The sequence below is a fragment of the Populus trichocarpa genome, chromosome 14 (assembly GCF_000002775.5).
Source record: "Populus trichocarpa isolate Nisqually-1 chromosome 14, P.trichocarpa_v4.1, whole genome shotgun sequence".
In the NCBI taxonomy this organism is placed as follows: Eukaryota; Viridiplantae; Streptophyta; class Magnoliopsida; order Malpighiales; family Salicaceae; genus Populus; species Populus trichocarpa.
Genome location: NC_037298.2, coordinates 2,161,355 through 2,302,545, shown reverse-complemented (window position 1 = coordinate 2,302,545; position 141,191 = coordinate 2,161,355). Strand labels below are relative to the sequence as shown.

The 141,191-nt window shown below is 33.3% G+C and overlaps 16 protein-coding genes and 1 long non-coding RNA gene across 35 annotated transcripts in view; 6 read left to right on the top strand and 11 right to left on the bottom strand.

Moving 5' to 3' along the window:
* LOC18104956 (lysine histidine transporter-like 8) overlaps positions 1-1,821 on the bottom strand; it is a 4,379-nt gene extending 2,558 nt beyond the window's left edge. The window contains exon 1 of the mRNA XM_006374951.3: positions 1,045-1,821. Within this exon, the coding sequence (XP_006375013.1) occupies positions 1,045-1,427 (383 nt within the window). The 5' untranslated portion in view covers positions 1,428-1,821. The remainder of the gene's footprint in view (positions 1-1,044) is intronic.
* Positions 1,822-12,845: 11,024 nt separating this feature from the next.
* Positions 12,846-20,706, top strand: LOC18104955 (uncharacterized). Its single transcript, XM_052447015.1, has 11 exons — positions 12,846-13,904; positions 14,381-14,449; positions 14,548-14,616; positions 14,789-14,875; positions 15,002-15,069; positions 15,322-15,431; positions 15,546-15,622; positions 15,723-15,782; positions 18,888-19,043; positions 19,141-19,458; positions 19,561-20,706. The coding sequence occupies exons 1-11, from the start codon at positions 13,176-13,178 to the stop codon at positions 20,311-20,313; spliced, it is 2,496 nt and encodes an 831-aa protein (XP_052302975.1). The 5' UTR covers positions 12,846-13,175; the 3' UTR covers positions 20,314-20,706.
* Positions 20,707-21,878: 1,172 nt separating this feature from the next.
* LOC18104953 (protein NRT1/ PTR FAMILY 4.5) lies at positions 21,879-26,314 on the bottom strand. Of its 2 annotated transcripts, none has more exons than XM_024584873.2 (6): positions 26,156-26,314; positions 25,870-25,948; positions 25,504-25,721; positions 23,283-23,720; positions 23,051-23,175; positions 21,879-22,959 (listed from the first exon to the last, which is right to left on the bottom strand). In XM_024584873.2, the coding sequence occupies exons 1-6, from the start codon at positions 26,156-26,158 to the stop codon at positions 22,080-22,082; spliced, it is 1,743 nt and encodes a 580-aa protein (XP_024440641.2). In that variant the 5' UTR covers positions 26,159-26,314; the 3' UTR covers positions 21,879-22,079. The 2 variants fall into 2 exon arrangements, with proteins under 2 accessions (XP_024440641.2, XP_024440642.2); XM_024584874.2 differs by having other exon boundaries at positions 26,069-26,224.
* Positions 26,315-32,928: 6,614 nt separating this feature from the next.
* LOC18104951 (serpin-ZX) lies at positions 32,929-34,770 on the top strand. Its single transcript, XM_006374946.3, has 2 exons — positions 32,929-33,492; positions 33,774-34,770. The coding sequence occupies exons 1-2, from the start codon at positions 33,103-33,105 to the stop codon at positions 34,557-34,559; spliced, it is 1,176 nt and encodes a 391-aa protein (XP_006375008.1). The 5' UTR covers positions 32,929-33,102; the 3' UTR covers positions 34,560-34,770.
* Positions 34,771-41,904: 7,134 nt separating this feature from the next.
* LOC18104949 (nucleobase-ascorbate transporter 3) lies at positions 41,905-47,059 on the top strand. Of its 4 annotated transcripts, none has more exons than XM_024585092.2 (15): positions 41,905-42,144; positions 42,334-42,584; positions 42,982-43,079; positions 43,175-43,351; positions 43,478-43,578; positions 43,742-43,817; positions 43,904-43,960; positions 44,044-44,228; positions 44,346-44,442; positions 44,663-44,749; positions 44,861-44,919; positions 45,638-45,729; positions 45,818-45,895; positions 45,991-46,151; positions 46,424-47,059. In XM_024585092.2, the coding sequence occupies exons 2-15, from the start codon at positions 42,428-42,430 to the stop codon at positions 46,640-46,642; spliced, it is 1,644 nt and encodes a 547-aa protein (XP_024440860.1). In that variant the 5' UTR covers positions 41,905-42,144; positions 42,334-42,427; the 3' UTR covers positions 46,643-47,059. The 4 variants fall into 4 exon arrangements, with proteins under 4 accessions (XP_024440860.1, XP_006375005.1, XP_024440859.1 ...); XM_006374943.3 differs by having other exon boundaries at positions 41,923-42,134; XM_024585091.2 differs by having other exon boundaries at positions 41,923-42,134; positions 42,284-42,584.
* A 1,636-nt stretch (positions 47,060-48,695) lies between these two features.
* On the bottom strand, positions 48,696-52,003 carry LOC18104948 (probable disease resistance protein At4g33300). Its single transcript, XM_006374942.3, has 5 exons — positions 51,198-52,003; positions 50,567-50,967; positions 50,096-50,451; positions 49,802-50,007; positions 48,696-49,678 (listed from the first exon to the last, which is right to left on the bottom strand). The coding sequence occupies exons 1-5, from the start codon at positions 51,910-51,912 to the stop codon at positions 48,852-48,854; spliced, it is 2,505 nt and encodes an 834-aa protein (XP_006375004.1). The 5' UTR covers positions 51,913-52,003; the 3' UTR covers positions 48,696-48,851.
* Positions 52,004-56,007: 4,004 nt separating this feature from the next.
* On the bottom strand, positions 56,008-58,628 carry LOC18104947 (protein OSB1, mitochondrial). Of its 2 annotated transcripts, none has more exons than XM_052446747.1 (4): positions 58,136-58,628; positions 57,918-58,056; positions 57,352-57,498; positions 56,008-56,824 (listed from the first exon to the last, which is right to left on the bottom strand). In XM_052446747.1, the coding sequence occupies exons 1-4, from the start codon at positions 58,477-58,479 to the stop codon at positions 56,327-56,329; spliced, it is 1,128 nt and encodes a 375-aa protein (XP_052302707.1). In that variant the 5' UTR covers positions 58,480-58,628; the 3' UTR covers positions 56,008-56,326. The 2 variants fall into 2 exon arrangements, with proteins under 2 accessions (XP_052302707.1, XP_006375003.1); XM_006374941.3 differs by having other exon boundaries at positions 56,008-56,811; positions 57,351-57,498; positions 58,136-58,627.
* A 5,190-nt stretch (positions 58,629-63,818) lies between these two features.
* On the top strand, positions 63,819-69,096 carry LOC18104946 (mitogen-activated protein kinase kinase kinase 5). The gene is made up of 11 exons (XM_006374940.3): positions 63,819-64,394; positions 65,012-65,851; positions 65,939-66,026; positions 66,165-66,227; positions 66,329-66,492; positions 66,763-66,838; positions 66,926-66,985; positions 67,081-67,206; positions 68,007-68,216; positions 68,325-68,422; positions 68,536-69,096. Exons 1-11 carry the CDS (start codon positions 63,985-63,987, stop codon positions 68,732-68,734), a joined length of 2,334 nt encoding a protein of 777 aa, XP_006375002.2. The 5' UTR covers positions 63,819-63,984; the 3' UTR covers positions 68,735-69,096.
* Positions 69,097-73,007: 3,911 nt separating this feature from the next.
* LOC18104945 (uncharacterized) lies at positions 73,008-73,379 on the top strand. The gene has a single exon (XM_024585168.1). The coding sequence runs from the start codon at positions 73,008-73,010 to the stop codon at positions 73,377-73,379; it is 372 nt and encodes a 123-aa protein (XP_024440936.1).
* Positions 73,380-74,000: 621 nt separating this feature from the next.
* On the bottom strand, positions 74,001-76,855 carry LOC18104944 (uncharacterized). Of its 3 annotated transcripts, none has more exons than XM_006374938.3 (4): positions 76,786-76,855; positions 76,028-76,574; positions 75,044-75,237; positions 74,001-74,504 (listed from the first exon to the last, which is right to left on the bottom strand). In XM_006374938.3, the coding sequence occupies exons 2-3, from the start codon at positions 76,490-76,492 to the stop codon at positions 75,079-75,081; spliced, it is 624 nt and encodes a 207-aa protein (XP_006375000.1). In that variant the 5' UTR covers positions 76,493-76,574; positions 76,786-76,855; the 3' UTR covers positions 74,001-74,504; positions 75,044-75,078. The 3 variants fall into 3 exon arrangements, with proteins under 3 accessions (XP_006375000.1, XP_052303042.1, XP_052303041.1); XM_052447082.1 differs by having other exon boundaries at positions 76,028-76,524; positions 76,786-76,849; XM_052447081.1 differs by having other exon boundaries at positions 76,028-76,537; positions 76,786-76,843.
* Positions 76,856-84,415: 7,560 nt separating this feature from the next.
* Positions 84,416-85,468, bottom strand: LOC18104942 (transcription factor MYB77). The gene has a single exon (XM_006374935.3). The coding sequence runs from the start codon at positions 85,272-85,274 to the stop codon at positions 84,528-84,530; it is 747 nt and encodes a 248-aa protein (XP_006374997.1). The 5' UTR covers positions 85,275-85,468; the 3' UTR covers positions 84,416-84,527.
* Positions 85,469-93,058: 7,590 nt separating this feature from the next.
* On the bottom strand, positions 93,059-94,341 carry LOC18104941 (protein MIZU-KUSSEI 1). Its single transcript, XM_006374934.3, has one exon. The coding sequence runs from the start codon at positions 93,957-93,959 to the stop codon at positions 93,267-93,269; it is 693 nt and encodes a 230-aa protein (XP_006374996.1). The 5' UTR covers positions 93,960-94,341; the 3' UTR covers positions 93,059-93,266.
* A 3,179-nt stretch (positions 94,342-97,520) lies between these two features.
* LOC112323997 (uncharacterized) lies at positions 97,521-99,760 on the top strand. Its single transcript, XR_002977521.2, has 2 exons — positions 97,521-97,804; positions 99,009-99,760. It is a non-coding gene; the product is annotated as an uncharacterized LOC112323997 (long non-coding RNA).
* A 3,998-nt stretch (positions 99,761-103,758) lies between these two features.
* Positions 103,759-104,802, bottom strand: LOC18104940 (uncharacterized). The gene has a single exon (XM_006374933.3). The coding sequence runs from the start codon at positions 104,800-104,802 to the stop codon at positions 103,759-103,761; it is 1,044 nt and encodes a 347-aa protein (XP_006374995.3).
* Positions 104,803-112,288: 7,486 nt separating this feature from the next.
* On the bottom strand, positions 112,289-116,697 carry LOC18104939 (uncharacterized). Of its 8 annotated transcripts, none has more exons than XM_052447224.1 (13): positions 116,325-116,697; positions 116,084-116,170; positions 115,910-115,984; positions 115,480-115,581; positions 115,210-115,326; positions 114,622-114,877; positions 114,360-114,520; positions 113,910-114,271; positions 113,716-113,815; positions 113,522-113,581; positions 113,340-113,423; positions 113,134-113,250; positions 112,289-112,800 (listed from the first exon to the last, which is right to left on the bottom strand). In XM_052447224.1, exons 2-13 carry the CDS (start codon positions 116,141-116,143, stop codon positions 112,498-112,500), a joined length of 1,797 nt encoding a protein of 598 aa, XP_052303184.1. In that variant the 5' UTR covers positions 116,144-116,170; positions 116,325-116,697; the 3' UTR covers positions 112,289-112,497. The 8 variants fall into 8 exon arrangements, with proteins under 8 accessions (XP_052303184.1, XP_052303187.1, XP_052303185.1 ...); XM_052447227.1 differs by having other exon boundaries at positions 114,360-114,517; XM_052447225.1 differs by having other exon boundaries at positions 116,084-116,161.
* Positions 116,698-128,014: 11,317 nt separating this feature from the next.
* On the bottom strand, positions 128,015-134,064 carry LOC18104938 (uroporphyrinogen-III synthase, chloroplastic). Of its 5 annotated transcripts, none has more exons than XM_024584491.2 (10): positions 133,806-134,064; positions 132,904-133,024; positions 132,371-132,440; positions 131,707-131,825; positions 131,314-131,409; positions 130,653-130,708; positions 129,840-129,925; positions 129,412-129,546; positions 128,573-128,642; positions 128,015-128,492 (listed from the first exon to the last, which is right to left on the bottom strand). In XM_024584491.2, exons 1-9 carry the CDS (start codon positions 133,995-133,997, stop codon positions 128,594-128,596), a joined length of 924 nt encoding a protein of 307 aa, XP_024440259.2. In that variant the 5' UTR covers positions 133,998-134,064; the 3' UTR covers positions 128,015-128,492; positions 128,573-128,593. The 5 variants fall into 5 exon arrangements, with proteins under 5 accessions (XP_024440259.2, XP_024440260.2, XP_024440261.2 ...); XM_024584492.2 differs by having other exon boundaries at positions 128,015-128,472; XM_024584493.2 differs by having other exon boundaries at positions 132,371-132,437.
* A 2,782-nt stretch (positions 134,065-136,846) lies between these two features.
* Positions 136,847-140,732, bottom strand: LOC18104937 (polyadenylate-binding protein RBP47). The gene is made up of 6 exons (XM_006374926.3): positions 140,086-140,732; positions 139,147-139,615; positions 138,404-138,471; positions 138,192-138,322; positions 137,976-138,072; positions 136,847-137,314 (listed from the first exon to the last, which is right to left on the bottom strand). Exons 1-6 carry the CDS (start codon positions 140,437-140,439, stop codon positions 137,144-137,146), a joined length of 1,290 nt encoding a protein of 429 aa, XP_006374988.3. The 5' UTR covers positions 140,440-140,732; the 3' UTR covers positions 136,847-137,143.
* Between the last annotated feature and the right edge of the window lie 459 nt (positions 140,733-141,191).

Here is a 141,191-nt window from a genome sequence, read left to right as displayed (position 1 = left end):
GGTAAATTTGGTCATTTTAGCTCTTCTTCACCTTATAACTTTCTAGGAGCTGCAAACATGCTCAAATCAGCCTCATTACAGTGTCTAAAGTACTTGACTGGTCCTTTCTACTCCCTCTAAAATCAGTCAAAGCCAAGTGTCAAACTGAACGCATCCCGGCTCTTGTCAGAACCATGATATTTCAGAACTAAAGGCAGCAATATATTAAAAAGCATAATTTTAACACTGTTTCTGTACTTTTTTTGGTCATCAAACTTCGATGGAAGTGATAGGTTTTGATGTTGAAAGCTGCATAATTTAAAAATATCAACAATCTTGATCATGAATGAGCAAAAAGCTACAAAAGCAACAATCAAATATAAAGGGGACCTCTGAAATTGGCCAAAGGTAAAAAACAGAATTATGAGCGGCCCAATAACAAATTTGGTATCCCTTGTCTAGAATAATTGAATATGCATAAAACCAAAACATGAAATGACCAGCTTCAGCTTTCTAGTATGTTTCTATATCTTCTATTCAAAAACAAATCTTCAAGAACATTATAAAAAGATAAAAGAAGATCACTTTGTAGACCCACAGTCCATAAACTTTTAGCAAAATTCTTCTGACCACCATGTGAAGCCAGTGCTGCAGAGTACAGTCACATTTTCTCATTCGTTGAAATAAAAAGAGAAAAACTCACACCTCACATTTTATACACACAACTGAAAGAAATCGAAATAGGGTAAATTAAAATCAACAAAATGTTTGAGGATATAATTGGGTAGTGGTACTAGAAACTCGAACGCATCAACAGAAGGAAAAAGAAATGAAGTCCAAAGCTGAAAACATGATCAAGATGAGCAATTTGAGGGGGTGTAGGGCATAGACTGAAAGCAAGAATCAACCCATGAACATAACTAGAAACCAGTGTCCATCAGATGCATTATTAGTTAAGTACTTCAACATAATAAATGCATCAAGCAAGAAGTATAGTTTAGTACTTCTATATATGCTCTTCAGACATACAAAATGTAAAGCAAAAGATCAAGGAGCAGTAATTACCAGCCAAGAAAAGCAAAGGCAACAGGCAAAACAAGGGCTTGAAACCCAACACCGGCATTCAAGTTATGAAACGCCGCATAATGAGCATTCCCATTACGAGACTCGGTGATAGGAAGCCAAGCATCTTGCGGATTTAGCTTAGTCAAATGACCCACTTCCTCTAAATAACCCTTCATGTTAATCAACACCCTCTTCATTGGCGTCCCTATTGGGCTCAAAAACCTCGGCGAGATAAACGATGTCGGTGTCCATGCTGTCGATGATTTCGCTTCCTTTGAAGCTGGCCTTGGTGACCTCTGACCTGAAGGAGTCAGTATCTCTGGCGTCGATGCACGTGGCGTTGCTGGAATGGATATTAACTCCGTCTCTGGTCTCTCCTCCATTCTTGAATGCTCTCTCTCGGTGCACACTCGCACCTCTTTGCGTTGAAATAGAAGTAAAGTGTGTGTACGAGATTTTGCTTTCTTTGTTACTTTACGTATGTTTATCTTTTTCAGTTGTGTCTGAACCCGAGTGGCTGTGAGGAGGAATGTGAGGGGGTGTAAACAGAGAGCATGAAAGTTTGAAAATTTATGATCGCAACCGTTGATTTTGCATGGAACTGGAAACGAACGGAGCAGGATGGTTGTAAAAAGGTTGGTTGTGATACGTGTTTCTCGGGTAACGTGAACAAGGTTTCTGAATTTACAGGCGTGAAGTTGACTGGTTTTGATTTCGATTGATGGGTTTTTTTTTTTGTGTGTTTGTGTGAGTGAGTGAGGGACAAGAGATGCAATGCTGATGAGATATATACTATTATATATAGTGAGGTGAGAGGAGTGGGAAAGTGTAATGGATGGTGGGGGGATGGTTATAAAACCCGGTCTAGCATATTCCTCGGTTTAAAGTTTGTGTTATTGGTAGAGCGGGTTAACCCGATTTGTTAAATTTTAAAAAGAAAATAACTCGAGACGGATTTTACTTGGATTTTGATGAGGCTAATTGGATTACATGGATTTTACAGGCTTAATTTTCATCTAATTTTATATGAAAATCATTCTGAATATCAATCACCAAAGGTCTATTTAGAAAAGTTGTACAATTCGTATTTTTAAAAAAGTTAATTTTTTTTTTATTTAAAATTAATATTTTTTAGTGTTTTTGAATCATTTTGATACGTAAATATCAAAAATAATTTTTAAAAAATAAAAAAAATATTATTTTAATATATTTTTAAATAAAAAATATTTTAAATCGCTACTATAATTTCAAATATGTCTAAATTAGTGTGTCTAATAATTTTTGTAGTTGCAGTTAAAAATTATATTCAAAAAAAAAACTAAGATTAAAAAAAAGGACTTTTAGCCAAACCAATATAACCTCCTACGGTGTATAGACAAACAGAGCCTTAACTTGTGCCGGCCGGGTTTGGTATGACTAGTATGGGGTGGGGCATTGGGGTAGGTCAAAGAATGCATCGATCATTTCAATCAGGGTGTTTGATGAATGATCATTTTAGGGTGGGTCCCAAACCTTGCTCCGGATTTTCCGTTGTCATGAATAATGGATGCGTGGCGCGTTGGTCTTGGAATGTCAAAGTATGTGGTTTTGTACCGATTGCTAGATAACCCTAAAAGTGTTGTTTGGCTATTAGCAGACTAATTTTCTCGGTTTTACTACTCTTATTTTTTACTAGTTAAGGAAGACTATTGTGATTTTTCTATGATATTTAAGTTATTTTGCTATCAATTTATTTATTAATCAAGATTAAATATTATTTGTAAATGTTTTTAAGAATATTTTTTTATATTTGATTTAATACACTTAATAAAACAGTTTTCTTTCTCTTTGTCTATATCTATGCTGTAAAATCACCATAATGTTTTAGATAGTTTTTTCAAGGTTTCTTCGAATAATATGCAATAAATTGAAATTCATGGAATACTATATAAAATCATCTAATTTTATATTTTTTTATAGACCTTGTACCGTAAGATTCTAGGATGATTTTTTTCTATAAATAAAATAATTTATTTTAGATTTCGATCATTAAGTATTGGAAAACAAAAATTAAAAGTGTTTTTCGTTCAAAATAAAAAAAAAATTTCTAGAAACTAAGTCAAATTTTTCTTTAACTGAAAAGTGTTTTCTGTTAATCAAAAAATATTTTTCGTTGACTAACTTTTTTAATAACAAATTAATACATAAAAATTTAAAAAATCATTTTTTAAAAATCATTTTCCGAGAAACAAACACACGAAAAAAGGAACGCCGTGCGCGTTGGATAAGCTATAAGAATCCGAGACCAATCAATAAAGTAAGGGAGAGGAACATTGAAGGGTCCCACAGCATCGATTACTGCGCGGCGTTAACTTTGAAAAAAAGTAGGGCACACAGTGTCAGGTTTGTTCGACACCACCACGTGCCACTCATCTCGCGTGGCTTGTGCACCCATGCGATTATTAGCCTTGCCATATTTGTTAACCACGCATGGTGCCTGTCTACAAAAAATTTGAAGTCCCGGGCAGAAGAGATCTCCATTTGAAGGTTAGCTTCTATCATTATCATTAAATTCGATGATCTGAAAATAATTTAAATTAGATTTGAGGTTAAATTATAAAAAATATTGATTGGTTCGATAAAATTTAATTTATCTCGATTAAATTTTTAATAAAATGATGAAATTGATTTCAAATTGGATTAATTAAATTTAAAAGAAAAAAAATGAAATAAATAATTTGGATTAACTTGATAATCGGAGTATTTTTTTTTTTCAAATCAATCTAGAAGTTATACCTAATGACCGTCTTTGATTAATGATGAAAAACTAGCATGTCGAACAGCATATCATTTCGTTTTTTTTTGTTCGTTTTGCATGCTTAGTCAACATAATACTGTTCTATATAGTCCTTCAATTGTTTTTTTCTCGATGGAAATTATCATTTAAATTTAGAGGAGTATTGGCATAGCTTGTATTTTTATTTTAATATGTTTTTAAAAAATATTTTTAATTTAAAAAAGTATTAAATTTATATATTTTTTAGAGCTTTCTAGTATTTTGTAACGGATGATTATTATTTTCCGAAGCAAAGAGATGGACCACAGCGCACCAGGGCTTGCTTGCCGAAAGTTGAATCGGCGCTGCTGTTCCGGTTATTCTTCCGACTCCATTTATTTTTAAATTGAGGTCCCTTTTAAACCGTTGCCTATAACTAATCATTTTGGTCAAGCGAAAGTTGTATGGTGTAGGGTTTGTGGGAATTTCTTATGAGTTATTTATTTATTAGAGCTTTTAACAAGTCCAGGAATTAATTAAATCTTGTTAGATTTTCTATGAGACAGGAACATGGGAAGTTTAACTTGTTTTAATTAGAATGAGTCTGCCATCACTATGATCCCAAATCCTAAGTGCCCGGGCATAGAAACATGGTTGCAAAACTCGATTAGTAATTAACCTCGGACAAGGTTCGAGTCATGTTTTAGGAGGATTGATAATATTATTTTAATTAAAAAATTTCAATTTAATGAAAGTCGTGTTTTGACATGGTCAAACATGAATTGATCATGTTAATGAGCTAGTGGATAACTTGTGTGTTTAGTCGAGCGGTTAGGTAATTTTTTTAGTCCAAACATCGGGTGAACTAGATCTCTAGTGGACTCTTCAGTCCGTTAAAGGTTTTACAACCATTCGACCGAAAAGAATGCTTCCATTCCAAGTTCCAATTCACTTGCCATGGATGATATTGTTATCCTCTACATGGAAAATAGTGGATTCAATGGCGCCGACCGAGAGTCTCGAAGCAATGTATGTGGCAACACATCCCTGTTGGGAGAAGTTAAATTATTGCCAGAACTCTGCCACCTTGCTTCAATTTGTTCTTGGAGAAATCCATGGATTAATTCAATAGACATAAACACACAGATAAAATTATATAAGATTTATATCTTAACGAGATGAATTAAATCAACCAAATAATATATATCCTTGTAGCTTAGCTCACGAGAAGGATAAATCAAAAGGCTACAAGCCCTAAACATGGTAATCTTAGCTCATGGAAAATCATGCTTGTTTATATCCTTGAAGGCAAACTTGAGTTTTTGTCTTGGGCTCCATTCTAGAACTCTCAGCCCATTTACATGCCCACTCTATCAAGGGTTTCAAAGTTCAGGCCCAACTTATTATTATCCATGACTGTACTATCGGCTGTGTCATAGCTTTGCTACTTTCTACAGGCCGATATAGGCCCATACATTTCAACAGGATTGTTAATAGTTGAGATGGCATTCATTTCTTTGTCTTGGGACGTGAGGGTGCGGAAGGATTGTTTTAAAACCCATATCAGCCCCCCGAAATTAACCCGGGATCTTGAACCGGTATGGGTTAAAAAAATAATAAAATAAAAAATTTGATTGATTCAGTCAAAAATCTAGAATGACCTGGTAATCCGATTAATGACTCGGATCTAATTCAAATAAAATCTATGTTATCGATTTGTTGCTTTTAAAGAAAAATATTAATTAAAGTAAAGTTTTTTTTTATTTTTATGAAAATCAGGAGAATCCAGATTAATCCTTTTAATTTATAATTTTAGTTTTATTGATCTCGAATTAGGTTTCAAAATTAGGAGTGAAGGTTGGTGCAGGATGGTGGGCTTTGTTGTAAAGATTCTGTTTTCCTCGAATGGTGGGACTCTTTCGAAGGTTACTAGCGTCCAGACATTCCTAAAATTTGAAACAGTTTCTCCAAATCTTAAGTGCCAAGACTCGAGAGTTCAACATTAATCATTTAATTAATTTCATAAGATTATCAACTTCAGTTTTTTGTTTTACTTTATTTATGTTGAACGCGGTGTCGTCGTGTGAAAAAAAGGTATTTGATAGATGACAGGTTCAACAATCTGGTTCTTGACTTCGTTTGATGTGTTATTAAAAATATTAAAAATATTATGAAAATAGTGCTTCAATTAGCGACATCCATGCTTTGACTGAGAAGTTAGAGAGAGGAATCTTCCCTCTTACTAGATCAATAGTTACTCGGTTATTAAACCCCATCGGATTTAATGGATAAATTTGATTTGACAATGAAGTTTGGTTTGAGTTAAATTTATTTTCAAATCATTTTAAATATTGATCTTGTTATACTTAAATAATATGAATTGTAAAAATGTAAATACAATTTTATTATCTAGAAAAAAAATTAATTAAACCTACAATTAAAGGTAAAAGTATCTTTTATAAAATTGATTTAAGAACAAAATGGCTCAGACAGGTTTTTTTCTTACAATACAATAATTATTTTACCGTCAAAAGCAAAAAAAAAACACCTTTAATGAGGGGATTTTTCATCTTTTCCTTGAAAGAGAAAAAAATATACATGCATGGATGGGCTTCACCGTCCTTTTCTTTTTAAAATAGTAAAATGACAAAATTAATTTTGTAATTCAAAACAAACAAACACTATTTGCGAGGTTGTTTTCTTTTTTTTTTTTTCAATTGTTTTTGTTGTTGTCTTTAGGTTTTGTTAGGAGCGGCGTGGTAATTTTAAGTTACGTGTAAGCACTTTGTGGCTTTCCCGCCATTTAAGTGGCGTGTAAGGGACCTTGTGGTGGCCAAAGTCCTACTTTCATCGTGGCGTTAGGAGCGGCGCGTCGTTCTCTTTCCAGCAACATGACGCGTAAGAAGGTCTGGTTAGGCTATGGTGGAGATATTTTCTTTCTCTCTCATTTCCTAGAAAACACACATGAACTTCTAAAAAAACAATTATGCTATCCGGTTTATAATTTTATCGATTTTGGTCCTTCTTCTTTTAATTATTGTTTATTTGATATTTGATGCCTTTTGAAGTTTGGATTGTTTTCAATTTCATCCCTCGGCATTTTATTCAATTTGATTTTTTTATTCGATCTGGTCCCTCTACTTTTAATTACTTTATTTATGTGCTTTATACTTTTCTTTATTATTATTTTTTTAATTTCATCCCTTTTAATTTTATTGTATTTTTTAATTAATTATTGGTCATCGTTCTTTGAATTGCTATATTCTTATCATTTTCTTTATTTATCTTTTTTTAATTTTATCCCTCAACATTTAATTTCATTCAGTTTTGGTCATTGTTTTTTTAATAACTTTTTTATCATTTTCTTATTTTTTCATTTTTCTTTTAATTTTTTATACTATGTTTTGGCTGCATTGTTTGGGTTTTAAATTGTTTTATTGTTGGATATTTTATTTTGTTATTTTTTCGTGGTTGCCTTCCAACAAAGCAGTCCTTTATTGAAAACTGATTTTTTCCCTCAAATTCATCATTGACACTAGGTTATAAGCTCTCAGCTTCATTTTTTTTCACGCTTTTCTTTTTGTTGAGTTATCATGATATTATATCCCGGATAATATGTTAGTCAAGTTAATCATGGTTTCCTCATATATATTTTTCCCTTGGTTTTTTTCTTATGAAATTGATTCTTTTAACAATTTTATACCTCGGCGTTAAATTACTGGCTCGTGAGCTATATGATTTTTTCACTTTTCTTTATGTTGGGTTATCATGAGTGCGGGTTAATCAAATTAATCCGGGTTAGCTTGCATTTTCTCACTCAGTGCTTTTAACTTCAATCTTTTTGCTAGGTCATTCTTTTGGAAGCCTAATTTTTTTATTACGATCTCATGTCACGAGTGGCAAGTCAGTCGAGTTGACTCGTTTTTTTTTCCTCAATTTTTGATGATTTTATTTTTTTTAATTTCATCATTTTGCATTAAATTATTTACCCTTGAGCTTTGTCATTTTTTTCGTTTCCTTTTCTGTTTTGTTATTCCGAGAACAAGTTGGTAAAGCCAACCTGGATTGACCTAGGGGTTTTTGACATTTTTTTAACTTAGGTTTTTTTTATTATGTCATTTTTTTGAAATTATTTTTTTATCTTGATCTCATATTGCGGGTTATTGGTTCATCAAATTACCTTAAAATGACTCGAGTTTTCTTCTTTAAAGTTGTATGTTTTGAAGTTTTTTTTTTCATCTATAACACTTGCTTATTAGATTTTGAACTTTATAATTTTTTTTTATAATTTTTTTACAGGTTGTTTTGGTTTTATATTCTAGATCGAATTTAACTTGGATTGTTTGGAGGATTATCACTTGAATATCTTTCTGATCCTTCTACGGCACAGCACGAGACACATGTTTAATTTTATAAAAAATAATATCATTTTAGAATTTACACGAATTCAGTAGCTAGTGATCAAAATGCATTTTATAGTATTGTCGTTTTGTGAACTTATCCATTATCTTTATAAACTTCTCTCTACATTTCCCAAATTTCTCAACAATTTCCGTTTTTCTATTGACGAAATGGCAACGAGTTTTGAACGGACTGAGATACAATGAACCTAACCAGATATCGTTAATTTCTTGTCCTGTCTACCGTCGTGATAGACAGCTGCTACTCTAGAGAACAGAGATTTTTTTATTAATTAAATTGCTCCCATCACACAAACGACGGGTTGTTATCGGTAAAACAGGTTTAAAAACGTGAGTTAATCCGTATTTTTTTTATTAAAATAATTTTTTTATATATTTTAAATTATTTTGATGCACTGATCTCAAAAATAAAATTTTTAAAATGAAAAAAATATCATTTTAATATATTTTAAAATAAAAAATACTTTGAAAAGTAACCACAACCACAATTCCAAACAAACTTTAAAATATATATTATTTAAAAATATATTAAAATAATATTTTTTATTTTAAAAATTCATTTTTAATATTATTATATCTAGATAATTGAAAAAAAAAATTAATTTTAAAAAATATAATTTCAATTGCGTTCACAGGCACGATTTGACTTGTTTTGTATGTATATTGATTCATGGAAAATGATTTACAAAATTTCCATATTAAAATTTGATAAGAACTAATGTAACATTTAATAAAGATAAATAACTGACCTCGTATAGAAGAAAAAATAAACTTATGACGTATATGAGTTTTGAATTAAAGATATATTTGTATGATAATAAAGATATATTTATTTTATTAAATTTTTAATCTATCATTTTCAAGCCGGATCATTGAAATTAGTCATGTGTTTTACACATATTTTTTTTTTAATTTCCAAATGAAAAGATTTCATGTAAAAATCACAGGTTTAATGTGAAAATCTTGCCGGGATGGTAGGTTAGAAACTTACTATATATATTCAATAATAAATTTTACTTTATAATAATATATATAAGAAAATCAAAGAACTATTATAAATATATATTTTTAGTTATTATTTAACTCCCACCTCTTTATAGTTTTTTCTATTAAAATAGAATATAATTATTAGATTTTGTATTCGTCCATGAAACAAAAAATAAAAATAAAAAAAATGATTTTTTTGTTAATAAATTTATTGAGCTCTTTATTAATTTAAACTCGAGCTATTTAATAAGATAAATTAATTTAGGTTAATTTTAAATTAAAATAATATTATTTTATTTTTTAAAATCAAATAAGATTTTCATCAAATCAAGAATATTCACCAGGTTCAAGTTAATTTTTAACAAATGTGTTTTAAGTCCGGCTTGGACCGGATTAATTTTCAAGCCGGATTGGTTGAATGACATTTACTTTCTTTCCATCATCCACCCAATAAACAACCACCACGTCACCAAAATCAATTTCCTTAAAGCCCACAACAGTCATTTCCACCACCCACTATTACCCCCTGAACTAGCGAATTCTAGACCTTCCTCCTCCTTCTCCTACCCTGTAAAATCCCCAGTCTCTGCAATCATTAAAAAAAAGAAGAAAAAACCCTAATTTGCATGAACAGCAATCTAATTGTTAGATTCAATGATAGGAACTAAGTTAATTAAAATTATTGGTATTTTTTATTAACTAGTTCTGCTTTTTGAAATGGACGACTGAGGCAAATCTGGGCTGATGTATGCGCTTACGTTTTTCTCGTTGGATCGCGTGGCAATCGGTCACCGTGGGTTTGACTTGCTGGTTATAGAAGACCCCTCTTGTCCAGGAGTTATAGACAACTTCTTGCCCCAGACCTTCCTTCTTATTTGCATATCTGCCACTGCTTTTCCTACACTTTACACTTTTTAAACGGAATGTTTAAGAAGGTGGTAGTATTTATTTTTTAAAATATTTTTGTTTAAAAATATATTAAAATTATTTTTAAAAAAAAATTATTTTTGATATTAATATATTTAAAAGATCTAAAAATATCAAAAACTTATTAATTTAAAGTAAAGAAAAAAATAAAAAAAAGTTTTATTTTTTTTTAAAATAATTTTAAAACACAAAAATAAACATGAAAGTTTTGATGTAGTTTCAATTTAAAACATAGCCATAGTTTAAATTTTTAATTGCTGGTTAGAGAACATAAGAGTTTTCTTTCTTTTGCAATAAAAGTTTTGAAATTGAAACTTTTTAAGAATAAATGATACTAAGGTAATTTGAGTTACAATTTATTGACACTGTAGAGTTGTTGGATAAGTTTTCCTATATTTTTTAAAATTTGTTGCAATAATAATAATATTAATATTATTATTTCATGTCTCAAGATATTATTTGGAGGTTAAGATAAAAGGTGGTACAATATATTATTATTATTATTATTTCAGGTATCAGGTATTATTTAACGCAACATCTCTTGCTCAGGGTTAAGGCTCGTGGGTGTGAGTTATAGTAGTAGTTATTTTTTAATTTTTTTTAAATATATAAAAATAATATATATGTATTTTTTAAAAATTATTTTTAATATCAACATATCAAAATAATTTAAAAACACTAATTTTTTTAAAACTTCAAACAAAAATCTTTTTTGAAAAAAATCACAAAACAAGAGATTTTATCTGCCAAAACAAACAGCACTTTGGTAGAGATGCAGCGTTTTGAGCTGCGATAAATTTTCACATCTACCTTTTATAATTTCTCCTGGCTCGAGAATTAATAATCTGGGAAGAAATTCTTTTTCGCCTAAAATTTAGAAGCGCCGTCTGCCTTGTGAGAAAAAATGAGGGTTGCTTGTGTCTCTTGGTAATTGCAATTTGGAATATGACGTGGCCAAAAAGGAGGAAAGTCATGGGAGCTGGGAAGGAAGCAAAAAGGCAAAGCGCATGTTCGGTAAAAGTCAAAACAAAGATAGTGAAATGCCCTCCATCTTGTACCAAATTGCTCGACGACCAGCCTGGCTTCCTTTTTTGGGTGGTTTATCCTCGGAATCATCGTCACGTGACGGGTTTGCCCTCCATTCATTGACCAGGAGAATGGGGGTATTTGAAAGAAAAGTATTTGAGCAAAAAAGAGTTGAAAAAACGTTGTCTCTCAGCCAATATAGAGATTTCTTTCTTCATTTTTTTATACGAACCAACACAGAGATTTAAATTTACTGGTACATTTTATTATACTTCATTGAATGTCAGTTTTTTTTTTTTAAAAAAATTTGAATGTTTCTTTAATAGTATTATTAAATCCAATTAAATGGTATAATTTTAAAATCTATCAACCTGATTTCTTGTCTGATTTGAGTTTTGAATTAAACCGTTTAAAAGCTGACTCAAAGTAAATCATTCAATTTAATAGATTAAAAAACAACTTGGATGATCAATAAAAAAACATGACATATCTTAAAAAAAACTTTATGATGTTTTTTTTAATATTAAGACGATGTCAAATTTGATCGACCTTGATTACCGTGCGACCTAGATCACGGACTTCGACTTTTTGTTTATATATTGTTAGATATTATTTTTAAATTTTTTATTTACATTAAGATTTTTCAATTATGTTAAAAAGACAAAAAAAAAAAGAAGAAAATATTAGAAAAAAATGTTCATATTTTCAGGTTTTTTTTAGTGTTTTTTTATTTTTATAACTAACTTTTTTTTTTCTAAAGCTAAAACAACATCAAAAAATAAATAAATTTTATATTAAGAATTATAAAATCATGTAAAATAAAAACTCATAAGAAATCGAATTGGAAAAACTTGCATTTAAAAAAAATTAAAAAAATTGAAGCAAGCGTGTTTCATCGACAAATCAATAATTTTATTAATAACATAATTTTTTTTGAAAAAATAAAAAAAAAACATTTTTTCATGGAAAATAAATAAACAGTCACCTAAAAATTAAAAATTATAAAAAAAATAACAAAATCAGCATAAATTAACTAAAAATACCTAAAAAAAAGCTGGCACGACACAATATATTCTATAAAACAACACAGTAAACATGAAACAAGATTTATCATATCCCTGTTATGAATAAATTATACACAGTGGATTTATTAAACTCCTCACTCTTTCTTACCTTATAAGTTTTTTTTTTCTAGTTTCTAATAAGTTAAAATAAGATCATTAATAATAATTATTTATGGCTGGAATATATATATTGGCTTGTTTAGAAGTGTAGCTGTGATTGCTTTTCAAAGTATTTTTCACTTGAAAATATATCAAAATAATTTTTTTTATTTTTTAAAAATTATTTTTGATATCAGCACATCAAAATGATCTAAAATTACCAAAAAATATTAATTTAAAATAAAAAAAAATTTAATTTTTTTAAAAATATTTTTAAAATACAAAAACAAACCTAACTTATTATAATTTTCATGGTTGATTATATCTCCTATTTTAATATTTTTAAAAGAGAGGATTGAAATAAAAAAAAAAACCACCCAAAACCCAACTACTCCATACCTTAAAAACCTAAACTACCCCTCATCAAACGCACAGTGGTAACCCCGTAAATAAAGTACAAGAAAAGTCCACTTTCATTACCCCTCTACAGCCGCCGCGTATTAAAACCCAAACCTTCCAAGTAACTGGCGTTTTCAATTTTCCTCTCGTCATTGCTTGCGTTCCCTTCACCATACCCCCCTCCCCTCTCTCCCGAGCCTCTCTCTCAGAGCTCAGGGTCTCCATCTCCTCCCATTGCCAAACCCTAATCCTCCGATTCGAATCTCAATCACGCTCAATTTTGACCTCACAACCTAGCTCAGCCTCTCAATTCGTAATTTACATCTCCAGTTCACTGATTTTTTCGGTAGAAATGTTGTCTATTTCTTGCTAGGCTTACCTAGATCATCAACCCTCTTAGTACCCGAAGTCACTATTTACCAAATCTTTATCTTGTTATTCGAAATTGCTTGTATGGCGATCAGAGTTACCTTTTCTTTCTCCGGCTACGTTGCCCAAAACCTGGGTGTTCGTGTCGGTAACTGTCGGTATCTCAACGAATGTTTTATCCGGTCACGGATATTTGCTTCACCAGCAACAACCACCACAACACACAATTCTGATATTGAACCCCCTGGCCCGAGAACGGGAACAGATTTTCGCCGCCGAAACCTGAAGAGGAATTATAGTAATTCGGCGGCGATGTATAGTACGATGGCTGGTGAGATTTTTGGAGATAATTGTAAAGGGAGTGCGATTGCGGTTGGATTAGTTTCTCTAATGAAGTCAACGGCTGGGGTTTCTTGTTCTAACATGGGTGCTTGTGGAATTTCACCATTTAAAGCCGTCTCGATCCTTCCGTTCTTGCAAGGATCGAGGTGGCTTCCGTGTAATGAGGCGGTTCTGGGATCGAGGAGTCCTGAGGTGGATAGAGGAGGGACAGGGACAGTGAAGTCTGTGGAGAAGGTGAGTGAGAGCAAGAGCAGTACTAGTGTGAGCTTCCAGATTAATGGGAAGGAGTTTGAGAGGACAGGAAGTTGGTTTTCAAGGGTTTTTAATGTTTGCTCGGAGGATGCCAAGGCTATGTTTACTGCTGCTACTGTTAGTTTGTTGTTCAGGTCCACCTTGGCCGAGCCTCGATCCATTCCTTCAAGTTCTATGTCTCCTACTTTGGACGTGGGCGACCGTATTTTAGCAGAGAAGGTGAGAGCGAACACACACTTTAGCATATTTTCGTGTTTATTTTTGGTGTATTCATGTGAAATTGTGTCTGTTTTAAAGACCCTTTCGAGAGTGATGGCCTTAGATCATCTTTGGCTGTCCTTTTTGACCTCTGTCACCATGTTTGGATGATTGATTGATAATTCTGATCCATGGTTAGCTAGTGTGGTGACTAATTTGATGATATTTTGAGGTATATTTAAAAAGTAGGAAATGGAATTGATATCGAAACACTGTCCTATGTATAGTTGAAACGAAATTTATAATGCTAAAAAACCAAGCGATACTATTGATTGTTGATGTATTTATTTGTTTTCATATACGCTTTTGAAGTAGGATATGATATTTGTTCATTTATGAAAATTCTTGTGAAAATTTGACACTTGTTAAGCTAGATAAACTCTCTTTCTTTCTTTCATGATATTGATATTGTATTTTTCCCTTCTTTCTTGTCATAGGTTTCATACGTTTTCAGAAAGCCTGAAGTCTCAGATATAGTCATTTTTAAAGCTCCTCCAATCTTGCAGGTATAAACTAGATTTAGCTTTTGATGAATTTGTATAAGATTTTGTTATTTCCTATTAAATCATAGATCGCTAACTTGTGTTTTATATGTAATTTGCAGGAGTTTGGTTTCAGTTCAGGCGATGTATTCATAAAGCGAATTGTGGCAAAGGCTGGAGACTATGTTGAAGTAAGCCTCTATATGAATATATAACTGATCCTATTGGGAATGGAGGTGTTTGTTCTTTGTCTTCTTTCTTCCTTTTCCTCCCGTTGTCATTAGATGCTGGGAAGTTTCAGCCAAAAACATAAAGCATCATCTCTGCTGCTGACTTCTTGTGTTATCTGTGGACTATTTATAGGTTCGAGAGGGCAAATTATATGTGAACGGTGTTGTTCAAGATGAAGAATTCATCAAGGAGCCACTTGCTTATGAGATGGAATTAGTGGTAATGGATTTTGTTGATTTCTGCTTGTATTTTGCACATTTATACCATGTTCATCTATTTATATTTGTCTCACTTGGCCAAGTGCTCCCATATTAGCTAACGAAATTAGATTGGTTTCTTTTGCAGCTTGTCCCTGAAGGTTATGTCTTTGTGATGGGGGACAATCGTAATAATAGTTTTGACTCTCACAACTGGTAAGTTGAGAATCTTTCTAATGCTGATTTGGTTTTGAGAACATGCTAAAATAGGTTGGAAAGAAAAAAATATTCTCCATTGGGTGTCAACAATTTGATGGTGTTCTTCGCAAATATCACAAACATGCTTTTGGCAATGTCCATATCATCTGAAGTAACGCAAAGGAATATAAATGTAAATCAACACAATTTCTATTGATGTTTATTCTGAAAACACAAACTCTTAACGTTGGTGTTTCAAACTCTTTTCAGGGGCCCGCTTCCTATCAAGAACATTGTTGGTAGGTCAGTATTTCGCTACTGGCCTCCCTCCAAAGTATCCGACACCATATACGATCCACACGTGGCAAAGAATGCAATCTCTTGACACTGGTCTCCGCAAGGATCTCTGATACCTAATATTTTTGGCTCACGGTTGAGCAATTGTGATTACCTCACTGCTACCATCACGGTTATGCTTATCTTGAATGTATCAGATGATGGATCATCATCTCATCCATCTGTTCGTTTCTTTGTTGATGACCTAACTGTGGCTTATGACACATTCTTTCTTGTAAATCATATTTCCAAAACAAAAGACAAGTGGAAGAAGTAATAGACATGTTCATTGCTTTGTATCTTTGTTTATTGTTCTTGTTTCTTGGCGAATTCAGCAATGCACCAAGCGACCTGCATGGATTTCTGCAACTATTGCTGTGCCCATTTCAGTGCGTGTATTGTCTTTTTATGCCTGAGGTTGACGAATTATGGAAAGCTCCTGGTATTGGTTTCCTTTGGTGCCCATGGTTCTTGATGCGGTTCCTCTTGAAGATGTGGTTGTTGGGGGCAGGGGAGTGCAGCAGGATTTTGGTCATTAGGAGGCCTTGCAATCCAGCCTTGCACTGGAGTTGATCATACAGATTGCTGGTCAATAAACAGAGCTTCATTATTTCAGATTGTTTCTAATATTTTTCTTCAGTTGCTTGAATGCTTGAATAATTTTTGCCTTTAAAGAAGGCTGATTTAGACTGAAAAATCTACTGTGGTGTTACTTCATCTTTTCCTCCGGTTTGTTTCAATTATCTTTTATTGCAGCCTGGCTTTGTGGTATTGAAAATCATACCCTGAATCTCTTTTGTTTGATGGCAAATCGATTGTCACTTTACTTGCACTTGTTTAAGCTTGTTAGCGTGGGCTGGTCAGTTGTTTCCTTTATGCATCTGATGAAGCCCTGTAAATCTACCGTGGAATTGATGTTCTCTATTCCCCTCGATGCTGCTCCAGCATGCAGGGAGAGACTGGTGCTGAACCAGCGGTTGTATTTGGTGGTCGTTTTTGCATCTTCTGAGTTCTGACTCAGCTACTTACAAAGCAAAACCACTCTAATTAGGTTTTTCTTGTTAGGGTTGATAGATGCAAAATAATGACAACAAGTGGTGGTGGAGGTGGTGGATATGTCTGTGGTCAAGATGGGTTTGAAATATTTGAATGATGTAATGAATAGATTATTGATAGCAAAATATTGAATTTTATGTGTTTTTTTTTTAAAAAGTAGATTAAATTACGACAACTAGAAGCGAAACTTAAAAAATTAAGATACACATATAAATTAAAATATTTGATCCCGCAACATGAAATATTTACTAAGTTATATTTACTGAATTTATTTATTAAATAAAAATAGACACCCGTATAAAACTAAATGGATAAAAAACAGAAAATAAAAGAAATATCCTACATGTTAAAACTATTATCTAAAAATAAAATTTTTTTATTTTAAAAAATAAAGCTCATCTGTATAGAATATATAAAATATTATAGATCAATTATAATAATATATTTAAAATTAAATACATATAATTTTTTAAAAAAAGACCTTTGTCTAAAAATGGCTAAATAAACGGGGGGGGGGGGAATCATTCATAGAGGAGAAATATTAATTGAAACATAAATAAAAAATTATTAAAAAAACCATTAAAAAAGTATCAATTAAAATAAAAACAAAGATAAGAAAAAAAATAACATTGAATGATTGGAAACATTATCTAAAAATAATAAAAAATTATTTTAAAAATAAAGTTCATATATATAAAAATTTATAGATCAATCATAATAATATCCTTTAAAATTAATTATTAAAAGTTTTCTAAAATAAATTTATTTAAAAATGGATAAATAAAAAAAGTTCATAGAGGAGGAATATTGATCGAAAAATAAATTATAAAATAAGATATTAAAAAGGTATCAATTTAAAAAACAAATGAGAGAGAGAGAAGGAGGGTATTAGAAAAAAAAAAAGAGCAAGAAAAAAGACGTTGACTCACAATATTTTTTCAAACTTGTGATCCAAATTATTAGATCGGAAGCACCATAAATAAAAAAAACAGTAAAGCTTAATCTCCAACAAATAAAATGTTTCAAGATGAAATCCGAAAAAAAAATCAATTTCACAAAATATTTTAAAAAAATTATGATGAAAAATTGAGAGTGAAAATAATAAAAAATAAATGAGAGGGTGACCAAAAAGTTTTGACTGGAGGGTTAAATTAAAAAAAAAAAGTTTTAACAAAAAAAAATTAAAAAAATAAGAACTAAATCGGGAAAAATAAAACACCATAAACTTTGATTGAAAAATAAAATTGAAAACTAATGAAACTTTAACAAAAGAGTGAGAAACAAAAATAGAAATCAAAAGAATAAAGACCGAATTAAAAAACATAACGTATGATAAATTGTGATTGAAGGACTGAATTGAAAACAAAAAAAATATAAAATGAGCAAGAAAAAAAAAGAATAAGGACTAAAATCAAAATACAAAAAATAAAGAGAATGAACATTTACTTTTTGGTTAAGGAGGTAGAAAAGAAAAGGGAAAAAAGACCACAAGAACAACAGTTTATTGATAAGTATTACTCTTTGAGGAAGAGGACGCGATGACATTTTCAATACCATAATGGAAAGGGTAATTTTAGTTATTGTGAGGCACCACACGCATCGTTTAAAAAGCAAGGATGACGCCCTCTCGCTGGCATGAAAAGAACCCTCATTACCAATTTTTTGAATCTTGAAATAAATAAATTATTTTTAAATTGGTGTGTTGATAAGAGATTTAGCTAATCGATTTTGAGTGAAGTTTTAAAAAAACTAATTTAGAGTAAATCTTATTTAACCATTTTAACTCAATTAAAATTTGATTTTATATATATATATATATATATATATATATATTTCAAGATGATTTTGTTTCGACATTTAAAAAATAATAATTAAAATAACATAATTTCAATCAACTCAAATTAACTCCCAACCTTTAACTCAAAGTAAATTTAATAACTTTGCTAATTATATCTGACTGGATAGATATCGATACTTTGTCCATTTAGTAGTGGTGTGGTGGATTGGATCTAGCTTTTTTTCATAAGAGAAATTATTATAAGAAATCACATAAAATCAAATAATAAAAAAACCAAGTAATAAAATAAAAAACATCTATCCATAAATTACAATACCATAAAATAATTTTTTTAAATAAAAAAGAAACCTTAAAGTAAGGTTTAAAATGAAAATCCAAATCCACAAATAATCTTCAAGATCAGAAAAAACATTTTTAAGAAATAGAAATACAGGTTGTTATGCACTGATTATTTTTTACTAATAAAAATTATTTTTCAAGAAAAAAATGCAAATCCACTGAAATTCGGGGTACAATCGTCATTTTGATCTCCATATCCTCTTTTTCAGTTTTTCTTCGATAGAACACCTGCAATGCAAGAAAGGAAAGGGGGAAGTGAGATCCACATAGTCCGGATTTCACACGTGTCTAAGTCCATTAACGTTGAAGAAGAAGAAGAAGAAGAAAAAAAAACCCGATGAGTGGCCTTCGTCGTCGTCGTTTCCCCTCCCCTCTCCTCTCTTTACTCATCTTCCAAATTCTACCATTAACTATATCATTTACTCCTAATCACCTTAATGACAACAACACTCAATTCCTTAAGGTATTATGTTTCTCAACTGTACTCTGTTATATATATATATATATATATATATATATTATTCTCATGGATTTTGTTTGATTTGGCAATGATTTTACAGGACGTTTTGAAGGAGATATCGGTGAAGCAAGATTGGGATTTGGAGGGAATTGAGATTTCGAAGCTGGAAGTGAGTAAAGTTAGGATTTTTAGTTCTCAGAGATATGAGTTTAAGATCCGAGTTGGTAAAAGTTACATGCTACTTAAATTCCCTGATGAAATAGATTCTCGGAAGAAGTTGAGCAAACCAAAATCAAGTATTGATTTTGGAGACTTAATTAAAGAATTCGGTTCCGTGCCTGTACTTGACACTTTGAAACTCCAAGGCCCTTTTGATTTGTGGGTCAGTGGCCATGACAATTTCTCTCTGCTATTGCCGGTAACTAGCTCTGCTCACCTTTTTAAATATTTCTGTTTCTTTTTGGTTTTTTTTTTCAACTGGGTTTTGTTTTGTTGTTGGTTTTGGTTCTGTTAATGCTAGATGAATGCTTCATATGGTGGTCTGAAACGAATAATAGTGGGAGAAGGAATCTCTGTAGAAGTGAAAGGAGCTAAAGAGGTTTCTCTTTTTCAAGATTTTGATCTTAGTTTGGCTTTGAATGGAAGTGATATTAATAATAATAAGGGGGGAAATGGTTTCTACCCTTTCGGGGATTCGATCTGCCCGCCGTTATTACCTATAAGAATTATTGGATCTGCATCGCTTGTTGCCAACAAGAATTGGGACCCTGATGCTGAAATTGAAACGAGATTGTTATCAAAGAAGACTATCGAGTTGGTATCTGATAAGTGTTACGATAGGAATGTGTACAAGATTCGGGCTAGCACCATGCACTTTTTAAGTTCCAGTATTGCTAGGCTGGAAGAAGTTTTGAGAAGTTTTCTTGGTGACAGAATTACTCGAAATGGATTGTCGAGCTTTCTTAGAGCAACTGCTAAAGCATCAACACTGATTCGTTTTCAATTAGAACTGGAGAAGAGTTTCGGGAGCAACGAGACTGCTCAAGAAGTGTTTGCAGAGTGGAGAACGAGGCCTACTGTTGAACGGGTTTGGTTTGAGGTAATAGCAAGAGTTGAGGGTGAGAAGCTAAAACCCGTAATTGTTAAGAAGGTTAGACCTTTTATTGCTGTTGATTCTGCATCTTGGAGTAATTTAATGTCTAATATTTCCTTCACAAATTTCCCATCTGTTCTTTTACCTCCTGAGGCTCTAACACTGGATGTGAAATGGTAGGACAGAACTTTTGTAAATAGTGTAATTTTAGAATGTTTACATAACAAAGCAACGAGCTGTTATTTGTGCTTTGCCACTTACTGGACAGTTGCTGTAATTGATAAAGGAGCTTCAATTGATGATGTGAATAGGATCACCAACGTCCAGTTTTTGCACAAACCGCTTCATTTTGCAGTCCGGGCTTTGAATCAGTGCAGTGTTGCCGTTATTTTGCTTTGGCTTTGTGATTGTGGCTTTTAGGAGAATGCCCTTGCCTGTACTGTTGTATACCATGGAAAGTTATGTCTTACGATGATTGCTCAACACTCTGAGAATTTTATTGCTTTGTGTAGAAGAGTAATCTTTAATTTCTTATAGGAAATAATAATTGCCGGAATGCTACTCTAGTTCCTACCGAGTTGTTGCATTGATTTGACCGAATTTCAGCATTGTCCTCCCACTGAGAATACAGCATCATCTTGACCGTTTAATCATCTTGGATAAAAGTTTTTAAACTTTTAACAGATCTCCTGTCATTTTGTTGTATACAAAGAGAGGAAAGCAATTTCGGCCGCAGCTGTAGGAGTTGATCACCAGGCAAATTGAATGCCATTGATCTCCCATGTTCATATAAATAATTTAGCAACAATAAAGTTAGAAGTTGGTAAGGTTTTTGACTGACTAAGAAGCGGGATCAGCACTGAGAGGTTCTGACTTCTGGCCTCCGAGATAGTTGACCACTTCCGTTTTTTTCTGCAGAAATTATCCCCAGAGACGATTAGGTTTGGAATCTTTGGGCTGCCCAGCATTATGTTTTTCATTAAAACTTGAATTTTTTTTTAATTATTATATATATATATTTTAGATTGTTTTGATGTAAAGATATTAAAAATAAATTTTAAAAAATAAAAAAATATTAGTTTAAAATATTTTTAAATTAAAAACATTTTAAAAAGTAACTTTCCGCTACAGGCTGCATAATTTTTGTGCTATGCTTTTGGCTACTGAGAAATTCTTGCTGTTCATATCGGGCCACAAATTTAAGTGGCCTAGGCCGGTAGAATCCTACCAATGGACCCTTTCGTAAGGGGTGGTTCACCGATTCTGTCTCTAAAATGATCAGATTGAAGAAGAGGAGAAGAGATAGTTTGGTAGAAATTTAATTTGTTATTCACGAGTACTTATCTGGAATTCTGACTTTAATCCTGATCTGAAGTTCCCTAACTTTTTTTTTTCTTAATCATTATGATTTACAAATCTTCGGTGAGAATCGATGAATGCACACTCTGACTTTAGGTCTCGTGTCCCCCCTCATTCTCTACTCCGACCACCGTATGCTCTCCCTACCTGTGCCTAACAGCTCCATGGTTGACCATTATTGGCATGTTCACTAATACTCGGCTGTCCGAAAATGGACTAATACTCTAATTCTTTAAAGAAATTGAAGTAAAAAAAATAAAATTGAAATTTTTGTTTCGACACAGTAATCTCCATCTCAAAAACTAATATTATTATGTTTTTGAACAATTAACAGGTTCAAGTTAAATATTCTATAAATAAGGTATTGTTTGGCAACACTGCATCTAAAAAAAAACGTCATTTTTTTTTAATGATTTTTGTGTTTTTATTGGCAAAACACAGGTACAATCACAGTGCAAAAGACTAATTACATCAGCAAAGGCAACATGCACAAGACAACATTAGAAAGAAATCATCATTCCTCACACAAATATGACTAATGCTTATTTTCTTTCTTGATTTTTTGAATTAAATGAGACTTGGTATTTCTAAATTTCTACCATTTGAACTTTTCCCTTGGCATCGTCTTCACCACCGTTTTCTATTTGCTTCATTGCCCCCCTGTCCTTATATCTATACCAAGATGCACACGTCAAGTAAACTCCAAAATTCACTGTGCTGATGCCTGCTAATAGCCAGTAAAAGTAGTTCAACTTGTCTCTATTTAAATTGTCGCTAGCCAGCCATCCACCAGTAACTTTGTTTACCACCTGCACCACCAGAGAGCTCAAGAAGTAGCCAAATGCCACTGAACACCATGAGATAGCTGTGCCCAGCGATTTCATTCCGGCCGAGCTCTCTGCATAGAAAAATTCTAGCAGTCCAACTAATGTGAACATATCAGCTGCTCCAAAAATGGCGAATTGGAAACCAAGCCATAAGAAACTCATTGGCAGGGGCTCAGTAGAGTCAACCATGTTGTGTTCAATAGCCACCGATTTGCGCCATGTTTCCACAACTCCAGAAACTGCCATGGAGATGACTGAGAGCACTAGCCCGACTCCAACGCGCTGGAGGTGTCGAATTCCAGTTGGAATCCCTGTGATCTTTCGAGCAAGTGGTACAAAGAAGCGTTCGTATATTGGGATCATAACAAACATGAATAGTAGGGGGATTACTGGTAGTGAGGGGCCAGGGACTTTAAAGCCAAAGACGTTTGTGTCCATGGTGGTGCTTTGTTGGACCGAAAAAGTTTGGAGCTGAGCTAAGCATGTGTTCATGAAAACTGTGCTAAGTATAACTGGAAGCATGCGAAGCAAGATCTTTGTTTCTTCAACTTGTGTCACTGTGCATAGCCTCCAAGGTCCATGGTTGATTGATGTTGATGCACAGTCAGTAGTGTTTGCGATTGCTGCCCGGTCCAAGAACCTGGAATTTGGCAGAAATACATGTGCTTTAGTATCCCGTTGTGGTTATGATTTGTTGCAACAAAGTTGACCATTTTATAATATTTTTATACCTGAATTGGCCAGTCCTCGGAAGAATTTCTTGTTTCACCCCCGCTTCTTTGTCATGAATTTCATGTAATTCTTCAGCCCTCTCTGGAATTGGAAGGTCGCGGTTCCGGATTGCAGCCACAAATACCTACATTTATGAACAAATTAAAGGAGAAGTTCATTTATCTAACACACCAAGACTAATGATCAGAGCGAAGGTACCGTCTCAATACAAGCTCTTTAGGAAGTTATTACCTGTGCAATGCGTGCGAGGGGGCTTCCCTTAGGTACATTGTTCCGATACAAGGACTTGCCCATGCCTACAAAGATAATGGCGAAAAAGACTGCTATGGCACACACACCAAACCCCAAATCCCAGCCTAGGTTAGCACTTAACCATACAATAACAGTGACTCCTATTATAGCTCCAACGGTGAGGCTAAGCAAGAACCAGTTGAAGAAACTAGACAATTGAATTGCCTCCTTGGGGTCGTTCTCGTCGAATTGGTCAGCTCCTAAAGATGGCAGAGCTGCTTTGATGCCACTAGTACCAAATGCAATAAGGTACAGACCGGTGAAAAGTATTGCAGATTGGCTACCATCAGCAGCCTCACACTGATCAGATGAAACGTCTTTGCAAGGAATTGGTCTTAGTTGGTGGAAGTGTGCTTGAACCGTCAGGAGGGCATATCCCTGGAAAACACAATATTTTTAAACACTACCTTTTTTCCAATCTTTAAGAAATATGACAAAAAATCGATCCGTCATCATAATGTGCATTTGTGCGCGCGCGTGTATATTGCCTATAAAATAAAAAAAGACGCGGCTCTTTTACTGTAGACTCCTTTATTGTTTTTCCTTTCATATTTTATTATGAATTGCGATATTGAGATTTTTTAAAAGTTTTAATTTTATTTTTGAATTTTTTATTTATATAATTAAACCCTTTAAAGCTCAAATCAAAAACCAATTACATATTTTTTAGGGGTAAAGATTGAATTGAAAGACAAATAACTAAAGTTAAAAATACGGTTAACATAAATGATAGCTTTGAAGTTTGTTTCAAAATTTTATTTTCATCCCCCATTTTTTTTATCTACTAGGTGACATGTCCTTATAATTTTAAAAATATATATTTTGGTAGCAAACTTTTTTCTGGTGGAGGGAGAGAAGAGGTCGCTAGATTCTGTTTTAGAGAGAAAAAGTTGCTGTTGAAGAAGATTTGACCATCAAAACAGCCTATTTTTATATCAAAAGGTCCCATATAATGAGAGGGGGGGTTAAGATTAGTTTTTTTTTTTTTTTACCTTGAAAACACCTATAAAAACAAATATGAGCTCAAAAGTTTTATAGTTTAGGGTTGATTTTGGGGTTTGGGGTGGTTTTTTGTGTTTTTAGAGGTCATGGATTGGTTTAACAAGGTTTCTATGATGTTTTCTAGATATTTTGGATAAAAAAAAACCTCGTTTTTTCGTGGCTGAATTTTAGAATTAACAGATAACACGTCGTTTATTGAGATAGATGACGCATCATCTTTTTTATTTTGACAAAGAATGGGGCGGGCAATGCGTTGTCCACCCATTCTATTCTTTATTTTTTTTAAAAAAAAATTACTACTTTTTTATATGTATTTTTCAAAATAATTTTTGCATTTGTGTTTTGATTAATACTCATTCTCTGTGATTCTTTTGGTTTATTTAGCCCTTTTGAAATAAAAATTATATTTTTTAATTATATAGAGTGTATTTAATATTTTTATGAGGTTAGTGTGGTTCATTTATAATTTTTTTTATATATTTTATATTGATTATACTTATTTTTTAAAATAAAAACATTTATTTTTTTTATAAATTTTTAATATGTGCAACTTGTATGGAAATTTTTTATTTTATTCAATAAATTTTATATGTGTGTTAATTTCTCTGCTATGAATTGATTTTCATAAATAAATTCATTAAATATAACCATGTAAATGATCCATATTATGATATTAAATATTTTGGTCTACTTCTATCTCTTAATTTTTTCAGTTCTTTTTTTTTTGTTATTGTTAATGATTTTTTATTTACATAAATAATTATTGGTTTATTTGATTAGATACTTGTATGGATTTTTTTTATTTATATTTTGAAATTTTTTAGAAAAAATAACCTGGATACCCAAGATTTTTTTAAAAAGAAAAATATTTTACTTAATGAAATCTAATTTAAACTTGAGTATAACAATTATAAATGAGATAAAATATACATATTTACACAATTTTCGTTAAATGACATGGCCTGTTGTCTGCATCATATTCTATCAAGTTTGGAAATCGTGGCACATGCATGCAAGCCTTTTTTCCAATAAAATAGGCCAAATGATACAGAATAATTCATGATTCTTAATTAGAAGTTTGACACTTCATGATTTTCCAATGATGCATAATTGATTAGAAATGTATGGCCATGATTAGGAGATTAATTGATAGACTTACCAAGAACTCCACGCATCCAAACAAGACACAAGTCTTGAATCTTGTCCAATAGGTATCACATATGAACCCTCCAAACAGCGCCACTAAGAAAGAAGTACCAACGAAGTTGGTAAGTGTAGTGGCAGATTTGGTTAGGCTGAAGTTCATGTACCCAGAGAAATAAGTCATCAGGCTCGCAATCATACAGACGAATGCCATGTTTTCTAGTCCCTCCATAGCTGCGCAAATTCACCAAAACTAACATCATTTAGCTCATAATATCTGGGAAGCAAATCCACTTTTATGCACATATGCGTGGCACGCGCTCACACACACGCACATACAAGTAGACACACACATGCTTGTAGCAATTAACAGCTTTCTTACTGTATACAAAGAATGCAGCTCTGTTTCCTCCTAGCCTTCTTTCTGGCTTGGATTCGATTTTCACATCTCTTGAGATGCCCTGTTGAGGAAAAATAATAAAAAACTCAATAAATAAGTTTCCAAAGAGAGTACAATATGCAATACTAGAATGTAAGGGAAAAGTGAGCAAACAACAAATGAACTAGACGGTTTAATTAGCCATTAGAAAGACAATCCATTGGCTCTCGGATCATTGAAGAAAGGTTGTATATATACACAGGACTTGAAATAATTCAGCCGACTTTACCATTTTGTTGAGTCCCTTTTGTGGGGAGGAAATGTTGCTTGAGAAGAGATGGTATGATCTAAAACCAAACCCTTAGATGTGTATATATATACAGAGAGAGAGAGAGAGAGAGAGAGAGAGAGAGAGACAAGTTGAAAGATATAATCCTACTGGCTAGCAACAAGAACGAAAAGGAATCAAAAGGCATACTAGTTTGAGCAACATTAATTTAGGTAGGTTAATTTTGTTTCTTATGATACCTCCCTATCTCTTCCTATACTTTGACTAATTTGCTACCTGGCAACCTGTACATTGTTTAATCCCTCTCCTGAATTTGTTGGCACGTTCCTGTTCGCGAGGGATTTGAGTGTTTTAATATTCCACAAACCATCCTCTTGTAATTGATTATATATGTGAGTGAGTTGTCTGGATCCTGAGAGAGATTTTATTGGCTTTTACGTTTTTATGGAATTTGTATGTACGAGGACCTACACATAAAGATGGATACCACCTCTAACTTGAAAACTTAGAATTCTTAGGTCATGGGTATATTTTATAGATAAGCTCCTCTATTCTCCATTCCTTTTTAACATGTGACAATTACCGGACTCATTTATGCATCTAATATATCTTCCCTTCTCGTGAAAGTCTGGTTTATTCGAACAAAACTCTCCTTTTAATCGATGTATTTAACAAATTTGAGTGCGATATCCGAAACTTAGAGCTTAACTCTTGAACATAAACATAGGAGATGTTGAGGACTTCGCGTATAAGAGCTTATATAAAAGGATGAACACCATCTTTAATCTAAAAACCCTAATTATCAAGCAATGAATCCATCTTTTATACAAGACTAACATCTCTTTTCTCATTTTTTTTTAATATAAGATAGTTAATGCTTCTTCTAAATAACTTCTTTTTTATTAATACACACGGTTATTATATAAAAAAAAAGATAGCTAATGCTAACATATACACTCATGAGAATAATAACATAAAAATGATGAGTATTGGCCGCTGCTACACAATGATGAGTTAGTTAGGCAAAAGAAAAACTGGAATTACGGCTATATTTTAAGCACTTGGCTTGCAAAGGCTTCCTTAAGTGACGCTTATGACGTTTTAAAATTCTCTTAATGAAGTAAACCCTCAGCTTCTCAGTACCATTGGGTCATGTGTATGTCTCATACATAAGCTCCCCTCTTAATTTTCAATTCTGTTTTAATATGGATTATTTGCCGACCTACACATGCACACACACACACACACACACACACATCTAATAAATCTCTTACATGTGAGTCCGGTTCATTTGAATACAACTTTCTCCGATGTAAGTTTTTAACGATTTGAGTGCGACATTCAAAACTTAGAACTTCGCTCTTTGAGCATCCAAGAAGAACAGAGACCAGGTCATTTGAGAATTTATTCAATAATTAAACTGTCTTGTGTGGTACTAGATTGTGAAGTTGATGATAAACTAGTCTGTAAATCTAATTCTAATATATGGAAAGGATTGGCTCGATCCTTGATCCAAGGTTGAAATCTTATGTTGGATGAACATTCTTGGAAAAATCGACAGTACTATAGGAGTCTTGATCATAAAGGGTGTTTTCGAAGCAAGAGATATTAACTGTCTTTTATATTTGGTTTCTAAAGAATGCATTAATTGATCACCTTCTTATACATTGTCATAAATTCATAATCATTGATTTATTGATTAGTGGGGTCTATATATCTTAATGTTGTCATGGAAATATCTGATTCGATGATTTCCAAATAATTAATTGTAATGCGGTTCATCCATTATCAAATTTATAGTTTTTAAAAGTGAATATGGTGATGTATATCAATAAATTTAAATCTAATAAAAATTACAGACATGTCAAATAAATTCTATAATAGATATAATTTTTTATCCTATTATTGAATCAAGCTGAAATTCTATGAATGTATTTTACGGACTCAATTCCTTGCAAAATTAACTAGCTAGTTGAATTTTCTTTATTTTTGAATGTGTTTTCTATTTAGATTTTAAAATTTTAATTTGTTTTTAGTTTTAATTAGTTATGTTAATTAGTTTATCACCTAATTAGATTGTTTTTAAGTTATTTCAAAATAATATTAAAAATTATTGAATTTAATAAATTAAAAAAACTCCCAATAATTTAGAGCTATTTTTTTTTTAAAAAAACTTGTAAATATCAATTCTTTTTTTTTTAATCTTTTAAAAAAAGTTAACTCGTCACATAAAACTTGAAAAAAGGATTCGATACATTCTGGGCTCCAGCCAAAAGAAAGAGAGAGATCGAGGCTCACGAGTAGAAGACTTTGTGAATAACAACAACGAAAATCAACCAATTGATCATAATAAAACTACTCGCATTTGACAACAGAGCATCTTCATATAATTATATTTTGGTCAATGTTTCTGAATTTGAATGAGACAGAGACTCAAGGATTTAATATGTTTCGTGTAAAGTTGTGTGAGGCTTTAGCAAGAAACATAACATTTCCATGAAAATGAAGTTTTGGCATTTGGTTCTTGTTCTTGTTCCAATCCTTTAACTGTAGTAGAAAACATGTGATGTACAAGGTTTCAAGTTCTATTTGGTCTCTTATGCAGCGGTATATCTTCCCTCCACAGCCTTGACATAGTTTGTCATCTTTAGGATAGATTAATCAAGGAGGATTCCTTACTTGTGAGATTGTGATGACAGCAGGTTTAATTAGTAGTTAATTTAGTGATAATATAATTTTGTATTTGATAATGTGATGCATGTTATTTTTAAAAAATGTTTTTAATTGAAAAAAAAATAAAATGATACGTTTTTTATTTTTAATATCAACATTAAAAAAATACCTTAAAAAATATAAGATGAGCGCTCTTTGAAAAGTAGAAGTTACAAAAACGACAAAAAAAAAAAAAAAAGAATCAAAGATTTAACAGGTGGTAAGATTAGTCTCTCGGCAGAATTCAGTCGAGGAGGTGGTTGAAGGCAAATAAAATAATTCGATTTGTAACGGACAGTATTATATAGATTACCTTTCGACAACTTGCTCACATAGGCACAGCAGTGCGAAGTCAGAATCAAAACTGTTTGTGGGTTGGCCAAAGAGATTCTTTGACTCGAGTGTCGTTTATCACGTTGAAAGCAGCCATAGAGTGGAGACAAACCTTTTCTACAAAATAAACTTTGAAATACAACACTCTTATTATTTTTTTAATATGAATGTCGAGCTACTATAATTTAATTGAGTGTGGTGGTATCTTTTTTATTTATTATTATTATTATTATTATTATTATTATTACAGGCTATTCGAGTTTTCGGTGGATGGGCCCTCAATTATCATAAAATCTCAAACTTTCTTTCAAATTAAAATTAAAAAAAATACTAAATATTATTATAACAACAGGAGGGGAATTCATTTTCCGTCCTCACAAGTGATTTTTTTTTAATTTTATCATTTAATATTAAATTTATTTTACATTAAATTTCATAATTTTTTTTAATATGTTCTTTATGGAATTATCTCAATATCATGACTCTAGTTGCAGTGGATTAACCTGGTTAACTCGGAATTTTTTTTTATTTTTTTTTAATTCATTTTTTTTAATTTCATGTTTTAATATTGGATTAATAAAAAATTAAGTATCATAATCTATTTTAGTTTGTTATCTATCAAGCTATCTTAACAAATTTAAATACGATAATGCATCTCAGAGGGTGTTTGGGATATCATTTCAACCAGAGTTTTTAAAATTTTTGAATTTATTTTGTTTCAAATTATTTTTTTATGTTTTTGAGTCGTTTTGATGCACAAATATAAAAAAAATAATTTTTTAAATATATTTTTAAATAAAAATATTTTAAAAAATAAATACTACCATTTCCACAAAGTCGACCTTAATTCCATAATCAGCAGACAAAAGTGTCATCGAAAATTTGGAGCCCAAGATGGACACTATAATCTTCAAATTGGATTATTGGCATAGGGCTCACCGTAGAAGGAAAAAACAAAACAAAACAGGTGCCACATTTGGACTTTAAAACATGCTAACACAAGAAGAAGGCCTGGAAATCTATATAGGCCATCTGTGCAATGATAAATGGGTCGTATCATAAAGGCATGTTGCTCAGCCTCATCGTTTCCGGGTCCAAGGCCTTCACACTCGATCAGTTACCCTCCTTCCTCGAGTCCATGTCTAAATCTCAGCTCAGCTCCCTTACTCGATCAGTTTATTGACAAATCTTATGTCACATTTTTGTTGTTAATGGAACTTATAATAATCCTCTGTTAATTATGAAATCTGGAAATTCAATAGGGAAGCCTGAATGATTATAAGATGGGGATGTTATAACACAGAAATTGTTATTCATTCATTAGTCGTTTACTACTGATGTTATCAGTTGATGCCAACAGCCTTCGTGTTGATGGTGGTGATGAAGGCTGTTGAAGTGCCGACACAAGTGAATAAGTGGGCTGCAAAGGAGACTAATGGCATTGTTATGGAGGTCCTTCCTTCTGGATCGGTTGACAATACCATAAGGCTTGTGCTAACAAATGCCCTCCATTTCAAAGTAGCTTGGATTGAGAATTTTGATTTATCAACTACCAAAGACCATGGCTTTTTATCTTTTGAATGATCATGAGCTTCTAGAACAAACATGTTCAAGAATAAGGTTTTTGAGTTTTAGATAGTAATTAATTAAATATTCATCTTAATATTTCCTTATTCATAGCCCATGAATTACATAATTAATCATAGAAATCTTGGTATCTGCAAAACAGTCCTTTTCAGTGGGATTGAGAGATCTTTCGATGATAAGTCAATAATTTTAAATGAAAATTATAATAAATGAAAGAACAAACTTTAAATTTTAAGAACAAGAATGTTTGTTTTTGTTTTTATGTGATAAATGCTTTAAGAATATATGATTAGAAAATAAAAATTACAACCATTTACATGGATAATTTAGAAAATATTTATAACCCTTATACCTTGAACCTTGTTGTTTTGTTGAAAAGTTAAAAGTCTTGTTCTCTTGAATATATAATAAGGAAAAAGGTTTATTATATAACATTTATATTCATAGAAAATTTTTCAGCGCAGTATTAATAGTGATGAAAAACAACATTAATATTAATTGAAATATAACCGGTTCTCAGGGGACTTCTATACAACTCTATACAACTAGGAGTGGAGTGTATCATTTTGTGTTGAGAGTTAAGGATTCCAAAGTTTAAGATTTTCTTTGGTTTTGAAGCTTTTAAAGCTCTAAAGGGATTAGAGTTGTTGTTGCTTTTCTCTGGTGAGGCAGATTTGACAGAGATGATGATTCCAGGGGTGGGAACCTTTATGTTTCGAGCATATACCATAAATCCTTCATGGAAGTAACTGAAGGCAGCACAGAAGTTACAGCTACTTCTGCTGCTGTTGTCTTTCAGAAGACGACTTTCGTTGATAAGATGGACTTTGTAGCTGATCACTCGTTTCTTTTTCCTGATCAGAGAAGACAAGCCTGAGGTGATTCTCTTCATTGGCCAAGTGTTCAGTCCCTTGCACGGTTGTTAAATCTTCATCACAGTAAAACAAAACATGGGAACCAGTCCTGATAGACTCGCGTAAAACCATAACAAGCATTGCTGTTTATTTCATTATTGTATTTTGCCGATGCCATGGTGCCTTGCCTTCACCGGGGTGCTGACTTGTTATTTTCTCATAATACATTTGCTATGTGGGTTTTTTTTTTTTTTCACAAACTTATGGATTTTACGGATCAGCTTTTTTTCATATTACTTCACTAAAATAATCTATTGTAACCTTGAAAAATTATGAGAGAAGAGGTTTATGCTTTTGAATCTCATCTAAAATCTAAAATATAAATTGAATTAGGTTAATTAAATTTGATTGAATCGATTGAAATTTAACTTTATTGATCCATTCAAAATAAAATCTATATAGATAATATTTCAAGTCTATGAGTAAAAGATTTAGTAATCAAGAAGTGCAAAATTATATTTATAATTTGCGTATTTTTATAGATCATTTCGTCCAACACGAAGAGTTCCTCAAATTCTATTAATTTTTCATTAATATTTTTTTAAAAATATTATTTAAAAAAGTTTTGAATTTAATAGTATTCACCTATTAATAATTTCAGATTCCAGATTTTTATTAAATGAAAATGAAATCCACTTGGATAAAAATACTATAAAAGTAAGATACGGAAGGCGAATCAATGGTTTTTTTCCCATTTTTTTTTGTCTCTGAATTTGTAATGAATCTGCTTCATCCGTCAACTCTATAATATCTATCCGTCAACTCTATAAGATCTATCCGGAGATAAATATCTATCCTCTTTACTCTAAAAGTTTGTTCATCCTAATGAGACAAAGCAGATGAGAGTGAACATTGACCTGTGTGGCAACTCGGACAGAGGATGTATATCTTATCTTGATGAAATTCGGCAATCAACTATTTGCTTTTAATTTAAGATGTCTTCGGCGCTGAAAAATCTGGCACATTCTGTAATTAAGATCGTGCGAAAGTGAATCCTGATGGATTTAACTAGTTCAATCGAATTACTAGAAAATTTAATTGAATGAACTAAGTCGAATATTTCATCTGTAAGTTCAACATAAAATCCAGCTTAACAAGCTGGAATCATGGATTTCCCGAGTAAATCGAGTTCGATAACTATAGATATATGAGTTATTAAAAAACGTCGTCGCTCGATGAAGACACGTGTTGTAGCTCTTATAAAGAGAGCAGAAGAATCCACCACCGTCCGCGGATTTGTGATTTGCTTGACTTTGAAAAGCTGGCATTTAATAATAGTTTCTTAATGAGAAAGTAACGAGCCATCCTTCGTTGAACTGAGGAGAGAAAGGTTACAAGAACTGTATTTTTTTCACCCTGCAACGCTCAATTCCACACACACAAGTAACACAGCCAAACCCAATGGATCTCCGTGACTCGATCGGGAACCAAACCGACGTAGCATTGAGTCTCTCCAAGCAAATTCTCTTAACCGAATCCAACAACTCCAACTTGGTGTTCTCGCCGCTGTCAATTGAGGTGCTGCTCAGTCTCATCGCCTCCGGGTCCAAGGGCAGCACACTTGAGCAGTTGCTCTCCTTCCTCAAGTCCAAGTCCAGCGATCACCTCAGCTCCTTCTCCTCTCAGTTATTGGCGGTTGTTCTCACCGACGGGAGCGCCAGTGGTGGGCCACAATTGAAGTTCGCCAATGGCGTTTGGGTGGATAACTCACTCTCTCTTAAGCCTTCTTTCAAACAGGTTGTGGGCAGCACCTATAAGGCTGCGACTAATCAAGTTGATTTCCAAACCAAGGTACACGATTACTTTCTAATAACCCATTTTTTTTCAGCTTTACAAATTACAATAATTTTGTTGTTAGGAACTTGAAAGGATTAATCGATTCTTTTCATGTAATCTTTAAGTGATTGTAATTTATCAGTAGGAGTGAGCCATGTGTATTAATGTTTTCAATATTCCTGGACTGATTCCTTAGGTAGGTCTAATGATGCTGTGCTCTGTTTTGTTCTAGTTATTGATGTTCCAAGTAGATGCTAATAGCCTTAATGTTGATGTTTGTGGTGGTGGTGGTGAAGGCTGTTGAAGTGACCAATGAAGTTAACACTTGGGCTGAAAATGAGACCAATGGCCTTATCAAAGAGGTTCTGCCTTCTGGGTCTGTTGACAGAACGACAAGGCTCATCTTAACAAATGCACTCTATTTCAAAGGAGCTTGGAATGAGAAGTTTGATGCATCAACCACTAAAGATGATGATTTCTACCTGTTGAACGGGGGCTCGGTTCGTGTGCCGTTTATGACTAGCAAGAAGAAGCAATTTGTATGTGACTTTGATGGTTTTAAAGTCTTAGCTCTTCCTTATAAACAAGGTGAAGATAAACGCAAGTTCTCTATGTACTTCTACCTTCCAGATGCTAAAGATGGGCTGCAAGCTTTGGTTGAGAAAATGGTTTCTGAATCTGGATTCTTAGATCGCCACCTTCCACCAAAACAAGTAAAAGTGGATGACTTTAGGATTCCAAGGTTCAAGATTTCCTTTGGGTTTGAAGCTTCCAACGCTCTAAAGGGACTAGGATTGGTGTCGCCTTTCTCCAATGAAGCAGACTTGACTGAGATGGTAGACTCTTCTGCAGGGCAGGGCCTGTGTGTTTCAAGCATATTCCATAAATCATTTATTGAAGTGAATGAAGAAGGCACAGAAGCTGCAGCTGCTTCTGCTGGTGTTATAGCATTGAGAGGTATTGACATTCCCACAAAGATAGACTTTGTTGCTGACCACCCATTCCTTTTCCTCATCAGAGAAGACATGACTGGAGTGGTAATGTTCGTAGGCCACGTCCTCGACCCCTCACAGGCCAATTAATCTTCCATACTGGAGAACTCGTGTGTATGTGGATCAAAGCCTAACAAATATAACTTTAATTTACTTGTGGCTGGTTATTGTAATGTGTTTGGCCTTTCCTGTGGTGGTTTGATGCAGGATTGTGTCCTCTACTGTTTTGCTTTGAAGGGGGTCTTTTTCTCAATAATAGATTGTATGGATATGGCAGATTAATATGTTATGTTTGGATTCATCTTTTGCTTGCAGCCACGAAAACAAAAGATGTGAGCTTTACTTGCATTGTTAAACTCTTGTCTCCTAGTCATGCAAACGGAATCAGAAACTATGGATTAGATTATCGTTTTGAATGGAGGTGAAATTGATAGAATGAAATCATTTATGGATCCGTTAGATGGTCTAGAAAGGCTTGGGTATGAGTGTTTTTATATGGATCCGTTAGCTGAGGTTCTGGCCTTCTGGGCTGCAGATTCAACCTATGGAGGCGTTGTTGTCACGTCGCAATATTAAAGTTCCAAGCTTACTCCATTAATCCTTTATCTAAGTAAATGCAGTTTAGCTGCTGTGGCAGATGGCTTTCCCTACCAAGATAGACTTTGTAGCTGACCATTCATTCCTGTTCACCACTATAAAGAACAGGGCTGCAACGACGTTGCTGATTTTGCCCAAGTGCTCGAGCCACCGCAGGCAGATTTCTGCAGCGCGTTTAAGTACATCAAGCTAACTGACAGGTACTGTAACTCATTTTTGTTTTTATTTTCTTTATTTTCAATAACAGATTGTTTTTTTAGGTGGAGTTTTACATGTATTCAGTCATTTATACATATTCAGACATACATGTACCAAGGCATGCGAGCTAGTTTGGTTGACAGTAAGATCGATGCGCCAAAAACCTTATAAAGCTCATGTGCATAAGATCAAGTAAATGGAATTTAAAAATCCTGCATTTGATTAAAAAACTTAACAAAAGGATGAACAGCTGATCGATGTTGCTATGATCTGGAGTTTGGTTAGCTTGCTAAGATGCAACTCGTTAATGTAAGTTCCATTGAAGTTCAGAAAATTGCTTAGTAGAAAGTTTTCTTCTTCAATTCAAAATCTTGCTGAGTTGACAGGAAGAAGCAGAGAAGTAAAACAGATACACAAGCAAAACCAGGGGCGAAGCTGCGTTGTGGAGAAGGGGAGCAATTACCTCCCTTAATTTTTCGAACTTCTCCTATTTCTGAACCCAAAAGCAGATATTCTTACAAAGATGAGATTCTCTCCTTGAAATGAAACCAAAACCTAAAACAAAACATATCATTCAAGAGCAGCTGCGCCGCCTGGGACTAATTGAAGGACCTTGCATGGCAGTTAGACGTCGAGTAGTGCGTTCTCTATGATCATTTGGCTTCACATCACGAGTAGAATGGGCTATGGCCACAGAAACAAGAATTGCCCCCAAGCACAACACGGCGTAGCACTGGCGAACCACTCTCCCTAACAATCCCTGAAGCACTGTATCCATCTCTTCGCTCTTAAATATTTGCTAATCTCTATGTATATAGAATGTAAGCGAACCGATATTCGAGCACTATACACACACATAAAAACAGAATACAGGGGTGGGATGGGATGGGTTCAAGTAAGAAACAGGGGGCAGCAGCAGAAAAGAGACGGCCCCTGGGAAAGTTTCAAACAAGGGGATGGTTTGAAGGCAGTGGTTGTCGTTTTGCATGCTACTCGTCTTAATTTGCTAAAATTTTAACACGACAGCAAGCTGTGTTTCGTTTATGTTCTTATATTAATAATTTAAAAAATCGAAGTTTGTGAAAGCAACAAAAAAAGTTTTTCTGTTTTTTTTTCTTATTTCCCTGTTTTTAAATAATTATAAGGCTAATTTGATTTTATATTTGTATCACGGTATTAAATACTACCCGAACCGGTAGATCAACATGTGACCTTTATATAATTTGGAGCTTATATTAGGTAAAAAAATAAAAGGATAATTGATTCGGATAAAATTTGTTAAGTGTTAGCTTATCTTTTAGCTTTTTGATAAGCTTCTATTGTTTAGTTGGGTTTGGTGTCCTCCTTTTGTACCTCCTAGGCCTTGTGCCTTCCAATGAAAGTCTTGAAAGGGGTTCCTTTTGAGGGGAAAAAAATTACATGGCTTGTTAGTTTTGGGATCGTAATTAGCTAGTGTACATATATATATCATGACCAATTAATATTATATGGTAATTAATTGTAATATAAAATAGCAACAAGCATAAGCATCCCTTAATCATTTCAAAATTTCTTAGATTGATTTAAAATCTAATGAATTAGAAGTTAGTGATCCTATATTCTAAACCAAGTTAGTTCAATCAAGTTTTGAATCGAATTGATTTGTCGAGTTTAATTAGGTTTAATGATTGTGTTTCTATTTATTAATTAGAACTGATCACTTTATATGTCATTTTATGATTACTAAGGAGAATTAAGCAATTAGGCCACGCCTTTGATGGTCTCAAGGTCCTAAGACTTTCTCATACGGTTTTTCTTCTCTATTTTTGCAAAGTTTGATAAGTTATAACCATGGTAGGATATAAGATAAGTTAAATTGAGAGTAATATGTGCTAAAACCATGGTAAAGCTCATGAGTCATGAGGCTAAAAGGTTAAATAAATGGATTTTGAAAAGACAAAAAACTTTTAGATTAAAATAAAGGAGGAAAGGTTGAATTGCTAAAATCTACAATTGCATGCCATTTTTTCTCTTCAACTCAGAAAATCATAAGCTTTTGTTTGCATAGCTTGAAATATGCTTGGGTCGCCTGCAAAAATGTTATTTCACGTTGCCCTTACTCTATTTTCACAAGTCTGAGTTGACTAGCACTTCAATTTCAATTCCGAGGCACATGTTTCTGATCCAAATTCAAGGCACGTCTTTTGCTTCTTCGATCATATGAATCATTGCTTCAAAGAGATCAATATCATCGAAGGTGACGGTGGAAAGAAAAGAGGGCACATCACCAGTCTTATTTTCTCTTAAATTGTTCTGGTGAAATTTAGATTCAGATCTTATGCACTGGTGTATGTTTATTTTTGTGTTTAAAAAATGTTTTTAAAATATATATTTTTTTGTTAAAATTGCCTATGCAATAAGCAGCACCAAGAAGGCAGGAACCAATCTTTTCAAGTGGGGAAATGCACGGTTATACAGCATGATCTGGGGTTTTATCAAGTAGGTTGAATCGCGAATTAATGTGCAAATCCAAGTTTTTATTTAAAAATAAAAATAATATTGTTTTAATTTATTTTTTAAAAAAAATGAATTTCTCCACAAACACATGTTATGAGTGAGGTTCAGGGATCATGAAGAACCAAATTGACCTCGGGGGAAATGTTCGACAATTATACTCGTCCGGGAATAGATAATATAGTATGGTAGAAAGATATTAAACAGAACACAGCACAGAATATGAGGCGTGCATAAATATTATTCTTAAGGATATTTATTCACACAAGGTTATCCTCCATTAAAAAAAACAGCAAGAACAAAATAAAGCAAAAAATCCAGCAAGTTTCAGAGAATAAATATATTTTGTTTTCTTGAATCTCATAATCTGCAAGAGTGCAAGGTAATTAGTTCAAGAGAAAAGAGCAATTTTTCTTGGCCTCGGGTAAGGCAACTGTTACAGTGGTTGTAAAAGGAGCAGTTAAGGAATTAAACACAGCAGTTACAATGGTTTTAAAAGAGCTGTGTTAAAGAATTGATTCATGCAGCTGCGCTGAGAGCTGCTACAAAATTGATTTGAAGAGTATAAAAAATCATGGTTAATCAAAAACAAGCTATTATAACAAAAGTTTTAAAAATATATACATTGTCTCGCGCGTAAAGGCAACGCAAAGATTTTTTTTGGCTTGGCCCAAGCTTATGCGCGCAAGTCCACTACACTTTTTTATATAAGTATAGGTTATACATTAAGTAGAAAGAATTTTATTTTTTATTGAAAAAGTAAGAGATTATAATGCGAGGGACATCAAATTAATAGATTTTGATATTAGAAAGAATATTAAAAAAAAAAACCCATAATATATATATATACACACTATGACACTTACCATTGGGAACTTGACATTATGTATGTAAATAGTTTTTTATTTTTTAAATTAGTTAATTTCCAGAATTGATTAATTGATTGATTATGCAAGATATCTCCAGCAAGTTGTTCAATTAATTTAAATAAAGAGTTATCTTTTGAATATTACATAATCTTTTTCTTTTTTTGATTTTTCTATGCAAACTCCCTATTTATAAGTTTAAGATTTTGATATATCCTAATATATATTATTTTAACCCTACAATAAATATAATAGAGCAACTAATACCTTAAATATAATGATATCCACATCTCAAAGTCTATTTTTGTTATACTCACTGATATAACATAAACATTTCATATATATATATATATTTAAAAAAAAAATTATGTTTTTTATAATGTGGGATAATTTCATAAAAATTATGTATTTCAACTTTAAAAAATAGTAGTTTTCCAATATAAAATAATGTTTTCTTGAAATAATATCTCAAACTTTATTATTTTCAATGTAGCAATGAAGAAAATTTGGCGCGGCGAGCAACATGATTAGGGCAAGAAACTTACTCTGTGGGGCGCAGCATGATTGTCACAACACTACGGGTAAGAAAAAAAGAGTTTGACATGATGTTGGGATGATCTATAGATATATATATGTGTGTGTGTTTCAGATAAGCTTGTCCCGTCTTAGTTTTCCTTTTTCTTTTTCTTTCTGGTAATGGATGTGACTCGATAAAGAACCGGCCACCATTGGAGAAAAAAACCCTCAAATCGTCCCTGTTCTTGGTGCTTGATTGGCGAGTAATTATTGAAGGCATGATTTGACACGTTAACAAGACAAGAATTACAGGATTGTCTTGCAAGTTATACAATCGAGTAATTGTGAGACTACTTGCTCGGTGAAATCGATGATATCGTCGGGGAACAATCAAGATGTGTGTGAACAAAGCATGGTTTCTTTACAAATACGGCATGACTTCATTTGTGCACGATGGTATACTGTATGTATCTGTTTTTTAAATGTGTTTTTTTATTAAAAATATTTCAAAAACTTTAATTTAATGTTTTTTATATAATAAATATTTTGAAAAACAGATAAAATATAAATAGAGTGAGTAAAAAAACTGAATTATAAAAAAAAACCAATTAATCTGATTAAAATATTTAAAAAATTAATTGGTTCGGTTCGGTTTTAGTTTCAGGTGAAACCGAAACCAAACTGAACTAAAAAATAAAAAACCAAACCGACCGAACCAAACCGAAACCAAGTCCATTAAAAAGTCTAAAAAAACCCAAAAAACAATATAGTTTTTGGTTTATAATATAAAATAACCAAACCTAAATCAAATCGCACCAAGACCGGACTGAACATAACCAAAACTGGTTGGTTGAGTTTCAGTTTTTAATATAAAATAACCGAACCGAACTGAAACCAGTCAGTTTGAACCGCTTTTGGTTTCGTTTTAATTTTGTTTTTTATATTTTAAAATTTTTTAATTTAAATATTTTTACAAATAAAAATCAAACCAAACTAAAAATATTCACCTCTAAGTTTCATGACAAAAACAACCTTAGACGATAGAGTGAACAAAACAATCTTGAAGGCATGTGAGCCAGGAAAAACTTATTGGAGTACATTGACCAATGGAACTTGGCTGGATCATGTATCGTACTACCACCAAACAAAAAACTTCAATGGACCATATGAAAACCTAGCTTTTGGACCAAGTTGGTTTTAAAAGTTGAATTCTACTGTTTTAATTAGGGTCTAATTTACTGTGAAAAAAAAGTATATGCCTAGGAGTATGCTGTCTAATGGGAAGAAATGATCAAAATTATATTTCTGATAGTCATGAATTTAGAAAAACATGATTTTTTTTTTCTAAAACAATACATGTAAATTAAAATTATTTTTCATAAAAAATAAAAACCATAGCTTATAATAGGCATTTAATTAGATTATATTCAAGGTGTTCTGATTATAAAAAATTAATTTTATTTAATTCAAATTAAAAATTACCATAAAAAATTATATTGTTAACTAAAAAATATTATATTATGTCTACAATAAAAATTAAATTTATGAGACAGACTAAAAATGAAAATATGTAAAAAAAATAATTTTAATTACCTACATTGTTAAAAGTGCTTGTATATATATATATAAAATTTGTATTGTTTATTTTTTTTATTTAAAAAACAATGAAAAAACTATAAAAAATACTCTAAAATTGAGTTTTCTATATTCAATACAAGTTTAAGAACAAAAGGAGAATTAAAAAAGAAAAATATTAATGGTATTGATTAAGATATTAAATAACAAAACAACAAATAAATGGCGTGGAGTCAGTTTCTCTATTTATATAAATAGTGAATTGAGTGCTTTTTTTTTTATATTTTCAAACTTTTTTTTTCAACCATACATTTCTATAGAGGACTAATATGTAACATACAGAGAATATGGTTGCTACACATCAATAACAATTTTTATTTTAATTCATAAGTTTATTTTTTTTATTTTTTAGTTCCTGAACTAGAGAGATAAACTAGCATGAAAACAACAATGAAAAAGAAAATGGTTGGTTGACACCGGTTTTGAAAATAAAAAAGGTTTATCATGGTGTTAGAGGATTTCATTCGACGAGAAGAGTTCTACGATGATGTTATTTAAAATTTAAAATAGTAATAGTTTGAATGATATATATAATTTAATTTAAAACTTGAGGTTAAAAAAATTAAATTTATTATATCGAGTTTAATAATAATATCAAAAAATTATAAATGGTATAAATATTATTATTTTATATTTAAATTTTAAATTTTTTTGTTCCAAGCCAGGAGATAACACGCAAAATAATAAACCAGCAAAGTCTATAACCAAAAAGAAAAATGAAGATTAATTAGAAAAATGAACCTTAAATGGCACCAAACTCAAAGGCAGCTTTGACTGGACCGTCCAATTACATGAAAGTTCATGTCATTAACCGGATTTAAGATATTTACTTACATGACAGTACTCGATGGATGGAAAAATATCTTCCAAAATTAGTGATTGTCTTTCTTTCTTTCTTTATGTTTTTTATGTGAGTTTTTGTTGACTGTAAGAAAGTATTTGTTTTTGTTGTTTAACTATATTTTTTAAAAAATAATAATTTTTATTATTATTTTAAATGGTTTTAATATGTTAATATTAAAATATATTTTTTTTAAAAAAAAAATTATAAAACAAGAATACCTATCATTCTACATGCAACTTTCGCCCTCTCAGTATCTTATTGCTATGATATATATACATATAAAAACTGCCTAGATTTTTTCTTTTGCCTATCATAGGCTCGTTAGAAGATAGTTGAGTGATAAGACAGGAAGATTGTCAGAACTTAACAAGGTAGAAAGAAAGCATCTCGATCCTCGAAGAATGCAGAGAAGGGTCCACACGTACGTGCTCTGCTCATACGTCGACAAATGTTATGTTATGTTATGTCTCAGTGCTTAGATGGCATAGATGCACCTTGGACGGCGACAATCTTAACGTAATCCTAGGTTCCAAATTTTAATAATTTTCTCGTTCTCAATCTCCTTCGTATTCTTCTTTTAATGGATCTTTATCTAACTGCTTAATCCTAAATATAGTTTTCGTTTTGCTGCTTCTGCTAATCTATTCATTTTCTTTTCTTGGAAGGTCGCTAAAGGGACTTTCTTTCTTTTCTTCTTGTCATATTTCGTTTACAGCTACTAAAATATATTATGGTGTTGTAAGGCCTGGTTGTGATCAGTTAACAGCAACCTGAGCAAGAGATAGAGTGAACAGTAAGCGACAAAAAAGATGGGAGAAACAGCTCACACCCACCAGCAGCCACCGCCACCACAAGCAGCAGCAGCACCACCTCCATCATCACTTGCTTTTTCAAAAGGTCCCTCTTGGGCTCCGGCTGAGCAACTCCACCAGCTCCAGTACTGCATCCAGTCCAATCCTCCTTGGTGTTCGTTCTCTTATCTTTTTACCTTTTTGTGATTCATATGTTCTCTTATCTTTTTGCCTTTTTGTGATTCATATATATATATATATATAAAATTCTTTTAGCTTTTTTTTTTGTTATTCAAATTTTGATTATTCAATTATGAGAAAAAGTTGCTATGGTCAGTTTTTTTGTTAAAATAAAATTTATAGTTTATGCACGCCACCATCTATCTCTTACCTTTGGTTCTGATTCTCTTTTAAATTTCTGAAAGTTTTAATTATTTTTATATCTAAATCCTGGTGGTCTTCCTGTTATTAATAACATATGTAGATTTAACAGCTAGTATTCAGAATTATTTTTGAACTAAGTGGATATTTACCAACGAAATCAAGTGTCTGATTCTTGTAATTAACCACAGATCAGACATGTCTGCTGGCTTTCCAACACTACATTGTGATGCTTGGAACTACGGTCTTGATTACACGTACTCTTGTGACTCAAATGGGCGGCGAACCTGTACGTTTTATCTAACGTCTGAATTTTTTTGATGATTTATATATCAATTGGCAGGTGCTTATCTTTTAATCTGGTCTTGGTGTTACCGTGAACAGGGTGATGCTGCCCGTGTGATTCAAACGTTGGTGTTCATGTCAGGAATCAATACACTGCTTCAGACAATGATTGGAACACGGCTTCCCACAGTGATGGGACCTTCCTATGCTTTTGTACTGCCAGTTTTATCAATCATCAGAGATTACAATGATGAAACTTTCTCAAAAGACCATGATGTAATAATTGTTAAGCTTACTTAATTAGTCTGTTGACTAGTTTGTTTTTAGCTGCAATCATGATTTATTCTAATATTTCCCCGATCACCATTTTTTCCCCGGTTGCAATGATGTGGTCGATTGCAGAGATTTGTAGACATTATGAGAACTATACAAGGATCACTGATTGTTTCTTCCTTTGTCAACATCATTCTCGGGTATAGCAAAGGATGGGGTACTTTAACAAGGTAACTTGATAATAATCTTGTGTTAGAATTCGTTCTACTCATCTTCTTGCTTACAATTTTGTCGTTCAGTAGCAGCAGCTCGAGTTCTAGTATAGAAACTCGGCAGGTTCTCTTTATTATATTGTTTTGTGATATTTTTACTTCTTTGTTTTGATGTTCCCAGGTTCTTTAGTCCCATTACTATTGTACCTGTGGTTTGTGTTGTGGGTCTTGGTCTGTTTATGAGGGGCTTTCCACTGGTAAGTTCACTTAATGAAATGAAGAATACTGGTTGGTGAAAGTGATAGATTGATTATAACAAATGATTTTCTTATGTTCTATACAGCTTGCCAACTGTGTTGAGCTTGGCCTGCCTATGCTGATTGTGCTAGTCATTTGTCAGGTAATATACCTTCTTCAGAATGTTTAAGTTAATTATATGAATCCACCTGATATGAAGATCATAAATCCTGATATTTGCCGCAGTATTTGAAGCGTTTCCATCCCAGTGTCCATCCTGTACTTGAGATGTTTGGCTTACTCATCTGCATTGGTATTATTTGGGCTTTCGCTGCTATCCTCACTGTTGCTGGTGCTTACAACAATGTGGGGTATCAAACTAAACAGAGTTGCCGCACAGACCGATCATATCTTGTATCATCTTCTCCATGGTATTGGTTTTGGATTATTTATCTTTGTAGGTGTGGTAGAGTTCATAATTTTTTCAGAAAAAGGAAGAGTTAAAGTACCCTGTTAATTGAGAATCATTTGTTTGCATTTTTTTTTAGGGTTAGAGTCCCATACCCGTTTCAATGGGGTGCACCTAAATTTAGAGCAAGTCATGTCTTCGGGATGATTGGAGCAGCACTTGTTTCATCTGCAGAGGTTCGTTCACCATTTCAGAAATACCTTTTTTGTCTTCCACTTATTCTGGAGGCACTTTGTGAGGTTTTAATTAACTTACAGGGCCTTTGATGTGAATTTCCTAATTTTAACCCTTTATGATTATTAATATGGTTTCTGACCTCTCTATTTCTTTGATGGAAGTGGGAAATTTCCTGTTTAAGTATTTATTTTCCTAACCAGTCCATCTACTTTGATGTAGTCAACTGGAACGTTTTTTGCTGCTTCACGGCTTGCAGGTGCTACGAGCCCCCCAGCTCATGTTCTGAGCCGAAGTATTGGTCTACAGGTCAAGTCTCTGAGAGCTATGCCTTCCTCTCTCTCTCTCTCTCCCCAGACACACACACACACCTTTTAAAGCAAGGCATCAACACCTAACGGTTGTTGTTTTTAAATACAGGGTGTTGGCTTGCTGCTTAATGGGATTTTTGGTGCTGCTGTTGGCACCACTGCATCTGTGTAAGGGATTGCGTTTTTTTTTTTTCCCTTCTACTTGCTGCTGCTATTATATGCTTAATTATCTGATATTTGAGGTACTGCAGTCTCAGCTGCTATGTGAAGGATTTGCCAGTGCAACTGCTTCCTGCATCTACCACAGATATTTTACATGGCACAGTAGGAATAGATGATCACATTCTGACCAAGAGCCCGTCCTCATTTAATAGACCAGTAGGAAAAGTTTGCCATTAAATGGACAAGTAATGAGTTCCATTGGAATTTAAGCGTTTTACTTTTCTTTATTTTACTCTTCCAGTAGAACCCAAGTATCTGAGGTTACAGATGAGAGTCGCTGGCAATTTGTTTATAGTGCATTTTCCTCTTAAAGAAACAAATCCTGGAAGTGAGATACGAGTAAAATGGCCTTGCCTGGATTACACACTTCTTTCTTCTATAGTTTGCTTAGCATATTTAATCTTATCTCAAATGCTGAATCTATGGGTGGCAACGCTTTCTTCATTGGTGCTTCGATATTCATGATCTTTTCAGGCTAACCGCTTTAGAGTTAAGCTTTTCTCACATATATCAGCCTACACATAGGGGGATTGTGTGTTTTTGGGAAAAAAAGTCTTAATCCTCTGTAGAGTGGTGGGTGATTACAAGGGGAAAATGCCAGTGTTTTATGATCACTATTAAAATGCAGAGGCCTGTTTCATTGACTGATGAAATGATATTGCAGCGAAAATGTTGGGCTTCTTGGACTTACACACATAGGGAGCCGAAGAGTGGTGCAGGTTTCAACTGCTTTCATGTTTTTTTTCTCCATCTTTGGTATGTCTTCAATATCCATCATAAGTCCCGTTAGAAAATTGCACAAGGTCCCAAATTCATTTTTATTGTGGTACATTGCATCTTTCAGGGAAATTTGGTGCCTTGTTCGCGTCTATTCCTCTGGCAATATTTGCTGCCGCATACTGTGTGCTATATGGCATCGTTGGTGAGTGATTTTGTAGGTTTTGAAATTTTATTTTGTTGTAATCACATGTTATCTGTTCGATGAGTGTGATTTGTTCTTGTTTTCCTTTCCTGCAGCTGCAATTGGGATTTCATTTATACAGTTTTCAAACAATAATTCCATGAGAAACCATTATGTTTTGGGTCTGGCTTTGTTCCTTGGGATATCGATACCACAGTATTTTGTCAGCAACACCACTGGGGATGGACATGGACCAGTTAGAGCAGATGGTGGATGGGTAAGTCGCATTATAACTTCACAAGCCTTATCCTATTGGTTTCCTGCATTTTTTGGGCATCATATGACTCCTCTGTGTTGTTCATCCACTACCACCATCTAGTATTTTAATGTGAAATCGTAAAAAAAAACCTTTTATACCAATATGCAATGAGGAATATATATGTTTGGCGGATGCTTTCGGACTTGATGAATGAGGGTCATAAAGGATGATCAGCTTTATGACTTCCACTCATACTGGCTGAATAACATGTATACTTTTTTATTCTGCAGTTCAATGACATATTGAATACAGTTTTCTCATCACCTCCAACGGTAGCAATGATTGTTGGGACATTGCTTGATAACCTATTGGAAGCAAAGAAGAACGCCACCGACCGAGGAATTCCATGGTGGAAGCCTTTCCAGAACAGGAAGGGTGATAGTAGAAGTGACGAGTACTACAGTATGCCTATCAGGATGAATGAGTGGATGCCCACCAGATATCTTTGAAAAAAAACTCCACCCCCTTGTATATTAATTAGATATACTGTGAGCAAATTCCATTTTAATATCTATGATGATGAGCCCTATACGTTGCTCCAAAGAACTGTAACCATTAGCCATCGATTTGTAGTTTTCCCTTTTGTTACGTTGGCAGGTTAGCCGTCTTCTTGACTCATCTCCGTTGGTCTCAATACTACAAGGTTTTGTTACTGTCTCGGGCTGCTAACCACAGGAAGCGCATTGTGAAATCAAGAAGTCCCTGTGAGCAGAATGCAGAAGCAATTTTTTTGTAGATTTAAGACCCCCCACGAATGAAGAGAACTAACTGCATATAAACCATATTGAATTGTACCGATACTCCATAAGATGATCGTCAGATTTTCTTTCATTATTATTAATATAAAATCCTCTCATCCTCGGCCATGATCACAGGTGCCTTCTTGAGCATCTGTCTATAGTTTCTCTTGTCTCTTTGTCCGAATGGTATCATCTCCATGTCATGCTCACGTGTATCATTTGGAGCAGATCCTCGTATCAATGGAAGGCAATTCGAGGTTTTCAGTCCAATTATGTGGCATTTTATTTACTAGTGAAGTTGGATGGGAGGGGACTCGAATCACCTTCAATGGAAAGTCTGTGGCCTGAATGAGGCCCTGTTTTTTCATATTTTAAAAAAAATTAATTGTTTTTCAGTTTAAATTAATATTTTTTTGATATTTTTATATATTAAAAATATTTTTAAAAAATAAAAAATATTATTTTAATATATTTTTAAATAAAAAATTTCACAATCACAATTACAAACAGGAAACAGTGGAGTTCTTGATTTAATCAAAACTGAGACGTACAAGGTGGAGGTGCCATCTTCATTTTAATTGGAGGATACTGATCTCTATGCAATTCTTCCTGGCTCGCCTAACACGACGAAAATTTAACCTTTTAATTCTTGCGTACCAAACAAAGTGGGCTTCTGGTGACCTTCATCCTTCCACTGAAAATTTTAGTAGTTTAATATTAATCATAATTATTAAATTCCAACTGATCTAATTAGTGAAACTGGAAACTCGGTTTGAGGTTTTTTTTTTATTGGCTTAATTAATTAAATGCGAGTTGAGTAGACTTAAAAAAATATATTTTTTATTTTTTTTCTAAATCCATATTATTTAAGATTTAAAAAAAAAACTCACTAAAATCTCTCGTTTCGAAGTGTAGTTAAACTTATTTTTAATTAGATCTTGAGATTATTTTTTAAAAATTTATTTATTTTGTTTGTTTTGATGTGTTAATATCTAAAATAAATTTTAAAAATAAATAAATATTATTTATATATATATATATATATATTAAATAAAATATTATTTTAAAAAACAACATTGAACCCATTATTCCTTGAAATAATATTATTTTTAAATCCAGCCAAGCTGACGAAGCGTGTCTTTCGTAATGGAAAGAAAGAGGCAACTACATCGCCTCTTTGTTGGACCGCCGGCGACAATCTAAGCTCTTAACTGGGTCAAATTCCGAATCAGATCTAACAATTATACGTGAGAGAGAGGGGTTCCCAGCTGGTCACATATTCAATTATTTCAAGATTTCTTTATAAGAAAGAAAGGGCTTTCTGTCATTTTAAACTAAAAGCTTCCACCACCAGGTAAAGTTCTGGGAAGGTACGTTGCACAGAAGTCAAGAGATTGACTAAAGTAGATGTTTACCATTCAAGTGCCGAGCTAACATTGAGAGTGACGGATTACGAATCTTTCATGGGGTCCACGCGGCATTCAACTATCTATCAGTCTATCTCTTCCCGCGTTTTCTAAATCGCAGGACAAATCCAAGTATCCAACTAGACCTGCAGGTCCCAGATGCTAGCTAACGAAACAAAATGGACTTGGAATTATGTTCTATGCTCCTCAGCAGCCGCCCGAGACAAGCGTTTTCTTCCTTTTCCAGGCTCCTGCACTCCTTGATTGCAGATTGGTTGAAATGGCAGACGTTTTCTAACTAAGAAATAGTGGTCAATGTTTGTGCAAAGCTTTCATAACCAAATCATGAACAGATGTTTTCACAGGAAAAGAGGAGACAAATTTATATATAATAGACAAGTGATGCGGGAGGAAGAAAGATTTAGAGTAAAAAAAAGAAAAAGAAAATAAGAAGCTATGCTGCTCAGTTTTACTTGAATGAGCTATATACATAAGGCATGAGTTACAATTAATTAACAATCATCAAGCCAGTCCAGACTGAAGCACTTTTCGGCAACTTGGACATCAAGATTAACCTTCTTCAAATCCATCCATAACCAAGAAACATCTTCATCGCAGATTACTACACGTAAAGACTCTAATGATGCAACAGAATATGGCAGCTTCATCAGTGAGCACTCTCTCATGTCAATCTTCTCCAACCTTGATAGTTTACCAATCCCTTCAGGAAGAGCTTTCAAATTGACACATTGAGAGATGTCTAAGAACTTCAAGCAAACTAGGTCAGATATACTTGGGGGAAGCATTTTCAGGGTTGGACAAGCATACAGCCTTAGAATTTGTAGAGATTTTAAGTTGCCCAGATTGGGAGGCAGTTTCTCTAGGTTGTGGCAATTGGTGATACTCAGACTCTTGAGTGATTGCATCCTAGAAATGCTGGAGGGCAACCGGATTAAATCTTCACAGTGATCGATTGTAATCTCTAAGAGACAAGGGAATATGTGGGATAAGTCTATGACAGAATCATCAAGGCTGTTGTTTATCTTGCACAGGATTAGAGATATTTTTCGTAATTTTTTTAAAGGGACAGTAAATTCAGATAATCGAGCAAGGGATACTTTCTCAAGCCAAAGGCTCTTCAAATTAGCTAAATTAGAAAAAACGGAGAAGTTGCCAACGATTGCGTTGCTTGTACTGTAATTTATCATTACCAATGCCCTGAGCTTTGGCATGTCATCAATGAAAGGAGGCAATAAGAACTCATTTGCAGAGAAGTTCAGGATGAGCACTTCAGCCTTGGGAAAATCCATGCGGAACCAATCCATTTCATTCATTTCACCTATTTAACAGAATCAAGAAAAAGTAGGCATTGGAAAAATGAAATTAAGACTATAATCTCACTAAATTGCATGGGTTAATCGCCTTATATAATACAAAGCAAACAGAAAAGCAATGAAGATACCAGTATGAATTGAAACAATTTGAGCATTGAATGGTCGGTCCGCATTTCTCTCCCATTCCTTTGGAAGCTGCGCTTCTCTTCTTGGCATAAGTAATCGCTTGCACTCATTTACATCTCCACACGAGCTCAAATGAATAGCAAGGTCCCGCAACACATCATGTTGCACCACACAAATCTCATAGTAGCTGCTATACTTGTCTCCAGCTCTGCAGATTAACCAATCAAAGGGTTAAGAAAGAAGGATCATGCCTTCTTAAATAAGATCAATGTAGTTACTTGGCTTTATTAACATACCGTGCATCCCTCACCAGGGTGAGAAGATTCTTGTCAGATAGCTCAACAAGAATTGCAAATGCTTCTTCATCATCAAGGTCGTGTATCTCGACCCACACATTGATGAGAACATCAAGAGGGATCTTCTTATCTTCAGGGAAGGATCCCAAATCCAAGAAACATTCCCTGACCTTTTTAGATAAGAACTGGGTACTAATGGCCATCCTATCATGCAACTTGCTTTCATGAGACTCACAAATAGGTTCACCTCTTGACAGCCTCTTTTTGGCACTTGCCCAATACATTTCAGGTTGGTCCCTTAGCGAAGCTCCAATCACTTTGAGAGCCAAGGGCAGGCCTTTACACTCATCAACGATCTAGCAAACACATGATCATTAGAATTGGCAAAGAAAGTAACCAACTACTCAATTTCGAAATCCATCACTCAATCTCAACTTTGTAACCAATGGAGAACAGAGAGTTGAAAGTTACCTGCTTGACCAAATTTGAATCAGCAGCAGGTGGAATAGATGTCTTTCCAAAAGCAGAGTGGCAAAACAAGGAGATTGCTTCATCTCCTCTCAACAATTCGACATTGTAAGTAGCATCAAAAACTGTCGGGAATTTGAAACGCGAAACCACAAGTGTTTTACATCCAGCAACTTTATAAATGAGCTGCTCAAGCACCTTGACTGACCACACATCATCAAGAACAATCAACGCTGGGGCTCCAATTCTCCATTCAAATTGAAAACTAGATTTTTGGACCAAATCATTGCCCATACCACCCATTCCATCAGCCCCTGTAATAAACCCCAAAATTTTCGCCCTCAATTGCTCCACGTTCGGAGACTGTGATACTGTCAAGAACAAAATCCTGTTCTCAAAGTGACCTGAAAGAAATCAAGATCAAGAGAGTCAATCAAAAGCTCTCTCGTCTAAAATAGAAGAACGATCATATGCTAAACACCAATTCCTTGGGCCAGTAGCAAACCAATCTAAAGCAAATAAATTTCAAAAAAAGAAGAACGTATCCTTTCTTTGAAGTTGAATTAAGCAGATGGCAGAGAGAAAGACACACACACATACATAGTAAAGAAAAGAAACAATCTTGAAAACTTACGTCTAACTTGATCATCTCTACAAATTTCATTAGCCAAAGTAGTTTTGCCTGACCCACCAATCCCACAAATTCCAACAACATTGAAAATCTCTCTCTCAAAAACCATTTCTTTCACCTTCCTCTTCCCTTCTTCAATCCCCAACCCCAGATAAAAATTTTGCCCAAAACTCCCATCCCACTTCCTCTCCTCCTCCACTCTCTTCACCGCTTCGTCCATCCAGCCACCAACACCACCACCACCACCACCTCCCAACCCGATCTTCAAGTTCCCTATCCTCTCCTCTAGCCTCTTGGCTGACCAGTCCAACTTATCGAACCTCTCTGTAGTTTCAAACCTCATGTGATGCACGTCAGCTAATATATGTGCCTGTAAAGGTCCGTTGATAAACGTGGATATTTTCTTTTCCATCTTTTCCATCTTTCTTGCTAGCTGAAGGTTTTTGTAGACGTTCCAGCGGTTTGAAGCTAAGACTTTGCGGGAGAGCTCAAGGCCTTCAGTGAGAGTGCGAGAGAGACTGTCGAGTTGGAATTGGCGGTTGGAAGGGAGTTCAACACCGGAGTACTTGATCTCTTGAATTATAGGCACGAGTTCGTTTACGCTTGCCATTAAAGATTCTGCACTTGATTTACATGGGCGGGATTTTCTTGATATTGAAAATAGCAATTTGAGGAGTTCGGTGGCTATCTCCCCTGCAAAGAGGTCTGTGACCGCCATGGCACTGGTTGCGGAGTGGTGGGAGAAGGTTTTGTTTTTCGAATGAAGAGAAGACGATTTTTGGCGTGGAAATATAAGTGTTAGAATGGGTCAGTGCAGTGCGAGTTATAAGTTGCATTTTAGCTTCCTTTTTTTCCCTTTTTTTTCCTTCAAAATTAAAAAAAAAATGTTTCGAAAAAATGATAGTTATAAAACCCAGGATCGAAGAAAAATGACGAAAGGAATTACCATGGTAAAAAAAACCCGAATTTACATGTGACCCAGTTCAATCTCGATAAAAGAATTGCTAATTTTTTTTTATTAAAAACAATATTATTTTAATATATTTATTTAAAAAAAATGGAATAACCCTCCCAATCCATTTGCCTTGTAAAGGTTGGTTTAATAAATCTGAATAAAATTCTAAAAAATGGCTATTTTGAAGAAAAGAAAAAAAATCATTTAACATTACAAATCATCATCACACAACCTAGGAGTATTTTTTAGGAGGAAACTTCCCCGCACGTGTTTCTGGTAGTATCTTGATAGGAGAAAGTTTTCTTGCATCAAAATATAGGATAGTTGATGAGGTATTGTGGTGTGTTTTCTCTTTCCACTCAAGTTTTTTTTATATATATATAATTGAAAAATAAAATGCATGATAGACTTATATAATATTTTGTATTGTTATAGTGATTATTTTCAAAATATTATTTATTTAAAAATATATTAAATTTATTGATTCATGAAAGCCTCGTTGACTCAGAAAACAACCGAGTCAATGCATTAAACTCTCTCAATCATGGGCCAGAGACTACAAAGGAACTACGTGTGTCCGTCGAGGTTGGAGGATCCAAGACCAGATCGATGAGGATGGAGTGCTTTGGATCGGAGACTTTGAGGGCGTTACATTTGCCCGCCGGTTCGGAAAGGTCTTTGCTGCACCTTGTTTAAGCCTTCACGTTTGGAGACAAATTGCGGTCAATGTTTCAGTCAATGCCTTCGAATTTGTTGACAAATCGATCGGTGCGATTGACATTATAGACCTCATGGCAACATGTACTGGCAATGCCAGCTTACTTTCAATGTATTAATCATCATTCGGACGGTGCGGAGACTTATTTGGGCAGACCGTTTTGTTTGGCAAGTGAAATAATCAATCAAGCCCCGATAATTGATTTCAGTAAAAAAGCAAACCATGTGAGATTCAAGTCTTTCTATGTAGTTTCTGTGATAATGATTGTTGGTTAAAGTGAATTGTTTTCTTTTAATTATTATTATTTTTTTAATTTTATTATTTAAAGTAGGATTTTTATTTAATTTTATCTTTTATTATTGGATTGATAATAAATTATTTTTTATATTTTATTTATTTTGCATGCAAAAAATCAATTTCTTAGTAGTTTCAACTAAATATTTATTTTTTAAAACCTGGTTTTTTAAAATTACGATTAAAATTGTTTCCTTAAACCTATTTTTTTAAAACTGTAATCACAAAACTACTATGGTGCCAAACACATACTGAAATAGTAATATAGTATTACAAACACTTCATTTTTTATTATATAGACAATTACTAGGTTCCTGACTTGCGTTGCGTTGTAAGTTAAATTAATTTTATTTTTCTTAACCTAAAAAATATCCACGTCACAAATAATTATTTGGTATTGTTATTAAATCCGATCCGGCAGGTTAACTTTAAAAACTTCTAACTCAACTTCTTACCTAGCTTGATTTCAAATTAAATTGTATGAGAATTTCCTCGACGTGAGTCGGTCAACTCGACAAATCCAAATACAATCTGAATGAACGGTAAAAAACATGATTTGATTTTAAAAGAAATTTCAAGATGATGTTTTTTTTATATTGAGACATTGATATGTTATAATGACCCCAATTTCACAGTTTAACAAGTCAAACTCATAACCCAGATCATGAACTCTACCGAGTTTAACAACTTTATTTTTTAAACTATTTTTTACTTAATGAAGTGATAACAAAAATAGACACTTGAAAAATTAAATATCAACCAAATGTTGATATGCTAATTTGAGACTTCGAATAAAATTAATAATAACAAAAAAAAAGCCAAGAATGATTCAATTGAAAGAAAAATAATTGGAAGATGAGATTTTTTTTTTAAAAAAAATATTTTGTATTGTTATTAAACTCAACCCAAAAGGTTAACTTTGAAACTTTTCAACCCAACTCCTTGTTTAGCTAGTGTTTAAAATTAACTCACATAAAAGTTGACTCTAGATAACTTCGTTGACTTGATAGATTCAAAAATAACATAGACGATCAGTGAAAATATGATTTAGCCTTAAAAAATTTAAGATGATATATTTTTTAATATTAAAATAGTGACATATTGAAACTCAGGCTTCATAATTTAACTCACAAAACTTGTGACATGTATTATAGACTCTACTAGTTTTAAAAACTTTGTTTTTTAAAATTATTTTTTATTTAATGATACGATAACAAAAATAAACGCTTATAAAAATTGAGCATCAACTAACCAAATGCAAGGATTTTTGTTTAATAATGCAAAAATATCCTTATAGAAAGTAAATCAATAGAACTTATGATGACAAACTCAAAATTAAAAAATAAAATTAAAAGAAAATATTTTAAACGTAGAATTAAAAACAAAATTTTTTTTTTAAAGAAAAAACTAAAGTATATGAACAATGAACCACCATAGCAGGTGATAGTAAAAAACTAGCTACGTGACCCACGCTCCGCCGCGAGTCAAGTATTTTTATTTTTCATAAAAAAATATATATATGCAAGTATTTCAATGTATTTTTGTAGTTCAAAAAATGTAACAAATTAAAAAGTTGATGCATACATGTAATCAAATAAACTAAGAGTTATGTGTACTAATAAATAAATAAAAAATTATTAATGACACATAAAAATAAAACTTGAAAAACCAAGAGACAAATATAAATCAAGATATTTAATCTTGAAAAATAAAACATTAAATTGATTGAATAAAATAAAAGGACAAAAGGAATAACATGTAAGACTACACTTATAAAAAATATCATATGAAAATAAATATTTTTTATTTTTAAAAAATATATTTTTATCTGTATAAAAGATTAAAACAAAATCATAGATGAACCAGAAAAACCTCTTCAAAAATTAAATGCATAATAAAAAAAAATCAATATTATTTAAAAGAGGTCTTCTGAACAAAATAAAAGAGATGAGGTTTTTTCTATTTTTCTAGTTTTTAATTTTTTAACCGGTCACGTCACTTTATCTATTTTCAATTGCATTCTTTAAAGTTATATTTTTATGGTAACCATGTCAGACCCAGGCGTCTTGGGTCTGACAGCCATGTCAGACCCAATATATTGGACAACCATGCCAAATCCAAAGTGTTTGAGTCTAGCAGTCATGCCAGCAACAAATAACACATCACCTGTCAAGACAGATAACATGTCGCCAATTTTGCCCAGATTCTGGTCATTGTGGTAGCTGGAAAATCAGAGTCTATACTTTTTTTATTGAAAAACCTTTTTTGCAATCCATTTTTTACCCAAAACACCCTAGAAACCATGACAAATTCATTCATAGCCTTAAAAAACCACCCAGAAAACTAAACTCAACCCGAAACAAAAAATCAACTCGAGCTCAAATCTATTTTTTCACAAACTTTTAAGGTGCAAAAACACCTAATATGAACTCCCCACTTCAAATTAAATAATTTGACACAAAAATCTTTCATTTTAGTAGCCTAAATCAATGCCAACAACAAGCTTTTCTTTTCAGTCGAAATCCAGCAACTCCTCTCTCTCTCCTCTCTTAACCAGAGACCAAAAAATAACAAAAATAAACCTCGATACCAAAATAAAATTAGAAAAATTTTGAGGGGCCACAATTGTATAATTTACGTGATTATTTAAGTTGGAAAACCAAAGTGATTGTTTTTGAAACTTATAATATGTCACCCATGTTTGCCACATTTTTCATTTCAATCCCCCCTCTTTCAATCCTACCCTTTCATAAGAATTTGAAAACAATTGCTCCTTAAATAGGACTTAATCGCCCAAAAACAAAGTTTGAGGACCAAATTAAAAAAAAATGGCAGAGTAACAAAAATACAATTAAAACCCGCTCGTTTTAGTATATAAGTAATGATGGGGAAGATACATTGATCACCCCTTAGTTTTACTGTATTTACAATAATCGATCCTGTTTCATGTTTTTCATCACATTTGACCACTCTGAAATTTTAATATCAGGTGTGGTTAACGCCATTTCAACTAAAAATACAGGTGGTGATTGTGTTAACGTACAATATAGTATTTACCTAATATACACCAGAACGCAAGAGGTATACGAATGCACGCACAAGCTCTCCTGCAGTAAATCTCCAGTACCACACGCCTTCCTCTTTCAAGGTCCTGCACGTATACTTTCAGTCATCATACACCCAATGAGAGACACGAGAACCTGCACCTCTCTCTTGGTGCTGTACAGCCATGTTTAAATCAAGCAATTGGATTTGTCTTTTTACCCAAGGGGGATCATTAGGACTCAACCAAAGAGCTTCACCAGTATCCTTGTGCTTAAAATCTGGAGACGCTGAGTTTTTCTTATTTTTCCTGTTATCCCACCATTCATGCGGGCTGGCGAAGAACACTTGCCACAAGTAAAGGTGGTTTTTGTGCCTTTCCTCTTCACAATGTTCTCCCGCTTTCCAATCAAGCAATTGAAGTTTTGTTTTGATCCACAGTGGATCATCTGGTCTCAACCACAGAGCATCACCACTAATCTTGTGCTTAAAATCAGGTAACTTTGAATTTTTCTTAAATTTCCTGTTATCCCACCACTCATGTGGGCTGCTGAAAAATGCTTTCCATAAGCAAAGATGGTTTTTGTCCTTTTCCATGCCAGTTCCAGCTGAATTTGTTACAAGAGATAAAAATGTATAAAGCATGGGAAGAGAGAACAAAATAAAATGAGTAAAACAAAGTTAAATCAGTCACTGCTATTCATCATATAAGAAACCATGGCCAGCCCAACCAAACAGTACGTTCCTTAGTCCCCCCACACTAATGCAGTCAGATCAGGTAACTTCATATATGTGTTTTGATTCTTAATCCCCACACACTAAGGCAGTCAGATCAGGCAACTTCATATGAGTGTGAATGTGTGTAGCTTAGTTGAACATGCTAGCATTAGCAACTCAACAAATTAGTAGACAAAATAATAAATGAGCTAACAATAAATTCCAAGCTTTCAAGTGACAGACACCTAGATATGCCAAAGACTTGGAAGTCATGTGTTAAGAAACAACCTAACTAAACCATCTCCCTTGTTAATTGAACTACAAGCCATTTGTAACCTTCAATGCAGCTGTGTATTGTGCAGCAGCCGGGTGAGTGGGAGATAGGCTTTGCTTGAAAATAAGCTGCAATGCATGAAAGAAAAAATCATACCTCCTGAATATGGCTCCGTGTATTTTTGACAAGCACTTGATTCTGGTTCCTTGAATTTTAGGCAGGTCTCTGACTCTGGTTCCTCAAGGCTTTGGCAGTCTGACCGTTGATTATGTTGTGCAATGTAACACAATTCATTTGCAATTATCTATACATGCATATAAAAAAAAATCATTCTGTACTCACATATGTAAGGGTGTGTGACTGTGTTTGCTAATCTCTATGCTGACTCATCAAAGTGTTTAGAATAGAAATCTACTGGTATGGTTCAATCCCTTCAGAAACATAAAAATGTTTAATACTGCCTGGTATAATCAATTCAATATCAGTAGACACCACCATCATCGTTCCTTTAAAACATTTAATTTAAGTGCACATTACTCTACCTTTACTCTGTTGTATCTGTGTTGATCTTCTTATACGCAGGGAAAAAAAATTAACCACACCATAACTAATCATAAATCATTAACAGTTCCATGCACTAATCAAAGGTTTAAATGATGTATCAAAGCAAACTAACAGTGAGTGTGGACACATCGAAAATCTAATACAATTCAAATTACGTACCTTGTAACTGGAACTTGGATTTCCAGTCCGGTCAAAACTGAGGTAAGATTCTAAATGACCCGAAACATAGATAATATCGTTTGGCTTTACATGTTGAATGCACATTTTCGCCATTTCACACCACGTCTCCACTAGAATCCTGTTCACAAAACCTAACTCTTAGTTAAAGGGACACAAAATATGCTTAACAAGTAACAAACTTTCCTTTAAAAGCTGACCTGAACCAGCGATTCGAATCATGTGGATCTCTTGCGTAGAGTAGAGTGTAACAACCAAATCCACCGCCTTTAGTTTTGTAGATTACCGGGGACCGATCCACTGTACCGATAAATCTAACCAAATTCACCAAGCTCGGTTTCCATTCTACGGTGGACGGCCGCTGGGTTGAGATAGTGTGTCGATAAACTGCGCTATCATTGATTTCGTCTAACTCGTCTTCATCCGTAGAGGAATTCGAAAATCTAAGGTTTGCAGCAGACGATGAAGAGAAGGGAGCGAGTCTTTGAAGTGAAAATCGGGACAGGTTCCTAATCAGGAACCCGATACGGTACGGATTAATCATGCATTCAAAGTGTGGTTAGAGCTATTAGGCGATGTGTTGTTTCTGGTTAGGTATTTTCCGAAGATGAAGAGGGGATTTTTAGGCGGTATTTGAAGGGAGGAGTTTGGCGGGGGGGGTTTCCGAGTGTCTGGTTTAAAAACCCTAACAATCTAACAATTAGGGTTAATTGTAACTACATACTTAACTCGTATTTTGACGTGGGTAAGATATTTTTCTATCAAATAAAAAAAATTATATATAAATTTTTTTAACATGTTTATATATTCACAAGGTTTTTAAGTGAAAATTAAAAAAAAATTATACATGTAATTAAATAAATAAAAAATTATATGTTAATTAATAAAAAATATAAACGATAACTAAAAATAAAAATAAAAAAAATTAAGAGACAAATATAAATTAAAATATTTAATCTCGTAAGACAGAACACTTACTCGGTTGTATTTGCTAAATTTTTTTATTAAAATAATATTTTTATTCAATCAAAAGATAATAAAAATAAATATATAAATTAAATTAATTGAATAAAATTAAAAAAAAACACTATGTATGGCTGCACTTATTACAAATATTAACTGAAAATAAAATAAAAATATTCTAAAAAATAAAATTCATCTATACAAGAGATTAAAAAAATATATAGATAAATTATAAAAACTCTTAAAAAAATAGAGAAGAGAACCATATAAAAAAAGGATTAATTTAAAAAAAAAATTAGAAAATAATATTAAAAAAAAAAACAAAGGCAAGACATTATTACGCTCGACTCATTTCATCAGGGCCCATGCTCGGGCTTGCCCTAGCAACCCGCGCCACTAGACTCTTTTTTTTTTTGTTGCAACTGGAGAGGATAATATGTCGTCTGTCTAATTTTTTTGAAAAAAAATAATATGATATATCGTCTGATTTGCCCAGATTACGATTATTATAGTATCTGAAGAATCAAGGTTTAAGTTTTTTTTTTTTATAAAAGATGGTTTTTCAATCAATTTTTTTTACCCAAAACACCTTTGGTACCATTATAAATGCATTAAAGGTCTCAAAAATTCAAAAAAAAACATCTTAAAAATCAAAATCAACTCGAAACTAAAAATCAAAATGAGCTCAGATATGTTTTCTCATGAATTTTACATGTAAAAAAAACAGCTGATTTGAACTTTACTCGTTAAATGGAACTATTTGACACAAACATTGATAGTTTTAGTGATATAAATCGATGTCGATGATATTTTTTTCTTTCTATCACCTGAATCCGGTGACCTTTCTCTCTCTCATCTCTCAATAGAAACTAAAAAAATAACAAAAATGATTTTTTATACTAAGATTAAACTTGAAAACAATTAAGGCACATAAATTATATAATTTGTGTTATTTTAAAAGTTAAATAATCAAAGTGTATCTTTCCTGGAATTTCTAGTACGTTATTAATATTTGATATATTTTTTTGTTTGAGTCTTTATTCTTCTAATTTTATCATTGACTCAGAGATGATGAGACTTAGAGATAATGAACAACTGGTTTTGAATTAGAATTAAATCGTTAAAATAAAACTTTGATTGCTAAAATAAATTGTTAAAAAATAAACAAAAAATCATTCATAATGATTTGTGTATACGTGGAAAGTGTTGGCATCTACGGTTAATATCCGATGCGTTTTAATGTTTAGTACAATTTAAAGTGGAAGAAAGAGGGATTAGAGTTTGGGCCTTTGGAGATTTAGGGTCAGGGGGCTATTGCCTGGGGCTTGAATTTAGTGAAAAATGACGGGCCGTTGTAGGCCCATATTTGTTGTATTTTTTTATAAGCACTTCTAACACAATTTTTTTTAAAAATAAAAATCGATTACAATAGTTTTATCCATGAATATTTTAATTTTTTTTTGTATGATAACATATAGAAGCATTACGATTATATTATCTATAAATATTTTATTCATAGGATTTTTAATTTCAATTATAAGTGATAGAAATTAACAATATAGGCATGAATAAGAACTGCATAAGTTCTTTTTGTTAATATGTTTAATTAAAGAAATTATCAAAGGAATAGTATAAATTTCATGAATATTTTTCTTTGAAGGATTTAAAATTAAATTAAAACAATAACTAAAAATCTTGTAAGAAAAACTAAAAATTTTGAAGGATTTTTCTTTATGCACATAACTAGAGTATTTTTCAAAAATATTTTTTATTTTAAAATATTGTTTTCATATTATTTTTTACATGGACAAATCAAAATCATTTAAAAAAAATTAAAAAAATTAATTTAATATTTTAAAAAAAACAAATATATTTTTGAAACAAAACTAAACACAGTTTGAAACGATCAACCAAGCACCTACTCGGGACCAGCAATAGTGCAATTAGATTCCGAGATTCAAAGGCATATCCCTAAATTACTTGATACATTTCAATGTAGTGAGCTGGCTTTCAACTACCATGAATCTTTCCACACCATCCCTCCAGGCGCTTCATTATGCACCTTGAATAAATTGACAAAAAGGTAAGAAACTACTGTGTCATTGCTTTCCTGATGAACAAACAAAAGTAGGGCATCGAAACTAACTTATCGAGATTGAAATTGTGGTTCGAGTGAACAAAATCTTACATCAACTTGAGATAATGATTTTATTTTTTTGGAAAAGTAAAGGGACGAGAATCCAAGGAGTATATCTTACTTCACGACTTCATTTTTACTAACAGGGGCAACAAGAAGGGTAATAAAGCAATTATTTCTTTATAGTTTTATTGTTGATGAAGAAACTATATAAGTAATGACAAATAATCTAGAACATGTACGGAATAATCTCAATTAAATAATATTATTGATGAAGCTCTAGAAATTAGTCTTGTAATAGAATATCCAGGTTGAATAATTAGTTAATTAATTATTCCTATCAATCTCATCTATTCTTTCTAACCAAGATAGTTGATAACTTATACTTAGTAGAACAAGATGACTTGTGACTAATACTTGCAAAAGATCTTCTTTGATAAAGGTGGAGTTTTTCCAATGTTTTAATAAGTATATTTTTAAAGAGAGGAAATACAAGAATGTTCTAGAGAGAAATGTTCTAAAAACATACATGCAGTAGAGAATGAAGATTGTGAACCTTTGTTTTAAAAGTCTCATTGTGTATTCATAAATCATGAGTCTTGTCCTTTTGTGAAAAGAAGAGTATAAGTGTAATCTTACCCTGATATTATTTAATGAAAGATAAACATCCCTTACATCTGTATTAATATTTTATAGGAATATGGTGTGGGACTTTTTTACACATAAAAGGCGTAGTGAGATTAGGGTTCAAAACGTCAAATGTACCTAAACCCAATGAAGTTGAGTTCTTCTCCGGGGCTAGAACCAGGAAGGTTGGTCATTACTTTAGACGTGCCAAGGGAGGATGATTATTCACTTGGACTCAAGTGTCTCGGGTCTGACATGTTTGCTAGACCAACATGCCAAGGGAGGATGATCATTCCCTTGAACTTAACTAACTGCCAAGTCCAATTACCTTGGGTTTGACATGTTTGTCAGACAACCGTTACCTTGGACTTGGTTGACTGTCAAGTCCAAGTACTTTAGGTGTGACATGTTTGTCATATCCATATTATCTCATTTTCTTGAGCGTGCCAATGGAGAATGATCATTTTACCGCGTGTGCCAAGGGAGGATGATCATTATCTTGGACATGGCGGACTGTTAGGTTCACATGTTTGCCAGACCCACATTACCTCATTCCCTTGGGCATACCAAGAGAGGATGATCATTCTCTTGGGCGTTTTAAGGGAGGATGCGCATTCCCATGAACGTGTAAGGGGCTTGACACACTACCAAGCTCAATAGCGTCTGGGTGTGGCTGACACCGGACCTAGCGTGCCGGGGCTTGGCAGACTGCTGGGTCTGGCGTGGCTAAGCTTGATACACTATCATGCCCCCACTCAAGGTATGCTCAAGGAAGGAGGGTCGAGTGATTTTTTTAGATCCGTTAAAAATAGATTTATCAAATTTTATTTGATTTCAACTTAAATTTAAAATTTAAATGATATCTTGATTAAATAATATCTTGATTGATTGATTAATTAATTAAATCTTCCTGGTATTAATTTATAGAGAGATTTAAATGTATGTAGTTTGCAGAGAAATGCCAGGAAAGGACTCGAAGAAGTAGCAAAAGCAAATCCTGGAACAACCACCTTTAATTTTGCCGTGGTGCATCACAGACTTTGTCAACCATATAGTTTTTTCTATTCAATATCATATAATAAGAAGTCACTCTCAATTAATTACTTAAAGAAACAAGGAATTAACTACTCTTACGAAGTAAAAGAAATTTAAGTCTATCTCTCCTCTCCCTCAAGTCCATCTCTCCTCTCCCTCAAGTCCATCTCTCTCAGAGTCCATTTCGTGAGCCACGTCGGCTGCTGACCTTTGTAGGTACAGAAATGCCGTGTTTACCGATCCCAATTCCCCAGCACATTGATGTAAACTGTATTTTTAAAAAAATTAATTTGTTTTTATTAAAATTTAATATGATTTGTATGTTTTGGATCGTTTTAATGTGCTGATGTTAAAAATAATTTTTTAAAAATAAAAAATATCATTAACATATATTTTAACACAAAAAATTATTTAAAAAACAACTACCGGCACACTCCCTCCCAATCACCCTCTTACTATGCAAGCAAAGCTCGGTTACTAGAGTTTCAACCTCGTGTTTTTCGATGTTTGACTTATGTTTGGTTTTATTTATGTTATTAAGTTGGACTCGAATATAAAATAAAAGTGTTAGATGTATCTCGATGGCTTATTAAAAAAGACTCAGTCAATGAATTATCTAATTAATTTACTGTTCAAACAATATTGTTTTTTTTAAATGAAAAAATCTTTTTGAATTTGACATGGATAGATCAACTCAACTATCAATTAAATTCAGAATCATAAATTTTTAAAACCAACCATTCAAATTAACCTAAGTTTAATAATAATGATCACTATAATTAATTATTCTAGAAATATTAATTTGAATATGAATGTCTTGTTTAAAATTTACTAAAAGAGTATTTGTTTTTATAGTTAAACTTGCTTTTTTAAATTAAAATAATATTAAATTTATATTTCTCAATTTATTTTGATATATTAATATAAAAATATATACAAAAATATTTATATTTTCAATTATTACATAAAATACATAAAGTGTTTGAAAGCATGATTAAAAAAATTAAAAATTTTAATTTTTAATTAAAAAATAAAATTTTAATTAATAAAAAAAGGCTCAGCCAAACATATTTTATATGTACGGGCAGACTTGACTTTTAAAACCCAAAACAGAGTTTAAACTCGGCAAGTCAGATCCTAATATCCCCGCAAATCCTCAGTTTTGACAAAAAGGTTGGTGTAGCAACAACGACGAAGTAACCTAAGAAGTGCCTCTCGGAACGATTACTACATCGGTCACATGAAGCTTTCAGGCACTTTCATTTCCTTCCTCTCCAAGCCTCCCAAATGCCTTTCTTTTCAAAAACTCCCTCCTCTTCTATGCCATCATCTCCCTCTGTTTCTTCCACAAAAGATAACAGCAACAACTACAGTAACACTGCTGGTACTTCCTGGATTAACCGTGGCCAATCTTTTATGCTCAAGAAGATGGAACGGCAGAGGAAGCCTAGGCCTGTCAGCGAGCAGGACCTTGGCTGGAATTTAACCGACCGACCAAATTCGCCGTCTGGTGACCCTGATTCTGCCAAAAAGTCACGGTCTCCTAGCGGGACGGATCACTGGTCTTCGGTGGCCGTCCCGCATCCATTGCCAGTACCTGTATCACTTTTGACTAGGAGACAGGAGCCGTTGGGTTCGATTTTGGGCCATGGTCATCTCGGCTCACCCGAAGAAGGGCCGAACCATGTGGTAAGGAGGTAAGATCATTTTGTTTTTGTTTTTTGTTTTGTTTTTTTTTTCAATTTGGTGGTAAAAAATAGTAGAAGGCAGTTGCATCAAATCAATCACAAGCAAGATAAATACTTCTGCTCTCTGCGTTCTTTCTTTCTTTTGTTGCTGCTGTTTTTTTAAGTTATTGCCTCAGATTCAAGTCACCCCCTTGTAACCAAGAACACAAAAAAGTGATCAAACTATAGGCCTTGACCGCAAGGAAAAGGCTAATTAGTCGTTTGAATATATGCACATCCCCTCTCCAAATAATCAATGACAACAAATTTGAATAATGGATATAAAGATGGATATTGAGACAAATGAAATCTAAGGTAATGGATACATGCGGCAATTGTTATGATATATACTTCAGGATAATGTGATCAAATTCTGCTTTGTGTTCCGGAAATAATGTCTATGGGGTAATCTATTATGACGAGGTTAGGATTTGGAGGCAATCTTTAGAAACCTAAATATCGTGACATTGTCTGGTTCTGCTGTGTTGTGTCACAAATTTTTTGTATGTTAAGTTACATAGGGAATTGCTTGCTCCGCATATATTACTATGTTGATCTGCTCTATTGATTCGGCTATGGACCATCAGGAAAAACACCGATCAAATTGCTACAAAATTTGCCAAACCTTCAAGCAATTTTCGTCAGAGGTTTTCTCAGCACGCAAATCTTGACAGCACCAGTCGTGACTTAAGACTGAAAATTCAGGCCAGAAGTGCCCCGACAAGTGGTTTCTCAAGTCCTTCTGCCAGTCCACGACGATCAAATGCCACGGATCTTTTTGCTTCTCATGTTGCCACTGAATTGACTAAATCTCCAGGGAATAGTAACAGGGTTCTGTCTCATGATCTAAATATCGAAGGTGCAAATTACAAGTCCAGTTTGATTTCTTCTCCTAGGAGTGCCCCAATAAGTGGACTCCCAAGTCCTGCTACTGTTAGCCCACAAAGATCATACACTGGAGATTTTTTACCTTCTTTCGTGGCTTCTCAAGAATCGCAGGTTCGGTCAACTTTGAAGATTCCTGACTTGGGTAGGCTTGCAATCCATTCTTCACAAGTGCCACCAGTTAAAACTGTGTTTAGTCCTGATCATTCTCCACTTCGCAGCCCAACGTTACAAAGTCCCTGTGTCGACCTTGAAAATAAATTTTATTTTCGATCACATCATAAATTGCTTCAGGGAAGTTCTAAGGAGTGGCCTGAAAACAGTCGTGTAAGTGCTCATCCGTTTCCTCTTTCCCGGTTTCCTCCTCCTCATCCGTTGCCTCTTCCTCCTGGAGCTGCACCACCACAATCCATGCCATCCCCACCTACTATCATCCATAACACATTAGAAAAACTAAATGAACCATTAAGAAAAAATCAGTGGGTGAAAGGAAAACTTATTGGATCTGGTACATATGGAAGAGTTTATATGGGAACCAACAGGTAAGCTAGTAGTTCTGAAGCTTTTGTGCTTCTTGTTTCTTGATTTTCTGCTTCTGTGAAATTTAATTGGTTGCTTTTATTTGACAGAGTGACTGGAGCCTCATGTGCAATGAAGGAAGTTGATATCATCCCCGATGATCCAAAATCTGCTGAATGTATAAAGCAGTTGGAGCAGGTTATCTTTGGAGTTCCTTATAGGCATTTTAGCAATTTCAATTCACCATATCCATCCTTATAATTGCAAATATTGAGGACAAATTCAGAAGCGGCATCTAATCAAGTTGATTGGGGATTCTATTTTCATTGGTTGCAGGAAATCAGAGTTCTACGTGATCTAAAGCATCCAAATATAGTGCAATATTATGGCTGTGAGATCGTGAGTATTCCCTTGTCCCATCTACTAATTTATCAGTTTAATTTGAGTTCCTATAAGTTTCTTCTCGTTTGATGATTTAGGGAGCATTTTGTTGTGTCCAGGTTGATGATCAATTTTACATATATTTGGAGTATATTAATCCAGGATCGATCAATAAGTATGTTCGTGAACATTGCGGACATATGACAGAATCTATAGTCCGCAATTTCACTCGCCATATTCTCTCTGGATTGGCTTATTTGCACAGTAAAAAGACGGTCCACAGGTGGGTGATTCATGTTTGACGAAGAGTAAAACTGAACTCCGTTAACAGGCAGTTATCACACTAGGCCAAATGTCTTTCAATAAATTGTGAAAAAAATAGAATCTTGCAAAGAGCCACACCATTATCATCCATAGTCATGCTTAGAAAGAGAATAATACATGATTGTTGGACTAAGAACCCTGAATGGAAGCATGATGTGTGTCTGTCATAAAAGTTGAGGTTTTTTTCCTGCTGTGCAGTTTTAATAATTTGCACAATTATGATCTGCAGAGACATTAAAGGTGCAAATTTGCTTGTTGATGCATCAGGAGTTGTTAAGCTCACAGATTTTGGGACGGCAAAACATGTGAGTTTTGAATAACTTTGGACACTTTGTAGGGTTCTAATTACAAATTTTGCACTTTTCTCACCGTGGTTTTTTGTTTCTGTGCAGCTTACAGGACTATCATATGAATTGTCCTTGAAGGGCAGTCCACACTGGATGGCTCCAGAGGTACTTCATGATGAAATTATTTATAGATACATACCTTATGTGTGTGCTTACATGGCTTATTGATGCATTTTCCTCGAACCCATTCTTTTATTCAGGTCATTAAAGCTGTAATGCTGAAAAGTGGCAATCCTGAACTTGCTTTTGCTGTTGATACATGGAGTCTGGGTTGCACCATCATTGAGATGTTTACTGGAAAACCTCCATGGGGTGACCTTCAGGGGGTGAGCTCGTAACTAGACTTTACTCCCCTTATTTGTTCACAACCCAGGTTTTTGAAAATTAGAAAGATACCTATGGTCACATTGCTAAGTGTATATTCAACTTTTGGTTGAATTTGGAATACAAGGAAATAACATTTTCATTGGAAAATTTGTTTTTCTTTTTTCTTTTATATTGCTAATCCTTCATTCTTTGCTTTCCAAGAATGGCTAGATCTGCACTCATTTTTGAGCATGCATTTAAGGTACTAGGTCTTGCAGCATTTGGCCTAATTCCTTAGGAGAGCATGTGCTTGGTCTCTTGACAGGGGTGCATTACCTTCCAATGTTATGTGATTGCTCTTTCGACATGACCTTTAGAAAAAGACTGCCATTTCTTAAGTAATCTAGGGAGAAAGGAATTTCTCTGAAAACTACTCATCACTGTTTCTCCTTGCTAATTTCGACTTAGCTTGTAGTGGAAAATAGCTAATATTCTTTGAAGAATAAGATATTGCATCATGTATGTCGTGATTTAACAGGATAGGAGAGCCTGGTAATAGAATCCTGAAACTGTATCAATTATTCAATCTTTGACCAAAACACCTCTCTTTCCTGGGGATGATCGATTGACTTTTTGATCAAACAACAAAACATACTGGTTTCTCTTGTTTGCACGTTAGTTCTTGATTGGTTCCTTGCTTTGTTTGTCCTCTTCAGCATTGAAGAGGAAGTATAAGCTCATTCGTTCTTCATTTCTTCAACTCGAGGATTTCATGTATGTTCTGATTCAGAATTTTGATGCAATGATTGGTACATATCAGGCTCAAGCTATGTTCAAGATATTGAATAAAGATCCACCTATGCCCGAAACCTTGTCACCAGAGGGAAAAGATTTCCTTCGTCGTTGCTTTCGAAGGAATCCAGCAGAGCGTCCATCAGCTATGATGCTACTTGAGCATCCTTTCGTGTGCAAGGCAAGCGATCTTAATGTGTCAGCAAGCAGAGAAGCAATACCTGCAGTGAACCTTGAGGTGAGCATCAGATACTAGTTCTTTAATCTATTGATCTAAAAGAATTTCATTATAACCTAAAAGTGTGCACAAAATTCTTATGCTAATTATTTGGGGAGCCTTTTGTAGGATAATTCACAGAGTTTGAGAGACCGCACCGCAGAAAATGATGTGTCGCCAACCTCCCCAGGCATGCGGATGAGGAACCATCGACTGCCAAGTAGCAGGTAATGTATTTATTTGCAACCACTACTAGCAAAATATTTACATCAATTTCACTCTCCAGTTGCTAGTTTCATAGATTATAATTATTTTTCTTTTTGTGATTGTACACCCACAGTGAGACCAGTCAGCAAAGCCATGCTTACACATTCAACTGTGCTGCAACTTCTCATCACCCACCTTGTTCAACACTCGAAGCTCGCCCTTATCTAACGGCAGCACAACTAGTTCATGGTTCACATAATTTCATCTCTTCTTCAAATGTTTCTAGCAATGTGCATTTAAGGAGTCATGGAAGGGAAATTCCACATATCTGAATCATGTGTTGATTGTCATGAGGTAAGAAAGCAAGGTAGAAGCAAAGCTGCAAAGGTCCAATGGAGATTCTCAGATTGCCATTAGAACATCTGGTGACTCACATTTGATTGGAGGTTCGATATATTATTTCTGAAAACCTCCTGCAAATATTTCCTCATTCTTCGTTAGGTTTAGTGTTTATATAAATATAAAGGATTTGTGATTCAAAGGATAATTGATGTATATAGAAATAGTGTACAACAATGTAACAGAAAAAAAGTTTAGAAGAAATGCATTGATTATTTGTAAGCATGTTTGGTGAAAATAACTACATTTTTCAGACTAATTGTAGATTATAATCACAGGTATCTTCTTTTTCCCAGATTTTGATTCGCTTAACGATTCTTGGTTCAGCTGGTTATTTTTTAATACCATGGTACGCCATGTAATAAATGAAATTTGTTGGCATAGTTGTCATTTCTAGCTCGGAGACTAACTTGGGAAAAAAAGCTTGAGTTATTAAATCATTGAGTTAATTCATAGGTTAACCGGTTCAACTTGTGTTAATGTTTTTTGAGATTCAACTTAAAACCTAGCTCTCGAGGTAGGTTTTGAATCTCAAGTTCTAATCTACTAGGTTAGTGCAGGTTTAATGACTATATTTTGGTATCTGTTAAGGCTTAATAACGAGGAAGTGTCCATTTATAAGTGTCTAGATGACTTGGAATAAATTATCTTTGAACATTCACCACGTACGAGGTCAGATTCCTTTTTAGGCCGACATTGTTACTGTTCTTGACCACCTTTCTGCCAGTGGAACGAATTCTACTCTCTGCGTGTCTATCTTTTTTTTTTTTGGATGAATGAGAATTATCATTGTCTTGCTGAAACCCATCTATGTTCATTCTTGGAACTCGTGAAAATATTAAAGACAGAACCGAACCCGTTTTGCTTTCCTATGAATTATTAAAGACACAACTCGTGAAAATATTAAAGACAGAACTGCAGTGCAAGGCATGAGAGTGTTTATTGGAGGGAATGGTGATTATGGTGTTTTACTGGTGTTGTCAAAGGTATGTATGTGTATGTGCAAGGGATGGTCGTTGAGATGGATAAAGAAGTTTGGCTTTTACTTACTGATCAACTTGCTACTGCACTACATGTTCGTAGAGAGGGTGCTATTCTAAAATTTCCAACTTGTTTATCTGAAATAGTTCAACTTATACAATTAGATTATGATGTTAACTGATGAGAGCAGTGACAAGGTTTTTCTCCAACTGTTTGTTCTTATTTCAGATACACATGCTGTATCATATCATATACTCTATTCAAAGCTTAAACTTTCTTTGGTTTGCCTGATGATTGAGTCATGAACTCCAACAAGAATTTGAAGTCGGGCATTGCTAGATAGTCTTACACTAGTTGACGTGGGTGGCCAAAATTTGAAAATGATGATCTCCCATGATAGCCCATGCTTATATTTGGCATCTCGAACTGCTGTACTTTCCTTTTCTCAGAAGTAGAGAAATGCGAAATTGTAATGTTCAGTTGACTCAACCAGGGTAATTGTGTTTTGGTGTTATTTTAAGTTGTCCTTGATCTATACGATTAGATTTATTTGGTGCTCGATTCATCATCCAGACTAAAGCCCAAGACAAAGGTTGGGTGGCTGACGAAACGATTTTTACTAATGAAAGGATCCTCAAAACACAAGGTAAATTCTACTGTGCTGGTACCAATGCTTGAGCCCTTGTTCATAGGCTTTGGAACCACAAGACCGGGGGATCGTTGGTAATTTCTACTATGACTTTCTAAGATAACTTTAGCCAGTGGTGTCTGTTCTGGACAAACCATGTCTGCTTTCATAATTCTTGGGGCCAATGGTTAAGCAGAAAGCATGGAGAGGGAGGAGCTTGTCCTCTCATAACCGCAAGCAACGGACAGAGCTTTAAAATGTGCATCGTCACATCTTTAGGTAGACTGCACGTCCAATAGTTTCCTGCTTGCGAGAACGATGACTGGTTTCTGCCAAGCTAAAAACATCCTGGGGACGTTTCCATAAAGAAATGGTTGGTCAAATGTTCATGAAATTTAGAATTCTGCTCTGGAATATTTATTCCTTTCATTATTTTCTCGGCAGAGCATACCTACCATGAATTTCAGAACGTGATCTGGTCTTCTGACAATGAGGTACTGGTGGCAATCAATTGAACCCCACTTTCGAATGCACTGGTGGTGGTGGACCATCGGCGGCTATCAAATCCATTTTGATTTTTGACAAGGGCAATTACCGAGAGACTAGTTTCTTGGGTCGTATGGCCCAACTCACATTGCCAATTGGGTCGGCTCCCTGTTAAGGGCTAATCGGACGGCATTTGAGAACGGTAATTTAGTATCAAGGATTATTACTGTTATCAATCTGAACATTAGTCATGCTTGAAGTTCCTCACTGCCGAACGAGGAAGAACGTCCAATAGCATAGGGTTTCTAGTTTGGCACCAGCTTTTTTCTCTTGGGAAGAGATTATAGGGTAGATTCTCCAAGTGAAAGTCAACCTTAATTCCTAATAAAAAGGTTCCCACTAAATTAAATAATTTTTCAAATTACATTATTATTTAGGTGTGCTAATCTATGAACCAACGAGCCGTTTAGTATTTTTAGAGCTTGTCTGCTATGATTTTTTGGTTTTTGTTTCGGAATCGAAAATTGTGTTTGCTTTAAAATATTAAAATACAATTAACAACTACTATCATAGCTTTTCAAATTCATTTACAAAAAAAAATAATTGTTTTTTAATGATACCATATTGTTTCTTTGATAATAACCATAATTGTCAATTACAATTTGAGAAAAAAAAATTCGAGTCATTGGATTAAACTATCGGTAATGAGTCAAACAAGTATTTTTTTTTATTAAAATAATATTATTTTATTATTTTTTTAAAACAAAAATCCTTGAAAGTGATCTGTTCAAGACCGGATTTGACTTGATTAATCCAGCTACTAAACAAATATTTGACTTGATTAATATTTATCATAGGAATGAAAGAGGGTTAATCAGTGTGGGCTAGACAGTGGTGTGCATGCACAATGTGCTAGGGAGTGGAACTTTGAAATTGAAATTGAAAATGGTTAAGGTTGTTTTGTTTTTCATGGCATCTTATTTACGGCACTGGTTTTCTAAAACTTGTTTATTTATGGTTAATAAAATTAATTAATAAAAAACCTTTCTAATCAAGTAAAAATTTAGCTTGTTTTTTTTAAAATATTTTTCTTTTATTTTTAATAGAAAACACTTTTTAAAAATTATGAGAAATTAAAAATTATCTTGTTATTTATATCAAATTTGATCATTAATATTTTAATTACTATATATTTTGTTTTGAATTTTTTTTTAATTTTATTCCTTAAAATTTGATTTGATTTTTATACTAGCTTTGATCTTTATTTTTTAATTATTCTTAATTAATTTTATTTATTTATCATATTTAATTTTTATTCTTTTAATTATTATTTATTTTATTTAAAATAATTTATGAATTTTTTTTTAATTTTAATGTATTTTAATTTTATATATATATATATGAAAGAGCGCTCGTCCAGAGAAGAAAAGGGGCTTAAAGTAACAGAGTTGTCCTGCAAAGCTCGCAGACGTTTTTATGAAAAGAGCTTGTCTAGAAAAAGGTCCCGGACTTTTTACTGAGTCACTTCCTTCAGATTCCCTGACTTTTCTGATTACTTTCTCCTTTTCCCTTTGTCCTCTTACCGTCCCAAGGTTCTTTACTCAATTTTTGTACCTATAAAATAGGGAAACTCATGACCTATGCCACTGGGTAGATCCATGGCCTCTCTCTTTTGTTTGAATTATTTTGACACAATCTCTCTCCCTCTCGGTCTCTTGAGACCAGTAAAATGGGTATTCGTTTCATTTAAAGCTTTAAAGCTCTGCTACATTGAGCCCATTTGTGCTTCCTAGTTGTCTTTTCTCTACCGGTAAATTTCAAGCTACATGTCGATGGTACCACTCGGTTACAGCTCAAGAGATTCAGCTCAAAAGATCCTGCTCTTTCGTGTTTGAGAAGCTCGAAAATCCGTTAGGTTTTGTTTCTTTTCAAGAGCTGTTAACTATTCGAAAACAAGACACTCAGGCTCTTTATCTGTGCAGTGTTTTTTCCTCCATGTCCCCTCGCATTTTCAAGTTTAAATCTTTTCGAAACCCAAGTCTATTTTCACTGATTTAAAGCATTTCTCTTTCAAGTTTCATAAGAAGCATTTCAAGGGTAGCTAGCTAAAAATGTCGATGCTGTTAGACCAGCAACCACCACCAATGTCTGTAACCCCGCAATCTTTCAACACCTACTCAACGCACGCTTCAATTGGTCCGGCTATTGCAGTACTTGTAGTGATCATGGTCTTTGGTGTACTTGCTGTTATGGTTGGAAGGCTCTGCTCGGGAAGGAGAATCATGGGTTATGGCCAGTACGATATGGAGAGTTGGGCAGAGGTAAAATGTTCTTCCTGCATTGATGGAAGGATTAGCCCCCCACTTTCGAGGTCAAGTGTGCCTGCCACCTCTAGTTCAGCCTCGACGCCTGCCCAAACCCAACAAGAAACCAAGCAAGAAGAGCAATCTCCTCAACACCCACCTGAAAATCTTGATTCTTAAACGTGGGAGGTTTGACTTATTACTTGAATGTATGTGTTGGAGCATTGCTGCTTATGAACTGTAACGATGAGCACATTTTGTGACTCTTGGATGTCATTGATATCAAAGGAAAATTGCTGTTGCTTCAGTAGTGGCACCATTTTTTGGGCGAAAATTACTTCGTTGAGGAAGATTAGTATCCATTTGTTTTGCTCCTTGTTGTAGTCTCAAGAAGATTTGACTTGCATTCCATTCCCACTCTAACTTGTTCCTTTTGCCTACTAAAGTGGGAAATGGCTTTATTCCAGTGTCTTATGCATATGATAATTTATTCTTCGAATTTATGTATCATTATTGCTTACGAATTATTACCATGAGTACATTATGAGATGTTGACATTGCTGGGGGAGGCCACATGGGTTGAAATAAATCACTATTGCTTCGGCCTTAGCACCCTTTTTGTGGTGGATTACTTGCTTCCTTTCATGTTATGGAATCGAAAATCAGGAGAATTGAGGTTTTCTTTTACCTTGTTCACTGTTACAGTTTTAAGAAGATTTAGCATGCATTCCATTTCCGCTAAACATTGTTCTTTCCCCACGAAAGCAGAAACATTAGCCTCCATCGCAAAATCCCATCCCAGGAACCAAAGGATCAAATCAGATTCAGAGCACCAGGGTATCAACCCAAACACAGTGGAAACTGGCAGTTCATGATTATTCAGTACAAGGCTATTTTAACTAGTGAATTAGATTCTAAGAATTTCCAACATAAATCCTGTGGCACTGGATACATAGTTTTCATCCCTTAAATCTCTTCGTAATTCTGATTCTTATCGATACCTAATCAGCTTTCTAACTCCAAAAAGTCCTTCACTCTTGCTCCCATGCCATGAGAAGAAATAAGTACGCTTTCCTAAGATAAACAAACCAGTCTTCGGAGGCCGTGAATTTGTTTTGCTAAAGGACAGAAGCCACCAGGGAAAACAAGGAGGCCAACTTGGCAGAAGGTGTTCTAAAGGTTTTTTCAACAACAAAACTATTAACTGAATGAATGTCTCCTATCATTTTGTGCTCGTGCCTGGCTTCCTCAAATTGACTGGTCCAACATCCGCCAGTTCACTTGAAAGTCTACAACACTAAAGACCTACGAAACCAAACACGGGGTTAGTGACTTGCTGGAACCCGGCCAGTATTGAAGCAATATGATCAACATAATTCTAGGACCAGCTGTCTGGTGTATTGTTAGTACTATATCTATTATATTAGGGTCCATTATACAAAACCCATTAGGGTTAGCTAGGGTTAGTTGTCCACGTCTCTATATATATGTAATATAAATATACAAATACATATACATATTTATTATTAAAGAGAGTACACAACAACAACTATAAGATTATAGCTCATTGTTCTATTAGAATTATGCATGATCATATTGCTTCAATAGCCGGAAGAAAGCTACAGCTAATATACTTGTATCAACAAAAACAATGGCTGTTCATTGGGTTAAAGAAAGAAGATAGAAAGAATAAGGAAAGAAAAGGATGCATTACTGTAGTTGCTGATGTTCAAACTTGTAAGCGTAGGCATACAATCATCTTCCTGTGGCTGTTCGCCAATCTAGACACTAATTTATCCTTGTCTATGCATTGTAATTCAAAAATGTATCTCGTGTAAACTTACATGGTAATTTTATCTGTTCTGAACACAAAATATAGTCAACCACTATTATTCTGTGCCCGTTTTATTTTGAGAAGATGAGAGAGGCCAGCAACTACATGTAGTCGACTGCTTGGAATTCCTGTCTTTGCCAGTGCCCTCCCATTTTGGTCCAGCAGAACAAAGCAAGGAACGTATTTTATGTCATAATGAAGTAGCTGCAGACAAACAATAAAATGTAATCAGCCAGCACATCATAGCAAACTAATGCCAATTCAAGTCTTAGAGATTACACCAGGTTAAAAACTTAAAAAAGCAGAAGAACTGCTAAGCGTATTGATATTTGTTTGTGTTGTGGGGTAGTCTCGTCATCAAGTCAAAATTCCACTAGCTCAACTGCAGGCTTATGATGGTGAAGGTTTATGGTAGCGAGAGGTGTTATGATAGCAAGATGGTTAGTAGATGAAGATGAGACAGAAACAGTATATATAAGTTTGTGGATGAATGAAAAGGAGCATCAAGAAGTTATGACAACCAGCTATGCAATAAACTCCAAAGAATGTAATTCTCAGAAGCAGCTTTCTCTGACTCCTGGCCTACACCTCCAACTATGTAAGATGTTGATCAAAGCAGCAGGTAAGAAGACCGCCATATCTTTAATGTCACAACCTATAAGATCATTGCATCACTCTATTCGTTCAATGTTGTTTTACTTTTAATCATTATCTAAAATGCCAAGAATCCTAAAATTACAAGCAACACAATAAAATTAGATCCCGGAGTTCTGTTTCTGCTTGCCACAGAGAGATCACAGGGCCATCTGTGTGGCAATGGGAAATGATCAAATCTAACAGCTCCATCACATAACAAAACAATGTTATTGTTGCTCACAAAGCAGAATTGGACAAAACTAAATAACAGCACCAATTAGGGAATTCCTCATTTTACACTTGAGATTTTCAAATTCCCACCTTTTTAAACAATATAATCAGGAGGTGAGTGCAATACCTCAGGCAGCCATTTCTCGTTCTCTGCATCTGCCATTACAACATTGAGCCAACTTGAGTTTCTACCCTCTACCTCCAGGACAAAATTAAGCAAAGAGTTGCACAACCTGCATCTAGGCGAATAAAACTCAAGCACCGTAGCCTCTTTACCACTTGCCAGTGCCGAGGCAAATGCTCTTTGCTCTGCTTCTCCTTGCTCTTCAGGAGTCAAGACCCTTTTTTTATTCTTCAAAAAGTTATCTTGGCCAGTTCTCGCACCCAGATTGATAGGATTAAAATTATTGATCCAAGAATTAGAGGATTCTGAAATCGAGTTCAACGAATTAAGCGCAACGGATCCCAGACTCTGCAAGGACCTGAAAAGCCAAGGACTTTCAAAGGTGCAGACTTTCCCATTTTTCGCATGTCGATCAACATCCCACGGCCATTTCAGACAAAACAAAGGTTTTTTAGTAACAGGATCCATTTTCACCTGATTCTTTTCCGGGGTTACAGAACCTAAGCACCAAGACTTTCAGAACCCAACACTGAAACAAGTACTAGATTTACTGCATGGTATAAACAACTTAGACAGTGAGACAACATGCAGACAAGTACTAAGATTACAAAGTTAAGTATGCAATAAGCCTTAAAGGTTCCTTTAAAGACCAAAAACCACCAAGCATAAACCCTAATCTAAAATTAACATATTGGAACTCAAAGAATTAAACTTTGATAAAAATTTAAAACAGATTGGTGTGTCTGGATCCATACACATACCTTCTGGGTTTTCCAATTGGCATTAAACAAAGAAAATTCTGTGTGGGAGAGTGAGAGGAAGAGACAAAGAAATGGCACAGTAGCCATGATAGATGGCAGCAAGAGAACAATGCACATATTGGGCTGTGATCTAACTGTGGGCTTAGCTTGGATTTCACACCGGCCTGCTTTCGCACTAACAATAGTAGTAACTTCTATTTATGTCAAATATTTATTTATATTCTTCTTGTTTTTTTCTAAACAAATATTCTTTAATTTTCGTACTCTACAAATTCGTTCCGCTAATCCTTTTCTGAATTTTTTAATTAATCAAGCTAGATTATTTCAAGATTAATTATTAATTATGCCTATTGATGTGATATTATCAAGAGATAATTTTTTTTATAGATGAGATATTAAAATAAATAAAATTATAAACTCTAAATAAAAGTTTTTTTATTCAAGCTTATTTTTTTCTAAGCTCCCATATGTTGATTTAAGCTTAGGGTTTATACTCTATGCCAATACTTGGTAGTATTTTGTATTTAAAAAAATATTTAAAGCTTATTGTATATTTTATAATTACTTGAATTTCTATAGTTGCCTAGTGATTTAATCACTTCATTAATTAATTGGCTCAATTTACAGATAAGTGATTGGTGGAGAGTGAAAGTGATTTTCTATCTAAAAATAGTAAAAACACAAGTTGAATTTTTTAGAAACACATTTGTTGACAGGGTTTTAAACTTTACACTTCCGACTCAAAAGAGTTAGTTACATGCCAAATAAGCCTAAAGATAACTTTAGTTAGATAAAACAAATCTTTTAGCTTAAGTTAGTTACTATTACAATGACTCTGTATTTGTCATTGTACTAGAACTAATGCTACTGAATTTTTTTTAACTATTTTTTTAATTTTTATTTTTAATAAAAGTTTTTCTTTAAAAATTTACATATTTTTCATATGGAAGTGATTTTCTGAATGGGAAAAAAATAAATTCTTTGGCACAAAGCAAGTTGTAACATGACACTAGTTCTACAAAAATTTTCTCAAAAATACAATAAGATTGATATCTCATAAGATGATTTTTCCTAACTAAATTGAAAAACTAATTTTTTTAGGTAATTATTTTCATCGTCTGGTTTATTTTTACATAAATTGATAGTTTTTGTAAAACCCGGTGTAAATTTTTATTTATCATGATGGTTTTAGTGGTTGTAATAAAATCCTAGCCAAAATTTTATGCTGAGGGTTATAATAAAATTTTGGAAATAAAATGACCAAGTTAAAATTTGAAAGAGTTAAAAAGGTTACATGAGGGGTGAAACTAAATAGGATTAAAAGTTGGAAAATTTAAGCTAAATGAATAAAAAGGGTAGGGGGGTCATTTGTGTCTCTAGAGAGAGAAGTTAGAGAGAAAAAAAGGGCAGCCTACTTCGTCGGCCATATCTTCCCCATCTACTATCGGATCTGACTCATATTAGGATATATTGTTCTCCTCATTGGCCTTTATATTCTCACCATTAGGTTCTATTTCATTGGTTTTTGTTTAAGAGAAACGACCCTAAGAAGTTTTTTGGAAAAACACTATGTAGGGCAGTCATTATAGCCAGACATTTTCTCCTTCTGCCATTGTTAGATCATGCTAAAATTAGGATATGTGGTGCACCTATATGTCATTTTGATTCTAAAAGGTGGAGATTGGAAACAAATACTTTGACAAGAGTTAACTCATCGAATATTGCCAATTTCAGGTCAGTTCAGTTTGTTTTCGATCCGTGAAGATCTAACCGTCCAATGTTTTTTATTTTTGGATATGTGCTTCAAAACATTATAGTTCATGATTTCACTATTGGGTTTAAATTGATTCCTATATGTTTGGGAGTAATTGTGATCTAAACTTGTTGTTCAATTTTGTTTGTACTGTTGCAACTCATCTAGTTGTTATTTGGGCTACTGTTTCAACTCCATTGCTATGTTTTGTTACTCCAACATTCAAATCCACCATTTTTCTTTGGGTTACAAGGTGGTAAGCCCCTCTATGACCATTGATTGTGTATTTTTTTACTTGTTATGCATTTTTAAAATTGTTAGTATGTTGTAAATGTTGAGTCAGGTTTGGTGAAAATGTTGATGGATGAATTGATGATGATTTAGTGTTTGAATGTATGAAAAAGTAGTGGGTAACCATTCAATTTGTTGTGTGATGTTTTGAGGTTTTTAGTAAAAATAAAGGTGTGATTTTTTTTTCATGATAGGGTGTTTAGATTATTTAAATTATGATTGAATGTTATTATGGTACATGAATAAACAATGGGTCAAGTCTCAATTTGATGAATTATGTGAGAATTTCATTTATGTCATTTTAAGGTTTTATTTAGTATGAGGTAAGTTAAAGTTTTTGAGAATTAAGGCTTAAATTTGAAATTGGGTGGTTTAATTATGTTTAAGTTCAAGTGAAAAGATTAAGTAATGAGTTAATTAAGTAAATTAAAAAGGCAAAAATTTATCCTTTTATTTCTTTAAGATTTCAGCAGTGTGGAAATAATAAAGGAAGGAGTTGTTGTTGTGGAATCTTTGTTATAATGTGTTAGTGTAATCAATTGATGATTGAGTAATGGGTTAATTGTGAAAAAAAATGAAAGAAAATATACAACCCTTCTATTTTAAACTATTCGGCCAAAATGAGAATTTTTGGAGTAACAATTAGTTGATAAAATTGATTTTGATTTATCAATATGAGATTTTTGTCGAGAAGTTTAAATAGTAATACATACATTATTTGAAAGGGTTTTTGAAGAAAAATCCCATCCTTACCTTTTATATTAGAATACTTTCATTATACCAAAAGTGTAGTAAGAAATAAAATAATTTAAGAGATAAAAGAAATAAAAGGAACCTTTTATTTTTATGTTTGAATACGTTTTAAATAACTAGGTATTTTGTATTCAAGAAACAAACATAATCCGCTGACATTTATTTTGGAAAACGAAAACTTTTATTCAATCAAGTTTATTCAATCATGATTGATCTCCCATGACTAGTTCTCATGAGCTGAAGATAACCACGGTACGTGGTTTAGTTTATTTCTATTGCTGCCATTCAAAATCAGTGACGAGGTGGGGCTGGTGCTGTAAAGAATTTCATCGTCCTGGGATAGCATTGAGTGAGACTTGAAACAAGACTTGTCTTTTAGTTTTTGCATGACAAGAGAGGAAGTTAAGCTAGAAATTCTCGAAGTGAGACTTGAGTGGCTACTATTTTTGTTTTCTTATTTATGCCTAACTACTTGATTGATTAATTAAATCTGGCCTCCGATATGTAGTTGATACTTTCCTAGTGTGTCATTAATGTAAAAGGGTCTATTTTGATGAGCCCAGACAGGATAGTCAAGGCCTAACTCCAAGTTTTCGGACCCTCCAACAACAATGGCCCTACCCGTACAAACTGCTACCACAGAGGTACCTAGTAGGAGGACGATAAATCCCTGCGTTGCAGGACCGAAACCCATCTACATTCTCAAATTTCTGTAGCTAATGCCTAATGGTCTTAAGAGGGATCAAAGTGAGGAGGAGTTGTTTTTGTTCGGCAATGAGAGTATGATCCGAAGAAGTCTTATGTATAGGTGATTTTGGCGACACTGTTCAAACCAAACGACTAATGCTTATGTTCCTGCTTTGAAGTGGTAAAATGTTGAAAATAAATCCTCAATGCCACTTTTTCAAGTCACATTAATGAAAACACATTTGATTTTTCAAAGTTTTGTAGGCTTCGAGACAACCTCATTAACTAGAAATTAAAAGGGCCAGGCAAGTTGATGGGTTTTAGCTAATGAAGAAGCAATATAAGTTAGTCATTGTAGGTTTGGTAAATTTTCATTTACAAACTAGAAGTTTACTTATATATATATATATATATAGTTTTTTTATTAAATTTTGTTTCTGGCTAAGTGCCATAAAATATTGGACATGTAAATGCTTAATAAATTAAACTAATAATTCACATTTAAAAGTAAAAAATAAAGTTAAAATTAAACATTAAATTATAAAAATAATAAAAGATTCAGCATCAAATAATCAATTTTCTTATTATTTTATAGTCGACTTTCAAAACAACTTGGGATTTCTTTTGGGCTGTAATCTTACAATGATGGTTGCCAAGTTGTGCTAATCCTACCTTTCATATTAGCCCACCTTCCAAGTAGTCTGGAAGTCCTTTCTATTTCTTCTTTGTTTTAGCAAAAATATGTTTTTAGTTAGAGGAAAATGGAAATGGTATCTCAACATTAAAAGATGGGCTCGTGAGTTCTAAGGCAGGAGGAAGCACCATTAATTGACCGCTAATGAAGTAGTTGTTTTTCGGTGACCGTAATTTTATCCTAATCATAATAATATGGCTTCGAAATCTTCTAGTTAGTAAATGAAAATTTACCAAACCTACAATGACTAGCTGATATTCCTTTCTTATTAGCTAAAAATTCATTAATTTGCCTAACCCTTTTAAATTCAGGTTAATGAGGTTCTCTCGAAACCTATAAAAACTTTTATCACGAATAAAAAAAACAATTAACCACAAAATTTAATCAAATTATCTTGGAAGGCAATTGAACAGACATCTATCGGGCAAGAGGATCAAAGTTTTTCTTTTTCTTTCCCTCCTTTTTTGCAACTCCTCTTTCCCGATTACAATGGTGGATATACAGAAAGAAGCATGCTAAAATCAAGCAGAAGTGTTTTTTATTCTTTAAAAGCAAACCTTAACATTGAAGCCATGATTGAACCTTCGAAAATTGAAAAAAAAAGAAAAAAAAATTAGAACTGGGGAAATAAAATCAATTCTCCTACCCAATCATGACAAAGCCCCAATACTTCTTTCAACACGCATAAGATTTTAGAAGAAAAATATGCATAAAAATCAATTCAATAATTTTCAGTTGCAGGAATTCAATTAAGACGATTAAGCAAGATTTAATCGGATTTGTCCCTTAAATTTTATAGGAAGAATGCTGTAGGAGATATGCCTCCATCTAATTGAAAGAAAGTTAATATTTTTTTTTCCTTTTTTATGATAAAGATATACTCGCATCAGTTTACATGTTAATTAAGACTAAGTTTATTCTTGAGTAATTATAAAAGCATCACCAACATATTAATTTGATGTATATTAAATAAATTTAGTAAATCTTTATGGATATGAATTAATTCTAATGTTTAAACCCAAAAAATTAAGAAATGGGACTATAAAGATTAACTTTTCAGTACAAATAAAGGTTTAAAATACGCACTATAAAGAATTAAGAAAAAAGAGATATATTTAATTCAATAGTATCATCAACTTAATTATTTTCAGTCATGACAATGGAATTGGTGGCTCATGAATCACACCACTAACCTCAATCCTCTGTTGTCCAAACATGAAGTAGACAAGACATGAATGGACCAAATCAAATGTTATGCCGAAATCGAGTTGAAATGCTAAAAAAACATGTATATGGTGAAACTAATTGATAGCATTGACTAGCATAAACGTTTCTAAAATAATTTGGCCATGCTGATTTCATGGATCAAGTATCTGCATTTTGATATAAATAAATGAAACTACAAGTTAATTATAACCTCTCGACACTTTTTTTTCACTATAATTGAATGCAATCCCAGTTTGATTCATGCATGTTCAGTAGTTCCAAGTTAAATAATTCACCCACTCTATATAGGAGGGCCAAGGCCTTTTTTCCCCCCTTACTCGGGTATTCTCGTACCTTTTTAAAGGGTGAGACTAGTCTCGTTCAGGGTTAGTGGCTGCCCCCAGCAATAAATGCACTTCCTAAAAATTAAACTTATGTTCTCACCATTGCAGGAATATAACAGTGTCTTAATCACTAGATCAACACTTCATTGATCCAAGACCTTTCTTTCGCTTAGCAATGTAATGAAACATGATTAAAATTGTGTTTTATCCTGATAGTAATTTTAAAAGCATTTGATTCATTAAGACATATCATAATTTTATAAAAATTTACAAAGCTCTTTCTTAAAACTTTTATTAGGGATAAAAGGCTACCATTTATTGCTTTCCACAAAAGCTATCATAATGAGAAACACACATTTACAAAAGGAGAGGATATCATGTGAGCAAGGACCATGCATATTCTTGTGCATAAATTATTAAAATTACTATTATTTAGCACATTTAGAACATGCATGCCTTTGCAGCTTTCCTCAAATATAAAATCCGCAAGTGTCGTTATAAAGTGGGACAACAGTTTTGTGAATATTTGCTTTGAAGCAGAAGGAAACAAAGGTGCTCCTGTGTCTCATATTCTGGATTCAAACCCTTTGAGGAAGGCACTATTGCTGATGATATATTCTTCTCGATCTTGAGCCTCGAACAGTTTTCTTTGAAGTTGTTTGGTACTAGTTAATTACATTTCCTACTCGGATAAAATAAATTAAAAACAAACAGCTCGTGAACGATAAACATTGCCAATATTTATCTTAAGAATTTATAATTTTGATAAAAAAAAATGATATTAATACAGATTAATAATGTCTTGAGCTACTTGCAAGATGGTGACAAACAGTAATGATCTGACGAGGTGTTTGTTAAGGTTCATGTACTAAACTCTGAATCTATCAGATATGTTGCTCTAGTCTAGCTTAATTGTCTAGATTTCCAGGATACGTCTGATCAAGTCAGAGCCGGTGAGAGTTTATGCGCCATGTAAATAATAATTTAATATCTTCATTTAACCAAAAAAATTAAAAATAAATATATTTATCTACTATATTTTATAAAACAAAAATTACTCTTGCCTAATAAAAAAATTCCCAATTGCAAAATAAATATTATTCAAGACATACTTATTAAACATACATAAAAAATAATAATAAAATAATTTTTAAATACTTTAAAATATTCTATTTATAATTTTATCCAATACTCTCATCCAACTTCATCTTAAATTAGCTCTGTATCACGTGAGATGCAACATAAGGTGTGGCTGATCTTCCTTATAATAAAGGTTTTTCCCCAGTTAATGAGATTTCAAACTCCTACTTTCTATTATATACAAAGAAATCCTCTTATTTTCTTTCAATTTTTTTTCTTCAATCCTTTTTCCATATAAATTCCTCAATGTCTTGGGTTGGGATTATTAAGATTCTCAAAATTTTTATTTTTTTTATAGGATATTCTCAAAACTCATTCTTATTTTTAAACGAGAACTCATAATTCTTCCTCTGTTTTTTTTTTCTCTCTCGACAATGTAAAAAACAAGGGAGCATATACATAATCATAAAAAAAAAATAAGTACATACAATAAGGAAGAGATTTTCAATCCCTCTCTTTCCCACTAGTTCCGAGATTCATTCTCAAAAATATTATTTCTAGATTAATCAGAGGAAGAACCTATGGAGTTAATCAAATCTAAGAATTTAATGAGTGATCGTGAGTGTGGTATAGCTTTTGTTTTTTTGATGCATTTCACTTAAAAATAATGTAAGAATTGTTTTTCCCAAGGCAAAATAATTAAAATCCATTCCCGTCATCCATTGGAGACAGGCTGTAATGAAACATAGATTGTAAAAATTTATCCAAGGCCACAAGTTCAGGCACTCATCAATCTTCATCTCACATTTTAGTAAAAAACAATTAAGAAAAAAAAATTAACATAATGATCATATTAAATGTTAACACCACCGAATTAATCAAATTAACAACACCAGGCATTGCTTCGATCCCCTCTTCTCTAATTTAGTCCCAACTAATGAAATCCTGAGCTACTCTCGGACAAGGTAGAGCTCACATAGTCCCTTACTTCCCTTGCAATAACATCCCTCATCACATCCCAAAATCCAGCAGGCAAACTCTCTGGCCTCCTCTCCGCCACCATTCCACCACTATTACCACTGACTCCACCACCAATCCCTGGCGGTGCGAGAGTCAGCGTGGTCAACGCATCCTCCTCTTCTCTCATTATGCCATCCGGCATAGATCCTGAAGCTACATTGATATCAATGGCAATGCCTTCATTGTTGTTGTTACCATAGTTACTATCAAAATTACCTTCCAAATTCATCTGACTCTGGCGTTCTCTTGCCCTTCTTTTCAACGTGGAGTTCCAATGGTTCTTGACCGCGTTGTCGGTCCGACCTGGCAGCAACCTGGCAATGGTGGCCCATCGATTACCAAACCTGGCATGAGCAGCCAGGATTGTTTCATCTTCAACTGGAGAAAACGGACGGTGCTGCACATTTGGGCTTAACTGATTGCACCACCTAAGCCTGCATGATTTTCCAGACCGACCCTTTATGTAACGGCTTATTAAGGACCAGTTTCTTGGTCCATGTTGCTCAACAAGCCTGGTCAAAATCCTGTCTTCCTCTGCACTCCATGGTCCTTTAATTCTTTCAGATTTATTGGTGCTTCTTGGTGTTTTATTTCCATTGAAAGAAGACTCCGAAGAGGAAGAATCTGAAGAAGAAGTAGAGCACATGTTCACTGCTTCCATAATAATTAAGATCACGAAGAGGGAGCTTCAAAGAAAAAGAGAGAGAGATTGAGTAAAGGGGTTGGCTTTGAGAGCGGACGAGAGACAATAAATCGAGTTGCAGGAGTGAAGGGGCTTATATACGGAGGAGGAAAGAAATGGGGATAGAAAGAGAGAGAGACAAAGAGATGCGTGAACTTGGTTCGGTACCCAATAGACAGAGAGGGGTCTTCCAGGAAACTGGCTTTTGTAAAGTTGGTGGGGAGTGTAGACCAGGAATAGGTGCGTCCTCTCGAGGTCGAGTTTTGTTTTCGAGATTTCTTTTCTGCGACCAAATTTTGTTGCAGGTCGGATTCTGTTTTGTCTGCTCTTTGTTATTTGACCATTTTGGGCCTCCGAAGGATTAGTTAAGTGTGGACCAAGAAAACAAGTAAAACGAATGTATTATTATAGTAGAGAATTCCGAACACAGATGACTTAATTTGTGTTACATGTGTCCCTGTACACATGTTATGTACAAGGACATATGTTTAGGTGCCCAATTAGGTAATTTTACATAACCATCTCATAATTATAAGTTAATTGCTAATTAGAATGTACTGAAAATAATTTCCAAAAGCAAAACAATGGTGTGGTTGTCAAAACTCGTTATTAATACACATATCACAATTTTTTTTTTACTCCTTGAGATATTCCTTTTTAATGAATTTAACTTGGGCTAATCTGTCTATTCTTAGTAAATTATCAAATTATATCTTATAAGTATACCTAACTTAATTATTTCCTTGTACAAATCTTGAACAAAAATATTTTTCGTAAGCGCTCACCATGCCAATGCTTTTCAAAATCTATATTAAGGACATGTGGTAATTAAAGTGGTGTTTGATAGTTTGACGAAGATTTTTTTAAAAATATTTTTAATTTTTAAAAAAATATTTTTAATTTTTTAAAATTTATTTTGATACTATCTCATTAAAATAATCTAAAATATAAAAAAAAACAAAAAAAACAAAAAAAACACGAAGTTGGAAAAATGAAAACAATCACATCCTCAAACATAAAAGCTTTGTGGTGCGAGAAAATTAAAAACAATAATCAAAACAAGTTCAAGAGAGTGAATCTAAGGGGCAATCTTGGGATTTGGATGAGACCAAGCAATCTCGATGCAGAAAATAAAAATAATAAAAATCATTCGCGTCCTCAATACTCTCTCTCTCTCTCACGCACAGACAGAATGGCTTATCGTTTATAAACAAGAGAGGAGAGCGTTTTTACCGAAAAAAAAAAGAAAAAAAAAGGAGAGGGAGAGAGAGAGAGAGAGAGAGGAGAGCGTTTAAAACATGACAGGAAGGCCAGAGCTGTTTAACACAAAACAAACGTTTTAAAACGGAAAGTGGGGCCGAGACCTTTTGACTAGATGGCTAGATTTACAGCTGGTGAGTCCAAATCCATAGCCTCAGTAACTGGAATCAACGGCTCCGATCAACCGTTTCAAAAAAGAGATACTGTTAACAGGAATCCCTTAAATTATTAGTATTAGCTTTTTCAGGAGGATGACTTTTACGTCTTCCACGTAGGAAGGTCCCACAGCCAGCCTGTGCGAATCTCACGTGATTCGTGTTAAATCCCCTTGACTTTGTGGTCTGTTCAACAAAAGTAACTTACTTACTCCACTCTTCCCTTTGGAGCGTCTGTCTCACAGCCCCTTTTTGCCCTTTAATTCTCGCGGTTATTAAGGCTACGTTTCTTTTCCAATCCAGTTCGTGCGGTATGTTCTGCGGACTGTCTTTCATCTTATGTAATTATTTTAAAATGTTTTGTTAATTATTAGATATTATAGTTTTGCTCCCTTTTTTAAAAAAATCCTAGTTAAAAAAAAGTTAAGTCCCGAGATGTTACACGGTAATTTATAGATCTTCTTGAATTTATTTTTTAAATTACAATAGTAAAAATTTATTATAATATTAAATATACACTGAACTTAATTAGCCTGTTGTCAAGTTAACTTAATACCCTACTAAATCAAAATCCAACTTGAATTGTATTTTATTTCAAACTTTGAAAATTGACATGATCGAATTTAAGTTTAAATTGACTAGTCTTGGTTGAGATGCAACTGAATTAATTTTAGATTTTTTAAAAAACTTTTATTCAAAATAATATTATTTTATTTAAAATAAAATAAAATTGTATTTTTTTATCTAATAAATTCATGACCGATAACTCGAATTAGTTCGAGTACACTCATTTTTTTTTCATCTGGATTGATGTTTGTAAAAAATTACAAACCAATGCCAGCAGTCAGCACTGTCATGGATAATACAAAACATAACAGGGCAAAAATATCTGATCGTTGGTTTCTGCTTCTTTACATGCGATGCAACTTAAAAGGTCATCGATAATTTTTTTCAAAACTGAGATTAAATCCGAATTTGTTGACTTAAACAGGGGTGTGATACTGTGAATTAAAAGTACAACGATAATTGAATTAAAAGTACAATTATTTTCAACAGGTCATTTTAAAAGTTCAAGTTGAATGAATTAACAAAGTACATAAAGAAAAAATCAAAGCTAGAAATGTGAAATAAAGACATTAGGATAATTATTGATATAAAATACAATTCGGAGAATTTACGAAGATTAAAATTAAGGCTGATTGACTCGTGAATAAATAAGATAATCTAATTTATAATTTTTTTAAAATATAATCGGAAAAAAACATTATTCAGGTAAAACAAAAGATATATTTAAAATAACACTAAGATTAAAATAGACTTTAAATCAACAAATAATCAGATTAATATCTGAGATAGTCTCTCATGCATCCTGGAGTCCCTGAAAAACGTAGAAGTAATTTGGCCGTGGATATAGAGATTGAGAAATACGCGCTTTACAACAATGAGATTTAAGCAACCCCACAAAATATGAACGAGTCGGCGTCATGATTACATCCTAGCCGCCCACGTGTCAATATTAATGGATTCTTGGAGTCTTATAGTGGACCTGTGATGTAACTCCACCGAGAAGCAGTTGGGCAGTTGATAGTCCAGCTAGCATCGAACCCTGATTCATTCACCGACTGATTTCGAAATTCTCCATAGTTTTCAAACAGTAAATCACAAACAAGGACACTTTCCTTAATAATTGTCTTTAAGAGGTTGCCTTCGTGGGACCAGAAAGTGGACTGTTTTTTTCGTAAGATATATTTTCAATCTGATCAGAAAGAAACTGAGCCACTTGATTTGCAGAGACCAGTGGGGTCCAACGTGTTCCCTTCCAACCCATTTGTTGCTCGGTTTAGCTCTGTCAGTGGTTGTTTTGGGTTTTGCCCAATACCGCGTTGGAAGGGGTAGTTTGTCCTTTTCCTTGAACTGGTCAACCATTGGTTATAGTTTGTTGATTGCTCTGTCTATTTTTGACTTTTCACTCTCTTTTTATTCAGTAATGTGATAAAATCATGTTTTAAAAAAATTTATTTTTTCCAAAAAAAATAAAAATACACTGCATCTCAGCATCGAACACAAATAGATTATAATAGAAGTTGTTGGCAGTTAATATAAACAGGACATTGGGGATTTTCAATTTTTCATATAATAAATACTGTTACGAACTGAAATTCTTTTTTTCAGCTTTTAAGGGATATTAATTCTCAAATGTTTAAGGGAGCTTGTTAGCGTTTTCCTAAAACAAAAATCACATGAAAAAGCAAGTTTAAATTTCTCCGAATTATAGGTCCTGCCAGGTTTTTAAAGATAGGTTCCTTAGCCTGGTCCCCTCGACACTGTACAATAACAATCACGCCTCGAAATCAGATGTTCTTTGCAGTTTGCACCAAAATGAAAATTTTCCCAGCTATAGCCATGATTTAATGTGCTGTTATTTCTCATTTCGCATTGCCCTGGGACCGTGCAATTTCCATAGTAATTGACCTTCTTTGAATATTTTTGTTGAAAATGATGATAAATTTCGTGTTAATACAGTAACAAGGAGAAGGAATTGGACAAGTTCGCTCCAGTTGGTTGGAGTTTACATGTTAGGGAAATTGACGCTTGCCATTATTGTTATCCTTTCGCATTGATTGAAGATGATAAGTAATCGAATTTCGAAATAGACGAGTAGAAAGTGTGTCCACTTGATATAGAGGATATTTATTTTTTATTTTAAAAGTGTTTTTGAAATTTGTTTTTCAAATTAATATTTGTTTTTAGTGTTTTTAAATTATTTTGATATTTTAATATAAAAAATAAAATTTTAAAAATAAAAAATAAGTTTGCATTTATTTTTAAAAAAATAATCATAACTTTAAATTTACTTCTTGATCGATCTTGAATTTATAGGCTTAGGCTCTATAAATGAGTTGACTTGTATACAGTTGTGTACAGTCAGAAGAGCTTCAAATAAAGTTCATTGCGTTTCGCTGCTTGACTTCTTTTCCTGGTTTATTTTACATTTTAATTGTTTTTCAAACTTAGTTTTGGATTTTTTTTATTAATGAGATGAATTATTAAATATATGAAGAATTGTATTGTTTACCGTCGCAAAAAACCAAAACACGGTCGAGTCGTAAGTATTTATTTGGTATATAATATTTTCTAAAAATGATTTTTAATTAAAAATAAATTAAAATATTTTTTTTAATTTTATTTTTTATTTTTTATATTAAATTATTAAAACCATTATAGACTATCTAAAAAAACATTAATTTGATGCTTTTCAAATGAAAAACAATATGAAAATCATTTTAAAAAGTAAATTATAACTAAAAATCAATTTTACTAATCACAATTTTTTTTTTAAAAAAAACCCATTCATATACCACATAAAACCTTAAATTTATAAAATAAATTCTCTAAAATGACTTCTTGACGAATTATTAGGAAATATTGAACACATTGTTTAGTATACTGAATAATTAATCGATATCTTATTTTTCAATTTCTTGAAATGTAAAATGCTTATAAATATGCTGGGTACAACTGGAACATTAACAGCTGGGCTCGTCGGTGACTTGACCTGGGCCCTTTCTTCTGGAACCAACTAGTTTTGAACAATCAACGTCTATCATGATTCATGAGAGAGGCTCTCAGAGATTTTACCCATTCGGTGAAAAGGATGGGCCTGGCTTTTACTCTTAACACGACAAGAATATACCTTAACTCAATCTTATTCTTAACAGATAATGTCAGCGACCCGTTTTCTCCATGGAATGGTACTCAACCCTTGGAAAGGAGGGTCCAACATGGAGTCCTTATGTTAAGGGGACCCATTCATCCAGAAGGCTGATTCGGGGGAGTTATTTTGTTCTGGAAAAAAAAAAAAAAAATCGTCTCATGAACCATGGTCCATCAAGATTCTCCTTATCCTGGAGTTAAATTTGGGGAAGCTTTAAAGTAGGGATGATAATGGATATTAATGTTGTTTTAAAATTCAAGTTATCCTGGAGTTAAATTTGGGGAAGCTTTAAAGTAGGGATGATAATGGATATGAATGATGTTTTACGAGATATGTAAATAATCAGTTATTTAATGTTTTAGAAGGTAGTTAATTAATATTTTAAAGTACTTGAATTTTTGTCTAAGTATTTTTAGGCTCATGGTAAAAAATTACGTACTTATAAAAACAATTCTAATCAGGGAGATTTAAAGATCCCTGATAATAAAATCAATATATTTAAGGCTAATTAATATCATGAATGAGACAATAAATATAATAGATCTTTTAAGAGACCATATATACACCTATGAATATAAAAAAATCATTATATCAATATAAATGATTATCTTAGATAGAGAAGTATTGTGATTTATCATAATTTCAAAACTTTTATTTTAGAAAATCGTTTAAAATCATGCATATAGCCTTAAAACTTAGTAATGGTTGAATTCAAATGTTATGAGTATGATATGTTTGTCAGATCCTTACTATCTTGGGCTTGACTGACTATCAAGTCTAAGTGTTTTGAGCCTGACATGTTTGTCAAACCCACGCTGTGTTGTATTTAGCTAACTGTCAAGTCCAAATTCTTTTGTATATGACATGTTTGACAAATCCATTTTATTTTTTAAGATTTTCTCTATTTATAAAAATCTTAACTAAATATTTTGATTCATCAAATATTTAAGGGTAGAGATTTTATTATATTTATATCTTGTCTATTAATTATCAAATAAAAATTTAAAAAATCTATATATTATTCACAAGGTTTTGAGTATGTATTTATTTGAATACTCTTTATTTTTGTATTATTTATCATTCAATATAAAATAAAAAAGTATAATATATATTTGAGATGTGTGTGTATATATATATATATATATATATATATATATATAAACATTACCCATTTAAATTGATTCAGTTCAGAATTCATGCTCACAGAGGCTGCACGATGAGAGAATGGACCCTAGCAGTACTGGAAGCGAGAATGATACAGCCCAAATGGCAAGTAATCTTAGTACAACCTTCATTTGATTCTCTTTCGCATGGGCTAGCTGAGCTGAATCTTTGTGCAAGAGGAGAGTCGCTCAAAATTCCCAAGTTTCTGCTGGTTTGAGTTTGATTTTCACGCACCCTGTAGAATCCAAGTTGCCTTTTCACACGAAGGACAAGTAGAATTGTGATATTGTTCAAATCCGAATATTTATTCTAAAAAACAACTCATTTTTATAAAGATAAAATCCGATAGTATCTACCAATATTTCACATTGATTAGAAACTAAAAATAAGCAACAAATTTAGAGAATTATGATAGTAACAACATCGTACATAAATTAAAATTCTAGAATTTAGATGGTATTTTTTCATAAAAAATATCTTTTAGAATAAAACTGTTTGAAGCACAATATATATATATATATATATATATATATATATATATATATATATATATATATATATATAGTTTTCAATTGTAATAATGCGAAATTTTTATCTCATTCACCTCTCACGAAACCCTTTAGCTCAAAAAAAAAAAAAAAGTAGTTTTAAATTCTAATGATACGAAGATTTTTATCTCGATGACCTTCTACGGAACCCTTTAATCTACCCTTAATTTGGAGGAAGCCTCTTAGAAAGCTTGATACTTGATGAATAATAGGAGTATGTATTATCCTTTTGAACGTGTGTCTTCCACTCATTTAATTTTAGAAGGACAATGACTAACGTTATCCTGTCTTCCTAACATAAAGAGCTCTTTGCTTCTCTTAAATTGCATCTTCCATTCATTCATTCTGATCGAGTGGAGATAAAAGTGTTGGGAACATCATTTGACATGAACCGAAACCCTAATCGACACTCTTGAGTCTTGACTCGAGATTTGTTTCTGTTCAAAAATTCCAAATATTGAAGTCCACATCCAGTCCCCACTCCCCACCATACATCTGATGTTTGACTAACTAGTTCCAGCGCCTAATGTGCCTATGCTGGGAAAAAAAGAAAACAGAACAATTAATGCTCTCACATGCTGTGTTTTGGCCCTCACTGGTCTGTCTATTTGATTGAAGATTATTTCAGCAAAAAAAACCAATCAGTCTGAAAAAGATTACCTTCCCTCGAAGGTATACATGATAATATGAAGATTTATTAATGTTTTGGCATGAAGTCTTGTGCAGAAGCTATTGAAATGTAAGAAATCCCAGGGTAAAAGTTCTCTTCTCCCTACTGAAATGAGCTGCGACTACAGGGCTTATGTTCTGGAAAATCTAAAAATTTATTTTGAAGTATCTGTACATTTACTAGTAATTAACAGAGAGCCGGTGAATTGCTCTGCAGGGATGCCGACTAAATTTAAAATCTTCAAGGCAGAATGATAAATGTTCTTTTAGATTTCAACTCCATCAAACTCCATGCAACTATTAAGGAATTTACATGGGACTACTAGCTTCAAAACCACAACTCGTGTAATGATCTTGGCATAGAACAAGCAAAGAGATCAATAGAATACTTTTTGTGGTGCTTATGATTAGAAAAATTAAGTTCACAAACATAACGTAGAATGTCACACACAAACAAATCCTAGCGAGCCCTTGCAAAGAAAATACTCAATTCTGGCCCTGCTGCACCATCAGGATTAATCATGTACAGAGCTTCGGAGTCTTTGGATCCAACCACTCTCTCAAATCTGGCTCTAATGTACGTCAATTCCCCGTCTGCTGATTCCTTCTCATTATTTGGGCAAGGAAGCACACCTGCGCCCATTGAAACACCTCTTAGAAGTTGCATAACATGAAGCTCATCATCAGACATTTGCTTCCTCCTTATACAGTACCCGACCTTTCTTCCATTACAATACACAGCCCAAACAAACTCCTCCAATAGTTTCTTTTTATGAGTCTTGGTTTCGCTCTCAAGTGCGATCCTTACTATATCCGATGCCATCTCTTTGTGAAATAGACTTGAGTGCATCGGTAGCTCTATAACAAACATCGGCGCACAATGAGGATCTTCTTGTATGGCTAGACTAACTCTGCCTTTACGATAACCAAAAATGGTACCTGTTGTAGCATGGTCCTTAAGTAAAGGTTTTCGAGGTCTGCCTAATAGTGCAACCATCTTGCAACCTGATGTTAACATGGGGAAGAGCTTGAACATTTTAAGAAGCCCACCGCTACTAGATTTTGATCGTTTCTCGCTTGCAGTATGCCGGAGCAAAGACAGTATGGCCTGGTTGTCCATTTGGAAGTAAGGGCTAGAATGAACTGGTGGCATCGTTGGGCTAATTACGGTAGTGCTATGCTATAAAATTCAGGAAAAATAAAGGGCGATGGCGTGTTTGAGGCTTTGAGCTATTGATCAATTACAAAGATACATATAAGGGGAGGTGTAGGGATTAAAAAGAAGAGTTAGGAAGGTGGTTGGTCGCTTTGGCTGGATTGTCCTTGGAATCCTTTTGAAGTGGGAAAGGGAAAAAAGAGACCCCCCAAGTTGGTTGTGAGAAGGAAAAATGAGTCCTAATGCTTTGATGTGACCAAGTTTAGTGATGAGAAAAAAGAGGGGGATTGAATGCGATAAGATAAGAGGATTCGGACCACATAATGTGGGGAAAGGGAGGGAAGAAAAAAAACTCGAAAGATGATAAAAGGGACTCTGGTAATGTTGGCACTGGCATGTGCCTCTCTGATCATTACATAGGGCATCGACATCACTTCTTTATGCTTTGCCAGACCCCCCCTCCCCTCCCTAACTCTCACTAATTATTGAGGTGCAGCTCATCTTTCCTCAATTCATTTCGCCATGGAAATTCTGCTTTTGCTTGTGGGGCGACTCTTCCTTTGGCTCCCAATCTGCCATCCTTTTCCGTGTCAGACCATAGTCTTATAATTCGGTACAGGTATTCAGACAACAGAGAAGTGAAAAACTGGCTCATGTGTTCGTGTATTCCAGCCAAGTATTAAATACTAGGTAACGTTCTTGCTGTCTGCTTTTCAAGTCATGGAGGTTCGAAAACTATAGCCTCTCATACCAGTCCGAATTACTTGCTTATGTTGGGAAATCATCGCATTAAATCCTGATACACCTAAATTTCTCTTACAAGACCTCGGCTTCGTTTAACATTCTGACGCGGTGTGATTACAGATGTTCTTAGATTCCCTAAAATTATTTTTCATCTCGAATTACACAGTAAATGTACGAGCACATGTTTAGTTAACAGGAGTGTCCACATGTACCAGTTAGTGTCCATGATGGGGGCCTTTGAAACGACTGGATAAAAAGGAAGGAGTGTTGTCGGCATCAACATTGGACACCAATTAGCATTTCGACAAGCACTAACTATTGATTTGTGGGTGAAAACTGATTTGTGGCAGGAATCTCTTATGATCAATGTACATATAAACAGTTTCCTGTTGGGTTAAACTATTTCGTTTGTACCCACCACTGGTCAGTTTGAGAAATTTAAGAAAGGGCAGCTAAAGTTCTGTAATCATTCTGTTGATAACTTGATAATATGCTGGACGGCTGAAGTCTTCGAAAGAATGTTAGGGTTGGTAATCTTTCTACGTATACAGCCGATTTCTACTTTAGAGTTGCATATATTGAGCTGAAGTGCTTGTCCAAGCTTCAAACCTGTTATGTCCTGATATGAGAAGTATAATTTTTATGATTTTTTTTTAATTATTTTTAATGTGAATGGCTTGTGTTTTATTGGATTAAAAAGATATGTTTACAGAGGTTTTTCCAGCTTTTTCGCTAATAACTCCATATATGAGTGTTTTTTTTTTAAAAAAAAACCCTCCTGGTGTACTGATAAAATGCAGGTGGTGCCTGAATAAATTACCCAGCATCAATAGTCCTTAAAATAAATTAAAGATTTAATCAGGTCATTTCGTTTACTAAATCTAGATTTCCATCTAATTGATGCTAACTAACACATATATCATAAATTTAAATTAATTTATTTATTTGGACAAAAAAAACCCCTCCAAATGATCATTTGTCAATAATAAATTTGAAAAAAAAATAGTTCTAATAAATGTTTGTCGTGTGTCCACTACAAGGGCAATAGATTGGTATCACGTATATGTAAATTTCATATGTTTTGAGTTAATTTCAATTTAATGAAAAACCAGTTTAATTAATTAATAAAAAAATCTAATTAAAACCTTCAATTCTGTACAAAGACTATTGAGATTAAATCATTTATGTAAAAACTATTTATATTATAACACTTTTTATCAAATGTTTCTTGAATTGATTCCCCTTGAGCACATGCAGTGATTGGACAAAAGGTGTCCATATTTCTGCAATCACACTTCGCGTGTAAGATCAACCAACAAAGTTGGTTTCCATATCTATAATAGAGAAAGGAAAGGGCAAATTCCATTGATGCAACATAAAGCTAAGATCACATCCCTAATCCAGTGATAGAGCCCAACGTTTCCCGAGGACAGATCATTTATCAAGTTCACTTTAATACTATTAAAAACTAGGTAGCTAGTAACCTGAAAGGATGGATTTTGATAACCATGGCTTGGAAAAATCTTTTATGATGATTCCTTGTTTAATATTATGGTAGTTTTTACTAATGTAATTTGAAAAAAAATATATAAACCGTAATTTTTTCTAAATTAAGATTTTAAAAGAAAATTTTTAGTATGATTCATATGAAACTGTTATATATATATTGATTAGATAAACAATAAAATCTAAATCCAAAATATCACATCATAGAAATAAACTTAGCTTTAGTCTAAGATTGTTTTTGCAATTAAAAACTAGTTAGACAATAACCTTAAAGGATGGATTTTGATACTTATAGCTTGAAAAAATATTTTATGATCAATTTCACAAATATTTCAGTGCGTATTTAGTATTGTTGTAGCTTTTATGATTATGATTTGAAAAAATTAATTTAAAAAAATCTATAAAAATTTTATGACGTAGTCTAAGATTGTTTTTGTGCTAGCTTTAAGAGTCAAGGACTTGAACATTGTTTGACAAAATGCATGTTAGAAAGAGATCTTGGAGATTAATTAAAGAGATAATAAAATGATTCTACATTCTAAGCAGCCTTTGTCGTTGTCTCGTTGCCTTCCAATTATTGTGGCTGTGATAAGACATTGCGTGATTGATTTTCCATTTCTTATCTTCAGTAGTATGTGACGTTTAACTGCTTTTGCGATTATAGCTTAATTCGAGAGCAAACTTGGCCCCTTCATGTAATCTTGTTGATTTTCAAGGTCATGATTGATGACCCAACGAGACAACTCGAAAATTCTTATTTGTCTCATAATACAGGTGTAAGTGGTGATGAAATATTGCTTATCCGAAGTTCATTAATACTAATAATAATAAACCCTAATTAGTGCGTGCGTAATTCCAATCTACAGAAAGATAGGCTTATACTTCGTTTACAAGACAGGGATTCTTCATTTAAAACTTCGGCACCCACCTAGGGAGGGAGAGTAGAAAAGGGGAAAGGTTGCAAATAATTTCGATGAAATGTTGTATCAATCCACCAGAAAACGAAAATTCACTAAAGAAATCCACTAATTGGCTATTGCTTTAGAAGCAGATTGCATGAATATAAAGATATAAAAATATAAAAAAAGCTGACTAAAAGGATGACCAGTTGCCAATTGGGTAGACAAGTTGCATGCTCTTCACCATCCATTAGATAAAAAGAGATGTTTTTTTTTCTATTTCAAAAATATAAAAATTATTTTGTGTTTTCATTCATATCTCTTTAATCAGACATCTTTTTTTTTCAACCAAATAATTTTTTTTTTTTTTGTCATCAAACAAACATTGTATAATATATCCAACGAAACCTTGTATGTTCACCGTGATCTGGCATGGACAAGGAACAATTAGGATAGCTATCTTCGATGATAAAATATCGATACCTCTTGACTTAAAATATAAAATGCTGAGATACTGGCTCGCTTGAGATTTGAGAGCTAGTGGATACCGCAGACCATAAATAAACGTCTTTTAAGGAAATTTCTGCACACTTTCTTTCTTTCGAGTTCATCATTGTTTATTGAAAGATCGAGGTCCCATGCTGTACTTCATGGGAGAGTTATAATTTGTTCGAACAACATTATCCTCGAAAGGTAAGATTATGTTTTTCATGCTTGCCATCTGCCAGCAAAAAAGAAGCTTGCATGTTGTAATACACCATACCGTCCCAAGTTTTTTCTTTTCCTTTTCCCTTTTCATTTGTTTACTTATTTACTATTTCCATATCTCTTCTCTTCTCCACTTTGTTTTTCTTTTCCAATCGTTTGATCATGTATTTTCCTTCATATCTAGCAAATTAAGACACACCCGCCATTTTCTGTTCTTAATTTTACATAGCAATTCTTTTTCTAGCACAATTGCAGGTGTTTGTTCTCTTTAAGAGAAAGAATTAATAATGACTTTCAAAATATTGATGGTAATTTGCGAACAAAAGGTGGATATCCATCTTTAAAGAAGCTTTTTTTTTTTCCTGAAGATAAAAATTTCGTTCAAGAGAAAGGCGTTCTCATCTAAATCTAAGCCAGTCAATATCTTGACTATGATGCTTTCAATATAATATCAATTATCAACATCATAATATATGATCTCCAACACCAAGATGTAAGTTCCACCTCACCTATAATTAAAAATAAAATCAACATTGAAGAAATAGGTTAATTCCTTTTTTTTTATTGTTTTCTATTTATTAATCACATAAATCCCTAAATAATATAGAATAAGCATCTTAAATCAGTCATAATAATACATGCAGTACATTACTAGCCATTTATTTTGCCTATAAATACTCAAATTTTTTTAAAATAAAATCCCATAAATGTTATAATACAAAAATAATAAAATTATATCTAATTTCATCAAATTATAAAATTGTATTTTATTATTTTATATAAATTTTCTTGTTATTGTTTTATATTATTTTTTTCTTATTTGGAGAAAATTATCCATAAAATCTGTATTATTTTTCCTGATAATTTCATTGATTTGTAAGGAAAAATATTTATTAAAATAATTTCTACACATACTCCCACTGTTTTTAAGTTCTACTTATACCACATATAATTTTAAAAAGGACTCTTTTAAATAAAAATTCATTCAAATATCATATTATCGTACTAGAGATTAATAAGACTCTAAGAATTATACAGCTGTTCACCCAATATACTGTACATACACATAAGGTATAAATATAATATTATAATAAATAACGATACTCCTTTTGTCTTCTTTTTTTCTTTATTTTTCAAGGAATATAACTTTCTAGTAACAATATATGCTATAAAATATATATTTTTTCAGGATATGGAATGCAAAAATGTAGAGGCCGAGGGCTAAGTTGTTTTCCATTTGGGCCTTGCTTACAGTGACGGTAAAGGCATTTAACAATGGACTCTTCAACCCAATTTTGCAATACTGTCTTGGATCTATAAGAACTTGAGAAGCCCTCTTCTTCGGCGATGGTTTGATCGATTCATGATCTCTTTCGATATTAAAATTTAGATTTAAGCAGTACTAAACCACTGCATTTCGCCAGAGTGATGCTCCAACAGTGGAATTGCCAGGATAGATACACAATGCATCTCCTAAGCGCCTTTCACTTGAATATGTTGAAATGGTGGGCTATCAATACCTGAGGCTGCATTAGACACCCTAGTTAAACTTGGTATCTGGAGGATGCATTTGGATTTGACAGATTTATAGGCCAGTTCATGTAACTGCCTCTATGCAGTCTAGTTCAAATCGGCATTTCACTACCTTCGTGGAGTTTGCTATCTGTCTAGGGACTTTCTGTGCCTTTTCATACTTTCAGCAGCAAGTTCAAAGATTGTCTTAGAGGTTGCTTTCACCTCCAGCCATACCACAAATTGCTGTAAACTGGCTGGTTAAAGAATATACACCAAGGCAACAGAGGAAGTGAATTTGATTCCAATCGTTTAGAAGGCTGTACAGAATCTTTCCTTCTCATTCTACAGTTTTTGTGATTCACTATTGTTGTTACCGACACGGTGATTTGTTTTATAAAAAAAAAGATATATGATATCTTATTTTCAGAGAGGAAAGATCTTGTTGAAAGTATGATCATCTAATATTATATGATCATTAAAATTTTTAAATGATTAACAAAAATTTCATAATATGGTTACGTAAAATGAAAAATATTACTACCCTCTAAAGTGTTCTAATTAAAATAGGTTATATTGCTGGTTTTGTTTTAAATTGTCAAAGGTCTGTTATATTATACTATCAACAGTCTACCTATAATATTACTGACTATAACGTCAATGAATATTCAATTAAGAACACTTCTAACTCTAGCATTGGTAACTATTACATTAGAAAAGGCATGATATTCATAACTTTGAATTCGATGAATATTAGGTTAAAAGTTATTTTTAATTTTAATGTTAATATTTCTAACTATAGCGTTAGTGAATATTAAGATTATTTTCAATTATCATATTAATGAATATAAATATTCACGACTCTTTAAATGTTAAGATGATGTTTCCTATATTAACATTGGTAGATATCAATCCAAGTATAAGAGTATTTTTAATTCTAACATTAATAAATATTAACAACTCTTTAAATGTTAAGATGATGTTTCTAATATTGGCATTGGTAGATATCAATCCAACCAAGTATTTCCGACTCTAACATCGTGAATACAAATTGAACAAATTATTTTGATAAAAAAAAGCTTTTTGTTTAAAACTTGGGAACTATATTTTACAAATTTTAATTTTCAGGTGATGGTTTCCTATAAGTTCATTTAAAGATAAGGTTAACAATTTATTATTTAAATTTTTTTGATATGGCAGCACAACGAAACTTTTAATTTTGGCTAAGGTCCAATGGACTATATAAAATTATTATAAATTTCAAATATACATGTAAAATATTTTTTTTATATTTTTCAATTTTTTGTGAAAATACTTAAACAAAATATTTTAACAAATGTTAAAATATGAAAAAAAAAATTATTTTGATTTTGATTTTTTTTTTAAAAGGCTAACACAAAACCAGTAGATGCAAAATTTATTTATTTTTAATTTTTGAAGTACCTGGCCATGTTAAAATAAATATTATTGTCTAATAGCACAAGGAAAATGTGAAAAGACCCGGGCCAAGCCCATCAAGCATACATGGCTTAAATGAATGAGTGCAGCCCACACAAGGAAGATATAATTTTGGGGCCCAAAGCTAAAAGCCTAAGAGAAAGGCAGCCCATTAAAGAAATTAAAAAAAAAATGAAACCAAGCTGGGCACAAAGCCTCCATCCTCGCGGTCGTTGGCAACGCCAATGCAGGCGCAGGCGCCCAGCTCATCCACCAGTTGCCCAACCTCGAAATCGTGTCCAGTTTCAGTGTTGGACTCGACAAGATTGACCTGACCAAGTGTAGAGAGAGAGTTATCAGGGTCACTAATACCCCTGATGTTTTGACCGATGATGTTGAGATGGAGGTCTGGTTTTGGTCGATGACTGAGAAGTGCATGAACGAAGGGATGAGTGGTCAGGTTGCGACTTGGATTTCTAAAACTCTAAGGTGGTCTTTTTCGGAGGGTTGATCTTTGTTGGCAACTGAAAAAAGAAACTTGAAACTCCACGGTCGTCCTTTTTTAGTAACAGTGGCCTCCCTTGGGTTTTTATAGGGGCAACGATTGGATTCTATCCAAGAAATCCGTCCTCCCCCCCTCATATTTGATCTTCCTATCTTTTAAGCTGGAATGAGATCTTGTGGATGGAGATCCCAATTAACAGCTCGAACTTGTTCCACATTTCATGAAAAGAAAACACCCGTAGTCCTGTCATTTTTGGACTGTTGAAGACAGGTTTTCGTCATGTCAAAGGAGCATCGTAGGGGCGAAGCAAACTGAAAAAACCTGTGGGATTTGAAGGAGGTAACATGGGCTATGATTTGGGGAAGATATGGTGCGTTTTGGTGGGAAGTTTGGGTTGAACCAAGGCCATTTTGGTGGCTTCTCGGACAGCTTCTCTGGCTCAAAAGGAAGAAGAAAACGAACAGTGTGTAAACCCATGTCGTTCCGGGCTTGGTTTAAAATCTGATGACAAGTCGTCTGCTAAAAGAGAATTAAGTTAAATTGAAGTCATTTTTTAATTTGCCCCTGAACTTCTGAAAGCTTTCAATTAAGCCAACAATTATCCTTATCTTTGATAGTATTTTCAATCTCACCCCTGTAATTTTGCAATTAGACTCTTAGATTTCAGCGTGCCTTACGAAATGGTTTTTAGTTTCAGATTTCTTCAATTGAGTCCTCATTTAACTCTTTAAAATTCTAATTCTTTGAATTTTTCCCCTTATTAAGTCAATTAAGCCCTTTCAAAGTTCAATTAGGTCCTTGAATGTCTTCGGTTTTGCAATCTTGCTTTTATATTCAACTTTCTTCTTAATTAAGCCTTTATTTATCAAAATTGAACTGCTAAACTTTGCAATTTTATTCATGTTATTTCTTAAACCTTTAATTTGTGCAGTTTTAATCAAATTTTCAATTTATTTTTCAATATTTCTTCAACAAGACCCTAAATTATCTATTTACCCGGCGTTCTGAATAGTTGTGCATGCCTAATTGATTTGAAATATTATTTTTTTTTATTTTTTTTTAAAAAGATATTTTTTACATGAAAAATGAGAAAATTTGGGGAAATTCAAAATTGGATTATGAAAACTATATGACATCTCCCTGATGTAGATTTGTAAACAGCAGCTATGGCAAGTTTTCTTCTTATATCCTACGATGACAGATTAAAGCGGATGCACTGCATGCTACTTCCGTGGCAGGTCTAGTTTGGTTGCAACTTATTATAGGATGGATAGACAACGTACCACCAAATTCAGCATAATGTTTGGTCATCTCGAGTGGTTGGTTTGCTAGATTGAGTTGCATTGCTGCATTTCTGTTGGTGCTAGTTTTTGGTTGTAAACATTGCGCTTCAAGTTTCATTGCCTACAATCTTCAGATATTAAAATGGTAGAATCCATAGTAATTAAAGCTATCTCAGAACATTTGTAAAGGTTAATCTAGATTAATCCGAGATAATTAAAACAATGTTTTTTTAATAAAAAATAAAAATTAAACCAGGTTTTGTTCATGTTGTCCAAGTCAAACCATATTAGCTTTGAGTTGACTTTATTTTTTACAACAACCTCGACTAGGAGCCCAGTCAGCCGGGTCTCTATGGAGTGTTCTTTAATAATTATATCAATTGTGATTATGAAGTCTTCCCACTTCTAGAAGTTGACAATGTCTATTTGGTTACCCTCACCGGCTGTATATTTATTTTCCTCCGTGGAGAATTAAATTAATGTGTGATGAAATCAACATCTAGAAGGTCATCTGGTGGTTTCTTTCAAAAGCTTCCATGCATGACAAGAGGTTTATAATTCAAAAAATAGAGGGACAACTGTCTTGTTGTAACATTTTGACCTTGTGGAATGTTGAAACGGTAATCAGAAGTTGCTAAAACACCATAATATATTCAAGAATCGTTTCTCTGATTAATTTATTTGATAACCATATACATCAGAGACCACTGTTTCTAATCTGATCCATCTTCTATTTCCTTGACATTCTTGTTATCATCGAGTTGTTAAGACTAATTAATTAATTGAGAAAATTGGGGGGGATGCAAGGATCCTCTGTTTGGTTAAACCATGTGTAGGTAAACATTTTCATTCCTTCACATAGTTTTCCGAAAAACTTATGCTTCATGAGGCAATGGGTGGTGAAAATTCGTCTCCGAGTTCAATGATGCTAAGAATTAAAGAAATTGACACTGAAAAGATAAGAGATATGAGATTTCGATTCTCTATGGTTCCAATATTTACCATGCTTTTACAATTGAAATGGATTGAAAGAAAAACAAAGAATTGATGTATAGCACTAAGAACTAAGAAGATATCAACGAAAGAAATTAAGATCGGAATTCAGCAGGAACTTTCCTTGTGAAAATCCTACTCTTTTAGGAACAATTTAGTTTATTGACAAAAAGGGAATATTGCACTCCTGGTGAAGAAATAAGTTTTGATTAACGCGTAATATTTCCAAAGCCATTGGCAAGAGCATGAGCAGCTGGATTGAAAGCCAATCTCCCAAAAATGCCTTGTTTGTAGGGCAAGAAAGTTTTCTTCTTCATATTCTCCGATACAGCTTTATTCACTGTGTAATGTAACTCATGTGCTGACACTGGTACTTTCCTCTTTGAAGACACCGAACCTGAACTGTCTGTGGACCGGAAACTCGGATCTTTGCCATCTTCATGTTTTTTGAATGAACCTGAGTACTTTCTGAGATAATCCTTATCATGCGCATGTCCTTCAGATGCACTTCTAAATAAGAAAAAATCTCTCAGCCTCCACTTCTTTGAAGAACTCTTTGAAGAAGAAGAATTAGATGGTACTGAAGCTTTTGGATTGGGTGCTGATTGGTTGGTGAATTTCTGTAGCTGTTTATCTTGTTCCCATGGATATTCAGATACTCTATATGGAGACAGAGATCTTGATGCTCTACGGCTTGAACTGGATGTTAACCCTGAACCTCTCTCCCTCTCCCTCCCTCTTTCATTTTTATCTGTTCTCTTGCGGGTGTTTTCAACTGCAGTTGCAAATGGATCTGAATCTTTCTTTTTTCTCGGCGAAAAAGCTTCACGTATCATCTTTTTCCCTTTATGTATTGGAGATCTTGGTGAGGAGAGTGGGCTTCTCTGGGTTGAATCATCGACTTGTAATCTAGGAGGAAGCTTCAGGGACCGGATTTTGCCTTCATCAAAAAGTTCATCTGCTGAGAGTGACTTGTTTTCTAATTCGGCACTGAAATCAAAAGCAAAATCATCTTCACCATTAGTGTTGAAGTTTGCCCGTGGTGATTTAGGTGTGCCAGGCCTGTCTTCCCAATGAAAAGGAACCCCAGTTCCTTCTTCATTGCTATCAATCAAGCTGTCGAAATAACTATAAAAATCGGCAGCTCGTGAAGGACTTGTTGGGGCGCTCAAGGTGTAATCCCCAAACCGTTTCGGTGTAGATGGAGCACTCAAGAATGGCAAAGGTCGAGCCTCGTTGAAGTCGAAATCCATGCCTGGCGCAGGTATTGCAACTTTTAGTTTTAACATGATTTCTTTCTACACTTGCTTTCGAGTTTTCGAAGGATTTGTTTAAGAAAGATTGATCAGACAGGTTGGTGTTTGCTAAGGAAGTAATAAATATAAGGAAGAGGGGGAGAGGGAATAGGAAGGATGAGGGAAGGGAGGGAGGGTCGGAGATTGTTGACTTTATGAGGTCATAAAAAATTGGAGCCGCCTTTTGATACTTTTCCTATTTCATGCCAGTTTCCTGCTCTGCTCTCCATTATTGAATATGATTTTCGATTTCATTGTCATTTTCACATGGGGGATTAGGGGGGGGGGGGGTATTTTGTTATTAGCTATAAGATTTGCCCCTGCGATTCAAAACTATCTATTATTAAAAAATTATATAAATTATATAACAAAGCTTCACTTGATAACTTAAACTATTAAGTTAAATTAATTTTTTAATAAAATATCAAAGTTTTATTAATCAAACGATTATAAATTTAAATCACACCATCTTTATTTTATTTAATAAAAATAAAACATAAGATAATATGAGTTTATATAATTTTTAAATTCAAAAAGTTTTTACTTAAAGGAGTATAGGAGTATGTTGAAGAATTATATAAATTATATCTTAAAATTTTATTTATCAAATTAAATTATTAGATTAAAATAATTATTTATTTTTCACGTGTAAATTATCCATGGAGTTGGAGGGTGACATGTTGAAGTAGATGATCAGATTAGGTTATGGAACCATGAATGTCATCATCTCCGGCCGAATGGCTTGACCTCCACTCTTTGGTTCAACAAGTTAAAAAAAGAGGCATCGCAGTCAACTGGTACAAAATGTCTCCTCTCACAATAAGAGCCGCGTTTCGTGGCAGGATAGGACGAAAACAATAGCATGAAAAGGACACAAACCTCGCAATGGTGAAGCTGTAATTTTGTGCAAAAATTTTTTTTGGGGTTTTATTATTAGCCTCTTATTGTCTCTTCGTGTTCATCAGATTTAGTAAAATAAAGAGTTTTCTCGTGAATAAAAACGTTGCTACGTTGTACGAAAATGGAAGTATGGAAAGGACAAAAGCTTACAATTGCAAATTTTTGGGTTTTTATTTTTGAATTTACTCATTCCTCTTCATGTCTATCGCAATGAATTCGTGCTTGATCTCTCCTGTGGTCTAACTCTTAGAAAGGCCAGCAGCTCAGAGGAAATAATGCCGTGAATGATAACGAGGGCAAAACTCCTCAAATCCAGCGGGAAAAACAATAGATATTATATCTATTAAATCTCTGAGTTGATTTAAGACCCGAGTTATAGGATAAATTAATTCAGATTAATATAAATTAATTAAAGTGTTTTTTATTAAAAAACTTAAAATATTATTATTTTATTTTTTTAAAAAAATTAATTTAATTTTAACTGGATTTATTAAGTTATAGATTATTTCATCTAGTTAATTAGATCAAATTAAATCAACTTTTCATTAAAAATTTTAATATTTAGCCCAGGTTGAGGAACGGGTTGGTGAGATCCTATAATTGGATTTCATATTAAAAGTTGTTATTTAATGGCTCGTAGTTTTTATTTATTTATTTCTTGTCATTGATCATTTTGTTATATATTTTTGTGTTTGAAGTGAAAATGTCATAATTTATGAAAAATGATGAAATAATGTTATAATTAATTATAATAAATATTAAATAGTTTCCTTCTTAACCAAGGGATCGATTGACCACTATTTGTGCCTTGATTACATTTTTATATATATTATTTTCTTGGGGAGACATCGATATTACTCTTTGGGAATGGACATTGATATCACTTGAATCACAGTCAATGAACAGTCCAATTATTATTTTTTCTTGAGAATTAAAATCTAATTAATTACTCGTGCATTGGCTGATTATATTTTATCTAAGTTATTTAACGCATAAAATCAAAGCTAGACTAATTCATGACTTCTAGATTCATAGACTTTTTGTGAAAATACAGCTAAAATCTTCCAGATTTCGGCTGCATTTCATACGAATATTACTGATTTTTTGGACCAGAGATTATCAAATGCTTGATGACACTTGCCACAATCTTTCGAATCAATTCTATACTTTTCTAGCACGAGTTGCTCGCAGCCCTTTTATTTGAAGTATTGGTATTAAACTTGGTCCTGGCGAAGTATAAATAAAAAGTTGGATGATTTTATCAAACAAGTTAATTTATGATTCGAATTAAAAAATAATAATTAAAATGATACTATTAGACTATGTTATAAACCGAGCTAGATTGTTATTTTAGAATAGTGGTTATGGTTGTTTTTTAAAGTATTTTATTTTTTTTATAAGTTTGATATATAATATTTTTATTGTCATTATAGCTTTATGTACTTATTTTCTTATCTTATGATCGTTATTACATTTCTCTAACCAAATATATATTTTTAAGATTTGATTTTTTAAGTTTTTATTATATTTTGATTTATTATTTATCATAATAATATCTTATTCTTATCATGACTTCTTAATTATTTTTTATTTAAAAAAAAAGTCTTTTTTTTTAATGAGTGATCTTTTTTTGTATCTTCTTATTCTACAACAACTTGTCAACTTTCTCAACTTTCTTTAATTTGTCTTGTTCTTCTTTATGTCTTTCTCATGATGTAAAATTTCAATTCTCTTGTTGGGCTGAGACACGGCGTTGGAGTTAAACTTTTCAATCTCCTCGGGATTAGTTGATGATTTTACTGCTATTAAAAAATTTCAAATCCATTCAGGATTAATTAATAATTACTCCACCATCAACTTGTATTTGATATGATTCGGACTTGATTTCGTATCTTAATTTTATTTTAAAAAAAAACAATTCTGAGCATCCTAAACTTTTTCGATTTTGATAGCTTCCTGTGACGCTACAACTTATAATCTACTAAAGACTTGTTCATTTCGAGAAAAAAAAACTAAAAAATTATACTAATCTAGAATGTAAGAAAACGAAAAAAACTTAAAAAATTATACTAATATAGAAGGTAAGAAGACGACTGCCAAGAAAAATTTAGAACAAAAAATAATGTTATTATTCGATTATTATATTTTATACATTCAACTCATATAAGTTTCTATAGCGGTATAATAAGATAAATAAGAAAATAACGTAAAGCAAATCATAGAAAATACTTTATCATCCCCTTCTCTTTTTTTTTTTATTGATTAGAAAATAATTAATAATATTTACTTTAATTATTTTCTTAACACGCCTTCTCAAACCTCAATCTCATGATAATTTTAATTTTTATAAGTTTGACATACACAATTTCTAGTGTCATTGTAGCCTTATCTACTTATTTTCTTCTCTCATGATTGTTGTCATATTTCTCTAGCCAAACATCTCTTTTCAAGATTTGACTTTTTAAATAGTCATTAATTATATTTTGGCTTATTATTCTTCACACTATACCTTGTTCTTATCATCGATCCTTAGTTATTTTTCATTTTCTTTTCTTGGGAAGAACTCTTTCTTTTTTTAAAATGGGTGATTTTTTTTGTATTATCTTATTTTTTGTGCAAAAACTTATCAACTTGCTCTAAATTTGTCTTGTTTTTCTTTGTCTTTCTTTTGATGTAAGATTTTAATTCTCTTGTCCGGCTTTGTTATCTTGCACCTATATTTTTTAAAATTCTTTTGATGTCATTTGGTCATCCATATGATCTTGAATATTTCTTTTTATCACAAGTTGATCTATCATTGAAATGGGTTAGTAAATAAAATATTTGATAGACAATAAAAATGATTGAAAATAAAGTATTTTAAAGTGGTCGAATAAATAAAATAAAGTTGCTTGTAAAAAAAATAAAAGCTAATATTTAAAGCAAGATATGATCGATCTGCTCTTATATTAAGAAAGTATTTTCTTGTGAGTTCGATTCTCACAGGTAGTGAGACTTTATTGTTTGATCTTTTAACTCTAAGAGGTGTAGATCAACTGGTCAGGCTCTATATTTACTCTTTAGAGGTCATTAGTACGAGTCTCACAAACATCAGGGCTACTGGAGGCTTACATGGTCATTAATTTCAGGGCCCGTTGGATTAGTCGAAGTGCGCGTAAGTTGACTCGGACACCCACGTTAATAAAAAAAAATCTAGAATAAAAAAGGGTGTTGTTATTTGATAATTTGATTATATATTATACATTCAACTCATATAGAATTTATATAGCCATATAATAAGACAAATAAGAAACTAAAACAAAACAAATAATAGGAAATGCTTGGTTGAAAAAATAAATTTTATTGCCTTGACTTGTTTAATTTCTTGATCTCTTTCTTTTATTGGTTAAAAAATAATAAAAAATATTTACTTGATTATTTCTCAATAACAACCGGCTATAATAAGTAATAAAATAACAGAAGTGTCAACAAATTTACTAATACATTCTGTTCATAAACAACGAACTAGACTCCTTGTTTGTGTTCTTCTCATTTAGAAAAATTTATCCCAGACAAAAGGGATTTTACAAAAAATCCAGAGGTGAATGCTCTAGCACGCCGTCTTCACTGCAAAGATGCCCGTTTGAATAGAATAAATTCACTTGGACAGCTGCCAGTTTTGTTAATGACTTTCATGGTTATTATTTAAAATTATGGGATAAAATGCTTTGTAAAGTGTTTTTATTTTAAAAATATATTAGAATAATTTTGTTTTTATATTTTTTTATTAATATATCAAAACCATCATAAAACACTAAAAAACAATCAATTTATAGCTTGTTTGATAATATGACAGAGATTATTTTTCAAAGTATTTCTTATTTAAAAATATATATTTTTATAATTTTTATTTTATTTTTATCATCAAATTCAAAAAGCAAATCGTGATACCTTAATACTTTTTCATACCAAACATGTTTTTAAAAACGAAATACCAACCACTCTCACGTTTTCACTTTTTTGTCATTTTTGTCTTGCAGTGAAGAGACGGGACAAGTTTTTTGTGATAGTCATGCTCGCACGTTTCAAAAGATTCCTTGGACACAACAGCAAGGGCAATATCTTTAAATTTGTTAGGTGGTCGATGGGTGTTTTTCTACCGAGTAAAGTCGGTACCTGTGCTGTGAAACTTTGATCGAAGGATATCATATTCCTTGATGACAAAAAGCTTATGCAACACGCTACGGATTTTTCAAAATTGTAGACTTTATACTACACAGGGTAAGTATTCACTTCTCTATGCAGATCGAATCCGAATCTACTATAATCTTATCCGACTTGAACCGTTGACAGCCCTGCATGAAAGTATTGCATAAAATAGAATAAAAATTGAAACCGGGAAGGATTCAGACCCTGTTAGATTATCAAATATCTTGTCTAAACTCTAAACTCCACCAACTCCAAAATTACTGCTTGCTTTAAATCCTCATTCGATGGGTTAACTCGTGACAAAAAATCCAAATCAAATCGAGTTTCAATTAGATGAGAATTAAACCATTATAATTTTATTAAAAATTTAGGTTAATTAGCGAATCAATCAACTCGGGGAAAACACAATTCGATAGGTTGCTCATGTTTAGCCCACCATGACTCCTCAGACTTTTAAGAAGAGACCAAAGGTTTAGCCGACCGAGGCCCAAGATAACTTGGTTTCCTTAAACAAAGTAGCTTTGTAAGATATTGGGCCTTTCGTACTTATAAGAGACCAATGTGTATGGACATGAAAGACTCGATCCACCACTTCTCGCCAAGAGTTGCCCTCATATATCCATTAGACCTTTTTAATGCAGCACTCTCTCCCACTGCTCTGCAACTTAGCCTGGTTTTCGATTGAGTTGATTGGGAATTTACTTGAACTGGGTTTCATTTTGATTTGTAACGTTTAAGTAGTTATCCAGAAAACCCCTCGGTGACCTGGTGAATTAACTCATAATCCAATCAAAATCTTGAATAAAACGTGATTAATTCTTAAAAAAAAAAAAACAACACTGTTTCAATTTAAAACAATTTTTTTATCCTAAACAACAACTATTTTGAATAAAAACTAAAAAAATCATTGACTCATGTTAACTGCCAATCCGTAAGGTAACCCACCTAATCCTCGACCTTGACTTTGTCCAGGGCATTTGCTAGACCACGTTCCACAGAACTGCTTCCTTCATCACCATGAAATCATGAAAAATAAATGCTGGCTTTCTCTTAATTTCTCATTTGTTATCCATCCAGCTTCACAAGCTGATATCTTATCATCTGGGAAATCCAAGTTGGGGACCAACCTACAATCTTCGAAGTTGAGTAAAGAAGGGCAGGAACCTTACCTCTTCAGTCTCTCTTCCTCACCTAATCTTCTACAGTGAAATTCAATACCAGATTTAATAGCTTGCCATCTAGAGACTGTACCGTACCTACCAAAAGATAATCTTGGGCCATGCCAGACGTGGCATAGGCCAACGCTCTTTTCTAATAGAAGATAATAAGATATAGGTGTAATTGTACAGTACCAAGTACGAGAACCACCACCAGACACAGGCTTTATCTTTTAGAAGGAATCAACTTTGAAAAAGCACTTTCTTCTGTTGGGTGGCAGATTTAACCCCTTATCATAAAGGAAATAAGCTTGGACCACCGACCACCCACTCGCATGATTTATATTTTTTATTCTGCATGGGACAAAATTTAGATTCCTTCAAGCCCCCGACCCAATGAAACATAGGTATATAAATCTGCCCCCCGTTCTAATTAGATGATTTTTTTGGGGATCAAGTTCTAGTTAGATCATTGATTGATACTGCTGTATGTATCTTCTTCGGTCGGCTTATTATAAATGGATTAATTGTCCCGAGTTTCATAGTTCGTCAGGGAAGTATGAACATTATATAGCAGACAATTTTCTAGGAAGATGGTTAAAGATAGTTCCATCAAATGTTTAAGATAAAAAAAATCATCAATAAGCTCATGGTGATCAAGCACTTCAACTGTTGCACGAGCCATTGATTGGTCTGCTAACTGGTCCTGAAAGCTGCCACATGAGTGTTGTGAGAATGGCACCAACATGAACCAAACCATTGATTAAAATAGCTGCCTCTGCAGGAAATCTGGCCTGCTTTCATTAGGACCACAAGCATTAGGTGACGAATCAGCATCGATACTTTTCTTTGAATGTCTTCAAATGGAATTATATTAACTGTTATGCATGCTCGGCAGAGAGATTGTCTGCACTGACCACACCTAATTTTCTCTAATGGGATTGTCATCTGCTTGGACGCTCGCATTTGTTTTCATTTTCAGTGCAGCCGGGAATTAGTTACACAGGAAGCAATCTAAAACCTTGGACCTCAGACCATTCATTCCTATGTTATACACCAGGCAATATTTTTCAGACCAATTAGGCATCCATGGTTTTCTTACAAATGCCGAAATACAGGTCTTTTAGGCCTCATATAGGTAGGCATTTACTGAAGTGAGAGATGCCAAGACGGCAAGAAAGATGTATCAAGAAATCACCTTATATAAAACCTTCCATCATTTTATTATGTATAACCCTTCCACGGGCATTCTCTCAGCAGAATATCTTAATGGAAGAGAGAAATTTTCTTACAGATGCTTACAATGAAACCGAATTACACATTAAACTTTGATATTATCCTATAGCTATGTACAAAAATGAGTCTCCCACATAATCATATAAAGCAAAAATTGTAACGAAACAAAATTTTATTTTGTGTACAAAAGGTACCTAAAACCGAACTCATATGGCATAACTTGGACAAAATGTGAATGAGGCTCATTTTTACCTTTCTCGAGGCAATTAATAGCTTCTTTCCCTAGTTCACTGGGTAACTGAAGGCAGATCCAATCAAGCAATGACTCCAAGTCCTTGGCAAAGTCAAGTAAATACCAATCCAATAACTTAGGGATGGCAAACTTGCTCGTTGTAATTCCAATTGCAGCTTGTAAATAATCTCTTTTTGCCTCTTCCAGTTCGTTTTCAACCTGAGCTGCGGTGTACACTCTCACCTTCATTTCAACAAGTCCACAGATCAGTATTTGATGGAACCTACTGTCCACTCTGGACCAGGCATTGATTGAAAATCTATCGAGATGAAAGCAAGAAACCAATGTTCTCGAGGTCTAAAGAGATTCCACAAATGGTAAATAGTTTGGAAATAAGCATGAGCACAAATGCAAAACACTTGAAGAAATGTCCTAGAGCTTATTAGTCTTCGCATGCAACAATGTGTGATTCATAACAATAAGAGCATTGCACTTTGGACTGTTAGTAAACATCACATGATCGTTATGTAAAAACAATCGAACGTGGAAACTTATCTGCATTACGTAAAAACTTACAGCAGGGGAGGACCAGCTACCACAGCAAAGGGCAAATGATACCAATGGTTCAGATAGCTCCAATCCAAATTTGTTCCTCGCTGCCATCTCATCATTTTTTGCACCCTTGGAAATTGTCTGATCAAAACTCAGGAATAAATGCCATGCGAGAAAGTCTTTAATTTTCTGAAAAAGCTTTCATGGAAGTTGAAATGACCACCACTTACATATTTTGAGTAATAAGGCAGCCTAAGGATGAAATGTTCGATCGTTATTGCATTTAACAAGTGTCCCCCGATATTTATTGTTGCCTAAGTAATAAGAAATAGGGCCAGAAAATTATCACCATTCATGGTTAAAGCAAGAAAAAATAGTATATCATAAAGAGAAGTTCCTGGATAGTCCATACCTTTCTCATCAGTTCAACAACCGTCTCAGGACTCTCAGGAATTCCGTGTTCTAGAAAAGCCTGATGCAATGTGACATGGTAAAAATTCTTTACGTTAATACCAATAGAAAGGAAAATTATGTTCAAATTCAGATCTACCAAAATAATTTGGAACAAAGAAACTATTGACATTTTATAAAAGAGGAGTCGCTTACGTTCATCATGCAGGAATTGTAAATGTTTATCCAGAATGCAAGCTTCTTCTGATGAGTGAGGTTCTGCAAGTTGACGGAGGCAAGTTTCCCGAATAGAAGTCTGACAATTCAGAAAATATATTGAACATAAATCATACTAATGTTGTTAATATAATGAAAATATCAATCAAATCTCTTAGAGAAGAAAAACTTACTCAAGTCTATGAAGTAGAAACAAAGAATTTGATGTTCGGTTGGGATTAATCGTCCCAGATTCTATTGAAAACAAACGCTTATATGGACCAATATCTCTCTTCCCAAACTCTGAACATATACCATAAGGATCCTGACATTCGGCTTCTTCCTCGTTTTCTTGAGAGACTAATGTTGACAAGAAAGATAAATTATCTGCAGTACGCCTATTCTTCATTGAGCTCATCCGTACGAAAATACTTGACAAGCATTTCAAGATGTCCTCAGACAGCTTGTTTGGGCTTGCATCTCCTGTTACCCCTTCGCTTGCAGTAACATGACTTCTTGCTTCTGCATTTTCTTGGTCTGGTACTCTGCATTCTAGCTGGACATTGATGCTATCTGATTAATTTAGCTGTTAATAAAATTGATTCTTCTTAACGAAAATGTTCCTGTTATTACATTATTCAGACCTGTGACTTGTGAGAATCTAATTTTTTCTCTGCTGGTCTATTGTCCTCAGACGGTCTTTTCACCATATTTCTGCTTGTCTGAGCTTTATTGATTGAGGATCCTTTGCTGTTCTTCCTAGAATTAGCTGTAGAGAATGCATTCTCTTTCCCTGTTCCATCTGCTAAAAGAACAATGAGGGCGAATTAAGGCGTGAAGATGGAAAATGCTCCCATGTGCATACACAATGTATCATATGCTGACTGAATCAAACATCCAGCTTACCAGAAAGGGATGGCAAATGCCTTATCGTGGATGTCGCTGACTCATCCACATTCTGAGCTAAGGATTTCGACTGATCTGGCTTGGGGTTCTTATTTGGGTACAAGTGATATAAATCGGAAACACTTTCCACGTTCCTCTTGGAGCTTGACATGTAGACAGCCTCTTGGTACAAATCTTGCCTAAAATGGACAACCTGTTCCTCAAGCCGAACCACCTCCTCTTCCAAAACAGCCACTTCTGCAAGCAGCTCCAACGTCTACAGAAACTAAAATCCAGAATCAAATTCACTGTGGTGATAATATGTTATGGTTAGGCAAGTATTCAAGTTTATTAGTTTTTCTCAAGTTCATTAGTTGAGCATTGATATATCATTTGGAATTGGGTCACTTGCTCTTTTTCTTCCCTCACATCTTTCAATTAAGTTCTTCCAAGTTTCTTATTCAGCTCCAAATCTCCAATTGCTATGCCTAAATCTATGTTCATACTTCATAGCAATACTATTTGTCTATAGTCATGTTTCAACTATTGAACTTAAAACACAAAAGGGATTTGAACGGAAACCATATGAAGGGATGATGAATTACTAACAGTACGAGGAAGATACGGAGGAAGGCGAGGGAGAGCTCCCAACGGTCTGCTGAAAGCCCTCTCCAAAGCTCTGTGAATATTCTCTTCATGCCTCAGTTGCTTCTTTAGTTTATCAACCTGAATAATTGGGATTGCCAACACAATAATTAATCTAAGAAAAGGTGATTTTCAAGCAATGGCTCCATTGAAGACAGGACAACATCAATGGAAAAGGAAAAACACAAAATTGTTTGATCTATTTTGAAGTATAACAAGAAAACATGATCATACATCTTCTTGCAATGCTATTTTCCTCTCTCTACTTGAGGCCTGTCTTTTATTTGCTGCTTTTTTGGCAACATTTGGTTTGCTCCCCTGCATTCCAACCTTCTCCTTCAAGAAAATAGATTTAAATAGAAATTCCAAAACAATCAGATTCTCAAGTGATAAAAAGGTAAATAAACTATGCAGAGAAGAGTGAAGAAAAAGCAAGAACATAAAACAAAACAAAGCTGGCTGGAACATGCCTTAAAAATCATCTGAAAACAATAGTGGATGACAGAATGTTCAAAGAAGTTTCAATCACTGAAAAGAGTTTTGTGAAGGTAGAAGATTTACAGGCCTAATCAGAAATCCATACTCTAAAAAGATTAAGCAAGGCAATATCCCTATGATAGATTTGACTGAAAATCCTTTTCAGATTTTCATTAAATATGCATACTTTATTAGAATTTCCTGAAGCTTTCAACTTCTGGATCCTCCCCAATGAAACTGCAGCCATATTTTCTGGCAAAAGCTATATTTGGAAAGATAAAGATAGGCCATAATCTACAGTACAAACCGTTTTTCAAAACAAATAATAAAATAAGCAGTTAAAGAGAGATTAAGTGCCTACTTTTTCATGCTTCATTGGAGCTTTCATGGAGTGGAGCCTAGTCCTCACCCTAGTATTCATCTGTACTCTTCTTTAAATCTGCAAGTCCTTCATTAAAGAACCCAATTCAACAACTTCATTAAAAGGAACATCGCAGAACAGAACACGAAGAAGAAGAAGAAGAAGAGAGACAACAGCGACCCCATCTCCGTATTGAATGAGCATTTAAAAAACAGAGGACCATCACCAGATTCATATATACCTTTACACAAAGTTCATTCCTTGAAAATACAAGAAACTTCAATGCCTTAAAAGTCAAGTATCACTTAAATCTCTGCGTTCCTCGATCACTGTGAGTTGAATTCACCACTACCCAGATTCCAGGCGGAGTTAAAAACCAATGAATTGAACTCTCTAACTGTTTATATACAGGAGAGTTTTTAATACATAGATATATAGATAAAGAGGGGGTGGAAACAGAGACAGCCAAAGATGAAGTGTTCAAGCTGCTGTCTCTTTTTGTGTGGTAAGTTGCTAACATTATTTAAAAGGAGACAGGGAGATGGGGTGGCTGTGTACGTAAATGTTTATGTGACTGTCTAAGGTGAAACGAGGTGGTTTGCTTTGCCAAAGGACTCCTCGAGCCAGTTTCTTGAGTAAAAATTGAGTTTGATTTTCAATGTTATTACTAAAATTTATACATGTTAAGTACAAATGATTTGTCTATGATCCAGTACAGGATTTTGATAATGACTAAACTAATATTATTTTAATTTTTTAAAATTAAACTTCATGATTTTGAAAAAAATAAATCAAATCTCATTTAAATTTTAACTCAGAAGTACTGTCATTTTAGTCAAATAACTTCTATGTTTTAATATGAGACTAGATTCAAATAGATAGGTCACCGGACGGATTAACTATTGGGGCTCAAATTAGATTCATGGATCACCGGATTAACTGTTGGGCCTACGGGTTTACTCCGACCGATACTACTTCGTATCTGTTATCGGTAAAAAAAAAAAAAGAGCTTTACAAAAAGGCTACGGGCAAACTCCTAGAGCACAGCACACATGCACTGCAGGCTCTGTCTGCGTCATCATGAAATAGCGTGAAGCCTCTCACTTCCAACATTCTTTAGTTACTGACCTTTTCTAGTTCTATACCTAAAATGTCCCTCGATCATCTTGTTTATATTACCAAAATGTCCAGATTTCTTGATCTTGTTACGATCTGTAATGATGAGTTGACTCTGGAAGGAAAGGGAGTTGTTGGGATTGGCTAATTTTGGCAGTGAGTCCTGTTGTTAACTAAATTAGGGTTCTTCGTGGCAGTTTTATTGAAGGCAAAGGCTGCATCAAGCACGTGTTTGTCAGCTAAACATTTTTTTGTTCTTCGAAATTTTTATTGGAGCAAGTTTTCGAGACCAGGTATTGCCGTATTGGTCATTTAATATGTTTACTCCTTTTTAATTTTATCTTTTAATTATAATTATTAAAATCAATTTAAAAGACAATTCAATGTGAGTTTTGGAGTTATAAATTTAACAGGTCAGTTAGATTGATATTGTTTCTTTTTAAATAAAACTTGATTTTTTATTAGATTAATATAGATTGTAAATCCACCTCGAATTAATTTTAAATTATTTTTTTAATACAATTTGAAAGACAACTAACCGAGTCCTAGATCGATTCGTTGAGTCCAAATAGATTTAAGAACATTGATTGTACAATGTTTCATTGAAAAGGGTGAATGTTGCAATGATTTAAAAAAAATAAAAAAAAATGGATTTTCCTAGAAATTAAAGGGTGTAAATTTTGGCAAGCTAATAAAAAAAATAACCCTAAGAAGGAGGTCTGATTGAACTCAATCGACCATCTCCTTGAGGTAGAAGGGAATAATGCATGTGGTAATAATATGAAATCATTTTTGTCCGAATTCAGAAGAATAAATTTCGGGTCCCTTCTTCGATGGGTACGTACCACTACCGGCTGTCGTGCTGAACGTTTCCTCTGATGGAAATGCTTCAACTCTTTCCTTGTTTCAATTGCAGAATTATATGTATAAGTTCTCGTGATTTCTTCATTTCGTTTTCCTTTTTTGGTCCCATAATTGTTGCCTTGCACAGCTCCTTCTTGCCTTGATGTGATGGTGTTTTACCCATTTATTTTAAAAAAAAAAATCAATATGACACCCAATTTGCTTATATTTATAATAAATGCAATTAAGTGTGATATACCACAAGATAATCAATTCAAGTGGACTTTATCTAGTAATAATTTCAGATTAAATTCCACCATTCAAGAATCTAATAAGATTAATCAATAATTAATAATGAGGATTTTTGTTGGTAAGCATGCTTCTCAAGTACCTTACAAACTCTCTAACTTTCTTTTATTTTGTACAAATGCTAGGAAAAAATAAAGGGGTATTAATTTTCAGTTTATATTCTATGAAGAGAACATATATCCACTCTCTTTAACTAATAAAAATTGTAGCTATTTTCTCTTCATAATTAAAATAAAATCCCTCCACGTTATCTCTCAGTCTCGACATCTCTGAAATTAAAAATGACATATTTACCTTTTTTTTGTTATTAATTATATCAAAACAATAAAGTATTGTTATATTGAGATGAGAAAAAAAAACATATCTCATTATACTTTTTTATTTTAAAAAGATAAAAATTAATTAACTTTAAAATTAGTTCACGTACGTTTTATCTCATTAATCACTTTAACACCAAATTGATTTTTATTCCTTTCACACTTATCTTTTCTATATTAAAATACTATCCGAACACAATCTTAATAATAACTGCCGGCAAAAAAGAAAAGAGTTAAAAGATCATGGAATCTTATAATACGAAGGAATTACCCCACCGTAGCGTGCACTGTCTGGCGTTCTCGTCAAGCTTTCACCCTATCCACCACTCAAATCTATACATCTCCATCGGTGCTCATGTGTACATGGGCCTTTAAATTATCAGAAAGTGAATTAGACAGGCGATAGAGAGAGAGAGAGAGAGAGGGGGGGGGGGATTTCTGCACTGCAATATAATAATATCAATATTGTGAAAGAAAATGATATACACACATGCATGGAATGGGTGGGTGTTAAGGGAGAGATCGAGGCCATCCATCACTCATGATCATGGGAGGTTGATTTTTAAGCAATTAAAAAGAAAAAAATAAAAGAAGAAATGGACACGCTAGCTACCATGATCAAGTGTCAAGTGACTGATTACATTTTTAATATATAATTCACGCCTGGCTAATCTTAATTTATCATTCTTTTGGCTAGGAAGGTGGTTTAGTCCTTGGATAATTGGGCTTGGCTTTCTGGCCATGGAACGAGACAACTCAATTAGGCTAGACTTGGACAGCGATGCCCAGCTTTTAGGTGGCACAGCTGAAATGCTACTCCTGGCTTGTGTAATTGCGAGTTGCACTGAGTTGCAATTGAGTTGTGAGCGGCAGATAGGATTCTGAGATGGTGACTTAATTGCTTCATAATTAGTTTAATACTAAAACACAGCAGTTTTCTTGCGCCGTAAGGTAATGAAAGACGCCGGATAAATTATTTGGATCGGTTCATGTTCAGCTCTCACGTTGATAATTGAATAATCACCTGTCATGCCTTAATTATCAGCTTCGGTATTCGTCATTGTGTTCATATTATAGTTGTTAAACACAGCGTTGCTCGACAAGTTTACCTGGAAAATTTCATGACCGTGAATTTAACCTGGTCAGGTTTATAATTCACCATTATAAAACATCTATCTAATAAAATCTTATTAATTTGGTCAGGTTTTAATTTAATCATCGTGTTGATACTATAAAACTTGATTTAAACCTATATATCTTAGTCTATACCAAGAAAAAATGTTGTTTTTTTAGCCTTTTAGGGGTTTAGGAGTCTGGTAAATATTATTTTTTTAAAGTGTTTTTTTTCTAGAAATACATTAAAATAATATTTTTTTTATTTTTAAAATTTTATTTTTTACATCAATATATTAAAACAATCTAAAAATACTAAAAAATTAATTCAAAATAAAAAACAAGTTTAAATTCTAATGAAAGATATGCTGACGGCAACCTTGAAAAAAATCTTAATATAAATAGTACTTAACGCGATAACTCTTTAGTTGATTTGATAACCCATTATCTCAATAATTCAAATCAAATATAACTAGAGGCTACATGAGTGAAAGCTCTAGATTTGTTGTGAAAGATCAGTCCAATCCACTTTTTTTTTTTTTTTTTTTTTATCATTGTTGATAAAAACTTTGGTGAAGGATCACCATTACAGCAAGGAGACACTTCACTGTATATATGATATAACGTATACGATAATGTCAAGCAGCAAAACTAGCAAGTATATATGGAAACGTAATACATCCGTCTGTGACAAATTTTAGGATTTTTAATTAATTTGAACGAAAAGTTTATCCAAACCCATCTAGGACAAGTTTTTATTGCTACCTTTTTTGAAAAATAAATGATTATTTTTAAATAAAACTAGAGATGTTGCTCGCGCTTCGCCGCTGGTAGAACAATAATTTTTTTATGTAAAAAAAATAACATACATAAAAAAATTCAAGTCCAAAGTCATTGGTTAAAGTGATAATTTAAATAATATGAAAAAAAAAAACACAACAACAATAAATAAATTGAACAAAAAAAAAAACAATGAGAAAAGGATAGAAAAAACTACATTCGAGCTTATCTGAATTACCAAACAATCCGATGCTAATCTAATTGAAGGAAAATCAAAACAAAACGAGTCAAACTTAAAAAAAAAAAAAAGCTTTAAAACAATTCCAGGCAAATCTCCTAAACTTCATTTAATCTAAAAAACCTGCAAGTTCAATAAAAAATCTTAAATGTCATCTAATTTATTTTGAATGAAGAAATCGTTGGAAAAACTACCAATAAAAAGCTTGTAACAGAATACGAGTAGCAAAAAAAAGAGCTTACAATCTAACAAGAAAAAACCAAATAAAGATAAAATTTGAAAAAAAATCAAAATTATCCCAAAAAATTGAGAAAATGATTAGGATTAAATTTGACATCGAGAGATGAAATTGAGAAAAAAAAATCAATAAAAAAACCATGAAAAACAAAAACAAAATACCAATTAAAAAAATTAGGACTAAATCCAACATAAAAATCAAATGAAATTAAATATTCAAAGATAAAATTTTAAAACATCAATCCATCAAGAAAATGATTTAAAAATAACAACTAAAAAAAACATAACCAAATTTAACACAAAAATTAAATGAAAAAAATGCCTAGGGTGAAATTGTAAAAAAAAACAAATCAATCAATAAAACAATTCAAAACAAAACAAATAGTAATTCAAAGAATGAGCATCAAATTTGAAAATAAATTTTAAAAATCAAATGATTAGGGATGAAATAAAAAATAAAATCCAATTAAAAACAACCAATGTAAATAAAAAAATTGCAAATAAAAGAAAAGGGATTGAATCGAAAGGAAAAAAAACAATTGAAGGGCTAATTTGATTTTCTACGTGGCCTGCATGCAAATCCAGGAAGAAAGAGAAAAAAGAAAAGTTATTTCTGGCTAAACCGCACCAAACCACCATACACGCGTCATCCAAGGAGGAAAAGAACGCCGAAACAAATCCAATGATGCGGTGGAAACGTCAGTACAACCATTGAAGTGAGCCGCACGCGTCGTTCAAAGTTAGCGGAGCGGCTAACGCATTGGCAAGCACTGTGCACGTGCCAACAGCTTTTTTAGGTTTTTTTTGTAATTGCACAAAACTAAAAATGCCTTCAAGACCGATCAACAATCACAAAACAAATCATGGGAAAATTACTACAAAGCCCCTTAATGCAAGGCTAAAAAATTAAAATGGCATGGGCAATGTCATAATTCTACTATTCTACCAAACATGAAAATATAATTATTTTATTCTTGATAAGAAAGCATCAAATTATTTTATTTTATAGTTAAATTTGTTATTTTTCTGAACATTTATAAATATAATTACCAAAATAACCTCATTTAATTCTCAAAAAACATCCATGTCCTGTAAAAAAAATCATTCTACCCTCCAAGCAAAGATAAAAAAGAAAATAACCAAGAAATAAGATAATAATGATAGTATTGAAATGAATAGTAAACTATGTTTTGTAACACGGTAATATCACCGTCATCTTTGGCTTTTTGTTAATAATATGGATGGAGACATTAATCTTGCACGATCAAGACCTCTTCTGCATCTTTTACAAATGAGAATGCGTAATCTATAGGAGATTCTGTCTTCCCCGCTATTTATGAATCGGAAGAAAAAAAAGATTCTTGGATGCTCCAGGCCGGACATGGAGACAAAATTTCCTACAAATCCAACTATCACAGCGAGCTAATTTATCAGAAGATGAGATGTCAACGTCGAAAGCAAATTTATAACTTTCTTGCTTTTGATATAAATCTATGTAGGTTAATTGAATGGGTTTACATCATGTTGTCTCGATATTTTTCTTGAATAACTTCACAATCTCAACAGTGTAATGTAACGAGGAGTAAATTTCTGGACAAAATAAGCAAGAACTAATCTATAATATGAGCATTTGTGACCAGCTGAAAGACTCTGTTGCAACAAAGAGATGGACAAGTCATGAGTTGCCATCCAGCAAAGCTGTAATAAGTTCTGGGGTTGATTGTTTAATTTGAAGAAAAAAACTATGCACATAATCAACAAATTAATTAGCCGATGGAAGCAGGGAGTGTAGCTGTGTGATGACAGTATTTTTACTGGAGATGATTCTTCACTCGTATTGACTTTGTGCACTGTTGCTGTCTTGAGTCTTGACAGCCATGCTATGCTGGTAGTACCTGGGTGTAGGAGACTGTTTGTCTATTTCAACCCTCATGGCTTTACCTGAGGAGAAATGCAACCACTCTTAGACGCGTGTCTGCCACCAGGACAGCCATTTTTTCATTACAGAACAAGACATTCGGTCCTACCTCAAGGACCAGCATTTTAATCATGCATGAGTTAATTTCTGGATTATTAATTTATTAGACTTTCATAGCTAAGAGTGTGATGAGTAGAAACGGTGGTTTGGGCACTTTTTGAAGTATCGATTGCTGAAGGACTGTGTGTGAAAGAGAGAAAAGAGCGTTGGTGGATCCATGGGCCATGCTCAGTTGCTCACCCCCAGAGGAGAAATCTTGGTAGGTCTATCATCTATGCTGAGAGACCAATGGAATCATGATGGGGCATAAGTAAATGATTCTCATCGAGAAACCAATTTCATATAAAGAGGTTAAAAGGGTGGTTCCCGTTTCATCTGGTGACTGGTGTGCTCTTGGCAATATGGTAACCAGCAGAAGGGCTGTGATGATTTCCACAAGGGCATACCCCACAAGTCAATTGTTGATTTCTTTGCATAAAGACACCTATCCATCCATGTCTTCTCCTAAAAAGTGCACGAATTATGTGGCTTTGAAGCTTTTCAGAGTGGGGGGGCTTTTGATGATGAATTGAAGTTGATCGTCATGCCACCAAAATGATTGTACTGCCTCTCTCTTTAGGCTTATCTTTTGCAGCCACATAAGCTTCCTGATCTCGAGCTCTTCACCGAATGTTATTTTTCAAGATCTAGCCTTTCTGGTTTTGTTTATTCACGTAAACTCTCTTTTGTTCCTTTTTTCAATTCCCCCCCCTGATTTGATGAAATTAATTGTAATATACAGTGGCAAACCATCCTGTATAATTTAACTGTGTAAGAACTAGTGGACTGCCAGCAAGCATGTACTGCGGCACAGGTCAGAATGGTTGAAACAGCAGTGATTAGATTAGCCCATGATATTAATTGTAATATACAGTGGCCAGCCATATTAAGTTTTTTTTTTTTCATCTTTTTTTATTGGATCATTCAAACTTTCTTTTCATTTTTTTTATTGCATCCTTTTACTTTTTATTAAGAAAAATGAAGATGCAAGGTAGAAAAAAGACATAACCCAATCGTGGGTTACAATAGCTATTTATAATGTTTATCTATAATGTTTTTTTTTATTATTTAATTTTTTTTAATTTAATTATTTCACATTAAGTTGATTTAGAATTTGATATGTTATTTTATTTCAATTAGTTTTATATAGAGCTTTCACGATATTAAGAATGGATTTCGACGTTGAATTAATGTTTGATTTAGCAAAAAAATATATATTTTTATTGTTTTAAACCAATTAAAACTTTAAAGATCTAATTTTTAACTGAAGCAAATATTTAATTTTTTTTAATAATAACATATTTATCTCAGCTTTTTATAATATTAGAAGCAATAAATTTATTATAATTTATTAACTTATATAATTCTTAATTTATTTTATTAAACATATATATTTTTAGTTTGCGGATAGATTTTTCTTATAATAAAAAGTATTAACGGCATCCACATCTTTCTTAACATTGAAAAAAACAAAAGCTCTATCCTACATTAGAGAACGGGAAATCAAACTAGTTAGTATACAAATATAGGAATGATGGAAAATGTGAATGAATGGATGGATGCTATCATATCTATCATATTATGGCTAGAAAACTCCAATGCATATAATCATAGAATCAAGCCACCAATGTCAAAGGCGACCATTGGCTTTAAGTGGCCTGTCCCCACTGCCTCCTTTCTTCGGAAGCTGTTTGCTCTGTGCATGGGTTTCTGGGGTCTCAACTTTACATGGGCGTGAGGCCAAAATCGAACATGGAAAAAATGGGGCTTTAAAGGAAACTGATAAAAGAGAAAAGGCAGCTGCCAAAAGTCTCTCTTTTCATCGCCAGAGGTGAGGATCGAAAGCCACTTTGGTTCTCGGGGCCTGGCCCTTGATGCTTGAAAGAACAGTCACTGCTTTATTTACTGCCTTGGTTTTGGTCCCCGACGCCAGATCATCTGAAGAGACACCTGCAAATCTCCATTATTGAAGAGTAAAACTTAATCATAGTGGTTTTGATGTAAAAGTAATTCATGGTGCAATCAAAATGGAGTCGAACAAGGTAGTATGATTTTTTCATGGGATAATCGCATGTTTGATACTTTTTTGTTAGATGTTTTTAAAAATTATTTTATATTTTAAAATATTTAAATATTTTTATTTTTAATATTAATAAATCAAAATCATTTTAATATTTTTCCAACATAAATATATTTTAAAAAAAGCTATATTGCTTCCAAACCGGGTATAAAACCACGCAACTATTTCATCATATAAACTAAGATTTGTTAATTGGGTTGCCAACTAGCCTTTCTCGGCAGTCATTTCAAGAGGGTTTGTCTTCTAATCATGGTAAATTCCATTATCATATCATGTGTCAAAAATAATGCTAAGATAATAACTTCGAAGCTTGTGCTTGATCTTAAAAGATGGTTGAATAGCGAATTTAAATATTATTAAAAGCAAGCAATTCCAAGAACTTGATCCGGTAGTTAAGGATTTTTTTTTTCTTTTTGTAATTTTCTTAGTTTAAACCTTAAAATCAATATCTAAAAAAATTATTGATTTTTTAAAAATATACTAGAACGATATGAGAGATGCTTTTTAAGATAAAAGAATATAGTTAAATTCATGTTGGTTCAAAAATTAATATAAAGGAAAAACGTTAAGGGGGCATTTGGTATTATATTCTTTCATTCATTTTTATTTTTGCTATTTTCATTTTTTTTACTAAAGCTCATCAATCGCCAAATTTTTATTATTATCGAGATATCTTGCTTTATTCAATATGCATTTTTATTACTTTCTGATATTTTTATTTATTTTATTCATTTTAAATATCAAAATATTTATATTTATATTTTTACACTATATTAATGACTCGTTATTTGAATTCAACATTTTTTAAGGATGTGTATCACTTAAATTACATCATAAATAATTTTAAGAGGTTGTATGAGAAAAGACAAAAATATAATTTAATTTTTTATAATATCTCGAAGGTAAAAAAATATTAAAAAAAATAAGACTTGACCATGTGCCAGGGTTTGGAGAAAGAGAAATAAGTGGGGATGACAACTTAACACTTGAATAAGTGTTTTTTTTTAATTATTTTCCCTAATGGATACTACATAGTTAATGAATATCATTAAACTCGATCAAAAACTTGATCTAAAAATTAATTCACACAAATTAATATAGTTGGGTTTATTGAAATCAAGGGTTTTTGGTATTTATATAGGAACCTACCCCAAACAAATTGTATGAAAAACCTAATAGATATTTTCATGGATCTTTAGAAACAAGTTTAAACCTAAAAATAAGTTTGGTCGTGCCAAACCGAGATAATAGTCAATAAAAGAAGATCCGATAATTGGATTAGAGTCAAATTTTTACATTAAATTTACATGCTATTTTTCTATAAAAAACGACTCATCGAATTGTTGGATCTCTCAAAATTATGCCAAAAGGATATTGTTTGGGCTACTTTTGCTATTCTTCCTACATATTTTTGAATTTATTGTTTATTTTTTGATTTTGTGTTAATTTTATTTGTTTGTTAGGATTCTGATTTTTTTTGTGTCTAGGTCAGTTTTTCTAGCCTGTACAAGATATTGTAAACCTTTTTAGGAGGCAAAATTTATCAAACTATTATTTCATAAATAAAATAAATTTTCAGGATTCTTTTTATTTTAACCATAATTTATTTTATTTTTTTCTGTATTTATTGATGTTTTGTTGTACTTCCGTCTGCATCATATATGCAATAGTTTTAACATTATACACATATATGCATAAATAAATTTATATAATTTTATCATTTAATATATATATACACACACACACACAAATATTAATTTTTTTTATTTTATGTTGAATAATAAATAATAATGAATATATGAATAGATATCCAAAATTCAATGATTACGGTTTAAATATATAAATTCTTTATTCAATAAAAATATGACATCCCTGAAATTAAAGTTCATGGGCATCTACTATCTACTAAGGTACAAGGGAGTGGCCTTGGTCACAGTAAGGGGATATGAGCATACAGTTCCAAGCCACCACCTAAAGCGGGCACAGAGTAATTTTTTTGTTTGAAATTCAAGCTCAAGACCAGAGCGCGAAGAGATTGTGTGTAACCTAAAGTCCCATGATCATCTCATTACGTGTTCTTGTGTGATTCAAGCTTTGTCAACACTGTTGGCGACTTCTTTATGGACTCGATTTTGCAGAACAGACATATCGACATGGGCTCATATGAAACACCAAGCACTCGAGAAAGCTTGGACTTTGGAGCCCTAACGAGGTTTATAGATACCCCGATGTCTCTCGGAACTTCCTAAAAAATCTCCCCACACTAACTTGAAATTTCTCCACTCAAAAACCTAAGGACTGCTCTTGCGTTTGTACGCAAGGAATAGTAAACAGTTTTCTGCCAAAACCCTGACCCTAAAAGAAATAGCAAGAACGAGCTGCTTCCCGTGTCTGGAAAGATACAGAGATCTTCTGCTTTGTCATTTTAGGTACTGTTTTTTTATTTTAAAAATATTTTAAAAAAATTAAAAAAAATTTAATTTTTTTTTCAAATTAATATTTTTTAGTATTTTTAGATAATTTTAAAGGGCTAATGTTAAAAATAATTTTTTTAAAATAAAAAAATATTATTTTAACACATTAGTAGAAAGTATAAAAAACAATCAAGTAGAAAGTATAAAAAACAATAGCAATCTCAACAATAGCAATTGTTGAGTATGCCAGGATTGTAAATGCCCCGACTCTAAACACACTACGTGTAGTGCCTCTTCAAAATTACATCAGACATCACCCTGACTAATGAGACACCGTAAGGTCTCGGTCTTCTTTCCGGAGAGCGAGGAGAAAATTAAAGAGCTCAATCAGCCCTAACAAAGAGGCCATATCAAATCATTGAGCACCTCGTTTGAGTACTTGCTATGATATTTGAAAGCGGCAAAAATTTGAGTAAGACAATGCTATCCAAACATTTATGGCACAGCACGTCTAACTTCCATTATAAGCTAATATCATACAACAGTGTCGTAAGATGATAAAAATAGGCAACATAACAGTATCCATAATATATGTTTCTGCTTGCAGTTCAGCTCAGCAAGTGGTACATGGCACTTCGGTTTTGACAAATATACACTAACTGAATCTCAGAGAGAAAAATGCAAACACAAGTTGAGAGTTTTTCTGGCAGTATCATCTCCATAGCTTTCTTCCCGGCCAGCAACCTGATCTGAATTGCCTGTTCACTAACCTCATAGGAGAGTTCCACCAACATTGTTGATCCCTCCGAATACCATTACATTCAGGCTTCTGTTCTGCTGCTTGAAAAATTGCTTCCTTGTCTTGCATCTTGCAACCAGTTTTTGCATGCAGACACTTTGGCAAGACTGCATCAATCTTGTCAGCCTGCCAAAGAATAATGGGAGCTGGAGAGGTGCATGTCAAAAAATACTTCAAAAGTATTTAAGACAATATCTTGAGGATTCTATATTTATTTTGTGGCTACCTGAAAAGAAAAAAGCAACTTCTAGGAATCGTTGTGTGCTCTTAAGGCCTCAAGGATGCTATCTACCCACCTGCCATGAGAACTTTATTAAAAATGAAGAGTAAAGGGGCAAACAAACAGGAGAAATTGCTCTTTGAAATGTCCTCCATCGATTTTTAAAAAATAGGAAAAGATGAAAGGATAAATGCTATTTGGTCATATAACCGAGGCAAGAAAGAATTTCAAATTAATTACTCTTGTGAAAATAAAAGTAAAAGCAATTGAAGACAATCAAAAATCAAGTAAAATGGTTTCCACATAGGTAATGTTTCGACCAGATCAATGACTGGACGAGAACAATAATTTCAAATATCTCCGATATATGAAAGACAGACTCCCAGTATAGAACCAGTCAGCACTTCACATGGTGTTTGGGACAGTGTTTCAATTGGAGTTTTTTAAGTATTTTTTTTGCTTGAATTTTTTTTTTTTGGTTTTTGTATCATTTTGATACGCTAGTGTCAAAAATGAATTTTTTTTTAAAAAAAAAATTATCTTAATGCATTTCTAAACAAAAAGCACTTTGAAAAGCAACCGTTATCACTATCTCAAACACCCCCTTAGAGCTTTCTTACTTCTACACCTGACAGAGGCATGTTTTTCTCATGGTGGAACTTCAATTCGCTTAAAGTCTATTTAAAGCACTAAACAGCAATGCTTCATAAAATCTTGATATAAGCCAGCATTAATGCTTTTCTCATGCAACAGAGACAGTGATGATTAATCAAATACTGTAGAGACTGGATTTTGGCACGAGGTAAAAAAAAACTCAGAAAAGTGGTCTAGAGAATGAGGGTTACCCTTCAAGACCAGGTTGTCTTGGAAAGTACACTTTTTTAAAGCCTAATCTTTTTGCTGCTGATCCAGTTGTCTCCCCAATACAGGCCACTGAATTGTTCCATTCCTCTGATTCTGGAATAAGATTGGCCCAGGCTCTGTCAAAATGAAAGAACATGAATTAAGATCATAAAATAAACTAGGCGAAGAATAAGCTTTGGTTAATCTAGATAGATAAAAATGGAGAGGGGATACAAAGGGATCCCTGTGAATTTTCTTGTCATATTAAAAGGAACCAAGTAAGGGTTGCTACTGTAGTGACCAACCATTTGGTAGCCTATATACGAAATTGATTGATATGATAGAAAGACAGCAAATTGATTTCAAGAATGTCCTCATCAACAGATAGTTCTAGGTATCAGTTATATGAAAATTGTAACCAACTCCTTACCGAACTGAAGAAGGTGAAGCAACTGCAACAACGGGGGCTGAAATTGCCTGCTTCAGAACCATTTCATCAACATGACCAACAGGCACCTGGACAGATGAATACAGATGAAGATGACAACGTCAATTGTAACTAACTTTTTTATGACCAAAAATCCTATCCAGTTACTGCTCCTACAGACAACACTACTACAGAAACTATGGTGTATAACTTATACCACAGAGCCAATCGCAGGATGAGCTACAGTCTGAGATAGAACATGAACAAGATGGAGATTGGGGAAAGTGTTCAGAGACTGTTAAAATATTCTTCCTTTGTTGCAAAGATTGGATTACTCCAACATGCAAACTAGTAGAATCAAATTCCTGGGTTTGTACGTCAGTTTAGTACTAACTGACACTAGACTGTAGAGGGCAAGAAATGCCTGGAATCAAGGAACATCTATAGCTGCTCTAGAAACCAACTAATTTTGCATAGTCAAAATTTTCCTTGGGCATAATTTTATCTACTTTGAAGGAATTTTGGGTAAAAAAAAAATAATGGGTGGGTAAATGGGTACAAAATTCAGGTTACCCGAATTATCCGAAATATAATTTGGAAGATCAAAAAATTATTTCAGGTCAGGGAATATGAAAAAAAAAATCAAATAATTCAAAACATTCTCTAAAATAGCCATTTTTTACCAGAATGCAAACCCCTAATTCAGAGCTGACCAGCATCTTAGTCCAAACCTTATAGTCAGGTTTCTGAGAAGTATTTTCTTAATAAATGCAAGTAGTAATAATGAATATCATAGTTCAAGGAGTAAATACTTACAGTTGTGTATGTATTTAGTCTGACAACCTCAAATCCACGATTATACAGACCTTGTTCTGAAGTGTATGACAAAGAAATGCCAAAAATTATTCTTTTGCAGCTTTTCCAATATAGAGATCAGACTTCAAAAGTGATTACTGTTGAATTGTAATATATGCCATTGAGATAATACATTTTCGATCAAACTTCAAACATGATAACAGGTGAGACCATGCACTAAAACATTTTCTTGTTAGCATCAAAACTAGGCCATCTAAAAGTGTATCCTCTGCACAGTATAACCTGAAACAAAATCCATAAAGTGCCAAGCAGCGGTATCTTTTACTACCACACATCTTTTTCATTACTAAGTGGTAGCATTTGCAAGTCAGGATTATGTTCGTAAACTGCTCCATCTTAGCCTCCTATTGTGCACCTTAGTTCACTAAACAAAAGTCAACGCAGCTACACATATCACACTATTCTTTATGTGAAACATAACAAAGTAACCTATATATTTAATCATATACCCGCTTAACATAGAGATTATGTGTATAGTTCAGTGCACTAACCAAGTCAAGAAATAAACAATTGATCAAAGGTGTCAAAACAGCACCGTATAAGTTATTGAGGGATCAAAATGGCCAAAAGAAAAGAATACAACCAGAGACACCATGCTTACCGATCTCATTGCTTGCTTTTGCAGAAGCTGGGTACAATACAGTGCATCTTTTGTTTCCATTCCTTGGAAGCTCTGATGCCAAAACCTTACCAGTTGCTGAAGAGTTAAAGGATTCATGATAAAAGGCACAGGTGACAGTCCCAATAATCAAATAACAGCTAATGAAGCAGAAACTTTATGTGCAATGACCTAAATATGGTCTTAATATTTGAACATGATCTCAATGTAAAATAATTTGCCTTTGGATCAGCACAACAAGTCACACAATTTCACAAACGGCTAACTAATGGTGAAATTTTTCATTGATCAAGTGACACAAAGGAAAAACACAATACAGGAGTAAAGGCAACAAAATATCTGTGGAACTGCCAATGTCAGTACATCCATGAGTACCTTTTGATGGTGTAAAGGCAACATCAAGTGATCTCTCTGATGATTGCATTACTTCCTCAAAAATGCTTGCTGTGCCAGCTCCTACAACCCCTAGCTTAACTTTTGGGGTTCCAGCTACCCTAAGGACCAACATTTAAGGGCAATGTTATTCATTTATTTTAATTCTTTCCTTATAAAAGAAGAAGAACGAACAATCAAAAGAATAGTATTGTGCTTGATCAACTTAAATATCTTGAAATGATAGTGTATATCGAACAAAAGCAAGTATGGTTCCCAGCAGGAAGGCGGCATAACATGCTGCATGTGCCACCGTGTTTTGTTTTTGGAGAAGACAAAAGGGAAGCAGGAGTAGAAGGGTGGAATTAGGCAGAAGAGGAATAGCGAGCACTTTGTAAGAGGAACCCAAAAGTAACTACAAGAGCATTTAGGATTTCCAAAAAAACTACAAGAGAATATATACGTCCTCAGGTGAAAAGTGACTGATGCATGATAATCAAACAAGTTGTTCAAAAGCTAAAGAAGAGCACATTTTAAGAGAAGGACAAGATTCAAGTTGCATTATGTATAAAAAACATTAATACCAACTTCAATAAATCAGTGAGGAAAATTCTAAGTGCCAGTGAAAACATGTATAGAGTGCTTGCCAAAAACACCAAACACTTACTTCCATGCCTCCAGAAAGACAGAGCCTGCTTCAGGGGAAGTTACAATGATCCAGTCAAACGCACTATCTGCTGCCATTAATGCAACAAAATAAAAAGAAAGCATAAAGTAACCTGTACAGTTGTTGTTTGCATGGTTCATTGGGCATGAAAACTCAATTCAAAGAAACACTCTTACTTAAATATGGATGCCACGGAGAAATTCAAGGTGCAAAAATACTTACAAACTTCCATTGCTAAAAATACATGAAAGAAATTTTAGACTGCAAAACAATCTCCTTTGTATAAGCAAATAGTGAGGAACACGGGACATAAAAGATACACACAAGCATAATCCTCTGACAGTAATTGAGTTTAAACATGCAGATTAAGCAATATAGGTCAAGATAAATCAGGACTCTTCAGACCCCCTGGGAGTCAGAGAACAGTCCAGCCACAATATGGCTGCATTTTTCCTTCTAAAGACCAAATAGAAAAATTTGCCGAGCAACAGCCTGGCATCTAACAGTAATAGTAGTTCCATAATTGATAATACCATAAAGTGAACCACAAAGTTTCGAGAAAGTACCGCATAACACAGAAGATAGTTTATCTGAATCAGGTCCCTGTGTATGCTGAATCAGTGGAAGCTCCAAACAACTTATCCCATATTTCGCCTGCATTCAGAATGAAAAACAAATCTCACTTATCCCTATATTCTATTAAACTATATACACAAGAAGAAATCACTTGCATATTTTGGTGCATCATACAAAATTGAATGTTTCCGCTAGGCAGATTCAAATATTTTGCTAAAGGCTAGAACATTAATCCCATCCCCAATAAAGAAGATTGGACATGAAGCGAGGCGCCAGAATTTCATTTCAGCAAAACAACCCTAATCCTCTTTAAAAAATAAAAATTATACATATCTGATTTAATCATTAAAAGCATAATACCACATACAAAGTTCCTCGTACAGAATTTTACATTTAGGTTCCTCATTTCTAAAATGCTGCCAACAAACACAGCTACTAAACAGTTTGTCCCTATGCACAAACAGTAAGAGAAACCATAACGGAATGCTTGCTGTCTTTGAACTAAATTTATAACTATAACTATATATATATATATATATATATATATATATATATATATATATATATATATATATATATATTTCCCAGCATTGAAAGAGATTAACTTTATTATTATCAGCTGAAATCAAATCTCCACCGTTCGTTCATCATAATAGAGCATACAGAAACGGTCCTCCACAACATTATACAGTAGAAAATGATTGGTAACAAACAAAATGTTTAAAAAAGCAGCCTTCTTTTCTGCATTTAATAAAAAAAAATTGATATCCACAGCAATGCACAAAACAAAATCAGAATAATTTCACATTATTTGCAAAACGCTAGAAGAAACAAGAGAAAATCGAAGTAGAGAGAGCACCAGAGCTTTAATGAGCTTGCCGTTTTTGCCTCCTTCTCTAGTGACTACGACTTTGGGCGCTGAATTCGAAGTAGAAGATGCAGAAGCTGAGGTTCTAAGAGACGGAGAGAAAAATCGCCGGTGAAGTTGCAGGCACGAAGAAGAAGAAGAAAGTGAAGGAGCGAGGGAGAAGGGAGAGACTGGTGGTGCCATCGGCGACGTGTTGGATTGGGAAGCGAGGCCTAAATTGCCAGCTGTTACTTACCTGACTTTAATTGCTTTTATTTATATATATTTATTTATTATTGCCTCAGCCAAAGTATCAAACCCAAGAGCTAAAACAAATCATAATTTAACGCGGCGCCGACCATAAACGTAAGAACGTAAAAATAATTTCTTACAGTTAGGTACACCTGTCGAAGCCATTAGAAGCCACGTGGATTTGTTTGGTTAAACGAAATTCAATGAGTGAATGACACCCTAGCATTTCCTGCTGGGCTATCATTGTTACCAATCACTCTTGTCATGTGCCTGCCCTTTTGAAGCAAAGATTAACTGTCCTCTCTGAGGGAAATTTGGGACTAGAGAACTGTTTAATAAAATAGTTTTTATTTTTTATATTGAATTTTTAAAATAATTATGTTTTAAATTTTGGTTTTGAAAAAAGTTACAATAACTTTTTTTCATTTATTAAGATATGCTTTTTTATTTATACTGCATATAAAAACTTATTTCACATGTATTTTTAATATTTTTTAAGTTTAAATTTTTAAATTTACAATTAAAAATATTTTTTAAAATTTATTTTATTTAAACCATAAAAGCTACTACGGTATCACATACACACTGAAAATAAAAGGGATGTGTTGTGATGTTAAATTTAAAATTTATTAAATTATTATTAGTTTGATTGAATAAAAATTAATTTAGTCAAACTCAATCGATAATGAATCAACTAGATTACAACTTGATTTAATTTTTTTTAATTAAAATAATATTAATTTAATTTTTTAAAAAAAATCTAGAATGATTTTTTTTATTGATCAAGTTAACTCGTTCAACCCATGATTTAAGCCTTATAGACACATGTTTAATAACTTTAGTTATACATACTTAAATTTTCTATAACATTTTTTATTAAATAATATGATATTTATAATATAAAAATATCTTTAAATTATGAAATATAAATCTTATAATAACAATAATAACAATAACAATGTATCAATTAATAAATTATTAAGCATATAATGCCATATCATTTAATAAAACAATTTTACTAAAAAAAATATGATTCTCTAGAATTTTCAAAATAAAATACATAAAAAGTCTAACGTGATTTAATGGCATAAATTGAGAAGGGGTTTTAGATTTTTTAAATTAAAAATTGTTTGTATCCCAATTACCCTACCAAACCCTAAAGCACTGTGCGCCCCATGAGACCAACACTTTCCAGATCTGACCCATGGGCCCGAATGGACTATCGGAAGGAAGCTTTCATCATTGCCCGTGGGGTCCACTATCATTGATCAACACCGTTGATGATATTGACTTGTAAAGTACGGCCACATGGGAATGGCGGTCTGGTCATCTAAAATGTTTTTTAATAACGTCGGATTTGGGCATCATGTGTTGTATGGGGGGACCGGTTCCCAGGGCCATGCTTCGGTAGTATTTAAGGTTACAAGTATCGGTGAGGTTTCGTTGAGTTTTTTAATAAATAAATAAAAATGTATTTTTAGTTTTTAGTGTTTGATTTGAAGTATTTAAATATTATTTTTTTGTTTAAAAATATATTAAAATAATATTATTTTTTATTTTTTAAAATTTATTTTTAATATCAGCATATCAAAACAATCTAAAAATACATAAAAATTAATTTAAAACTAAAATATTATTTAAAAAAAAATATAAACACACACTTAATTAGATGATTATGGTTTTTATTTTTAAGAGATTAACTCAACTTGAATTAACAAAACTCAACTTGACTTAACCACGTCTCAATTCTTAAAACGCACTTGGTAGATTACGTTACTTCTAATTTTAGATCGAAGAAAGCATGGAATGGTGTACTTCAAGTCTCTCGAAGCCATTCAGATTTTGCAAGATCCAATATTGTAAGGTTAGAGAGGGGCCATTGGTCGCTTATTTGTGTTTGTTAACGTGTCGACTCGTAGCCTAACTTGAATTGAGTTACATTTCAAATTATTTTACGAGTGACCTAACAAGTTGATTTATATCCCAATTTAATTCGGTAGCACCAGGGTGCGACTTCATCATCACCAGGGTGAATGGCTTAGCTGCTGGGAGCCTGGAACGCGTGATCGACGATACCACACATTGAATAAAACCTCCGGCTCATAAAGCAAGGGAAGAAGAAAAAAGACGACGTTACTTCCTGTTTCAATCAAGCACCTATTCTATCAAACTCATCAACTCCACTGTCAAATTAGACTGACAAGTATGAAGGCCAGTTGCTGGTTTTTTAAGTTAACGTTCTGCACAAGAATGCCACTGCTTGAAAATGGGAAACCAAGCCTTCACAATTATGAACAATTGCCAGAATGGGGCACCTTCGAGGAGACAGCATTTCACAAGACACCCATTCCTATTCAAGACTCTGTTTTTTGTGAAAACTCCCAGCAACCTAAAAACAGAGTGGTGATGTCGCCTAGAAAATACATCCAAAATGCTTTTAAAACGTGCTGTCACAGATTTCAATGGCGCTCGCAGACACTTGAATTGAACTGGTATCATACGAAGAAAATATCAAGCACCCCTGCTAAAACATATCCTATGGAATAAGTTTATATTTGGAATTGTTTTTGCAGATTGATTTAAATTATTTTTTTAATTTTTGATTTTAAAAAAGGTCGTAAATATATTTGTTAAGAAATAAATTAAAGAATTTTTACAAGGCATAGTTATTTCAACTCGTAAATTATTTATGACAAACAATTTTGAGATTATGATTTTTTAAAATTAGAAGTCATAATTCAAACGGACTCAAACTACGACAAACAGGGATACTCAGTGGAGTAGATAGATTCTTCAAAATATGTGGAAAAGAGCTTGGCAGATGCGCGCTAGAGCACAACTTTTATTCAAGACAGCACCCTGCAAACTAATCTATTCCAATAGATAAAAGTTTCTTTCCAACTAGTGTAATTCTAAGCAAATGATCGATTAAATCCCTGCAAAACTACCTCATGTCATCAAAATTCAGTTCCACTCCACAAATTGGAGGGATTTATAAGAAATCTACAGAACCAATAGAACTGCAGAGAAATGAGCCAAGTTTTCCCCTTCTAGCATGATAAATACTGATTACCGTGTTGTTTCGTGGTGCAATTCACTCAGCTTACTTGCTGCTGGTGGCTGCCATATATAGGGTAAGCCCCATATGCCGCAGCTGCTGCAGCATACATGCTTGGATCATGAGGCGGTGGCAGAGCATATCCATAACCATCATAAACCTGTCCTCCATAGTATGCCCCATTCCATGGGCTACCAAAATCTGCTCTAAACTGCCAAATCCCAACAATAACAGCTCAATGGACAAGCTTGAAATGTACCAAAAACAAAGGAAAAGAGAAAGGGAAGCTTGAAACATAAAATGAACTCATATTAAACAGATGATTTCTAATAGTTGTTGCTTTGGACATTGAGTGTAGATGGACTTCTGTTTGGCATTGCATTTCGGAAGCGCTTTTGAAAAAAATTAAAATTTTTTAATTTTTTTCTTTGCTTCAAATTAATATTTTTTTAATGTTTTCAGATCATTTTAATGTGCCGATATCAAAAATAATTTTTAAAAAATAAAAAAACATTATTTTGATGTGTTTTGGAATGAAAAACACTTTGAAAAGTTTGAGAGTGTGGTAGCGATTGTTTTCCAAAGTGCTTTTACCCTTAAAAAAAAAGGACTACAATTTCAATAGCACTCAATCACTTTCTAACAAAATAAGCAGTCAAAGCTTCATTCAGACGTAAATAAAAAGCTATCCCACAAAACTTACATATAAAAACATTTCTGAACAAGCTAACTACCACTGGAACTCTGTGGTGGTACTGATTCTTATTTAGGCAAAAAGAGTTCACATTTATTCCAATCACATCCTGGCAAGGTAATGAAAGAGAGATAGGATGTAAGGTGGCTCTGGAGAGGAAGGGAGGGAGAATGTATACCTGCTTATTTGCTGGATTGCGTCCCCAAGAAAGACGCACTGTTTGCTTGCCAATTACTGTTCCATTCAACTTCTGCAATGCTTCTTCAGCATTATCCCTGCCAATTGAAGTTAGATGGAGAATCATGCAGTAACTCTATAATGAGGGAATAACTAGCCAATACTTTATTATTCACACATTGTTAAGGCAAAGCAGAGTTACAGACACAATTGTTACCTGTTGGCAAATTGTACAAACCCACATCCTTTACCGACTGGAATTTTAACGGACACTATCTCACCATACTGTGAGAAAGGCTGCTTGAGATCTTCATCAGTGACGTTGGGGTCAAGCCCTCCAACAAATATCTACAAAGAAACATGGCCTATTCAAAAGAAAAACATAGGTCTCCAAAAGATTAAACTGCACAAAGAAGCTGGAAAACTCACTGTTGTATTGTTGGAATCACCATCTGATTGGAAGCCTTGGGCAGAGGCACCATTTGATCCATATCCACCTAAGAAATAAGAGAAGAGTTGAGCAGAGCTCCAGGTGAGAAGGTGGACCTTTCTAACATCATAAAGAGAAGTCAGTTTGATGACAAATTCCGAAGGGCGAAGATACAAACAGGAGAAAAACACTGGCAGGTAATCAAAACCCTTGCAAGGAAAATAAATGAAGTAAACAACTTTTGCAAGTGAAATAGAACTTGGTAAATAGACAACCAGCAACTCTCTTTTTTTTTCATTTTAAGAAAAAAACCTGATAACATGCATGGAGTAGGAAAATAAATACTCTGATCATGTTCAGGAACATAGCACCATGTGACACCAATCCATCAGGTATCAATCATAATCGGGGCCAAATATAACACTTCCAAAAAAGTTTTGTTTCATCCAAGCCCAAAGTCGGTGGAAAATCATGTAAATCAGTATCAGCAACAAAAGATTGAGACATGGTCTGTATGGCAGATCAGAAGGGTTAGCAGAGGGGTAAAGAGTTTTTGTGTGTGACAGAGCAAGGAAGAAAGGAAATAGAATTTCTAAACAGATCCATCTTTATCATTGCCCTAAAGAATTATGAAGAAATTGAAAATACAATTGTTACATGAAAAAACCAAAAACCAAGGCTCAAAATATCAAACAATTAAGTTGTAAGATAAAGATTTAAAGAACGAACAATAATCTAATACCTTGTTGCTGATATCCAGAGGACTTCCTGGGAGTAGCAGCACCAATACGCATAGGCCTGCTCGAACAATACACACCATTCATTTCAGTCATTGCCTGTGTTCTTTCACTATCATCTCCAAACCTCACAAAACCATAACCTTTTGAACGGCCAGTGTTGGCGTCAAATACAACTTTTGCAGCTTTAACGGATGGATATTTGCTAACAAAAGTTTCCTGCAACAAACTATCGGTAACATCTGCAGCTAAATCTCCTACAAATATAGAAAGATCAGGAGCATTATCTGATCGCTTATCACCCGTGCTAAATGTTGCCCAATTGAGGCGAAAAGGCTGTTCTGTGTTAGGCATCAAAATGCCACCATAGTTCTGTAGAACTTTCTCAGCTGTGGCATGCGTAAGAAATTCCACAAATCCATAGCCCTCGGACAAACCTGTCTGCTTATTGCGAATAACCTTGATAGAAGCAATCTGTCAATGTACAACACTGGTAGTCAGATGCAAAAGGCCACGCTCACCAAACTCTAAAAACAATTTCTTTCATTAAAATTGTAAAGAACAATTACTCCTTTCCCACCACAACAGCAATGCATCATTATAAGGAACTAGCTCCTTGAATATCCAAATTGATGCCTCACGTAATTTATCTAAAAATACCCTCTTCCAACCTTACATATTCTATCATTATCAACATTCCATGCGCACTAAACTACGTTTCAATGATTCTTATTTATTAGTGTTAGAATCCCATTACCCTTTTTGAAGTTACAAGACACAACACTTCCATGTTCCCTTCATTGTCTTCAAACTAGAATATTTAGCATAAAGCTATAAGCTTATGCAATTTTTGCTTCAATTCATCACAAAATAATCTCTCATGCACAAAAAAAAAGGATTTGAATGTGTGCGGATAGATAAATAAATAATATATGTATATATACCTCGCCAGTGGAAACAAAGCAGGAATGTAAATAATTTTCATCCATCCAGTGATGGAGATCACCAATCCATATAGTTTTATTCTCCCCAGACCCTTCTCTTTGTTGCTTCTGTGTGTGTTGTTGTACATGCGGGAGATGGTGGTGATGCGGCTGGTACTGGTGGTACGCGGCAGCCAGGTAGTGTTGTGGACGCGGCGGTCCATAATGCTGAGGCGGTATGATTTGATGCTGCATTACCATAGCCGCCGCCGGGTACTGTATAGGTATCCACTGTTGTTGCTGCGGTGGAGGCGGCGGCTGTTGCCGTTGATTCTGCTCTTGCTGTGTCTGTGAATCAGAACCGCTGGATTGCATCTTATTGTTATTAAATAAAAAAAAAATGGTGTAAGAATATAAATAATATTTATTTTTCTCTCTTTATAAATTAAATTGTAAATAAATCTGAGAGCTTAGAGAAGGAGAGGGAGAGAAGGATATGGAGAGGGAGACGGTTAGGGTCTAAGAGGAAGGTTTAGGAGAGTGAGTGTTTTTTTATGGAGGTGTAAGCGCTGTTGTGTTTAAGTCCGTTGGATCGAGGAAGTGAGGTTTGATCACAGCCGTTAGTTCTGCTCTCATGGATCCGCCGCCAGCTGCGCTTGCCTGGCTTCTTTCGGGTGCTGTGGGATATTTTCGGTTGATTTTAGATTTGTTTTGGATTTACTTCGAATAGCAAATTTAAACTAAACTTATCCGTTAGTTTTTTTTATTTATTTATCCTGTTAATAAATAGTAAGGTTCTTGATTCTGCAGTGCAGAGTTTTTGTGTGATGAGGAGGAAACACAGAGGAGGGTTTTCATGACTGGAAAGGTTCTCAGGTTCGTGTTTGTTTTCTGAAATCAGCATAGGGCTAAAAAAGATAGTAAAATCAGTAAAGGGCTAAAAACTACTATATGAAAATTGTGTGGTATATACTATAGTTGTTAAATTCAGTTTGAAAACTAATTCAAATAATTTTAAGTTATCAAGTAAGCTTGTGAATAAAATTGAATAATTTATTTTTAAAAAAATAACATTATTTTATTTTAAGAAAAAAATAACAAGGCTATTCCATTTGGTCTCATCGTTA

Coding starts and splice junctions, on each gene's coding strand:
- LOC18104955 (XM_052447015.1), top strand. CDS start 13,176: ATGGCGATCAGAGTTACCTTTTCTTTCTCCGGCTACGTTGCCCAAAAC. Junction 14,617..14,788: donor AGGCTGGAGACTATGTTGAA/GTAAGCCTCTAT, acceptor GACTATTTATAG/GTTCGAGAGGGCAAATTATA. Junction 19,044..19,140: donor ACAACACTCAATTCCTTAAG/GTATTATGTTTC, acceptor ATGATTTTACAG/GACGTTTTGAAGGAGATATC.
- LOC18104953 (XM_024584873.2), bottom strand. Junction 23,721..25,503: donor TTGGATGCGTGGAGTTCTTG/GTAAGTCTATCA, acceptor TGTGTTTTCCAG/GGATATGCCCTCCTGACGGT. Junction 23,176..23,282: donor CCCTCGCACGCATTGCACAG/GTAATAACTTCC, acceptor TCATAAATGTAG/GTATTTGTGGCTGCAATCCG.
- LOC18104951 (XM_006374946.3), top strand. CDS start 33,103: ATGGATCTCCGTGACTCGATCGGGAACCAAACCGACGTAGCATTGAGT. Junction 33,493..33,773: donor AAGTTGATTTCCAAACCAAG/GTACACGATTAC, acceptor GTGGTGGTGAAG/GCTGTTGAAGTGACCAATGA.
- LOC18104949 (XM_024585092.2), top strand. CDS start 42,428: ATGGGAGAAACAGCTCACACCCACCAGCAGCCACCGCCACCACAAGCA. Junction 43,579..43,741: donor GGATGGGGTACTTTAACAAG/GTAACTTGATAA, acceptor TGATGTTCCCAG/GTTCTTTAGTCCCATTACTA. Junction 46,152..46,423: donor TTAGAGCAGATGGTGGATGG/GTAAGTCGCATT, acceptor TTTATTCTGCAG/TTCAATGACATATTGAATAC.
- LOC18104948 (XM_006374942.3), bottom strand. CDS start 51,912: ATGGCGGTCACAGACCTCTTTGCAGGGGAGATAGCCACCGAACTCCTC. Junction 50,968..51,197: donor TAGAGATGATCAAGTTAGAC/GTAAGTTTTCAA, acceptor GATTTCTTTCAG/GTCACTTTGAGAACAGGATT. Junction 49,679..49,801: donor AATTGTTTCAATTCATACTG/GTATCTTCATTG, acceptor TCTGTTAAATAG/GTGAAATGAATGAAATGGAT.
- LOC18104947 (XM_052446747.1), bottom strand. CDS start 58,479: ATGATTAATCCGTACCGTATCGGGTTCCTGATTAGGAACCTGTCCCGA. Junction 57,499..57,917: donor ATCCAAGTTCCAGTTACAAG/GTACGTAATTTG, acceptor ATGCATGTATAG/ATAATTGCAAATGAATTGTG. Junction 56,825..57,351: donor ACACGGAGCCATATTCAGGA/GGTATGATTTTT, acceptor TTTTTATCTCTT/GTAACAAATTCAGCTGGAAC.
- LOC18104946 (XM_006374940.3), top strand. CDS start 63,985: ATGCCTTTCTTTTCAAAAACTCCCTCCTCTTCTATGCCATCATCTCCC. Junction 66,839..66,925: donor ATTTTGGGACGGCAAAACAT/GTGAGTTTTGAA, acceptor GTTTCTGTGCAG/CTTACAGGACTATCATATGA. Junction 66,986..67,080: donor CACACTGGATGGCTCCAGAG/GTACTTCATGAT, acceptor TCTTTTATTCAG/GTCATTAAAGCTGTAATGCT.
- LOC18104945 (XM_024585168.1), top strand. CDS start 73,008: ATGTCGATGCTGTTAGACCAGCAACCACCACCAATGTCTGTAACCCCG.
- LOC18104944 (XM_006374938.3), bottom strand. CDS start 76,492: ATGGATCCTGTTACTAAAAAACCTTTGTTTTGTCTGAAATGGCCGTGG. Junction 75,238..76,027: donor ACGAGAAATGGCTGCCTGAG/GTATTGCACTCA, acceptor GTTTGTCTGCAG/CTACTTCATTATGACATAAA.
- LOC18104942 (XM_006374935.3), bottom strand. CDS start 85,274: ATGGAAGCAGTGAACATGTGCTCTACTTCTTCTTCAGATTCTTCCTCT.
- LOC18104941 (XM_006374934.3), bottom strand. CDS start 93,959: ATGCCACCAGTTCATTCTAGCCCTTACTTCCAAATGGACAACCAGGCC.
- LOC18104940 (XM_006374933.3), bottom strand. CDS start 104,802: ATGGATTTCGACTTCAACGAGGCTCGACCTTTGCCATTCTTGAGTGCT.
- LOC18104939 (XM_052447224.1), bottom strand. CDS start 116,143: ATGAATACTAGGGTGAGGACTAGGCTCCACTCCATGAAAGCTCCAATG. Junction 114,521..114,621: donor GCATTTGCCATCCCTTTCTG/GTAAGCTGGATG, acceptor TTGTTCTTTTAG/CAGATGGAACAGGGAAAGAG. Junction 112,801..113,133: donor GTAGCTGGTCCTCCCCTGCT/GTAAGTTTTTAC, acceptor GTTGAAATGAAG/GTGAGAGTGTACACCGCAGC.
- LOC18104938 (XM_024584491.2), bottom strand. CDS start 133,997: ATGGCACCACCAGTCTCTCCCTTCTCCCTCGCTCCTTCACTTTCTTCT. Junction 131,826..132,370: donor GTCTTTCTGGAGGCATGGAA/GTAAGTGTTTGG, acceptor GTTGGTCCTTAG/GGTAGCTGGAACCCCAAAAG. Junction 131,410..131,706: donor TGCCTTTACACCATCAAAAG/GTACTCATGGAT, acceptor TTAACTCTTCAG/CAACTGGTAAGGTTTTGGCA.
- LOC18104937 (XM_006374926.3), bottom strand. CDS start 140,439: ATGCAATCCAGCGGTTCTGATTCACAGACACAGCAAGAGCAGAATCAA. Junction 138,472..139,146: donor CTCTGGATATCAGCAACAAG/GTATTAGATTAT, acceptor CTTATTTCTTAG/GTGGATATGGATCAAATGGT. Junction 138,323..138,403: donor GTGATTCCAACAATACAACA/GTGAGTTTTCCA, acceptor GTTTCTTTGTAG/ATATTTGTTGGAGGGCTTGA.